The 144,179-nt window shown below is 41.6% G+C and overlaps 3 protein-coding genes, 1 long non-coding RNA gene and 2 other non-coding genes across 8 annotated transcripts; 1 reads left to right on the top strand and 5 right to left on the bottom strand.

Annotated features, from left to right (window-relative positions):
- Positions 1-55,854: 55,854 nt before the first annotated feature.
- LOC117522235 (transmembrane protein 275) lies at positions 55,855-64,264 on the bottom strand. Of its 2 annotated transcripts, XM_034183627.1 has the most exons (3): positions 64,176-64,258; positions 59,858-59,924; positions 55,855-57,233 (listed from the first exon to the last, which is right to left on the bottom strand). In XM_034183627.1, the coding sequence occupies exon 3, from the start codon at positions 57,129-57,131 to the stop codon at positions 56,511-56,513; it is 621 nt and encodes a 206-aa protein (XP_034039518.1). In that variant the 5' UTR covers positions 57,132-57,233; positions 59,858-59,924; positions 64,176-64,258; the 3' UTR covers positions 55,855-56,510. The 2 variants fall into 2 exon arrangements, with proteins under 2 accessions (XP_034039518.1, XP_034039517.1); XM_034183626.1 differs by lacking the exon at positions 59,858-59,924 and having other exon boundaries at positions 64,176-64,264.
- A 4,012-nt stretch (positions 64,265-68,276) lies between these two features.
- kncn (kinocilin) lies at positions 68,277-80,933 on the bottom strand. 2 transcript variants are annotated; one of them, XM_034183629.1, is made up of 5 exons: positions 80,585-80,933; positions 75,479-75,547; positions 75,234-75,305; positions 70,387-70,480; positions 68,277-68,486 (listed from the first exon to the last, which is right to left on the bottom strand). In XM_034183629.1, coding segments are annotated over exons 1-5 (384 nt in total). In that variant the 5' UTR covers positions 80,733-80,933; the 3' UTR covers positions 68,277-68,485. The 2 variants fall into 2 exon arrangements, with proteins under 2 accessions (XP_034039520.1, XP_034039519.1); XM_034183628.1 differs by having other exon boundaries at positions 68,277-68,484; positions 70,390-70,480; positions 80,585-80,932.
- A 1,665-nt stretch (positions 80,934-82,598) lies between these two features.
- trnaw-cca lies at positions 82,599-82,670 on the bottom strand. The gene has a single exon. It is a non-coding gene; the product is annotated as a tRNA-Trp (tRNA).
- A 114-nt stretch (positions 82,671-82,784) lies between these two features.
- Positions 82,785-82,856, bottom strand: trnap-agg. Its single transcript has one exon. It is a non-coding gene; the product is annotated as a tRNA-Pro (tRNA).
- Positions 82,857-84,362: 1,506 nt separating this feature from the next.
- gigyf2 (GRB10 interacting GYF protein 2) lies at positions 84,363-132,887 on the top strand. The gene is given in 30 exon segments (XM_034182797.1): positions 84,363-84,473; positions 91,031-91,083; positions 91,238-91,385; positions 91,537-91,632; positions 92,701-92,809; positions 97,330-97,435; positions 97,585-97,625; positions 97,744-97,776; positions 97,871-98,047; positions 98,473-98,684; positions 102,207-102,351; positions 104,858-105,118; positions 105,236-105,408; positions 108,075-108,231; positions 108,318-108,484; positions 117,194-117,288; positions 117,620-117,748; positions 119,944-120,074; positions 120,304-120,404; positions 125,910-126,050; positions 126,148-126,300; positions 126,383-126,652; positions 126,724-126,846; positions 127,023-127,294; positions 127,423-127,478; positions 127,481-127,601; positions 128,105-128,256; positions 128,422-128,615; positions 128,948-129,086; positions 132,639-132,887. Coding segments are annotated over 29 exon segments (4,008 nt in total). The 5' UTR covers positions 84,363-84,473; positions 91,031-91,045; the 3' UTR covers positions 132,707-132,887.
- On the bottom strand, positions 120,257-130,560 carry LOC117521491. Its single transcript, XR_004563953.1, has 3 exons — positions 130,419-130,560; positions 122,388-122,392; positions 120,257-120,267 (listed from the first exon to the last, which is right to left on the bottom strand). It is a non-coding gene; the product is annotated as an uncharacterized LOC117521491 (long non-coding RNA).
- Positions 132,888-144,179: the final 11,292 nt, after the last annotated feature.

Raw genomic sequence — 144,179 nt, 5'->3', positions numbered from 1 at the left:
TCCTGTCGGAATCTCTTTGTCTGAGAACTTCCTGAGAGACTGGCACTTTGCTTGATCAAAATTTTTCTAAAACTGTGAGGCACATCGAAGTGGATACCATTCGAGAAATTCAGCTGGTTTTCTGTGAAAATTTTAACGGCTGATGAGAGATTATGGACTGTTGCTGTCACTTTAAGGACTGCCCACGGAGCGGGACGTCGCGATGCACCCTGAGCCGTCGATGTCTACCTGTTTGGAGCTGAAAGCTTCCAAATTTAAGCCTCTGTTGACCCAGGACGTCGTGAGAGAACAGAGAACTTTCAGAAGAGGTCGGGATCAGCAGTTTATTCGGACATTCCACTGTTAAAGGAGATTTTGTAATGAAAGAAAGTGTGGACGGGTCCGCGCGTCGGCAGGCAGCCGGCCCCGCGCGCCGCCACAGGAAAAACACCTCCATTGGAAGCCTTAAGGACAAGTTGGAACATGTCCAGCTGTTAAACAATTTCTCAGATACTCACTCAACTGAAAGCCATCAAAAGCCGCCTGGTTTTTACAAATGGTTATCAACACGGAGGTGTTTTTCTTGCGCCGGCTGCGTCCCGACGCGCAGACCCGTCCGCACGTCTTTCATTAATAAAATCTCCTTTAACAGTGGAATGTCCGGATAAACTGCTGATCCCGACCTATTCTGAAAGTTTTCTGTTCTGTCACAACGTCCTGGGTCAACAGAGGCTTAAATTTGGAAGCTTTCAGCTCGAAACAGGCAGACAGTGGCGGCTCAGGGCACGTCGCGACGTCCCGCTCCGTGGGCAGTCCTTAAAGCGACAGCAACAGTCCATAATCTCTCATCAACCGTTAAAATTTTCACAGAAAACCAGCTGAATTTCTCAAATGGTGTCCACTTCGATCTGCCTCACAGGTTCTGAAAAAATTTTGATCAAGCAAAGTGGCAGTCTCTCAGGAAGAAGTCAGACAAAGAGATTCCGACGGGAGGGGTAGACCACTCCTCACTCAAAGCCTGCCCACAGGCGAATGACATAACCGACAGGCGTGAAAAAACTCACGCATGTGCACGAGGGTTCAAGGTTGTCTGATGTAATCGCACGTGATTCAAATCCATATAGTTTTTGAAAAAAATAAAAAAGGTACGTTAGTTTTATCACAGACCTCGTAGATAGCAGTTTATGCCATTTTTTCAGTTGCATTAATAAATTATTAATGGCAATAAGCAGATGAGCTGATGATGTCAATAATAATGGGTAGCAAACCCACTACCAGATATTTGCCCTGAAGTTTATGTAACTTATCAAATTGACTTTGAGTTTCAAACTTGGCCTAAAATAAAACTGACAAGGATGACTGATTCAGCTTTAAAGGCTTATTATCTTTTTTTTTTTTTTTTTTACATTTAATCACAATGCTTCTGGATAAACAGGCTGTGACCTCCACAAACATGAGCCAAGTGCAGATTTTTTCATTTGCGTATTGGATTTCGGTCAAAAATCCATGTGACGTGCATTCCCAGCTGTCCCAGAAAGGACTGCAATTTGTATTCTGAAATCAATTGTGAAGCTAATAACATGGCAATCGCCAACAAACAATTAGCTTGCAGCACAACACAAACACTAAAAACACCCCAACATAGATTTAAAAACAAAGTACTACCAGGCCAAAGAGGATTTAGACTTGTGTTGGGCAAAACCACAGCCCAACAAAACTTTGGAAAAGGTAGAAAGATATTCACAGATTTGAAGTTCGCGGCTCAATAGATCTTAAGAGAAACGTTGTAGAAAGACAAACACCAGTAGTTTCTAACCTCAGGAAGGTAGACAACGAGCTACAACCTTATTTTTATCCATATAAGCCGTCCTCTGAGCTGAAAAAATAACACTGATCTGAACTGACAGGTGGCAGAGAAATGGAAGCTTAGGGACCGTCTACAAAGTGCAAACATGGAAAAAAAGACACCAGAAAATGACTGAATAAATCACTGTAATAAGGAGTGATATCACCAAATTCACTGCACACATCAGTGGGGTCCTGCTGATTATACTACAGAGCTCAGTTTGGGAAAATGCCATTATGAAAAACTTTGCAGAATTTTTTATTTTTTAAATTTTCAATAGCATCAAAGTCACAAGATGTGGTGTCACCAGATTCACTGCACACAATAGTCGTGTCCTGTAGATTATACAACCCCTGGCAAAAATTATGGAATCACCGGCCTCGGAGGATGTTCATTCAGTTGTTTAATTTTGTAGAAAAAAAACAAATCACAGACATGACACAAAACTAAAGTTATTTCAAATGGCAACTTTCTGGCTTTAAGAAACATTATAAGAAATCAAGAAAAAAAAGATTGTGGCAGTCAGTAACGGGTACTTTTTTAGACCAAGCAGAGGGAAAAAATATGGAATCACTCAATTCTGAGGAAAAAATTATGGAATCACTCTGTAAATTTTCATTCCCAAAACTAACACCTGCATCATATCAGATCTGCTCGTTAGTCTGCATCTAAAAAGGAGTGAACACACCTTGGAGAGCTGTTGCACCAAGTGGACTGACATGAATCATGGCTCCAACACGAGAGATGTCAATTGAAACAAAGGAGAGGATTATCAAACTCTTAAAAGAGAGTAAATCATCACGCAATGTTGCAAAAGATGTTGGTTGTTCACAGTCAGCTGTGTCTAAACTCTGGACCAAATACAAACAACATGGGAAGGTTGTTAAAGGCAAACATACTGGTAGACCAAGGAAGACATCAAAGCCTCAAGACAGAAAACTTAAAGCAATATGTCTCAAAAATCGAAAAATGTACAACAAAACAAATGAGGAACGAATGGGAGGAAACTGGAGTCAACGTCTGTGATCGAACTGTAAGAAACCGCCTAAAGGAAATGGGATTTACATACAGAAAAGCTAAACGAAAGGTATCATTAACACCTAAACAGAAAAAAACAAGGTTACAATGGGCTAAGGAAAAGCAATTGTGGACTGTGGATGACTGGATGAAAGTCATATTCAGTGATGAATCTCGAATCTGCATTGGGCAAGGTGATGATGCTGGAACTTTTGTTTGGTGCCGTTCCAATGAGATTTATAAAGATGACTGCCTGAAGAGAACATGTAAATTTCCACAGTCATTGATGATATGGGGCTGCACGTCAGGTAAAGGCACTGGGGAGATGGCTGTCATTACATCATCAATAAATGCACAAGTTTATGTTGATATTTTGGACAATTGAAAGGATGTTTGGGGATGATGAAATCATTTTTCAAGATGATAATGCATCTTGCCATAGAGCAAAAACTGTGAAAACATTCCTTGCAAAAAGACACATAGGGTCAATGTCATGGCATAGAGTCAATGTCAATGAGCAGATCTGATTTGATGCAGGTGTTAATTTGGGGGATGAAAATTTACACGGTGATTCCATAATTTTTTCCTCAGAATTGAGTGATTCCATATTTTTTTCCTCTGCTTGGTCTAAAAAAGTAACCGTTACTGACTGCCACAATCTTTTTTTCTTGATTTCTTATAGTGTTTCTTAAAGCCAGAAAGTTGCCATTTGAAATGACTTTAGTTTTGTGTCATGTCTGTGATCTGCTTTTTTTCTACAAAATTAAACAACTGAATGAACACCCTCTGAGGCCGGTGATTCCATAATTTTTGCCAGGGGTTGTACTACAGCACTCAGTTTGGAAAAAAAGTAATTTTAAAAAATGTTGGAGAATTTTTTATTGTTCATATTTTCAATAGCATCAAAGTCATAAGGTGTAGTGACACAAAATTTACTTCACACAACAGATTATACTACAACACCCACTTTGGGAAAAAGTCATTTTTAAAAAAATTTGGAGAATTTTTTATTGTTTAATTTTTCAATAGCATCAAAGTCATAAGGTATAGTGACACAAAATTTTCTGCACACAACAGCGGTGTTGTGTTGATTATACTACAGAACTTGCTTTGGAAAAAAGTCATTAAAAAAATTGGAGAATTTTTGATTGCTTAAATTTTCAAAAGCATCAATGTCATAAGGTGTAGTGACACAAAATTTACTGCAGACAACAGTGGTGTCCTGCTGATTATACTACAACACTCACTTTGGGAAAAAGTCATTTTAAAAAAATTTTTGGAGAATTTTTGATTGCTAAATTTTCAATAGCATCAAAGTCATATGGTGCAGTGACACAAAATTTACTGCACACAACAGCCATGTCCTGTTGATTATGCTACAGCACTCAGTTTGGTAAAAATGTCATTTAAAAAAAAATTTGGAGAATTTTTGATTGTTTATATTTTCAATAGCATCAAAATCATAAGATGTGGTGTCACCAAATTCACTGCACACAACAGCCATGTCCTGTAGATTACACTACAGCACTCAGTTTGGAAAAAGTAATTTTAAAAAATTTTGGAGAATTTTTTATTGTTTATATTTTCAATTGAGGCTTTTCAGGTTTCAAATCCCGCAAAATCTCAGAGAGGTCGCTGCGCTGCGAGATCTCAGTAACAACTGAGAACTGCATTGATACGCTCTGATCACGCTTCACTTTAACCGCTGCACACGGACAACACAATTAACATCGCAACATAAAACTATTTTTATATTGTGCCTACAACTCTTATGAATATATTCTCTGGGTTTTTAGATGTTATTGCGTTTATTTTATGTAAACATGCGAGAATCACAGGCTGTCTATCCGTTATTTTCAATGGGAGCTGTTGTGAGCTCTGCTCGCTTCCTGATCATGTCGATCTGGGGGAAAGTGAAGTTTGCTCTTTAACGCCTTGATTATTGTTCTTTACAACACTGTCTGTCCTCTTTGTTCCAGACTAATATATATAATATGTCTGAAATTCGGTTTGCGCTTATTAAATTCCACGCAGATTAAACGTAGCAGACACGGATTTTTTTTTTATCATGCAGCAGTCTCTTATTAGCATGATGAAAAGCATAAAAAAAATTACATTTTTGTAGTATAATATTCATTTACAATTGTCATTGTGTGGATTGTCTATGTTGTTTTGACTGCAGCGACTCTCTGGCACCCAAGGGATTATGGGATACGTGAAAACTCCGAATAGCATCAAATTCATAAGGTGTAGTAACACAAAATTTACTGCACACAACAGTGGTGTCCTGCAGATTATACTATAACACTCACTTTTGGAAAAAGTCATTTTAAAAAAAAATTTGGGGGGATTTTTCATTTTTTAAATTTTCAATAGTATCAAATTCATAAGGTGTAGTAACACAAAATTTACTGCACACAACAGTGGTGTCCTGCAGATTATACTATAACACTCACTTTTGGAAACAGTCATTTAAAAAAAAAATTTGGGGGGATTTTTCATTTTTTAAATTTTCAATAGTATCAAATTCATAAGGTGTAGTAACACAAAATTTACTGCACACAACAGTGGTGTCCTGCAGATTATACTATAACACTCACTTTTGGAAAAAGTAATTTTAAAAAAAAATTTGGGGGGATTTTTCATTTTTTAAATTTTCAATAGTATCAAATTCATAAGGTGTAGTAACACAAAATTTACTGCACACAACAGTGGTGTCCTGCGGATTATACTACAACACTCACTTTGGGAAAAAGTCATTAAAACATTTTTTGGGGGGGATTTTTCATTTTTTAAATTTTCAATAGTATCAAAGTCATAAGGTGTAACACAAAATTTACTGCACACAACAGCCATGCCCTGCTGATTATACTACAACACTCACTTTGGGAAAAAGTCATTAAAAAAATTTTTGGAGAATTTTTTATTGCTAAATTTTCAATAGCATCAAAGTCATATGGTGTAGTGACACAAAATTTACTGCACACAACAGCCATGTCCTGTTGATTATACTACAGCACTCACTTTGGGAAAAAGTAATGTTAAAAAATTTGGGGGGATTTTTCATTTTTTAAATTTTCAATAGTATCAAAGTCATAAGGTGTAGTAACACAAAATTTACTGCACACAACAGTGGTGTCCTGCTGATTATACTACAACACTCACTTTGGGAAAAAGTCATTTTAAAATGTTTTGGGGGATTATTCATTTTTTACATTTTCAATAGTAAAGTCATAAGGTGTAGTGACACAAAATTCACTGCACACAACAGCCGTGTCCTGTTGATTATACTACAGCACTCAGTTTGGGAAAAAGTCATTAAAAAAAAATTTGGTGAATTTTTGATTGTTTATATTTTCAATAGCATCAAAGTCATAAGGTGTAGTGACACAAAATTTACACAAGAGCAGTGTCCTGTTGATTATACTACAACACTCAGTTTGGAAAATAGTAATTTTCAAAAATTTTGGAGAATTTTCTATTGTTTAAATTTTCAATAGCATCAAAGTCATAATGTGTAGTGACACAAAATTTACTGCACACAGCAGTGGTGTCCTGCTGATTATACTACAGAACTTGCTTTGGAAAGAAGTAATTTAAAAAAATTCGGAGAATTTTTCATTGTTTAAATTTTCAATAACATCAGTGTCATAAGGTGTAGTGACACAAAATTTACTGCAGACAACAGTGGTGTCCTGCTGATTATACGACAACACTCACTTTGGGAAAAAGACAATTTAAAAAATTCTGGAGAATTTTTTATTGTTTAAATTTTCAATAGTATCAAAGTCACAAGATGTGGTGTCACCAGATTTACTGCACACAACAGTCACTACACCTTATGACTTTGATGCTACTGAAAATTTAAACAATAAAAAATCTTCATTTTTTTTAAATTACTTTTTCCCAAAGTGAGTGTTGTACTATAGTCTGCAGGACACCCCTGTTGTGTGCAGTAAATTATGTGTCACTACACCTTGTGACTTTGATGCTATTGAAAATATAAACAATAAAAAATTCTCCAAAATTTTTTAAAATTACTTTTTTTTCCAAACTGAGTGCTGTAGTATAATCTATAGGACATGGCTGTTGTGTGCAGTGAATTTGGTGACACCACATCTTATGACTTTGATGCTATTGAAAATATAATCAGTCAAAAATTCTCCAATTTTTTTTAAAATGACTTTTTCCCCAAAGTGAGTGTTGTAGTATAATCAGCAGGACACCAGCTAAAAACAAGCTTACATGCAAACAGTGATAAAAGCACAACACCGGCAACATTCCTTTCAATCTTTTCTCTATTATGATAGTCGGCTTGCCTGAAAATGCCAATCAGTTGCTAATCAGCTATCCAGGTAGCTAGCTGTTACTTGTAGTACATACCACAGTAACAGTTGGGTAGTATGTACTAATTTACATTAAGTACATACTTAGTATTCCAATGCAGTGAAAGTCTGAAACAGTGTATGCCTGTCTACATATAGCAATTTTTTTTGTTTGTTTTGTTTTTCACTCACCAGCAAGATTTACATCCATCCAGTGTTTTCTGTCTGTTGTTGCCGTGGCAATCCCTCTATGCCAAGGAAAATCGTCTCTTGATCAGTTCCCAGATGGGATGTGAACCCGGAGATGACAGACCCAGTCTTAAGGCGCACTGTTTCTGACAGACGCTGTACGTGGTTCTTTCGGCAACCTTCTGCCGGTCAGAATCGTGTGCTCTCTCTCCTTCTTCTTTCCCCTCTTCTCCTTTGTGTTGTTTGTTGGCATTTTTTCGAAGACTTCCACTCCTGTGTGGATCATTTCTCACCAGCTGGCATGGTCCCTGGCTTTTTCTTCCCAGGTCTTCCAGTCGATGGAGCAGCTCTTGAGGTGTTCTTCAGGAGGTTGTTGAAGTGTTTCTTCTGCCCTCCTCTGGACCATTTTCCTTTGCTCAAATGGGAGTAGAACGTCTCCTTGGGAAGTTGGCAGTCATCCCATCCTAACGATGTGACCCACCCACTGAAGCTGGCACTTAATGATGGTACAGTCTATGCTCTGGAACTTGGTTTCAGCCAGGACACTGATGTTGGTACGGTAGTCTTGCCACCTGATGTGGAGGATACTCCTCAGGCAGCGTTGGTGGAATTGCTTGAGGATCTTCACGTGGCAGCGGTAGTGTGGTGCAGGTTGTACAGTAGAGCTGGCATGACAACAGCTTTGTAGACAAGGATTTTTGTCTTGTGTCAAAGGTCTCTGTTGTTGAAGACATGGGTGTAAAGCTGGCTGAAGACAGTTCCTGCACTTTTGAGTTGGCGTTGGAGCTTGTCATCGATTTCAAGCTTGTCAGCATTTGATGACACATGGCTGCCCAGGTATGGAAAGATGAACACATTTTCCAGGACCTGTCCGTACAGTTTCACAGCAGGAAGCTTTAGATTGACCATGTTGGGTGGAGGCTGATAGAGGACCCATGTCTTCTTCAGCTTGATGTGAAGCCCACGTTTGGTGTAGGCTTCATTGAAGACTTCAAGGATTTTCTGAAGACCTTCTGTAAAGGACGACATGCTGCTGTCATCGACATGCTGGAAGTCCAGGAGTGAAGTGGTGGTGATTTTCTTCTTGGCTGTCAGTTGGCTCAGGTTGAGGAGCTTTCCTTCCATTCTGTACACAATGTCAATTAATGGTGGGACCTTGTCCTTGATCAGGTGGAGGATTGTTGCCATGAAAATGATAAAGAGTCAGTAAAACCTCTTGTCTTTACTTTGTTTTTGGCTTTAATGGCTGACCTGACCTTAATATTTTACTGCCCACATCATCTGTTTGTTTGTTTTTTTTATCTTTAATGGCAGTATAACACACCAACACATCGCAGGTCCTCTAAAGTGTCACGTTAATTTTTTAAAGGTATTTCTCTCTCTCTCTCTCTCAGGGAATTGTTCCACCGTATGCACACTAAGGTATTAAACAGAGAACATTGTCTCCCAGGTCATGCACTGTACCGTGGGAACTGTATCTATGAAGAGCAATGCATTGTGGTAGAGGAGCTGTCGACGGGGACGACGAGATAAAATGGGAATTGCCCTTTAGAGTTGAGCTGGTTTATTGAGCTGGTGTTCTTTTTTTTTTTTTTTTTTTAGTTTGACCTATAAGATTTTAATTTGTGGAGCAGCCAAATCATAGCATTTATTGTTTTTGAGTGATCATATTAATAAATTGGAGAGGACAGACTCACTCATCTCTCTCTTTCTCTCTCTCTATTTTTTTATTCTCTGTTTTAAACGTCTTTTATTTTTCTACTTTTTGTACTTTTATTTAGTTCAACGTCCATCCAGTCATTGCACTTGACAGAGTATATGTGTAGGTTTTTCTGAGCCTAGGGAAATATTGGACGTGTCCTTGGATATTCCATTAATCATTGTTGGAAAGTATGAAGAACTACAGTGTATCCAGAAAGTATTCACAGCACTTTTTCCACATTTTGTTATGTTACAGCCTTATTCCAAAATGGAGTAAATTAATTTCCCCCCTCAAAATTCTACTCACAACACCCCATAATAACAACATGAAAAAGTTATTTATATTTTTGCAAATTTATGAAACATAAAAAACTAAGAAAGCACATGTACTTAAGTATTCACACCCTTTGCTCAATACTTTCTTGATGCAACTTTGGCAGCAATTACAGCCTCACGTCTTCTGGAATATGATGCCACAAGCTTGGTGCATCTATCTTCGGACAGTTTTGCCCATTCCTCTTTGCAGCACCTCTCAAGCTCCATCACGTTGGATGGGGAGCAGGGGCTCCACAGCCATTTTCATATCTCTCCAGAGATGTTCAATCAGATTCAGGTCTGGGCTCTGGCTGGACCACTCAAGGACATTCACAAAGTTGTCCTGAAGACACTCCTTTGATATCTTGGCTGTGTGCTTAGGGTCATTGTCCTGCTGAAAGATGCACCGTCACCCCAGTTTGAGGTCAAGAGTGTTCTGGAGCAGGGTTTCATCCAGGATGTCTCTGTACATTGCTGCATTCATCTTTCTGACTAGGAGGTCTACAGACAATTCCTTTGACTTCATGCTTGGTTTGTGCTCTCATATGCACTGTCAACTGTGGGACCTTATATGTAGACACGGTGTGTGCTTTTCCAAATCATGTCCAATCACCTGAATTTACCCCAGGTGGAGTCCAATTACGCTGTAGAAACATTTCAAAGATGATTAGTGGAAACGGGATGCACCTCAGCTCAATTTAGAGCTTCATGGCACAGGCTGTGAATACTTATGTACATATGATTTCTTCATGTTTTTTTAAATAAATTTGCAAAAAATCTATTAAAAAAACTTTTTTTCACATTGTCATTATGGGGTATTGTGTGTATAATTGTGAAGGAAAAAATGAATTTCATTCATTTTGGAATAAATGTGGAAAAAGGGCAGCGCTGTGAATACTTTCTGGATGCACCGTAGATCCATAAACCCCATTATGTTCTGCTGTTCCATTAGTTTGTGTGTTATACCAGTGTTTGTGTTACTATTAGTTTGTTTGCATATTTTTTGGCAAACAAACTCCAGAGCTGCAGAGAGACATTTATTGTGTGGCTGTGTGAATGCAGTGCCTCTTTATGGCTTTTTGATAGGCTGATCTCACTGTCATGCTGGCTGTATCACATGGCGAGACATATGTCGATCACAGGGAAAGTGACACTGACACCAGGCTCATTTATCCCCGTCCCTGAACAAAGTCTTTGACCTCATCTATGAGAGAGAGTGCCTGGTCCGATGTAATGAATGAATATGCCACTCATGGCACCCCAACTTACAGAGTTGTGTAGGTGTCAGGTTGTATCAATCACACTTTCTCGTACCCATGATAACTTGAACAAAATTTATCTGATTTTCACCTTATTTTAGATGCAAATCACAAATGAGTGTACTTTGGATGAGTTCTCATGTGATCATAAATGGCGCCTCTAAGCACCACCAATGTTACTGACACCATTGATTCTTGAAGGGTTTTGCTTCTTTTTTAAATCAATGTCAGCTCGATCTGTTTCACATCCTTGCCAGAACCAATTAACTGCAAAAACCACATTGATATTTGGTCGATCTAAATTATAAACTTTCCAGCTTCAAATCAGAACTGCCAATGCCTATTCAATACTCAAATATAACACAATGTTAAAATACGCTCGGCTGTATGAGCTTTTGTCTTCTTTATAATTTGTCTTCGCAATACCCGATGGCCATATTTGATGGCCACTGGGTAAAAATTTGTCTGCATTGCATTGCCGCTGTTCTCATCAGACATTATATCCTCGCTTGGTGGATCTTGAAGTCACAACTGATCTTGCAAATTTCTTTGTTTTGATAGTTTTCTCCTCTGGTTGGACTGAGGTGATCATCCACTTCAACACTGAACTCCTTTGGGATCTTCCCATTCATGATAGTTTTTATGGGTGAGTACACAGATTGGGTTGCCTGTCCTGAATACAGGTAATAGTACCTGCGGACTTGAAGATAGTAAGGGCTGTGGCAATCTCAAATTTGACCCCAGGGACCTCACCCTCTGGCTGACCTCGTCAGTGCAATTCTGGAAACCAATTACAGGAAGGTAATGGTCTAGCGGTTAGAGAGGTGGGTTTGTAACCACATAATCTCTGGCTGCTCTCTTTGGAAGCAAGATGCTGTCGTCAATGGGTGAATGTGAAGGGCTTTGAGCATCTGCTTTAGATGAAAAAAAAACCCCAAACCCTTCAGAAATTGTGTATGTACCGCATTTGGACCAAATCACATTTAAAATCAAATTACTTGACCTTTGCCCATAGGAACCCTTTAAGTCTTTAATTTCAGGGTCAACTTTCATTGGCATACCAAGTTTGTAGAAATCCACAAAAGGACCTGGGAGGTGTTGACTAACCTATAGACAGGCAGACATGAACATAGCCCCAAGTGATGGACACTTAGGCAAATTCGATGTTACTGGGCAATTCCAGAACTCACCTCAGTATGTGTCCCATGTTTGGTGCAAATCAGAGAGGAAAAACTTACATTTTGACCTTTGATCCCAATTATCTTAAAGGGAGGTGATGCTTAGGTGATGCTGTCTAGTGGTTAAGGTGTTGGGCTTGAGACCAGAAGATCCTGGGTTCAAATCCCCGCCTGACTGGAAAATCACTAAGGGCCCTTGGGCAAGGTCTTTAATCCCCTATTGCTCCCTGTGTGTAGTGAGCACCTTGTATGGCAGCACCCTGACATCGGGGTAAATGTGAGGCATAATTGTAAAGTGCTTTGGGCGTCTGATGCAGATGGAAAAGCGTTATATAAATGCAGTCCATTTACCATTTATCTTGACCCTACTGATTTATCTTTTGTAAATGTGACTTCATCTGGAACCCACTTACATATGTGTGTCAAGTTTGGTAGAAATTGGAGTGAAAACAGTTTGAACTTTTGACTCCAGTGATCTTGATGCCAATGACTGACCTTAATTGTGACCTTGCTGGGAAATCCTACGTTCATATGTGTGCCATGTTTGGTGGACACGAGTTAAAACCTTAAAGCCATTTAAAAAGGCCTTTTAAAATGTTAAAATGTTTAAAATGTTGTGATTTTATCTGTGTGGTTATGCTTTATGAATATTTTATTGTTTCTGACTCTGTATATTGTTTGTTTTTAGCCTTTGCTCTGGAGCACTTTGAGATTCTATGGAATGTAAAGTGCGTTACAAATAAAATGTATTATTATTTATTATTAACCTTAAATTTTGCCCTTGGACAACCTTGACCTTGACCCCAATGACTGATCATTGGTCAATTTGATGTTACCTGGGGAATTAGAGAACCGACCTACATATGTGTGCCAAATTTGGTGGACATCAGAGTGTGTCAAGATAGACAGAATTAGGCCAAAGGACGTGGGAGGAGTTGGGAAGCAGACAGACGGGCAGAAATTGTTGAATTTATAGAATGATGTCTGCCTTCCATTGCTGTATTCCTTCTGTCTGGTTCGATAAGAAAATAAAATGTTAAGAGTGGCAGTTCTATTGCACCATTTGCTTAGTATGTCCAAATTGAAGTTTGGCTGTTTTACAGATTTTGAAAAGCGCCACAGTCAGCGTTGACCCTGCTTTCCCTTCCCTGTTCTCTAAAGATAAGCATGTTCTTGTCTGCCTTCTGCAAACACGCAATGGAAAAAGCTCCACCTTCACTGACTTCACAGTGTCACACGTCAACATAAGCAGCAGGAGAGGACGGTGCAAGAGCCGCCTTTGTTCTTCATGAATCAGTCGTGTCAATGCCCTGAATCAGGATGAAGGTGTTTCCTTGTGCTGTCTTTTAGTGTCATTTCAGATGTCAATTGCTACTTGTAAACTCCATGTACAGAATTTTTATGTGCTTTTTACATATTTCATGTAGAAGCAATCAAACCCTTCAAATTAAACCTGCTTTGACCTCTGAATGACCGGCTGCTATGACGACCGTCCCTTCAGTTTGTTTGTCTGGACCTTGACCCTTGTTTCCTTTTGAGATCTCAGTCCCACATCTTAATGTCCGGTTTCCAGTGACATGTGATTATTCTATTCATTCTTTTGTCTCGGCCTTTCTGCAGCTTGTACGCCTAATTTGAATGCATGTAATCAGATCAGGTGGAGGAGGCCGCTCGTGGTTTTGCTCAGACTGCTACTTAGTACCTGTTCAAATCTATTTTGAACAGAAACAGCATAATAATTTGTCTGGTGAGAGTTTTCAGAGACCAGTTTTTCAGAAATAAGATTGCAAAGGAGGCTTTTAGAAATTAAATGACTTCAGGGGATTTTTAACCAAGTAACGGCCATATCAATCAATCAATCAATCAATTTTTTTTATATAGCGCCAAATCACAACAAACAGTTGCCCCAAGGCGCCCCACATTGCAAGGCAAGGCCATACAATAATTATGTAAAACCCCAACGGTCAAAACGACCCCCTGTGAGCAAGCACTTGGCTACAGTGGGAAGGAAAAACTCCCTTTTAACAGGAAGAAACCTCCAGCAGAACCAGGCTCAGGGAGGGGCAGTCTTCTGCTGGGACTGGTTGGGGCTGAGGGAGAGAACCAGGAAAAAGACATGCTGTGGAGGGGAGCAGAGATCGATCACTAATGATTAAATGCAGAGTGGTGCATACAGAGCAAAAAGAAAAAGAAACAGTGCATCATGGGAACCCCCCAGCAGTCTACGTCTATAGCAGCATAACTAAGGGATGGTTCAGGGTCACCTGATCCAGCCCTAACTATAAGCTTTAGCAAAAAGGAAAGTTTTAAGCCTAATCTTAAAAGTAGAGAGGGTGTCTGTCTCCCTGATCTGAATTGGGAGCTGGTTCCACAGGAGAGGAGCCTGAAAGCTGAAGGCTCTGCCTCCCATTCTACTCTTACAAACCCTAGGAACTACAAGTAAGCCTGCAGTCTGAGAGCGAAGCGCTCTATTGGGGTAATATGGTACTACGAGGTCCCTAAGATAAGATGGGACCTGATTATTCAAAACCTTATAAGTAAGAAGAAGAATTTTAAATTCTATTCTAGAATTAACAGGAAGCCAATGAAGAGAGGCCAATATGGGTGAGATATGCTCTCTCCTTCTAGTCCCCGTCAGTACTCTAGCTGCAGCATTTTGAATTAACTGAAGGCTTTTTAGGGAACTTTTAGGACAACCTGATAATAATGAATTACAATAGTCCAGCCTAGAGGAAATAAATGCATGAATTAGTTTTTCAGCATCACTCTGAGACAAGACCTTTCTGATTTTAGAGATATTGCGTAAATGCAAAAAAGCAGTCCTACATATTTGTTTAATATGCACTTTGAATGACATATCCTGATCAAAAATGACTCCAAGATTTCTCACAGTATTACTAGAGGTCAGGGTAATGCCATCCAGAGTAAGGATCTGGTTAGACACCATGTTTCTAAGATTTGTGGGGCCAAGTACAATAACTTCAGTTTTATCTGAGTTTAAAAGCAGGAAATTAGAGGTCATCCATGTCTTTATGTCTGTAAGACAATCCTGCAGTTTAGCTAATTGGTGTGTGTCCTCTGGCTTCATGGATAGATAAAGCTGGGTATCATCTGCGTAACAATGAAAATTTAAGCAATACCGTCTAATAATACTGCCTAAGGGAAGCATGTATAAAGTGAATAAAATTGGTCCTAGCACAGAACCTTGTGGAACTCCATAATTAACTTTAGTCTGTGAAGAAGATTCCCCATTTACATGAACAAATTGTAATCTATTAGACAATATGATTCAAACCACCGCAGCGCAGTGCCTTTAATACCTATGGCATGCTCTAATCTCTGTAATAAAATTTTATGGTCAACAGTATCAAAAGCAGCACTGAGATCTAACAGAACAAGCACAGAGATGAGTCCACTGTCCGAGGCCATAAGAAGATCATTTGTAACCTTCACTAATGCTGTTTCTGTACTATGATGAATTCTAAAACCTGACTGAAACTCTTCAAATAGACCATTCCTCTGCAGATGATCAGTTAGCTGTTTTACAACTACCCTTTCAAGAATTTTTGAGAGAAAAGGAAGGTTGGAGATTGGCCTATAATTAGCTAAGATAGCTGGGTCAAGTGATGGCTTTTTAAGTAATGGTTTAATTACTGCCACCTTAAAAGCCTGTGGTACATAGCCAACTAACAAAGATAGATTGATCATATTTAAGATCGAAGCATTAAATAATGGTAGGGCTTCCTTGAGCAGCCTGGTAGGAATGGGGTCTAATAAACATGTTGATGGTTTGGATGAAGTAACTAATGAGAATAACTCAGACAGAACAATCGGAGAGAAAGAGTCTAACCAAATACCGGCATCACTGAAAGCAGCCAAAGATAACGATACGTCTTTGGGATGGTTATGAGTAATTTTTTCTCTAATAGTTAAAATTTTGTTAGCAAAGAAAGTCATGAAGTCATTACTAGTTAAAGTTAATGGAATACTCAGCTCAATAGAGCTCTGACTCTTTGTCAGCCTGGCTACAGTGCTGAAAGAAACCTGGGGTTGTTCTTATTTTCTTCAATTAGTGATGAGTAGAAAGATGTCCTAGCTTTACGAAGGGCTTTTTTATAGAGCAACAGACTCTTTTTCCAGGCTAAGTGAAGATCTTCTAAATTAGTGAGACGCCATTTCCTCTCCAACTTACGGGTTATCTGCTTTAAGCTACGAGTTTGTGAGTTATACCACGGAGTCAGACACTTCTGATTTAAAGCTCTCTTTTTCAGAGGAGCTACAGCATCCAAAGTTGTCTTCAATGAGGATGTAAAACTATTGACGAGATACTCTATCTCCCTTACAGAGTTTAGGTAGCTACTCTGCACTGTGTTGGTATATGGCATTAGAGAACATAAAGAAGGAATCATATCCTTAAACCTAGTTACAGCGCTTTCTGAAAGACTTCTAGTGTAATGAAACTTATTCCCCACTGCTGGGTAGTCCATCAGAGTAAATGTAAATGTTATTAAGAAATGATCAGACAGAAGGGAGTTATCAGGGAATACTGTTAAGTCTTCTATTTCCATACCATAAGTCAGAACAAGATCTAAGATATGATTAAAGTGGTGGGTGGACTCATTTACTTTTTGAGCAAAGCCAATAGAGTCTAATAATAGATTAAATGCAGTGTTGAGGCTGTCATTCTCAGCATCTGTGTGGATGTTAAAATCGCCCACTATAATTATCTTATCTGAGCTAAGCACTAAGTCAGACAAAAGGTCTGAAAATTCACAGAGAAACTCACAGTAACGACCAGGTGGACGATAGATAATAACAAATAAAACTGGTTTTTGGGACTTCCAATTTGGATGGACAAGACTAAGAGACAAGCTTTCAAATGAATTAAAGCTCTGTCTGGGTTTTGGATTAATTAATAAGCTGGAATGGAAGATTGCTGCTAATCCTCCACCCCGGCCCGTGCTACGAGCATTCTGACAGTTAGTGTGACTCGGGGGTGTTGACTCATTTAAACTAACATATTCATCCTGCTGTAACCAGGTTTCTGTTAGGCAGAATAAATCAATATGTTGATCAATTATTATATCATTTACCAACAGGGACTTAGAAGAGAGAGACCTAATGTTTAATAGACCACATTTAACTGTTTTAGTCTGTGGTGCAGTTGAAGGTGCTATATTATTTTTTCTTTTTGAATTTTTATGCTTAAATAGATTTTTGCTGGTTATTGGTAGTCTGGGAGCAGACACCGTCTCTACGGGGATGGGGTAATGAGGGGATGGCAGGGGGAGAGAAGCTGCAGAGAGGTGTGTAAGACTACAACTCTGCTTCCTGGTCCCAACCCTGGATAGTCACGGTTTGGAGGATTTAAGAAAATTGGCCAGATTTCTAGAAATGAGAGCTGCTCCATCCAAAGTGGGATGGCTGCCGTCTCTCCTAACAAGACCAGGTTTTCCCCAGAAGCTTTGCCAATTATCTATGAAGCCCACCTCATTTTTTGGACACCACTCAGACAGCCAGCAATTCAAGGAGAACATGCGGCTAAACATGTCACTCCCGGTCTGATTGGGGAGGGGCCCAGAGAAAACTACAGAGTCCGACATTGTTTTTGCAAAGTTACACACCGATTCAATGTTAATTTTAGTGACCTCCGATTGGCGTAACCGGGTGTCATTACTGCCGACGTGAATTACAATCTTACCAAATTTACGCTTAGCCTTAGCCAGCAGTTTCAAATTTCCTTCAATGTCGCCTGCTCTGGCCCCCGGAAGACAATTGACTATGGTTGCTGGTGTCGCTAACTTCACATTTCTCAAAACAGAGTCGCCAATAACCAGAGTTTGATCCTCGGCGGGTGTATCGTCGAGTGGGGAAAAACGGTTAAAGATGTGAACGGGTTGGCGGTGTACACGGGGCTTCTGTTTAGGGCTACGCTTCCTCCTCACAGTCACCCAGTCGGCCTGCTTTCCCGGCTGCTCGGGATCTGCCAGGGGGGAACTAACGGCGGCTAAGCTACCTTGGTCCGCACCGACTACAGGGGCCTTGCTAGCTGTAGAATTTTCCACGGTGCGGAGCCGAGTCTCCAATTCGCCCAGCCTGGCCTCCAAAGCTACGAATAAGCTACACTTATTACAAGTACCATTACTGCTAAAGGAGGCCGAGGAATAACTAAACATTTCACACCCAGAGCAGAAAAGTGCGGGAGAGACAGGAGAAGCCGCCATGCTAAATCGGCTAAGAGCTAGTAGCTACGCTAAGCTAGCGGATTCCTAAAAACACGCAAAGCGAATAATGTGTAAATAATTTAGAGGTGATTCAGCAGAAGGAGTGCTTTAGTTAAGGCACGTAAAGATTACACTGGGAAACAAATCGTAATCTAGATAACTAGATCAATCTAACTGCGCAGATCAAACAGCTAACAGATACAGAAAAACACCGCTGTGCTCCGGAACAAGAAGTGATACAATACCGCAGTGAGAGCCGACCACCAGTAGAGTCAAGTAAAAAAGTAAAAAAAAAAAATAAAAAAAATAAAAAGGTAAAAAAGTAAAAAAAGTCTTGAAAAAGACTATTAGTTCAAAGTCCAAAGCAGCAGGTAGCAGTCTCTGTGTAAACAGTCCCAACAGAGAGCCAAAATTAACAGATACAGCAAAACACCGCTGTGCTCCCATATGTCATGTTGTTAGTTAAATGCCAGTATTGCCATGGATGTTATACATTATGCTTGCTGCATGGCATGCTAACAGCACCTTCTTTTGGTATTAATGCTACATCTTTGAGAAAATGAACCTATGAAAACAACTTTCACTGGTTAAACTTAATTGTAGCTAATTGCCAGCAAGTAGCTCAGTGGGGGAAGGAGTTCACTGACCTGGGTTTCTTTACTGGCTATGCTACTTGTCTGTGTCCTGGGACAAGATACTTCACCTGCATTGTCCCAGTTCTTGTCATGTCTGGGCGTGTGCATTGGTGCATCCACCACACCACAGAACCACACTGGATCCTGGATGGTACCCACCCAGGCAGTCAAGTAGTCCACCCTCAACTCTTGAAAATATCCATCTATCTGCTGCAGCTAGGTGAAAGGTGGGCATCCCCTGGACATTCTCCTTCCGCTTTGGTCCCCAACACTGAGATACATGCGTGCTGGATCATGCCTAGAGAAACATGCCACATGGCCAAAATATCATAGCTGTCATTCCCTCAAAATGCAAGTAATACTTCTCATTTGAGTCACCCTACATAACCACTTGAGTGGCATAAAGTCATTCCAGTAGTACACAAGGATCCCCCAAAGAAACCTGGTGACAAAGCCATCAGTCATCTCCTTAGATCATTGGTTAGTGTCCAAATCTCACAACCATATAACAGGGCAATCATCACCAGGACTCTAAAGACTTGGACCTTCATTCTTCTGCAAAGATCTCAACATCTCCAAACACCTTTCTCTGCTGAGGAATGAGCATTACTGTTTTAAAAAAAACTGAATCTGTACAAGTTCAACACTTTCATGACACACAGATACACATCTAATGTCCAAGTCAACGAAGTCCTTGAAAACCTGGATCTTTGTCTTGATCCAGGACCATCACAAAACCAGACACAGAAAAACAAAATTCGACAACAATAACATTTCTTTCCATTTTATTCTTCTTGGGACAGAGAAAATCCCTTTTTGGCCTGGTTAAGAAGATGACACTGTGAAAACCAGGCCAGCTCACGTGCCATCATGGGATTTGTCACAACACATTTACAGATGTATAAGAAGACAACGAGATTAGATGACCTATGTGCAGCAGCAGAAGAGGAGAAGGTGAAATGTGGACATTACTAAATGTGAACAGAGAGAAAACACAACATATGTACAGTTACATTAATATGTCTTGATTTGAGTTTATCAGTTTGAGCACAGAGTTCATATCACTGTAGCTACACACACACACACACACACACACACACACACACACACACACACACACACACACACACACACACACACACACACACACACACACACACACACACACACACACACACACAGAGTGACAGGCATGGATCAGTGAGGATTTACGGTGTTGACAGCCCCACTGTGGGGATTTTACATTATTACCACTAACTGTAATCCACTGTGAACCTGTTGCTGGCATCTGGCACATCTGGCAGTATTATTTACTTATCAGTCAAATTAGCTTGTTATCTCGATGAAACCTCGGCACCAGCATCAGCCGCGGTGACTCGAAATGACGACACCAATGCACACTTTATTGCTGACCCACCATTCTGCAATACAAGCAGAGCCATCAGTTACAATGAGCCAGCTGTTTTCATGCTGGCTCGTCTTATTTGACCACAGGTTTTCTTACTGTTTTGTTGTCCCCCTGCGCCCGCACCCAATCTTGAGATGTAATTTGAAATTTGGAAAATCTGGTGTTGGTGGGAGAGAAGTCTTTCTGAAGCTAGATCTCAAAGGCAATGCAGTACATTTCCTTTATATTTGGTCTGATGGCAGAACCTATGCCACCTATGCTGTGTGTGATAATATAACCACATTTAAAAGGTGGAAATTTATGGCCACAGAAGTCAACTCTGTACAGGACCTGAAGTTCATCAGGTTTGTGCTTATCCCCAGATACCACAATATCAAGTGGATGACAGCCTATGGCTCCCCCTGGATTGGACAACTGTCTATTACAGGCTGCTTTTCAAGAAATGGCTGGTACTCATCTACAGCTAGACGGACTGGGACAATGTGGATGAAACGAACCAGTCTATAGTCTGGCAGAGCAACTACAACTACTACTACAGACCAAAAGGTGTTCAAATATATGATTGAGACTTTTTTGGACATTTACTGTCCCCTCTTGGTTGTGTGAGGTCAGTAACACTGAGCAACCCTTGCTGGTTGTATGAAGCTAAGTAGTAAGTATCTAAGTCCCAGAGACCCTTTGGTGCCACTGTTAATCCCTGCATATCATAGTGTGAAGCAGATGAGAGTTTATCATCTCCTCTTTCTATGTGCTATTATTGAGTGCACAAATGGTTATCATAGACTTGAGAAATGGCATAAAAGCCAGTGTGATATTCATATTCATATCACACTGGCGGAATTCACATGCAAACTACTGTTTGTTTTACACAACTTTCCCACGGAGAAGAAAAACCCCAACGGGTGTAAGAGATGGATTAAAATAGTAAGTTTGTCCATTCTAGTTATCACAGTCAGTTTAATAATGTTGCTATAGTAATGAATCACAAGACGTATCTTCCTTGTTGAGCCACTTTAAGAGTGCTCTCTCGTCATCTTACATCAAATATTCAGCAATATCTGCATACATGTTGACACATCAGTCAAGTTTCAGGAGGTCAGGTGTAAAAAGTCCTCAAACTCTTCTCACCTCTTCTTCCGCGGTTAAAACACAGAGCAGAGTTACAGTTACTGCGCTGTATGTTAAAGCAATAGGTTTTTCTCTGCGTTTCCAAAAAGTACCAATTCATCTACTTTCCACCTTTTAAAGTTATCTAAACTGCACCGATCACTCGTGATTGTAATGCAGTCTGCTTTTATTTCACAGGATATATCGTTCGCTACTGTTGGGAAAGTGTAGGAACACGGACCCACAACAGGGGGCGCAAATGAACGGACAATGGAGAAAGTCAAATCACAAAGTTTTACTGTTGTGAATTCACACAACAAACACAACAGATTACAAATACAGCAGTAACCGAATTCCAAAGGTGTCGTGTGGGCAGGCTCGACGATAGGAGACGTCTGTCCGAGTCGAACCGGAACCACCCGATTTCCTCTGCCACCGAACCCCGGGGATACTGGAGCCGCCAAGTCCCGAACCCCAGGTGGCCACTGCCTCCGCTCGTCGGATCCGGTACTGCTGGCAAGGAACAGAAACAGTCAGGTGTGGGTGCGGCTGCACCCAGCAACACACAGGGTGGAACACCACCTCCACCTCTTGTCAGGAAAACACTAAAGTGCAGGAGTGTGAGTACTTATCCAAATACTGTTTCCTGCTGCTCTTCTCTCTCTCTGTATAAAGGCAAAAGGTAATTAAGGTTTATATAATCGGCTGGATACGTTACCTCCTTGGTAAAGCGATATCTCGGCAATGAGGTGGAGATGCCGTCCTGCTGATATACCTCCATGTTGATTGATATCAGCTGTCTCGTCTCAGGTGATGGGTGACAGCTGTCACCCTGGCTGCTCCTGTGAGGCGACAGCGCCCTCTGGTGCCTGGAGCCCGCACTCCAGACAGGGCGCCCTCTGGTGGTGGTGGGCCAGCAGTACCTCCTCTTCGGCGGCCCACACAACAGGACCCCCCCCTCAACGGGCGCCTCCTGGCGCACGACCAGGCTTGTCCGGGTGGCGACGGTAGAAGTCGGCCAGGAGGGCCGGATCCAGGATGAAGCTCCTCTTCACCCAGGAGCGCTCTTCGGGGCCGTACCCTTCCCAGTCCACCAGATACTGCAAACCCCGGCCCATCCGTCGGACGTCCAGGAGCCGGCGTACAGTCCAAGCCGGCTCACCGTCGATGATCCGGGCAGGAGGTGGTGCCGGACCCGGAGTGCAGAGGGGTGAGGTGTGATGAGGTTTTATCCTGGAAACATGGAACACTGGATGAATCCGCAGTGAGGCCGGGAGCTGAAGCCTCACTGCGGCGGGATTGATGACCTTGAGAATTTTAAACGGACCAATGTATCGTTCCTGCAGTTTTGGGGAGTCCACTTGTAGGGGAATGTCCTTGGTGGACAACCACACTTCCTGCCCAGGACGATACGTAGGAGCCGGGGTCCGCCGCCGGTCTGCATGGTTCTTCGCCCTCGTCCGGGCCTTCAACAAAGCAGAACGGGCGGCACGCCACACCCGACGGCACTTCCGTAGGTGGGCCTGGACCGAGGGCACACCGACCTCTCCCTCAACCACTGGAAACAACGGGGGCTGATACCCCAAACACACCTCAAAAGGGGAGAGGCCGGTGGCTGATGATACCTGACTGTTGTGGGCGTACTCGATCCAGGCCAGGTGGGTACTCCAGGCCGTCGGGTGCGCGGCTGTCACACAACGTAGGGTCTGCTCCATCTCTTGGTTGGCCCGTTCTGCTTGCCCGTTGGTCTGGGGGTGATACCCGGACGAGAGACTGACCGTGGCCCCCAGTTCCCGGCAGAAGCTCCTCCAGACGTACGAGGAGAACTGGGGACCGCGATCGGAGATGATGTCTGATGGTATCCCATGCAGACGGACAATGTGGTGGACCAGGAGGTCCGCTGTCTCCTGGGCCGTTGGTAGCTTCGGGAGGGCCACGAAGTGGGCCGCCTTGGAGAATCGGTCCACTATCGTGAGGATGACGGTGTTTCCCTGGGACGGCGGGAGGCCCGTGACAAAATCCAGGCCGATGTGAGACCAGGGGCGATGAGGCACGGGCAGCGGCTGTAGCAATCCCGATGTCTTGCGGTGGTCGGCCTTGCCCCTGGCGCAGGTGGTACAGGCCTGGATGTAACCCCGGACGTCGGCCTCCAGGGACGCCCACCAGAAGCGCTGCCGGACGACTGCCACGGTTCTTCGCACCCCAGGATGACAGGAGAGCTTAGAACCGTGACAGAAGTCCAGGACTGCAGCCCTAGCTTCTGGTGGGACGTAGAGTTTGCTCTTCGGTCCGGTTCCGGGGTCCGGGTCTCGTGTCAGGGCCTCCCGGACGGTCTTCTCCATGTCCCAGGTGAGGGCGGCCACGATAGCGGACTCCGGGATGATGGGATCCGGGGGATCCGACGACTCCGTTTTGACCTCATCTTCATGTACCCGGGACAAGGCATCCGATCTTTGATTTTTGGTCCCGGGACGGTAGGTGATCCGGAAGTCAAAACGGCCGAAGAACAGTGACCAGCGGGCTTGCCTGGGATTCAGCCGCTTGGCGGTCCTGATATACTCCAGGTTCCGGTGGTCAGTGAAAACCGTGAACGGCACGGACGTTCCCTCCAACAGATGTCTCCACTCCTCAAGAGCCTCTTTCACCGCAAGGAGCTCTCGATTGCCGACGTCATAGTTCCGTTCGGCTGGGGTCAACCTGCGGGAAAAATAGGCACACGGGTGAAGGACCTTATCGGTCTTCCCGCTCTGGGACAGCACGGCTCCTATCCCTGAGTCCGAGGCGTCCACTTCAACCACTAACTGGCGACTAGGATCGGGCTGCACCAGAACAGGTGCAGACGAGAAGCGCCGTTTCAACTCCTTGAACGTGGCATCGCAACGATCCGACCAGGTGAAGGGAACTTTTGGTGAGGTCAGGGCTGTCAGGGGGCTAACTACCTGACTGTAGCCCTTAATGAACCTCCTGTAGAAATTAGCAAAGCCTAGGAACTGTTGCAACTTCCTACGGCTTGTGGGTTGGGGCCAGTCTCTCACCGCCGCAACCTTGGCCGGATCAGGAGCGACGGAGTTGGAGGAGATAATGAACCCCAAGAAGGACAAAGATGTGCGGTGGAACTCACACTTCTCGCCCTTCACAAACAGCCGGTTCTCCAACAACCGCTGCAGGACCTGACGTACATGCTGGACATGGGTCTCAGGATCTGGAGAAAAGATGAGTATATCGTCTAGATATACGAAGACGAACCGGTGCAGGAAATCCCGCAAGACATCGTTAACCAACGCTTGGAAAGTCGCGGGAGTGTTTGTGAGACCGAACGGCATGACCAGGTACTCAAAGTGCCCTAAGGGGGTGTTAAATGCCGTCTTCCACTCGTCTCCCTTCCGGATCCGAACCAGGTGGTACGCATTTCTAAGATCGAGCTTAGTGAATATTTGGGCTCCATGCAGGGGCGTGAACACTGAATCCAACAGGGGCAACGGGTATCGATTGCGAACCGTGATCTCGTTCAGCCCCCTATAATCAATGCATGGACGAAGACCGCCGTCTTTTTTACCCACAAAAAAGAAACCTGCACCCATCGGGGAGGTGGAATTCCGGATCAACCCAGCGGCTAACGAGTCCCGGATGTAGGTCTCCACTGATTCGCGCTCAGGCCGTGAGAGGTTGTACAGCCTGCTGGACGGGAACTCACTGCCCGGAACCAAATCAATGGCACAATCATAAGGACGGTGGGGGGGAAGGGTGAGCGCCAGATCCTTGCTGAACACGTCGACAAGGTCATGGTACTCCACCGGCACCGCCCCCAGATTGGGCGGGACTCTGACCTCCTCCTTAGCTCGGGAGCCGGGAGGAACCGAGGAACCTAGACACACCCGATGGCAGGTCTCGCTCCACTGAACCACTACCCCGGACGGCCAATCAATCTGGGGATTGTCCTTCAACATCCAGGGAAATCCTAAAACCACACGGGAGGTGGCCTGAGTCACAAAAAACTCGATCACCTCCCGGTGATTCCCTGACACCACCAGAGTTACAGGTGGTGTCTTATGCGTGATCGGAGGGAGTAGGGAGCCATCTAGTGCCCGAACCTGTACAGGCGAGGTAAGCGCCACCAGAGGGAGCCCTATCTCCCTAGCCCATCTGCTATCCAACAGATTCCCCTCAGAGCCCGTGTCCACCAGTGCTGGGGCCTTCAGGGTTGAGTCCTCATAAAGGATCGTGACTGGGAGTCGTGTGGCAATGTGGGTGTGTCCCACGTGAATGTCTCGGCCCACCCCTAGCCCTGTCTCTAGGGGCGGGCGTTTGGAGTTTGACCGCTCGGGGCAGTCTCTTACGTGGTGCTCTGTCGAGCCACAAACAAAACAAGCTCCGTAGGCCTGCCTCCTCTGTGCATCTGGTGCCCTAAATGTTGTCCTACTCGTGTCTTTAGCTTCATCAGCAGGGGGAGCTGTGGCCCCACGGAGCGCAGGGGCCGTGGAGCGTGGGGAAGGCGGAGCGCGGTCGGATCCGGAAGGGAGAGGGACGGCGCGTGCCCGGCCACGCCCTTCGTCTCGTTCCCGCCGACGTTCTTCTAACCGGTTGTCTAATCGTATGACAAGATCGATGAGCCCGTCTAAATCCCGCGGTTCGTCCTTAGCCACCAGGTGCTCCTTAAGAACCAATGACAGTCCGTTTACAAAGGCGGCGCGGAGGGCAGTGCTATTCCAGCCGGACCTCGCAGCCGCGATGTGGAAGTCGACTGCATAGGCAGCTGCGCGCCGACGCCCCTGTCTCATCGACAGTAGCACAGTTGAAGCGGTTTCTCCTCTATTGGGGTGATCGAACACGGTTCTGAACTCCCTCACAAACCCATCATATGTCTGAAGGAGCCGTGACTTTTGCTCCCAGAGCGCTGTAGCCCAAGCGCGTGCCTCGCCGCGAAGCAGGTTTATTACATAAGCTACCTTGCTAGCATCGGTCGCGTATATGACTGGACGCTGTGCGAAGACGAGCGAACACTGCATAAGGAAATCCGCGCACGTCTCCACACAGCCTCCGTACGGCTCTGGGGGGCTTATGTATGCTTCCGGGGAAGGTGGGAGGGGTCGTTGAACGACCAGTGGAACGTCAATGTTACGCACAGGGTCTACGGGAGGGAGAGCCGCAGCGGCGCCCGGAGGGCGCGCTTCCACCTGCGCGGCGAGAGCCTCCACCCTGCAGTTCAGGAGGACGTTCTGCTCGGTCATCAAATCTAACCGAGTCGTGAAAGCGGAGAGGATCCGCTGCAACTCACCGATTACCCCTCCTGCGGACGCCTGCACGTCCTGTTCTTCCATTGGCCGTTCAACAGCCGGTTGACGCCCCTCGGGATCCATGACGTTGGCCGAGATATCCTGTTGGGAAAGTGTAGGAACACGGACCCACAACAGGGGGCGCAAATGAACGGACAATGGAGAAAGTCAAATCACAAAGTTTTACTGTTGTGAATTCACACAACAAACACAACAGATTACAAATACAGCAGTAACCGAATTCCAAAGGTGTCGTGTGGGCAGGCTCGACGATAGGAGACGTCTGTCCGAGTCGAACCGGAACCACCCGATTTCCTCTGCCACCGAACCCCGGGGATACTGGAGCCGCCAAGTCCCGAACCCCAGGTGGCCACTGCCTCCGCTCGTCGGATCCGGTACTGCTGGCAAGGAACAGAAACAGTCAGGTGTGGGTGCGGCTGCACCCAGCAACACACAGGGTGGAACACCACCTCCACCTCTTGTCAGGAAACACTAAAGTGCAGGAGTGTGAGTACTTATCCAAATACTGTTTCCTGCTGCTCTTCTCTCTCTCTGTATAAAGGCAAAAGGTAATTAAGGTTTATATAATCGGCTGGATACGTTACCTCCTTGGTAAAGCGATATCTCGGCAATGAGGTGGAGATGCCGTCCTGCTGATGTACCTCCCTGTTGATTGATATCAGCTGTCTCGTCTCAGGTGATGGGTGACAGCTGTCACCCTGGCTGCTCCTGTGAGGCGACAGCGCCCTCTGGTGCCTGGAGCCCGCACTCCAGACAGGGCGCCCTCTGGTGGTGGTGGGCCAGCAGTACCTCCTCTTCGGCGGCCCACACAACAGCTACACTGTAAAACTCAATGAGTTAGTTGAACTCAAACCATTTGAGGAAACCAATTGCCTTAAACCATTTGAGTTTGCCAACTTAAATAAAATAATTTTCAAAAATGTAATTGTTAAAGTTTTAGTAACTTAACGATTTATAGTTAATTAAAGTTATGTAAATCTAGTTTATGTTTTTCAATAAAAAAGTGACAAATTTCTGCCTAAAAAATTTGCATTATATTTTGGATTATATTTTTTGATGCATTCTTTGGTTTACTTATTGACTCTGCGTTGTGTTGTTATGACTCCGCCCATTCGCTCCCCTCAGGACGCGAACTCACGATCTCCGGCATGGAAGTCGGACTCTCTAACCAGAAGGTTAAAACCCAGGGCTCTGGCCTTGTGACCAGAGAATCCTTTTGAGCTGTTGGGAGTGAGGTTTACTAAATACATATGCACAGCAACACCTGCTGGCCTCGGTTACATAAACTCAATTAAAATGAGTCAATGCAATGCACTGGAAATATATCACCAACACTTAAATGCCCCAAAACTTTAAATGCACTTAAAGGAACTGAGTTATGACAACAATTCATTTTTGAGTTAGTTTCAGAATCAGAATCACCTTTATTGTCATTGCACAGCAATCAGCACAACGAAATTTGCTTGCGCATCCTCAAAAACAATGACCACCCTCACACACAACTCACCCACACACATACTTCAATAAATATTAAAAAACATCAGATTGGGGGGGGCAAGCTCGGAGACAAACATAACTCGTATTGCACTTATCCCACATTGTCATTGTCCCATATTGCACTTATCCCATGCTGAACATGTCCCATATCGCATGTATCCCTCTAAAACATCAATTAACATTAAAAATACCCAACTTAATAAAAACCCTTGAATAGCTTAAAAACAGAAATAAATATACCTAAAAATTAAAATAGTTCAAAACAAATATTGCACATGTCCGCCCTTGTTCTAATTAGAATAATGCAATTGTTCCAACTGGAGCTTGGGCGTGTCTGTTCAGTTCTGTTACTCTGTAACAGCTCCTGCAAAGAAGCTGTTTTTCAGCCTTGTGGTGTGGGCTTTAAAGGCCCGATAATGCCTGCCGGATGGAAGTAAAGAAAAAAGATGGTGTGAGGGGTGTGTTCTGTCCTGCAGAATACTGCTTGCTTGGCGGTGGCAGCGAGTCCTAAAAACATCATCCAATGAGGATGATGTTTTTAGGACTCGAATTAATTAATGGAAATGAGTGACTATAACTTTTTCCAAAGTTTGACTTACTTTAACTTAATTATTTTATTAAAATTTTGTGTTAGGTTTAACAGTGTACATCACCAACAATTGATAATAATGGAGAAAAGGGAGATTTAATCCATATCCTGTTCAGGGTCATAGAGGCTGCAGTGCCTAGCCCGCCTGCTTAGTGGTGCCCTACAGGTCTTTTAACTGCCAACCCAAACTCTGAGAACAGACAAACACTTCTCAGAAAAGCAACAGGTTTGAACCCACAATCTTGTTTGTTGTACTCAAATAAGTAGTAATATCAAACATGGGCCATTATTCTTATTTGATCAGGTCTTTTTTGTTTGTTTGTTTTAAGTCAGAACAACCTGTTTTGATTATTGTTGGAAGGAGAAAGGTCACTCTTGCATAATAACCCCATTTTGGATATTTAGTGTTATAAGAGCAAGAGCAAAATGGACAAATCTGCTTTGCATCATCTGTCTAAGAGTTCATTTACATCAGATCTGCTGGGGTGAGTTACACAAACCCCAAATAGAGTTGAGGGGGTGTTGGATCCAGACAAACAATGAAACCAGAGTAGGGGTCCATGCGGACATCTAGAGGCTGTCCACTGTAGGCCCTGTGCCACAAAGAACTGATTATTCCCACTACATTGTCTGTTCTTGTAAAGTGGACAGAATCAGTACTTAATTTCCTTTGCTGAGCAGCGGGGAATAAAGCGAGCCATGATTTTGGATAACCACTGTGGGAAAGTCATTAAAGTGTAAAGCATCGCTCTTTTATTTCCTCTTTAAACGACTCCTGGATGAGGCATCCACTGATATGGTGGCTGCTAATGAGCACTGACACCAATGGGCCACCCTGACAGTTGCCGTTGTTTGCTGCCATGGCAAACCAGGCCAATGCACAAAAACAGGCTAAAAGGGCTTCCGCTCTTCTTCCACCAGCAGTCTGCTAATTCCAACCTATCCATCCTCCAGGGAAAGAACTCTCACTTACCTAGTTAGTATGCTGTGTGATGGGATATTACAGGAAGAGGGCAATGTTACAGGTTCTGTAGGTGTACAACCCACGTATGTCAAAAACTAGAAGACCTTTGATAAGGACACGACTCCACCCTTTGGTGTACAGTATGTTTCCAGCCCTGTTTGTTACAGTACAGTGACTGAATTAAGATCACCTCCCCACGGAAAAGTGTTTAGTTCCATGGGATCTGATTTTATCCAGAATTCCAAAAAGTCCCACATATTAATAGGAATTAATATTAAGAGGAAGCTTCTGCGATTTGAAGCGAAACGTCCTCGCGTCAAGCAACCCAGTCCAGTCAAAGTTTCAAGCTTCTCTACCACATATTAATACATTTTGTTAGTTTGCATACAGCAGTAAGAATAAAGCTGTCTATTCTAAAAAGGAAACGCAATCATTTTACAATAAGCAGCTGTATTCGTCAGATGTTTTTCAAAGCTCTCTTGCAGAGTGTTTTATCATTTGGCCCTATTTGTGCATTTGGTAACATGTACGTACATTAAGGACTAGAAGAAACTGCAATGAATAGTTAGAACAGCCAGAAAGATCATTGGAGTTGATCAGGTATCTGTAGCTCAATTGCACAATGACCTCAGTCTAAAAAAAGACTGAACAAATTCTAAATGATTCAACCCACTCTCGTCATCAGAATTTAAAGCCCCTTTCACACCAGACCTGCTTCGAGTTGCTTCCTGTGGTGTCATGATGACGCAGGAATATCTGCATCAGGTGCGTGCGGCAGGGGGCAGAGAGAAGGTGAGGACGTAGCCTGCAGGTTCTCTGCACAGAGGACTCAAAGTGCACAGTCTGGCTGCAGTCAGACTGTGCACTCTGACTTCTCTTCTAGTTTATATTTGTTCTTGTGCTGAGCTGCAGGTCTGCACTCTGAATTCTGTTATAGTTTATCTTTCCTCCTTTGACTGCAAGATGCGTGTGAACGAACCATCTGTGAGTAAATGTGGAGATGTCTGGGTTGTACTTGATGTCCTGTCATGTCCTGACATGTCCTGTCTCTGGCAATCACTCTGTGAGCAGGACTTATGTCCTTTTTTTTAAGCACAGTGATGAGAGAGTTTGAGGGGAGAACAAGGAACTAACTGCCTGCAGCCAGACAGCTTTTTTCTTCCTTTCTTTTAATTGTTCACGTGTGCGCGTGAACGAATCGTCTGTGAGTGGACTGGAGATGTCCGACTTTTTACTGGATGTGGACATGTCCTGTCTCTGGCAATCAGTCTGTGAGCAGGACTTGTGGATTTTATTTAAACACTTATGTGAGAGAAGAGCGAGCAGCTGCAATCAGCATTTTTTTTCTGTACTCTTTTTTGAGCGTGTAGTTTTCCTGCATTGTGTACATGGTATAAAAACAATCCTGTGTGATTTATACTTGAGGAACAATGGAACACAGCATGAATCATAAATTGGCATCGGGTAACGTTGTCTTCTGAGTGTGTGGCTTTCAGTTATGCTGAACACCATCCTGTTGCTCTGACTTGCGCTGAAACCACTTAATTTCTGCGTTGAGCAGAGGACGCCCAATTTGCTTCGTCCTTTGCGTCCCTTGCTCTGTTGTGGCGTCAAGCCGCATCGTCTCAGCACTAGGTTGCTTCCATGTGGCGTCGTCATGACAACACATGACGCAACTGGAAGCAGCCCCGGTGTGAAAGGGGCTGTGAAGGAAAATTAACACCACAGGGTTCCATTCAACTCGGCATTTCATCTTTCACCTCATGAAATATTCGCACCATTGAACTTGTAAACACTCATTATTTGTATAATACAACCCCAATTCCAATGAAGTTGGGACATTGTGTAAAATATAAACAAAAACAGAATGCAATGATTTGCAAATCCTCTTCAACCTATATTCAATTGAATACACCACAAAGACAAGATATTTAATGTTCAAACTGATAAACTTTATTGTTTTGTGCAAATATTTGCTCATTTTGAAATGGATGCCTGCAACACGTTTCAAAAAAAGCTGGGACAGTGGTATGTTTACCACTGTGTTACATCACCTTTCCTTCTAACAATACTCAATAAGCGTTTGGGAACTGAGGACACTAATTGTTGAAGCTTTGTAGGTGGAATTCTTTCCCATTCTTGCTTGATGTACGACTTCAGTTGTTCAACAGTCCAGGGTTGCTGTTGTCGTATTTTGCGCTTCATAATGCGCCACATATTTTCAATGGGCGACAGGTCTGGACTGCAGGCAGGCCAGTCCAGTACCTGCACTCTTACTACGAAGCCACACTGTTGTAACACGTGCAGAATGTGGCTTGGCATTGTCTTGCTGAAACAAGCAGAGACGTCCTTGAAAAAGACATTGCTTGGATGGCAGCATGTGTTGCTCCAAAACCTGGATGTACCTTTCAGTATTGATGGTGCCATCACAGATGTGTAAGCTGCCCATGCCATGGGCACTAACACACCCCCATACCATCACAGATGCTGACTTTTGAACTTTGCGCTCGTAACAATCTGGATGGTCTTTTTCCTCTTTTGTCCGGAGGACACGTCGTCCATGATTTCCAAAAATAATTTGGAATGTGGACTCATCAGACCACAGCACACTTTTTCAATTTGTGTCTGTCCATTTCAAATGAGCTCAGGCCCAGAGAAGGTGGCGGCATTTCTGGATGTTGTTGATGTATAGCTTTTGCTTCGCATTGTAGAGTTTTAACTTGCACTTGTAAATGTACTGACGAGCTGTGTTAACTGACAATGGTTTTCTGAAGTGTTCCTGAGCACACGTGGTAAGATCCTTTTCTCTGCACTGGCTCCCTGTACATTTCAGAATTGATTTTAAGATACTTTTGTTTGTTTTTAAAGCTCTGAATGGACTGGCCCCGCAATATATCATCAGCTGCCTCCAGGTTTACACTCCAGCACGAGCTCTGAGGTCCGAGGGCCAGTCCCAGCTCATGGTGCCGAGGACGAGACTTAAAACTCGAGGGGACAGAGCCTTCTCCGTGGTTGGTCCCAGACTCTGGAACGCTCTGCCCCTACACGTCCGATCTGCTCCCACTGTGGAGTGTTTTAAGTCCCGTCTTAAGGCCCACTTTTATTCCTTGGCTTTTAACACCGCGTGAGTTGTACGGTCTTTGTGTCTTATTTTATTTTTATTTTATTGAAATGTATTGTTTTATCATGGTTTTATTTATTTATGTATTATTTTATCTTATCTATTTTACTGTTATTATTGTTATTATTACTATTTTGCGTGTCTATGCTTTTGCTGTGCAGCACTTTGGAGACTCGAGTCTGTTTAAATGTGCTTTATAAATAAAGTGGATTGGATTGGATTGGATCCTTTACACAATGATGCAGTGCTGCCTGAGGGATTGAAGGTCACGGGCATTCAACGTTGGCTTTTGGCCTTGCCGCTTACGTGTAGAAAGTTCTCCAGATTCTCTGAATCTTCTGATTATATTATGGACTGTAGATGATGGAATCCCTAAATTCCTTGCAATTGAACGTTGAGAAACATTGTTCTTAAACTGTTGGACTATTTTTTTTCCACACAGTTGTTCACAAAGTGGTGATCCTCGCCCCATCTTTGCTTGTGAACGGCCGAGCCTTTTGGGGATGCTCCTTTTATTCCCAATCACGACACTCACAATTAGTGTCCTCAGTTCCCAAACGCTTATTGAGTGTTGTTAGAAGGAAAGGTGATGTAACACAGTGGTAAACATACCACTGTCCCAGCTTTTTTGAAACGTGTTACAGGTATCCATTTCAAAATAAGCAAATATTTGCACAAAAGCAATAAAGTTTATCAGCTTGAACATTAAATATCTTGACTTTGTGGTGTATTCAACTGAATATAGGTTGAAGATTTGTAAATCATTGTATTTTGTTTTAATTTACATTTCAAACAACGTCCCAACTTCATTGGAATTGGGGTGTATATCCTGGGTCCCTCCTCTGCACATGTCCAAACCATCTCAATCTTGCATCTCTGACTTTATCTCCATCCCACCTGAGCTGTCCCCCTGATATGTTCATTCCTAATCCTGTCCATTCTCATCACTCTCAAAGCAAATCACAGCATCTTTAGCTCTGCCATCTCAAGCGCTGTCTCCTGACGTTTTCTTAGTGCTGCTGTCTACGACATAGCTGGTCTCACTACTGTTTTATAAACTTTTCCCTTCACTCTTGTAGATATACTTCTGTCACAAATCACTCCTTCCACCTTTCTCCACCCACTCTACGCTGCTTGCACTCTCTTCTTCACCTCTCTAGTACACTCGCCATTATTTTGGATAGTTGGCCCAAGCATTTAAAATGTTCTACCTTAAACACCTCTACTCCTTGGAACTGCACTATTCCACTGGGCTCCCTCTCATTCACACACATGTACTCAGTCTTGCTTGTACTGTCTTTCATTCCCCTTCTCTCCAGAGAGTATCTCCACATCTCCAGGCTAGACCCAATCTGCTCTCTACTCTCACTACAGATCACAGTGTCATCTGCAAACTTCATAGTCGATGGAGACTCCTGTCTGAGCTCATCTGTCAACCTGTCCATCACCATTACAAACAAGAAAAGCCTCAGAGCTGATCCTTGGTGTAATCCCATCTCCACCATGAAAGTATCTACCATTCCTACTGCACATCTAACCACTGTCACAATATCCTTGTACATATACTGCACCACCCTCACATACTTCTCTGCCACTCCAGACTTCCTCATACAATAAATGGACTGCATTTATATAGTGCTTTTCCATCTGCATCAGACACTCAAAACGCTTCACACTAATGCCTCACATTCACACTGATGTGAGAGTGCTGCCATGCAAGGTCCTCACTTCACACCGGGAGCAACTAGGGGATTAAGGACATTGCCCAAGGGTCCTTAGTGATTTTCCGGTAAGGCTGGGATTTGAACCGATGATCCTCTGGTCTCAAGCCCAACAATACCACAACCCTTCTCTTGGCATCATGTCATAAGTTTTCTCTAAGTCTACAAACACACTGTAACTCCTTCTGGTCTTCTCTATACTTCTCCATCAGCACTCTAATGGCATCTGTAGTGCTCTTTCCATATTTCTGCTCAGAGAGCTTCTCCTTCTCTCTAAGCCTTTCAAAATGATCTGGTTACAAACTTTTGGTGACCAAATGTTTGGTGAACACCCTGCCTTCTTCTACCCTCCTTATTTGTCTGGGCTTGATACCAACTGATACCAGCACTCAGAATGTACTGGGTGCACACCCTGTGTGGCTGAGTTTTACAACATATTGGTCTCTTTGGATAGTGATATGCCTCTGAGTGACAAACAATATTATATATATATATATATATATATATATATATATATATATATATATATATATATATATATACACACACATACATACACATATATATATACACACATATACACATACACACACACACATACATACATCAGGCAGATTGTCACAGTGGTGTGGTTTTTCTATTAGATCAGTCATGTCTTGGACCAGACCTAGACATTATTTAAGGGTCCATTACTAAGATTGTGGTCTCCATCTCCAGTGATACTGCTCTAAAAAAGTACAAAAAAGTACAACTGTGAGGTGTTAGCATTGTGTGGTCCCACTAGGATACCAACCAGATCCTAGTCTAGCTAATATATTTGACATTTTTGTTGTGTGGGCCGCCAGAAGAGGAGGTACTGCTGGCCCACCACCAGAGGGCGCCCTGCCTGAAGTGCGGGCTTCAGGCACGAGAGGGCGCTGCCGCCATGGACACAGCCCGGGGTGACAGCTGTCGCTCATTACCTCTTGACAGCTGTCACCCATCTACTCAACAACATCTCACTCCATAAAGACCAGACGTCATCTCCACTTTCGTTGCCAAGATATCATACTTCATTGGAGGTAATATCCTCAGCCTGTGTGGTAAATTACTAATCTATCTATTGTGAGTGTTTGCAGGAGTACCGGTCCTTAGTTTGTGGAGGCTGAGTGAGTGCAGACGGCACTCTTTTCCTCTGAAGGATCACTGCTTAACACATATTGAGTGAGAGGTGGAGGTTGCATTCCCACCGTTGTTGTTGCTGGGTGTACACACACCCACACTTGACTGTCTTTGTTCTTCGCCAGCAGTACCAGATCCGACAGTCGGGGACGGTGAACACCTGGGAATTCGGGACTTGGCGGCTCCAGTATTCACCAGGTTCTGGGGCGGCGGAAATCGTGTGGTTCCGGCTCTTCTTGGGACAGACGTCTTCTATCCTCGAGCCTGCCCACACGTCACCTTTGTGTATTGACTGTTATGATATTCTGAGATTGTCTGTATGTTCGTTGTGCACATTCACAACATTAAATTGTTATATTTTGGCTCATCTATTGACCGTTCATTTGCGCCCCCTGTTGTGGGTCCGTGTCACTACACTTTCCCAACAATTTTGGCTGCTATCTTCAGTTCTGGTCTTGGCGTCAATAATTTTGCAAATAGTTATTTGCCAGTATGAGATGTTATGTTGAATTTGTGGACCCAGGCATTCAAAAGACTTCCTGGACTAAGTCATCTGAAGTAAATGCAGTGTCTAACCTGTAGCAAAATTTACTGATGTATTTTCAGCTAAAACATTTTGACCATGTGGTGCATTTCTCTGCACATGGTCCAGCAGGTGCAGAGAACTGGAAATTCGACACCGACAGCTCACCTGGCTGCAATCAGATAGATAACTTTTTGGGAGGTGGAGATGGTCCAGCTGTCTGCCTGAGTGTTTGCCATCCAGGAACCAAGATGGTTCCGTTGTGTGGTGGATGCAAAGACATGTGACACCATTACATTCTACCTCACCTCATCTGATCATCATGAGATGGAGCCAGTTATAACATTTTGTTCTCAGTCTCTAGTGATATCTGTCAATGACATTATAAAAGCACACAGGAGGCACCATGGCTCAGTTTTTTTCTAGCTCAGTTGGAAATGTTTAAGAGAGATGGGAGTGGAGTATTTACTAGAGTTATTTTAATAGAAAAGTACTGCAGATGTGGTGAGGGAGACAGCTAGGGCAGTACTGGGTATGACATCTGGACAGTGGAAGGAAGACAAGGAGACTTGGTGGTGGAATGAAGAGGTCCAGGAAAGCATAAGGAGAAAGAGGTTGGCGAAAAAGTTTTGGGATAGTCGGAGAGATGAAGAAAGTAGACAGGAGTACAAGGAGATGCAGCGTAAGGCGAGAAGAGAAGTGGCAAAAGCAAAGGAAAAGGCATATTGCGAGCTGTACAAGAAGTTGAATAGTAAGGAAGGAGAAAAGGACTTGTACCGATTGGCCAGACAAAGGGACAAAGCTGGAAGGGATGTGCAGCAGGTTAGGGTGGTAAAAGATGCACATGGTAATGTGCTGACAAGTGAGGAGTGTGTGCTGAGAAGGTGGAGGGAATATTTTGAAGAGTTGATGAATAAAGAAAATGAGCGAGAGAAAAGGCTGGATGAAACTACAGAGGCATAAAGCTGATCAGCCACAGCATGAAGTTATGGGAAAGAGTAGTAGAAGCTAGGCTTAGAAAACAGGTGAATATCTGTGAGCAGCAATATGGTTTCATGCCGAGAAAGAGCACTACAGATGCAATGTTTGCTCTGAGAATACTGTTGGAAAAGTACAGAGAAGGACAGAAAGAGTTACATTGTGTGTTTGTGGACTTAGAAAAAGCTTATGATAGGGTGCCAAGAGAAGTTGTGGCATTGTATGAGGAAGTCTGGAGTGGCAGAAAAGTATGTTAGGGTAGTGCAGGACATGTACAAGAATAGTGTGACAGCGGTGAGATGCGCAGTCGGAATGACAGACTCATTCAAGGTGGAAGTGGGATTACACCAAGGATCAGCTCTGAGTCCTTTCTTGTTTGCAGTGGTGATGGACAGGTTGACAGATGAGATCAGACAGGAGTCCCCATGGACTATGATGTTTGCAGATGACATTGTGATCTGTAGTGAGAGTAGAGAGCAAGTTGAGTCTAGTCTGGAGAAGTGGAGATATGCTTTGGAGAGAAGGGGAATGAAAGTCAGTAGAAGCAAGACTGAGTACATGTGTGTGAATGAGAGGGAGCCCAGTGGAATAGTGCAGTTACAAGGAGTAGAAGTGGTGAAAGTAGATGAGTTTAAATATTTGGGGTCAACTGTTCAAAGTAATGGAGAGTGTGGTAGAGAGGTGAAGAAGAGAGTGCAGGCAGGGTGGAGTGGGTGGAGAAAGGTGGCAGGAGTGATTTGCGACCGAAGAATATCAGCAAGAGTGAAGGGGAAAGTTTACAAAACAGTAGTGAGACCAGCTATGTTGTATGGTTTAGAGACAGTGGCACTAACAAAAAGACAGGAGGCAGAGCTGGAGGTGGCAGAGCTGAAGATGTTGAGATTCCCTTTGGGAGTGACAAGAATGAACAAGATTAGGAATGAACATATCAGAGGGACAGCTCAGGTGGGACGGTTTGGAGACAAAGTCAGAGAGGCGAGATTGAGATGGTTTGGACATGTGCAGAGGAGGTACCCAGGGTATATAGGGAGAAGGATGCTGAGGATGGAGCCACCAGGCAGGAGGAGAAGTGGGAGACCAAAGAGGAGGTTCATGGATGTGCTGAAAGAGGACATGCAGGTGGTTAGTGTGACAGAGGAAGATACAGAGGACAGGGTGAGATGGAAACGATTGATCTGCTGTGGCGACCCCTAATGGGAACAGCCGAAAGACAAAGAAGAAGAAGATTTTAATAAAATATTGGAAAGGGAAATGATCCCTGAGGAATGGAGAAGTGGTTTGGATTTTTAAGCAACAGGGTGATGTGCAGAACTGCAGTAAGTACAGAGACATAAAATTGATCAGTTACAGCCTAAAGTTGTAGGAAACAATAGAAGCTAGGCTTAAAAAAGAAGTAAGGATACATGTAGCAATATGGTTTCATGCTAATAAAGAGCACTACAGATGTAACTTTTGCACTGAGAGGACTTATGGAGAAGTATAGAGAAGGCCATAAGGAGTTACATTGTATGTTTGTGGATTTAGACACAACTTATGACAGGGTGCCAAGAGAAGAGTTGTGGTATTGTATGAGGATGTCTGGAGTGGCAGAGAAGTATATGGGGGTGGTGCAGGATATATATATATATATATATATATATATATATATATATATAAAGACAGTGTGAGAGCGGTGAGATGGGTAGTTGCATTGATGGATGCATTCATGGTGGAGGTGGGATTAGATCAAGGATTGGCTCTGTGTTTGCAATGGTGATGGACAGGTTGATGGATGAGATCAGACAGGAATCTCCATGAAACATGAAGTTTGCAGATGACATTATGATGCGTAATGAGAGTAGAGAGCAGGTTGAGACGAGACTGGAGAGGTGGAGTCATGCTCTGAAGAGAAGGGGAATGAAATTTGGTTGGACTAAAGACAGTGGAAATGTGTGGAAATGAGAGGAAGCCTGACGAAATAGTGCAGTTACAAGGAGTAGAGGTGGTTAAGGCAGATGAGTTTTAAAACTTGGTTTCAACTATCCAAAGAAATGGACAATGTGGTAGAGAGGTGAAGAAGACAGTGTACGCAGGGTGGAGTGGGTGGAGAAAGGTGGCAGGAGTGATTTGTGACCAAAGAATATTTGCAAGAAGGGGAAAGACAGTAGTGAGACCAGATATACTGTAGGGCTTAGAGACGGTGACACGAACAAAAAGGCAGGAGGCAGAGCTGAAGATGCTGCAATTCTTTTTGGGAGTGATGAGGATGGACAGGATAAGGAATGAACATATCAGAGGGACAGCTCAGGCAGGATAACAGGGTATATAGGGAAAAGGATGCTGAGGATGGAGCCAACAGGCAGGAGGACAAGAGGGAGGCCACAGAGAAGGTTTATGGATGTGCTGAGGGAGGACATGCAGGTGGTTGGTGTCACAGAAGACAGAGTGAGATGGAAGCGGTTGATCTGCTGTGGCGACCCCTAACGGGAGCAACCCCAAAGAGAAGACTCTCTATTATGGAGAGATAGATTTGTGGCATTTTTCTTTTATGCCTATTCCGAAGATGAACTCACCCCTCACCGATGGCTACCAGTCAGCATGGACAGTCAACATCTCATGACTTATTTGACCCCAAGATGAACAGAAATGTTTGCCCCTCTCAGCCTGTCCTTTTTAATCTATAGTGTTTTGGTAACAGTGAAGATGACGACAAGTCTAATCAGGGCTGGTTCCTCAACGGTGTTCTCTTATGGACTGTGTTCTGATTATTTCATGCATTATTCATTTAAGTGGTGCAGTGGACAGTGTATGTTTAAGTTCAAAATTACCTCCTTTCTCTACTTAAATGACCCAGGTAAGCACGCTATTATAGTATTACACAATCCACAAAAAGCATGCTGGGACAAAGGTACGATAAGTAGCAATTTTCACTATATTGCAATACCAGATCATCTCTCCTGCAAAAACAGTGAGGTACTATTTCACCAAGTGAACAGTAAAGGAATCAGAACTGATTCAAAATGATCAGCATGTGACCTCTCCCGATCACTGCTGTGCAGCAAGACAAAGTCCAAGGGGAAGAAAGAGATGTAGCCAACACTTGATGAGGAATTTGAAACGATGACAGCTGCATCAGTTCAGCGGGGATGGGGAACACAGAAACCGGTCTGAAGCAGTCTGCCTGGTTGACCTATTTTTTAATGCAATCCACCTGCATTTTTTGACAGATAGGGGCCTCTGCTGGAGCTGAGGGGTACGGCATTTTGTTTACCAACCCTTTTGCACTGCAGGACTTTCTGAAACATTTTGTTCGGTTATCTCATTAAAATAAAGCAGCAAGCTGTATAAAGCCACAAAAGCTGTCTGGTTTTGGTCTGTATATTCACTTGCAGGTGTGACACAAAGATTCAGAGAACAGGTTGAAGGACACCAGGTAAAACATCCATGTGTGCACAATAAAGAAAGATTACTGAAACAACACTCATCAGCTCTGTTACGCAGCCGGAAATACTGAGTCTGCATGAATGCAATTCACACGACCATCAAATTAAACCCCACTGTGTTTTGTTTTTTTACTCACAGAACAGCACTTTGTTCATTCCTCTGTGCATCGCTGAGTGTTTCCTTCTCCCAGGGTTTGCATATGCACTTGTGAAAAGGGGGAGGTTATGCAACGGCCTGACCACTTGAATAAACTGCCATTTACTTAGTGTGAATTGAGAAGTTGAGAATGGCAACGGTCCCATTGTCAGTCATCATTGGTATGCAGCGTGCCGGAGCATCGCTTTTAGAAAACTGCGTCAGTTTTGATCGAAATCCCTCGATGTGTAAGCAAGTTTTCTTCTCTAACTGCTTCAGGCTAAGAGTTCCGAGGCTTGGCTTTGAATGGAACCCAAAACACCTTCATCGCACACGTTTGTTGCCCTGACTGAAATCGCAAATTGTTTGTCTGGCATGTTAGCTCAAACCTGACTGTAAATAAATACGCGCTCAAATGCTGCACAAGTCAGAAATCGTGACTGGGAATGATGTCACATCGGACTTAAAGATGTTCCACTTTCCACAGTACACCTCAGTTTGGAAAACAGGATGGACAATGTTCTTTAGGAGTAGAAAAACAAATAGGCAGTATGCCATGAAGACCTCATGAAAGAGGACAGATAATGCAGGTGGAATATTAGTGTTTCAGTGCTGTTCAGTTCGTAGCATAATGTAGCCAGTCATTAGCAAAATCTCCCAGATTAGTCAATATTAGTGGCACCAGTTGAAAATGGCACATTTTGACTATTATGGCGAGTACGTATGTAGATGGTCAAAATGTGGTGATTTCAAGTCCACACCTACTGTGTTCTCACAGTGTCTACTAGAGCCCGACCGATATGGATTTTTTGAGGCCGATGCGATAAGGATATTTGGATGAAAAAAATGCCGATAATCGATAAATCGGCTGATTTGCCAATAGCCGATATATATGTATATATATTTTTTAATGAATAAAATGTTCTTTTTTGGACCCTTAACAAAAAAGTTTGAGCTAAAAGCTGAAGCTTTGTCCTCATATTGATGAACTTTATAATACAGAAGATTTTTCAAGTTCAAAAAATGCAATCAAGAATTAAACCTTTGTGAAATTAGCAAATACATATCCTTAAAAAGAGTTGTGAAATAATCTGATCTTGTACCTCTTGTTGCTGCAACTTAGATATAGGTTCAGGATAAGGATATAGATCCTGAAAAACTTACTTGTATGCTTTTGTCAGCCGATCAGTGCAGTGTGGTGGCGAACAATGGGGGCCGGTGATGAACACATTTAAGCAGGGGTGTAAGCAGCTCTCAGTTGAATGGAGTCAGAGCTCCATCTACTGGACAAACGCTGCAAGGACATTTTACATTGCCGACACAAACATTATTTCAGTAACTGTTCTGTTTATGAGAAATTATCGGTGTTCTATCGGCAAAATTTCAGCCGATAGTGAGTACTTTGAAAAGGGCTTATATCGGCCGATAATATCAGCCGGCCAATATATCGGTCGGGCTCTAGTGTCTACCACGTTCCCACTAATTTCTCACCACGCACAGTTCTTAACTATTTTTTTAATCATTTAATCGTTGCAGTTCTGCTTTTGTGGCCTTTTGAATGTGTCCTTTGATAACTTTCTACAGCATAGAACCCAGTTTGTTTGATGTTTTGTGATTGAAATCATTTATTTTTTGGTGGTTACATAGCTGTATTCTAAAAGCATTAAAAATTGCATATTGGTCCTAGGATCAGAGCACAAGCTACTTGTGTGTGTGTGTGTGTGTGTGTGTGTGTGTGTGTGTGTGTGTGTGTGTGTGTGTGTGTGTGTGTGTGTGTGTGTGTGTGTGAGATCGATTATTATTAACCTTTATTTAACCAGATAAAAAAACCTAGTGAAATCGAAACTTCTTTTGCAAGGGTGACCTGGCCAAGAGAAGAAGCAGCCCACGTCGTAAGAAACAAATTTACAACATCAAGATAACCATTAAAAGACATAAAATACAAGTAATTTACAAATAAAACACAATCATTTTGGTCAAAGTAACAATATATAAGTTAAGAAACAATTTAAAAACACAGGCACTGTTCAAAAGATTTCCATTCTCCATTCCTTAAACTAGATCGCAAAACATTCAGAGAACTCAACCCAGATGGCTTCAACTCAGATTGCAGGACATTCCAAGCAGAGGGAGTGGAAAAACTAAAAGCTTTCCTTCCCGTCTCAGTGCAGACACAAGTTACACGAAAGCACAACATGTCCTTCGAGTGCAAAGCATATCGGCTTTCAGTTCTCCGAAGTAAAGTCGGAGCCAACCCAATAATAGCCTTGTAAACCACTGTGAAGATAAACTTTCATCCTGACCTTTACTCTCTGGCAGAAATGCAAAAACCTGTCCCGTTCTATACTGGCTGCTAAGAAGCCTGCTCACCTAAAGAACCTGTTACTTTAGGTGTTAGGTGTTAGAACCTGTTACTTTTATGACAGCATCAAATGAATAAATTTGATTTGCCTTCCTATGGTGATGTGGCAGTCTTATTCAGCCACGAGTGTGGAATTAAAGACAGCAGAAGACTGATAAAGCAGCAGCAAAGTCAATGTAACAGCATTTAAATGAATATAAAACTAAAAAAGTAAAATAGTTGTAGAATTAAAAACTCAAAAACAGTCACATTTAAAGTAAGCATACCTTGTCCTGATTACATCACTGCCATGTTCTCACAGTGTCTACCACATTCCCACTAATTTCTCACCACGCACATGATCACACACATTCCACGTGCAGGTCATTCTGACAATGTTTTTGCTATGAACAATCAAATCACACATGCAAATGTTACATTCTCACTGTGTCCATCCTGTCTTGATCAGTATCACGGCATGTGCTGCATTTTTTTCATTCTTTCTGCAAGTTTTCTTGTGTCCACATGTAGGTCCAAAAATAAACTACAGTCAGAAAAACAGCTCTCCTGCCAAACATGGTCATCTCTGTTTAAGCACACAGAAAATTTATACAATATGCTTCACGTGCACATGCATGTAGGAACAAGAATGCTTGCAAATGCTTTGAAGCGAACCTTGATTTGTAATAGGTGGGAGAGAATTATTATTATTATTATTATTATTATTTTGCTGTGTTTCAGCACCATGTACAGCAACTGGCACATTTCATTCGCATTTCAGTTCACACTGCTGCTGGGACAGCATGTCCCTGCCATACTTATACTACACCAATGAAGTTCTTACTAGGTTTAATTACACCATTAGTAATCCATAAGTGCATCCTTATTTATTTCTTACTGTGTCCTGATTTGACCACATAGTCACTGTGTACTTATTGAACACATGTAAAGTTCTACCACATCCTTCACAAGTTGGACAATACACCATGACATAACTGTATCTACTGCATTCCTAATATAATGTTCAGATTCTTACTGCATCTTCAGTTTTTTTGTGGATGCTGTGGAAATGTGATTGAGTGTGACGGTGGTTTAAAAACTACAGCTTTCACTGTTGTGGAAACTTGGGCCAGCCATCTTGGATTATGAACTCAGGGCACGTGTTCAAACAAGTTGAGGAGTTGAACAATTATAACTTCAGCAGGTGGTCCAGTTGAAACTTACTGTTCCTCACTGGAGATTTACGACGCTCGAGTGCAGCAGGAATGCACAAAAATTAAAGCTCAGTTTTTACATTTAACTGTAATGAGAGAAGAAAAGTCTGCAACCATGTTTTAGTTTCCATATACGCAATGTGGGCTTGAATATCATTACAATATTGTCTAAATCTCTCTGAGCTGTTCTTTTTCTGGGGCAGAATGATTTGCATCATACATCTGTAATAGAACAAAAATATAACATGTTATTTATTTGGGGTCAATGCAAGATTTTCAGTGTGTCTGAGATCAGGACACAGCTTTGGTGTATTTGAAAACCTGTTGGTGCAACCAACTGTGCCCGAGTTTCAACTGTTTAGCTGTTGATTGAAGTGGTCCTTCATTATTCCATTCACTTTGTGTAAAGCATCAGTTCCTCTGGCAGCATGATGCCACCATGACCGTGTTTCACAGTCGGCACAGTGTTCTTGGAATGGAATTCCTCAACTTCCTTCCTCCAAACATACCTCTGGTCATTGTGGCCAAACCATTCAATCCTTGTGTCATCACACCATAAACCCTTCTTGCAGAAGGTTTTTTTTTTTTCTTTGGCCATGTGGTTAGCTGTAACCTTTAGATGAGCAGCTTTATTCTTGGATGTCATCCTTTCAGTTCACGGTTAAACTTACTTGAACGCAAACAGCAAGAATGGTCAGGCCTGTAACTCTGTGGTTCTTGGGTTGTTCCTAACCATCCTAACTAATTTCTTCTCAGCTGAGGATGATGGTTTGGATCTTCTTTCAGACCTTGACAAAGTGGTGACGCATCCATCTAACTTCAATTTGTGTCCAGTTGTTTGGCTTGATGATCTTGGAATATGCAGTTGTTCAAAAATGGCTCCAAGAGGCATTCTCAAGTTGTGTAATTCTACAACGCTACTTAGATCTTCACTGAGTTAACTGGACGGTCCCATTCTTCTGAGTATTGATCAGTCCAATGAACGTGGTCAAGAGATCCTTTTTGTGCAGGCAAAGACAAACTACTACTACTACTACTTGTCATGAATCATGATCACTAATGAGGAGTTAATAGGCCTTGGTTTTGTCACGTTAACAGCTATTGTAGAACCTTTGACACCACTTAATAAAATATTCAAGTGAATGTGTGTATATATTTGAGTTTGTATGTATAATTTTGACCCTGTGTGGATTAGAGAAGATCTAAAATAAATTCAAACTTGCGCACCCAATTCTTATTTTTTAAAGTCATTAATAACATATGTTGAACAATCATTCTACCCTGGCATAAGAACAGTTCAGACGTCATTCAAAGCCTAAAATTACCACGACTTTCATGCCCACGATGAGTGTATGTCAACGTCCCACCGCAACTGTAAATGCTTATCTAAATACTGAACTATGTATGACAAGTCTTTTTGACACAAAGTGGTAAAACAATAACTTTTTTTACTTTAAAAAAATTGCATGGAAAACTATACAGTTTTCAACCATTCATCTTCTATGCCCGCTTGTCACAGGGGGCTGTCCCAGCAGTTAAAGGGTGAGAGGCACCTTGGACAGGACACCAATCGAATGTACATATCTGCAAACAAACACATTCAGAGCTTTGGTCAATTTAAAGTTTCCATTTCACCTAATCTGTATGTATTCGGAAGACCTGTGCAAAGAGGAAGGAAAACATGCAAACTCTTCACAGAAAGGCCCAGATCACAATCCCAGAATCTTCTTCCTGGGAGGCAACACTGCGAACACCACTGTACTGACCAGCTTTCAACCATTTTCATTTAAAAAAGAGCTAAACACGTGAGCCAGATTTTATTTTGCTGTTATCATGGCTAATTGTGGATAAGATGAATCATCTGACTGTGAACATGTAGGAATTTGCAAAGCAGCACACCACAGGATGGTGACTTCTTAAAAACGTCACTTTCAGGGCTGGGGATTTTGTTTTCTTCTTTACCTTTGCCACTTATCTAAATCAATAAGTTTACTTCAACAAAACAGCATGTATTGTCTTTGGTGACCTCGTCCAACATGTGACAGAAGAAACAAATGAAGAATTGAACACCCATTGTTATCTAAAGAGACAATGAAGGCAGATAACTGATAGCCTGATTCATTTCAGTCCGAACACCGTGATTCACCTAATTTCAGTAAATCCATCTTCGGCATCCCCTCGCTGTCTGTCTTTGGAAGCACAGTGATCTGGGCTCCCGTTACATAACCAAAGTCTGTGCTCATGCATTCTCAGCAGCTCCTCTTCCCTAATCTTTTCGGCTTGATTACACTCTCCAACCTGGCAGGTCAGCCAGATAAAGAGGCACCAGTCCATGGACAACCTCGTAGGTTAATAACAAGACAACTTTGCACACTTTGTTTTTTAATGCACATTTATTTGTACATTTTTATTGTGAATTATTTAATGTATATTATACATGCTCATACAGACAGAGTACAGTTCAAATTGGAGTCAAATTCCTTGTATTCCTGTAGATACTTGGCAAATAAAGGCTATTCTGATTCTGATTTTAAAGAAAACAGAAAATATTCACATTTTTGGGGGCATTTTTTTGAACAAAAATTATTTAAAATGAATCAATCATCAAAGCAGTTGATGGTTAATTAAATACTAATTTATTAATCAGTTAATCATTGCAGTTCTACTTTTGTGGCCTTTTGAAAGTGCCCATTGATAATTTTCTACTGTTTGATATTTTGTGGTTAAAATCATTTGTTATATAGCTGTATTCTAAAAGTATTAAAAATTGCATATTGGTCCAAGGGTCAGTGCACAAGCTACTTTGTGTGCATGTGTGTGTGTGTGTGAGAGAGAGAGAGAGAGAGAGAGAGAGACTGTGAAGATGAACCTTCATCCTGACCTTTACTCTCTGGCAGCAAGGCAAAAGCATGTGCTGCACGTGGGTACTAAGAAATCTGCTCACCTCAAGAAACTGCCACAGTTATTTATACGACAGTGTTACATAAATTTGAATTGCCTTCCCATGGTGATGCGGTCGTCTTACTCAGCCACCAGTGTGCAATTAGAGACAGCGGAGGACTGATTAAACAGCAGCAAAGTCAAAGTAACGGCATTACTTTGTTTTCCACCCAATCAAATCCTGCTTGTTTAATAGGTTTCCTGTTCAGATTCTAAGACCACGTTCAGATTGAGGCTGATTGGGATTTAGACCAAATCCACCTGAAGGTCGTTGGGTTTTTTCTGAATCTGAATGGCGCTATTCGGCTTTAAGATGGATTTGAGCTGGATTCACCGAGATCTGGACACAAATGTGGTTTGAATCCAGCTAGCTCAGGGATCATGACATCATATTTCCAGGTTTGTGGGGTCAGTATTCAGGGTGTGTGCAAAAGCAACGGGCAAACCGCTGCTATAGTCTGAAGTTAACTTTGCACAAACTTTATATATCGTCTTTGTCTTTGGTAGAAGTTGGCGATGGCCACGACAGATTCTGGAGGTCAGGAAACGCAAAACAAGTTAGGTGGAATGTATCTGCATCCAAATGTATTGGAGGACATCGTTGCCACACAAGCAACTCATGGGTATGAGTAGAAGGCAAACCAGTGTCAGAACATTGGCAAGATAAAAAAAAAAACAACAACAAAAAAAACCTTAAGGTCAAGTAAAAAGTGGTGAAGGATCACAACATAAGCAGTGGACGAATTTGGCTGGAGTCGGCTGGATTGAGTCGGCTGGATTAAGTTTGGATGAGCCGTATTTGAAAAACAGGTCTGAATGCAATCCGACTAGAAAGCAATCTGGATTGAATCCCACTCGAGCAGGATTGCCAACCCCAATGCGAATGGGGTCTAAGGAGTTGATAATATTCAGAATACCGATTGTCTGTGTGGGTCTTTGCCTATCCTTGGTTGCTTTATTTATTGATTGCACACGTTATAGTATGAACAGTTTGCACCACTGGGACTATACCCAAATCCTACTAGTCATGTTGCTGCAAGATAATCCAGTATCCCAAAATGTCCATTTGTTCGTTTTCTGCTGCTTATTCAGGTCTGTTTCACGGTGGCAGTAGACCAAGCAGCTCATTCCACAGTTCCCTATCCTCGGCCAAGTCCTCTAACTCTTTCTCTGGGACCCCGAGGTGTTTCGAAGCCAACTGGAAAATATTTCTGAAAAGTGACAACGCAATTCCCATGTTCCAGAATGACGAAGTTGTGGATGTGAAAACATTGACACAGGACCGTGATTTTCCAGCTGCCAGCCATAGATTTGGCCACGGCAACACCTCAAGTAATTCAGAATTCAGATCCAGCGCTGTAAACCAAACATATAGTCACATCTGTAATATAGTGTTACTGCCATTGCTAAAATCTAGAATCTAGACCTTAGCAACCCCAACAATGTGGACGATACAATACCTTATGTCACATTTGTTAAACTGTTGTGATTGATAGCATATAGGAGAATTTATAGAAATGTATAATTTAATCTGTTGAGAAGCAAAAGCCAACTGGTTTTTCAAGGTTCTTCTCAAAGAAAGGTCCTGAATCAATGTTGTCAGCAGATCTGCCATAGAAAGTAGGACGGCGCAGATCCAAGCCTTCATCTTCTCGACAACACGAGGGAGCTTCGTCTGCGTGCTGGATATTTTGCAGTGACACTTTCATAATAACATTGATGTTATTACTGCTATCAGCTGAGACCACAAAATATATTCTACATGCTTTTCTACAGGGACAAGTAATCTTTGACGTATGTGTTCGACTAGATACACTAATGATAGTCTTCCTCTCTGTTGAAACTGAATGCAGAACTTCCAGCTGTACATGGTTATTGCTGGTGGTGTGCAGTTTTTCCCCTCTTCACATGTACATCAGCCTCAAGATTGACTGAAAGGTTTGTACTGTACTGACATCTAGTGGCGCATTACAGCATGACAACCAGATTTTATTTTACACCACATTCAAATTCATACATGCGACTCAAGTTCCCTCTAGTGGTGATGTGCCTTAAGGGCCCAGACAGGTCTTTTTGACGTCTGTGCCCAAAATGAACTATTATACAGATTACAGCACTGTTGACCATTTTCTAACCACAAAACCAAAACGAAGAAGTTTAAAGCCTTTGTTCAGCGACTGCCATGAGGTTAAGTTCACTTCAAGTTAAGTTTAGTCAGAGTGACAATTATACAATGGCAGTGGTGGACGCAGCTAACCAAAAAGTTAGTTTCGATAACCATCAAAAATTTATGACGATAAACCGATAAACTGCTAAAAAAAAAAAAAAAAAAAAAAAAAAAAGATCTTTATTACAGATAACTGATCATTTTTAGTATTGATTTGGACAAGGTTTCATTTTAAGCGCAGCAGGGGTTGCTGGGTAAATTCAAGGATCACAAACACGAAGAACACACGAAAAATGAATTTAAAAAAAACCCCAAACACTGTCATCATCTTTCAAAAGCAGTAAAACACAGTATTAGAAGTCACAGTTTATCTCGATATTAGATACACCGTCATTTATGAGCTAAAGGCTGCCACTTTTTTCACATGCTTTGAACCCTGCGGCTTAAACAATGCATTGATTGACAGAGTAAAATACACCTAGTAAATATAAATTCTTACCTGTTAGTTTCAGTGGGATTCATCTGAATAAATAACCCACATAAAACGTCCTTTTTAAAAATCCAAAAGTGTCTAAACTTGAAGATAAGTCCTTCCCTTTGTACACACAGCTGCGCCATGAGAGCTCCTCTGCCCCACAGTCTTGGCGATTAAATTACAGCCATAAAGAAATAAAATAAAATAATGTTAAAATTAGTCTGCTTTGTTTTTGTGTCGAGTGGACAAGTCACGTGCAAAGTGAACCTGAACTACACTACCCATAATGCTCCCTGCGTCGACCGGCCAATCACGTTTTGCACTTAATGATGACGCCATCAGCAAGCGACAGGCAGCCATTCTGCTCGGTGGCTATAAACACACAACAAATGGGCTAAAATGTTTGATTTTAGGGGTTACTAACGCTTTTGACCATTAAACTTTCCCAGCAAAGAAAATGTTAGCGGACTGAAAGATCAGCAGCTCGGTGCTCGAGGAGCACAATGTAAATAAGCATCCGTATTGGAAGCATTCTTGTGTTATCCTCAGCGGTATTTTTATGTATTCTTATATCATTTTATTGCAGAATAAAATAAAATTCTGGGAGCAGTGGATTTCTGTTAGCGGCGGATCTGTCAGCGCCACGGTGCCGTGAAGCTTCTTCACACCGATGTTGAAGCTTCTGCAATTGTTCGCCAAATGCACGTAGCGTATCGCAGCGGCCACCGCATTGTAATCCAGAATGGCCGCGGGACAAAATGACGTGACCGATATGTCACATGAAAACTCTCTATATAGGAGACATGCAATCCATAGAGTGTCCAAATACCTAGTGTGCATTTAGTAGTACTTGAAAGGTACCTGGACTACAATTACCTCCATAGTGCACAAATGGACTACAACACGCTGTCCCATGATGCAGCTGGAGATTGGTAACTGAAGAAGAACTTCCCGGTAAAATTCAAAGAAAATAATGGACATACATGAAAATAGTATTGGCATCACAGAAGCTGTGACGTTGTAGAAATATACATCAGGAAATCTTGAAAAAGTCTCATTGCAAAACAAAACTTTTTGAGGCATATTTATAATTTTATGGCATACATGGGCAAGTCATATATAAACATCCAAGTAAAATGGCAGTCTTGTAATACATCTGAATTGCGTCACTATTACTTGCATGTTTACTTCTAGTACAGAGTACAGTAACAGTGACTTAGTCAGATGCAGGGAATGACATAACAACGGAGGTGTCTTTCTTACCTAACATTACGTGTTTAGCTAATGTTGTGTAATTTCTCCTGGCTCTTTATGTAATTTGGACTTATTAAAGGTCACAATGAAAACTGGATCGGGACCCTCACAGACAGTGTCCATCTTCTGAAAGGTCCAGAAAATGGGTCATACAGCACTTTTTATACAGTGTGGGCATTTACAATGGGTGTAGTTTAATCTCACATTTCTATTGTTACTGGCTCTCACAGATAGGGGGAGCCCTCCCTGTATCTAAAACTTAGACATAAATGATCGAAGTAAAACTTAACTCTTATGTTTAAACATTAAACCAGATCCCAGAGACTTCCAATCACATAGCAAAAGCAAACACTTGATAACTAACATAAAATAAGGACTTAGCACAGATATTATCTAAGAGTGGGGTGTAGCAAACATTACCTTTAGCTAGCTAATATATAATAATTTTTTTTTAAATTTTTGGCGCTGCCTCACCAGTCGCTCTCCAACTTGACCTCTTTAACTATTTTTCCTATCCTTTCTATCCTTCTGCTCTTCTTGCAAAGACATTGCGTGCTTTATACATATCCCTTGGATATTTTAAACTTTTTAACATTACCAGGACTCAGCATTTTCATTTATTCAAGAGAGGAACTACTGGCTCAGAGACCAAAGGGATGAGCTGAGATACGACACCCCAGCCTGTCAGAATTGAGGAGGAGACCCTGGGGCTGCAATGCCAGGGCTATGCTAAAAGCATAGACAACCGGAACCGAAAGACAACCGGAGGTGCTATAAGTCATCGATTCCCTGCGTGATCATGGCAAATGTGAACTCGCTGCCAAATAAGAATAACAAGCTGTCTGCACTGAAAAACCAGCGGATTTACTGTGAGAGCAGCTTGCTTATCTTTATGGTATGAGGTGGGTTAGCCACGTCTCCGTAAAGACGTGGCTAACCTACTTTGTATCAGATACTAACATGGACCTGCTGGGATTCACTGCTGTGAGAGCCAACAGAGACACTAAGGTATGTGGAAAAAGCAAAGGTGGGGGACTTGTCATGTATGTTAACCGCTGGTGTAACCCAGGGCATATCACCGTAAAGATGGTCTTCTGTTGCCAGGACCTCAAGCTGCTAGCTCGAGGTCCTGGCACTCCCCCCTCTAGGGAGGTCTGGCCACAACCTGGTCCACCTACAGCCACAGTACACCCCTTTGGTTCAAAGGCAGCTGGTAAGCACTCATTCCATCAGGAGGTGGTCCCCTGAAATGGAAAGTGCCCTGAGAGACTGGTACAACACCACGGTCTACGATGAGCTGATCAAACCGCACGGTGAGGACATAGAGGGGCTGACACACTGTCTGACGGATTATCTTAACTTCTGTGCAGATGTGGTCTCCCCCAACCAAGACTGTCCACTGTTATCCTAATAAACGATGGGTCACATGGGAAGTCAAAGCTGTCCTCAACAGGAAGAAGGCCGGCTTTAGAAGCAGAGACATGGAGGCGATGAAGGCAACACAGCGGGAGGTGAAATACTGAACAAAGATCAGCTACAGAAGAAAAGGTGGACCTGATTGACACCCTCAAATATGAGGGTGTATTATAATATATAATATTAATATCTCGTATTATAGATCATTTGTCCATGATGGGGTGTGGGGTAAGATATCATGACATGGACATCCCCCCCCACCTCAACGTCAAGAATTCTATACAATATAAATTGAGCCCAATTTAACTTTGGCAGTATTAAACAATGATGTAGCAACCCAGGTCACAATATCCCCCCCACCCTTATGTGGGAAGGTCAAATAATACATGACCAGGGAAGAAATTATAGATGTGAATTGAGAGAATTTACACAAAAAAAGGGGTCAGACACTTCAGAATGGCGGATATTGCTTCTATAGCCAACCTTTTGTGCATCCACAAGTAGATAGGGGTCCAGTAGGCTTTTTATCAAATGGCCTATAATCAGTCCAGGGCAAGCACCCTACTCCTACCCACCTCCCCCTGATATCCTAGGATATCGGCCCTTTTAATCTATATTTTGTATATTTGATCTTATGATAATCCACTTCTAACAGGACTTCGACCTTGAATTTTTTTTCCCCAAGGCAAAAATTTGTGGAATTGGAAACTACTGTTGGTGGAAGTTTGCGCTCTACGAGTGCAGTGCTCTAGTTGAATATGTCTTAGAAAATGAGGAGTTGACATAATCAAAGAAACCAATAAATAAACAAACTAGTAATCTTTGGAGTACTGTGTGTTGTCCTCCATGATTACCCTGAATGATCAGTTTGTAATTTTGTTACGTAAGACCTCCAGTAGGACATTTTCTATTCAATCAATCAATTTTATTTATATAGCGCCAAATCACAACAAACAGTTGCCCCAAGGCGCTTTATATTGTAAGGCAAGGCCATACAATAATTACAGAAAAACCCCAACGGTCCCCCTGTGAGCAAGCACTTGGCAACAGTGGGAAGGAAAAACTCCCTTTTAACAGGAAGAAACCTCCAGCAGAACCAGGCTCAGGGAGGGGCAGTCTTCTGCTGGGACTGGTTGGGGCTGAGGGAGAGAATCAGGAAAAAGACATGCTGTGGAGAGGAGCAGAGATCAATCACTAATGATTAAATGTAGAGTGGTGCATACAGAGCAAAAAGAGAAAGAAACACTCAGTGCATCATGGGAACCCCCCAGCAGTCTAAGTCTATAGCAGCATAACTAAGGGATGGTTCAGGGTCACCCGATCCAGCCCTAACTATAAGCTTTAGCAAAAAGGAAAGTTTTAAGCCTAATCTTAAATCTTATTCATTTCCACTTTATGATGTGCACATACAATAAGCAACTTCATCTTTTCCTGAAAGAGGCATTTTATTTATTTGTATCCAGACGGGGATTTGTTACTTTAAAAATAACAAATTTCCTATCTTCACAAAAATATCCCACCTCATTTTTTTCCCCCCAAAATTTTTACATTAGTGCCACATAAACTGTCATACACATTACACAAATTGTTCACAAACAATGCTGTAGTTTCATAAATCAGCTCCCTGAACATGCAAAATAAGTTTAGCACTTTAATATGCGATGACAGAGATGAAATCTGGACACTTATACTGTGATCAGTGTTCACAAAAACAAAGCTATGATGAGGTTATGATGATGACGATAAAGCCTAAACTGCGGCTTTCTGCAGAAAACGCCCTTAGCCCTCGTTAGTTTGATCCTGATATCTCAGTCTAAGGCAACTTCATTTAAAATAACATCTTGAGTTTCTTTTTACCATTTAAATTTATAACAGGTGAAAACATCTCATTGACAGTTTTGGAGAACAGATCATAATAAGGGATTTTTTTTTTTAATCATAAAATGGTCAAAACCTGAAAAACTCACATTAAAGCAGGAATTTTAAACAGCCAACAAACAGCCAACGTGCGACACATTTTCTATTTTTTTTTTTTTTTTTTTTTTGGGTCAAACTGCAGTGTGTGAAAGTCAGTTTACTTAAGTGTGTTTCATTAGGAATGAAACTTGTTAAATTGTAACTTTAAAACATGAAAAAAAAAAAACACAAATTTTGAAACGGTGTCAATTCTGACCATATATTTTGGTTTAGTTTTACTCATAGTCAGGAGTGTGGATGAAATGAAACCAAAATGAACACTGTTTTGAACATTAATAATTAAACATTCAGTCGTAATTGCGTTATCCAATGTGATGTCATCAGGTCTGATTGACTTTCCCATCACAACAATAATTAACTACGAAGACACTCAAAGTTCATTCCTCCATCAAAACTCCACTGTTTCATCTTTAAAAAAAAAAAAATTAAACCCAAACACTAAGTGCACTATAAGTGTCCAAAACTACATTTGCACACCAGATACAGTTCATTGTCTGGATAGACAAGCATGAGATCTGAACACTCATCTTTGATCCTGACCAGTCTTTGAACATAATTTGTGATCCTTAACTTTCATCCAAATCATTCATCTTTCACCCTAGTCTTCGATCTAGATCTTTGATCCTGACTGTTAATCTAGATCACTGATCTTTGATCTTAGCCATTAATTCAGATGACCAATCTTTGATTTTGACCTTTAATGCTGACGGGGAGCAGTGGCCAAGTGGTAAGTGCCCTTGTTTCAGTGCTGAAGGTTCCTAGTTCAAATCCCACCCCTCTCAGATGTCGCCATGTAATGTGGAGTTGCATCAGGAAGTGCATCCGGCATAAAGTTGTGACAATTGAAGATGCAAATCCACCTCAGATTTGCTATGGCAACCCTGAGTACAAACGAGGAAGGAGCCAAAGGGATTTGCTAATCCAGGTTGCTGGTCTTTGTTCCTGTTCACAGATTAGTGATCCTGGCTTTCTGTCCTGATCACTGAGTTTTGCTCCTGACATCTATCTCACTGAGCCTTTGAACCTTACCTTTGATCCTGATCACTGAACTTTGATCCTGACTGCTGATTGCTTTACTTACTTGTTTTCATTGTAGCTTGTCTGTCTGCTTGACATTGACCCTTTGACGGGATCAAATTAATAAGGATCAGAGATCAAATATATATATATATATATATATATATATAATTATTATTATTTTGCCACTTAGAAGATGGCTCCAACAAAATTTCATTGTGTTGTGCAACGATATTAAAGATATCTTATTTTAGGATCAGGTTTAAAGATTCAGGATCAAAGTAAAATCCCTCTAATAATGTGGATACACACCAAAAATTGGCCCATGTCCTTCCTCTTCAAACTGACTTGGCATCCGTTCATGTTCTTTTGAAATAGCTGCTGACAACAAAGTGGGTTCAAATTCCAGCTGTAAGTGGATGTTTGAGGTGGGATTTGACATGGCAAAGATGATTCCACCACACTTTTATTATGGCTTCAGGCTTTTGCAACCCAGCATCAGTTTGATGTAACCTACTGAAACATGTTACATCACTGTGGTCATTCCTGACACACGCATTAACTGGAAATTATGAGTGTTTGCTCTGATTATTAAACTGTAATCGCCCAAAATTTCAGGTGGGAGAATATCGCTGTGGGATCCCTGTGACCTTTAATTTTTGATGCCCCCCCCAGCAAAGTTCAACACTGAGAATGCCACACAAAATGTCAAACGATACCACAGATGCAGTTGTATATTTCAAACTCCGGTTTTCATGACTGACCTTTCGTTATTTCCGAACAAACCGACCTTTTCCAGAAGTGGTCTCACAGGCTCTTTCTGACAGCTAACGCGACAATCACACGTTTACCAATGAATGGGAACGGTACGCGACGATTTGATGCAGATTGGTAATGCCCCACCTTAAGATCACAAACGACAGCACGAGAGAGGTAGGAATTTGAATTCCAGAACTCAGGATCCACAAACACTTGGATGTTTAAGTTACTGTGCATGCTAACTACCATTTGTTTGCACAAAACCAAAAGCTGACACTCTCAGAAGAATGGCACCATGTAACGTTAGAGGACGGGCTGATATTTACACCTGGGACTCCATCCTTAGACCAGTTTCCGCCCACTAGGTGATCACTTCCTCACGTGGCAGGTTGAGCTTCACCTCCGCTCCAGCTGCTGTGGAGACAGAGTAGACCGCAGCGGCAGAGAGAGGAGGTGGGCCGTTGGTCACCATGGTGAAAAGCTTGCACGTCGCTGAATCGACGGCACCAGGAGCCTCTTTCTCTGGACTGGATGGTCTGGATGATCCAGGAGAAGACGTGGGACTGAGCTGCACAGCCGTCGTGTCCTGTAGCGTGTGCTCGCTGGTCTCGATTTCAAACGCCGCCCCTCCGGATAACCCGCCTGGTCCCATCAACCCCCCACACCTGCCCCCAACCTTAGATCTGCGCGAGCTGTGGGCAGGAGGAAGTCGGCTGCACATGCAACAGGCCCCAAAAAAGGAGAAGGCCACCAGCAGGAGCACAGGTCCGATGATGATTGGAGGGTTGGCAGAAGGCACCAGAGTGCTGAAGGCAAACGCTCCCACCAGTGTGATGTTGAGTCCAGCCAGCATGATGCACAGGCCGCAGGTGCAGCACAGTGCCGGAGAGGGCAGGCCATGAGGGCGGGACTTCCTCCTCTTCTTTTTCTGTGGCTCTTTTTTAGGAACAGCAATAGCGGCGTTCCGATCAGTGATGACCATGACGCCGCCTCCAGGCTGCTCTCTCTCTCTCTAATAATCACCCGAGTTCAAACGGGTCCCCATGGCAATGTTATCCAGTTCACACTGAGAAATCATTTTCATCTGCAAACAACAGACAACAGCTGTATGAGTTTATGTCTCATACACATACAGTATTCAGAATAATAGTAGTGCTATGTGACTAAAAAGATTAATCCAAGTTTTGAATAGTTTTTCTTATTGTTACATGGGAAACAAGGTACCAGTAGATTCAGTAGATTCTCACAAATCCAACCAGACCAAGCATTCATGATATGCACACTCTTAAGGCTATGAAATCAGGCTATTAGTTAAAAAAAGTAGAAAAGGGGGTGTTCACAATAATAGTAGCATCTGCTGTTGATGCTACAAACTCAAAACTATTATGTTCAAACTGCTTTTTTAGCAATCCTGTGAATCACTAAACTAGTATTTAGTTGTATAACCACAGTTTTTCATGATTTCTTCACATCTGCGAGGCACTAATTTTGTTGGTTTGGAACCAAGATTCTGCTCATTTACTAGTATGCTTGGGGTCATTGTCTTGTTGAAACACCCATTTCAGCATAATGCAACATGACCTCTTCAAGTATTTTGACATATCCAAACTGATCCATGATACCTGGTATGCGATATATAGGCCCAACACCATAGTAGGAGAAACATGCCCATATCATGATGCTTGCACCACCATGCTTCACTGTCTTCACTGTGACCTGTGGCTTGAATTCAGAGATTGGGGGTCATCTCACAAACTGTCTGGGGCCCTTGGACCCAAAAAGAACAATTTCATCAGTCCACAAAATATTCCTCTATTTCTCTGTAGGACAGTTGATGTGTTCTTTGACAAATTGTAACCTCTTCTGCACGTCTTTTATTTAACAGAGGGACTTTGCGGGGGATTCTTGCAAATAAATTAGCTTCACACAGGCGTCTTCTAAAGCCCAGGTTACACAGCAGTATGTAGACCGAAATTCGCAGTAGTTCCGGCTGTTTTCGCAGTGGAAAGGGGCAGAGCATTTCGCCGGCATTTTGAGCGCCATACTAGCCACAAATGCGCGGATAAAACGCTGGTAAATCCGCCGAATAAAGTGGCGTCTTGACGCTGTAGCATCCGGCACACATCAGGCAACGGGGGTTAATACCCAGTTCTATCTTTTACAATCGCAGGTTAAAAGATGCGCGTGAGAATGGCGGTGTTCTGCTGCCACCGATAATGCCCTGTGTACCACTGGATTTATCCAGGCAAATCCTGCGTTACTCCAGGAACTTTTGCATATAGGTACCGCCCCCAGAGTATAATAGGCTGAAGCAGCTGTCAATGCAGGGGGAGGGAGCTCATCTCTCAGCCTTTTATTCTCCTTCCTTTTTCCCCTCTTCAACGTGTTGCTCGTCTCCACTACAGGGCTCTCCTCTGCTTCTGAACCAGACCTCTAGGTAAGTCCTTGCCACTGCTAATTTACTTTTAGGAGGCATACTGGAGCTTCTCTGCAAAAATATCTGGAGCTGGCCGTGAGTGAGAGGCCTGCATGCAGTGCACTAGTGTTTTTATACTGACTGCCGCCTATCGGCCGTTTGGAACGCCGTTAACCGGGAGGTGGCGTTTAAAACATTTAAAATGTACTGTCCGCTAGCGCCGCCGTTTTGTCTGCCTCTGTCGCCGGTTATAACGCCTTTGAGGACGCCGATGTGGGCTCTATCGCCGTTTTACACGCCGTTGGTTAGGGATACAACGCCGGCCGCCAATTACGGCGGTGTAAACTGCAGCACTACAGGAAGGAGCAGGATGACACGGCGATTAAAAAGTATCAAACACCATTGTTCGCGTTGTCTCCATCGTCACGCAAATTCTCTGGGAGCGCTCCCGGAATTATTCGACATGTTGAATAATTTTTTCGACGATTCCCGGTAAAGCCGGAACTAAGCCACGCCCCTAGTGCCGGCGTTGACAACGGCGTTTGATCCTTAAGACGGCCAAAAACTCTTCTGGGACGCTTCCGGGAGCTCTTACCGTCTATGTGTAAACGGGGCTTTACTGTCACAGCACTTACAGGTAACTCCAGACTGTCTTTGATCATCCTGGAGCTGATCAATGGGTGAGCCTTTGCCATTCTGGTTATTCTTCTATCCATTTTGATGGTTGTTTTCCATTTTCTTCCACGCGTCTTTTTTTTTGTCCATTTTAAAGCATTGGAGATCATTGTAGATGAACAGCCTATAATTTTTTGCACCTGCGTATAAGTTTTCCCCTCTCCAATCAGCTTTTTAATCAAACTATGCTGTTCTTCTGAACAATGTCTTGAACGTCCCATTTTCCTCAGGCTTTCAAAGAGAAAAACATGGTCAACAGGTGCTGGCTTCATCCTTAAATAGGGGACACCTGATTCACACCTGTTTGTTCCACAAAACTGACAAACTCTGACTGAATGCTACACTACTATTATTGTGAACACCCCCTTTTCTACTTTTTTTTTTTTACTAATAGCCCAATTTCATAGCCTTAAGAGTGTGCATGTCATGAATGCTTGGTCTTGTTGGATTTGTGAGAATCTACTGAATCTATTGGTACCTTGTTTCCCATATAACAATAAGAAATATACTCAAAACCTGGATTAATCTTTTTAGTCACATAGCACTACTATTATTCTGAACACTACTGTACACACAATGAAAAAAATAATACTAATAATAATGATAAATGCAACTACTCTGCCATCTTCTGGAATCTAATAATCACTAATGGTTTTGTGTCCACTGAGAACATCCACACTGGTGCTGAAACAAGTCAAAAGAGAAATCATCAGTGAGCCTCATAATGGTTCAGCAATTTCACCAAAGTGATGATTTGCTGTAATATATCACCACCAGAGTAATCTTTGGATCTTGAATAATTCTTTGGATGAATCAAGAAACTAAACTAGGCAAAGATAAGATACCATTTATTGACCGTCATAGTAACAAGTAAATTGCCCATAAAGGTAAGGGACACAACTGCTTTTTGGCTGTCAGCCCATCTTATTTTTGCCCAAAGTTACCTCCACAATGACAAAAAACAGTTGAGACGTGGACGCACATTTGAGCAGCTTTTCTTGCCATTTACTTGAAATGCAAAATTCATTTCAAAAAAATATTTTAATAAAAGCATTTACCAACTGTCATAAATGCATGATTTTTATTTTATGTTATTTATTTTGCAGGCAGATCTTGAACCCCTTGTGATTAATGTGGAAAAATTTTGATCTTGAGAGTTTTAAGGTTCTTGAGTTTTAGCATGTGGAAGGTTTTGCCATACGGACGGATGAAAGGACAGCAATTTCACTTGAAAAGCACATCTTAGATTTGTGACAAATTTGTCCTACAATCCAGCTTGCTGCTTCAGGTGAAGTTTTTGGGGAGGCAATTGGTGGTTGTCTTCCCAGTGGGTGAAAAATGTAATTAACATACTGTCATGATATCATATGAACAGTGAAGCTTGAAATTATCTGCATGTTCTGACAACTTTTCATGTGCATGGACAGCGTGCTTTTTGCACATACAGTGCATCCAGAAAGTTTTCATAGTGCTTCACTTTATATTCCACAATGGATTAAATCCATTTTTCCCCTCAAAATTCTACACACAATACCCCATAATGACAATGTGAAAAAGTTTTTTTTTTATCTTAAAAATTGAAGCACTGTGAATATTTTCCGGATGCACTGTAACATTTTCAGAAATGCACCTCGGGTTTAAGGTTAGAGTTAGAATAACAAAAATAATAAGGCAAATTGCTGCTTTTTTCCCCAGATGGAAAATCTGCAATCTTATTTTTGTTGACTTCATCACCGTCGACTAATGAAAATATGGGACATGTATTAATTCCCCAACAACTCATTTAGCATTTACAATTACTCCCAAACTGCAAAATTAAGGTAAAAATGTTGCATAGTTCCCCTTTAAATTGACAATAGGTGTGAGTGAGAGTCACCCTGTAATAGATTGATGTATTGTCCCCCCAGTTGCATCAAATTTGAGCAAATGGGTATACGAGGTCTATTAGAAAAGTATCCGACCTTATTATTTTTTTCAAAAAGCATATGGATTTGAATCACGTGTGATTACATCAGACATGCTTGAACCCTTGTGGGCATGCAAGAGTTTTTTCACGCCTGTCGGTTACGTCATTCGCCTGTGGGCAGTCTTTGAGTGAGGAGTCGCCCACCCTCTCGTCGATTTTTTCATTGTTTAGGAATGGCTCAGAGACTGCTGCTTTGTTTGATCAAAATTTTTTTCAAAACTGTAAGGCACAACTGAGTGGACACCATTTGATAAATTCAGCTGGTTTTCGGTAAAAATTTTAACGGCTGATGAGAGATTTTGGTCTGGTAGTGTCGCTTTAAGGACGGCCCACGGCGCCTGACGGCGATCTGCACTTCGAGGCGGCAGCGTCTCGCCGTTTCAAGTTGAAAACTTACACATTTCAGGCTCTGTTGACCCAGTAAGTCGTCAGAGAACAGAAAACTTTCAGAAGAAGTCGGCATGAGGAGTTTATTCGGGCATTCCATTGTTAACGGACATTTTGTAATGAAAGAACGTGCGGGCAGAGTCGCATGTCGGGCTGGACCCGACCGCGGGGGGTCGCGACAGGAAAAACACCTCCGATGGAAACCTTAACGGGCAAGTTGGAACATGCCCAAGCTGTTAAACAATTTCTCAGTTACTCACTTGTTGAAAGCCATCAAAAGCCGCCTGAATTTTACAAATGGTTTTCAACACGGAGGTGTTTTTCCTGTTGCGGCGCACACAGATTCGCCGAGTCATCACGGAAACGACTCGGCGAATTTGCGCGCACGTCTTTCATTACAAAATGTCCTTAAACAGTGGAATGTCCGCATAAAGTCCTCATGCCGGCCTCTTCTGAATCTTCTCTGTTCTCTCACGATGTCCTGGGTGAATTAAGCCTTAAATTAAGATGATTTCAGGTCAAAACAGGCCGACGACGGCGCCTGGAAGTGCTGCACGACGTCCTGTTCTGTGGGAAGTCCTTACAGCGACAGAAACACCCCATAATCTCTCATCAGCCGTTAAACTTTTCACCGAAAACCAGCTTAATTTCTCGAATAGTGTCCACTCGGATATTCCTCACAGGTCCAGAAAAAATTTTGATAAAGCAACGCGCCGTCTTGAGCAGCGTGTGAAACAAAGGAATTCAGCCGAGAGGGCGGGACCACATCTCACTCAAGGCCTGCCCACAGGGAAATGACATCACCGACACGCGTGAAAAAACTCACGCATGCGCACAAGGGTTCAAGCATGATTGGTGTAATCGCACATCATTCAAATCCATATAGTTTTAAAAAAAAATAAAAAGGTAGGATAGTTTTCTAAAAGACCTCGTATATGAATGACTGGATGTTTTAAGGGGAGGGGTGAAGGCAGCCAATAAGTTTGTTTCCAGTGTGCAAGGTTTCTGGTTCAAGGCCACCCCTGCCTGTTCTCCATGTCATGCGGAGTCCCATCAGGAAGGGCACACAGCAGAAAATTAGTGTCAAATAAAGATGCACGTCCACCTCGAATCTGGTGTGTGAAAACAAGGGAGAAACCGAAGGTACCTGCTTGTTTTACTAAGAATATTGTTTGCTGAGCAGATGGCTCATGGTTCTAGACCACCTCTGCCCATTCAGGGAGAGAGCAAGAAAAGTGTCAGGGAACACTTGATTAAATTTTAAGTTCGCTTTGGCTCTGATACAGAAATCTTTATCTCTTTTCTTTCCTTTTATCGCCTTACATTCCTGGGAAGCGAGACACTTCCCCCTGCGCTATTTCACCCTCGAATATATAAATTGCAGTATATCGGCTGTTGGTGTTAAGTGCTTTAGGGGTACCGTTACACTCAGGTTAGATTAGTTTAATATAACTAAGTTATACACTGGGGGCCAAATGGCACTCCGGCAAAGTGTCTAAGCACCGTATGCTGCACCAAAGCCTTGCAGACCTGTTTATTTGCACTCCTCTTGGTTTGCAGGCATAATAACAGTTGATCACTTTGCACATTCTAAGTCCAAATTTATGTTATATTCTGAACTGGAACCTGATTTGGTTGTGGATCTAAGACAGTAACTGGTCAACAAAAAGATGTTTGGTTTGTTTCTGCGCATACCCTGGTGACCTCATGACCTTTGAGCCTCATTTTAAGCTGCTGCTGAAGAGTTTAAGTTCTTGTTTAATTTGCAGGTGGGTGACACTTCATAGTATGAGTCACAGTCATTCATTCATTCATCTTCTATCGCTCAGTCCAATTAAGGGTCGCGGGGGGCTGGAGCCTATCCCAGCAGTCATGGGGTGCGAGGCGGGGTACACCCAGGACAGGACGCCAGTCTGTCGCAGGGCCACAAACAGACAAACAAACACAGACACCCCCCCTCCACACACACCTAAGGACAATTTTAAAGATTCCAATCCACCTAACCCGCATGTCTTTGGATGTGGGAGGAAACCGGAGCACCCAGAGGAAACCCACGCAAACACGGGGAGAACATGCAAACTCCACACAGAAAGGCCACGGGAATTGAACCCTCGACCTTCTCGCTGTGAGGGAACAGTGCTAAACTTCTAAAAATACTGGAGTTTAATGCAGAATAAAATGTTCAAGCTCAACTGAAACAGAGAAGGCAAAAGTATTCCAAAAAATGTGATAATTTTTATTTTATTTTATTTTTACTGGGAACAACTCAAGAACTGGAGTCTTGCATGTGGAAAAAAACTGCAGAAAATGTCACTGAAATGTCTTATTTTTTATTTAAATTATGCGTTAAATTTTCTTTTGCGATTCATTGGAATCTTCTCTTTTTTTCCCTGCTGTAATAAATAAAATACAATTTCAGCTCCAGGGAGCTAAGCATTTGCGATTTTTAGATCAATCAGACCTAACCTCCTCTTCTTCTATATAGAATACAGTCTAAATAACGAGATGTGAGGAATTAATCCCAACTCAAACAGATGTGTGTGCGTTTAAAAGATCTGCAAAATAAAATGAAACTGTCTTACCTTTTACGCCCAAATGGTGCACGCGTAAAGATCGAGCCATGTGTGGATTTGCGGCGCGGTGACGGATTCCGGGCTCATAAAGGAGGAAACTAATGAATCCTGCGGTCTAGGCTTCACGGTCCTGAGGGCACAAGTCATGACAGCCACTCAGCCGGTGCCAAAGGAGATCCGACAAAAGACGACGAAATCCGGACCTCACATGGCATCGGTCCCGCGCGGACATCCGGACGCAGCGCCGCGCGCCGAACCTGATGTAGACGCGACAGCTGGCAGCTCATTGTGAGGCTGAAACGCCGTCTGTGCCAGTCACTTATTCGTCATGGTGCGCAACGCAGAAGCTCATTGATTATCCTCCTCCCCCTCCTCCTCCGGAGATTCCTCATCCACAGTGCCACTGAACCTGTTAGGCGCGCGCGTGAGAAAGCCTACTCGCGCTGTGCATGCTGCTTTTGCAAAGAAAAGCACAGGAAATATTTTGATTTCACGTTTATTTCTTTGCAGCGTGAAATGATCAGTATTATTCACGTCTGCTGCCACAGGTTGGCGGTGCAGCGATGAGGCTCATTAATTCTGGAGAGGCTGCAGGTGCGCCATTCCGCCATTCGTGAGTCAATGGAAACTGCAAAAGGGCAAAACGCTCAGTTAATTCAACACCATGCATGGAAATATTTGAGCGTAAACCTTGGCGTTTAAGTTGTTTCACTCATTTCATCATCGCAGCGTTGAAGGCGTCAATTTAATTCTGTCCAGGAGTTTTGAGTGATCAATAAGAAACAGGTGGAGACCATGTGGATTGTTTTTTGTGGATGATGTGGTTCTGTTGGTTTCATCAGTCGGTGACTTACAATGTGCATTGAGCAGGTTCGAGGCTGAAGATCAGCAACTCCAAATTTGAGACCATGGTCCTCTGTTGGAAAAGGGTAGATTAGATAGAATTTTATTGATCCCTTTGGAAGAGTCCCTCAGGGAAATTGAAGTTGCAGCAGCATTGTATAGCAGCACACAGGGTAAGAAACACACAGAGTATCAAAAGTGAAAGTACAAAACAATTTGAAAATATAAATACCAGAAATACTGCTCACTATTGGTTTACTGGCTACTACTGTTACTTTCCTTCCCGTCCTCTGTCTTCCTGTTACTCCTCCTCCCCCTGAGTGTGAGGAGTTGTATAGTCTGATGGCCTGAGGGGCAAAGGAGTTTTTCAGTCTGTCGGTCTTGCACTTGGGATGGGACAATCGCAAGTGCAAAGTTATTGTCCGTGGTGGAGGAGTTTCAGTGTCTCAGGGTTCTTGTTCCCAAGTGGGGGCAAATTGGAGCGTGAGATCGATAGATGGATTGTGGTGGCGCTTGATGTTTAGACACTGCACCGGACCTTCACTGTGAAGAAAGACTTGAGCCAGAAGATGAGGCTGTCAATTTGCCAGTCGATTTACACAACCATCCCTACCTATGAACTTTGGGTAATAACTTAAAGAATAAGGTTGCAGATACAAGCGGCAGAAAAATGATGTGGGCTTACACTCCTGGACAGGGTGAGAAGCTTGACTATCCGAGAGGGACTCTGAGTAGAGCCGCTGCTTCTTTTCATCAAAAGGAGCCAGCTTAGGTGGTTCAGGCATCTGCTAAGGATGCCCCCTGCTCATCTCCCTAAGGAGGTCTTCCAGGCATGTCCAACTGGATGGAGAGACCCATGACATGCTTGAGAGATTCTAACTTGGCTGAGGATAGGGAAGTGTGGGATGAGCTGCTTGGCTTGCTGCCACCGTGACCTGGATCCGGATAAGTGGCAGAAAATGAATGAATGAATGAATGACAGTTACATACATAACATAGCCTTGCACCCTTTGACTCTTGAACAGGATGCTGGGAAACTGAGTTTTCACTCGCAATTGTTTCTTTTTTCCAGAAACAATGCATGTTTGTCATATTGCTATTTCTTTAAGCAGAAAAAAATCTGAGATATAATATTGCTGAGAACAGTAAAGAATAAAGCATATTTTCATTGTGGTTTTTGGGGGGAATGAAAAGAACTAATATGACTGCCGGCAATATTGGCAAATTAAAAAATTACAGAATAGAGACGGCAAATAAATTAAAGTTTAATAGGAAAATAGTAAGTCCCTTCGGCTGCTCCCTTGTTTGCACTCGGGGTCGCCACAGCAAATCCAAGGAGGATCTGCATGTTGAATTGGCACAGGTTTTACACCGGATGCCCTTCCTGACGCAACTCCACATTACATGGAGAAATGTGGCAGGGGTGGGATTTGAACCCGGAACCTTCTGCACTGAAACCAAGCACATTAACCACTTGGCCACCACCCCTAAAGTTTAATAGGAAAATAATAAACAAAATTATAAAACTGAATCTGTAAAGCCTTCACAAGTAAAATACTCATAGAAAATCGGAATGACTGTTTCATAAAATCAATGATATTGTGTTATTTTTAAGTTATTTATGGGCCTCGTTTGAGACTCTTTCATGTTGTCATCCAGATGTAGATTGATGCATGTGCGCATGCATGAGGTTTAGAGATTATCTTTGACCTTATGTGATGCACGTTCCTGGGGTGTGCACGCTGACATCCATACGATGTCTAGTGAATCACTTCAGAGGTTTTTATCTGGTTTGAAACACAGTGTTTTTAGATTTAGAAGTGTTAATTTCTTGTTTCATTTACAAAATATATGAGAAACAGATTTATACGGAAATAAGCTGTTTCTTGGTGTTTTCCACCATCATGGTTTATTTTGTTCAAGCTGACATCATGCTGCCTTTCTTTACTCTGATTGGTTGTTACCATGTGATATTGGCATTATCATATTATGAATCCCTTTTTAAAGGCTAAGGTAAGGCTAAGGAATAAAATTATAGTGGTGCCAAAGAAAATTCTTTTTCTGACTTAAATCTAAAAACAACAACAAAAAACCCCCAGTGGCACTATATCTTTTAGTCCTATTAACTGACTAAGATAACGCTGGTTTAAAAAAAAAAAATCTTGCATGGACTTGAGAACTGGTTTAGGGTAATTTTGTGGTGCTGAATCTATCCGAGCTCAGATTTCCTCTATAACATCCCTGTTTTTGTTTGTTTGTTTGTTTTTTGCAATCTGCAGGTTCCGTATTGATGGATTACACAAAAGTTGCTCATTCACTCACAAGTTTGATGCCACTAATCCTGCACAAAAGCAGCTTCAAAAGCATAGTTTTTAAATCAACTTCGCGAAAAGTGAGCAGGAGCCGTAGTATAGTTTAGGGCGGCGAGGAGGTGTGTGAGACTGCAGTTTTTCCTTCAAAGCTTGATACAAGAAATATGTTTTCATATCTTAAAAAGTGATGTGATTGGAAAAAAACTAACACCAGATTCAGATTCGGCACCCCCAAATGACCCCAAAATGTGTTGGGAAAAAAAAAACTCAATGTAAGAAAAATCCTGTTGACCAGTGTGCTGAGACACACAGTGGGGGAGAGTCCGGGCCTGGTTGCTGGGTGATTCAGAGCAGAGCAGCTGTAAATCTCTGCTGGTGTGCAACGTTACCAATAAAAATATGAAGCTCAACAGGGGGTGCATGGTGGGGAGATGTTTGCTGTGGTGCCAGAATGGCCATGAATGCCAACTGCATTCAGGTGTTTTCGGTTTGTCATTCAATTTGAACAATGTGCAGTTTCGTGCCCCTTGTATGTTGCGTAACATCACAGCGACACAGAGCGATTGCGTGATCGTACAGACGCTTTGTGATTTGAGGCCTAACAATCAAAGGCACCGCCGGCTCCTCAGGCTGTTGAGGCCCATCAACACATGTAGCATTCAGCCTCACAGCACGTCGCCCGTTCTGTCCCCACTCCATCTCCCATGCAGCACTGACTCTGCTTCTGCAGGGATGTAGCTCAGCGCATACGTGCAACCTTAATTTTGTTAATGACAAGCACAAGCTTGAGAATTTGAGGGGTGGGAAGCGTGCACATGTCTCATCATCATCACATATGAGCAAATGATGAGCTGAGCGCCGCAGAAGTGGGTCCACTGTGCCTAATTTGCTTTACTCGGAGTCACGAATTGCAGAAATACAGCGCTAATGATTTCAGTTCAACATAACAGGTTCATTTCATCTTTCCAAGTGTTTATTGAGTTGCAGAAGTATCATGTGGCCATCTCAGCAACTTCACACCAAAACACGGTCATCACACAGAAGAAACCTAATGAAGAACCACTTCTCACGCGGTCCTGTCACGATGTCAGGATAAGTCTTGATCAGGAGGTGAATGCTTAAGTGTCCGTCTCGATAAAACATCTGGCATGTCTGAAGACGTCCTGCAACAACCCCAAGCATGATCCCGGTGATTAGTGATGATGTGTAATCTATGTGCTGATACATCTCATTTTAAAATTCTGACAAATGCCATCAACGACGTACAGTAAATACTGCAGTGTTAAATTACAATACTACAGCGATTCAAGAGTACTAAATAGACTCTATCATAGTCTTAAATAATAGCATAGACTTACTCTGTTAAGGCTAGTCAACTTGATTTAACACTAATAGAATCATTTCAACACTATTTTGAATGCACTCTGTGTTAATTTTTCTCTTCATGATACAGTTTTCTGACAGATGTAATATATAATCCAGTATGATTTATAGTCTGGAAAACACTGTAGGTTAACTTGATTTCACAATAACAGAATAGATTTAACAGTTTAAATTCTACCCTGTGCAGTGTTAATGCAACACTGCAGCAAGTTTCAATCGACTAATTAAAAAATGCTAAATCAACTATCGGAATCTTAAAAACAGTGTAACCTAACTCTGTTATTGTTGGTCAACTTGATTTAACACTAATAAAATTGATTTAACACCATTTTTAATGTACTCCGTAGCGCAGTGTTATTTTTTTCTTCTTCATGATACAGTTTTTTGACAGATGCAAAATATAATCCAGTAGGATTTATAGTCAGGAAACCTCTGCAGGTCAACTTGAATTCACAATAACAGAATAGATTTAACAATTTTAGAACTGACTCTGTGTAGTGTTAATTTAACACTGCAGCAAGTATAAATGGAGTAATTAAAAATGCTAAATCAACTATTGGAATCTTAAATATCAGTGTAACCTAACTCTTTTACTGCTGGTCAACTTGATTTGACAATAATATAATTGATTTAACACTATTTTTAATGTACTCAGTAGTGCAGTGTTATTTTTTTGTTTTTCATGATACAGTTTTCTGACAGATGCAAAATATAATCCAGTATGATTTATAGTCTGGAAACCTCTGCAGGTCAACTTGAATTCACAATAACAGAATAGATTTAACAGTTTTAGAATTGCCTCTGTGCAGTGTTAATTTAACACTACAGGAAGTGACAATGGTTTACTTCAAAAATGTTAAATCCACTATCAGAATCTTAAATAATAGTGTGACCTAACTCTATTACTGTTGGTCAACTTTGATTTAACACTATTTTGAAAGCCATTTAACACTGCAGCAAGTGTATATAGGGTAATTTGAAAGTGTTAAATCAACTCTGTCATAGTCCCAATTAAGAGTGTACACATTACTGTTGGTAAACTTTATTTAACACTAATGAAATCAATTAAGCACTATTTTGAGTACAGCTAGTGTAGTGTTATTTTAACACTGTAGTGGGTGTATATGGTTGAATTAAAAATTGTTAATTCCATGCTATCATAGTGTTAAATAACAGCATAAACTAGCTATATTACTGTTGGTTAACTTGATTTAACTCTAAAAGATACATTTAGCACTATTTTGAATGCAATTGCTGCAGTGAGTGCATATAGTCTAATTCAAAAGTGTTAAGATGACTCTATAATAGTGTTAAATAACAATGTAAACTGTCATTTTTATTATTTATTTATTTGTTGCTATTGAATGAATGAATTTATTTTTCGGCACACAGAATAACAACACAGACAAAATAAAATTCATAAAAAGAATAACGTACAATGAACCCATGTGGCCGAAAGGGTGAATGCAGAAGCAAAGCTTGTATTGATCACCTTGATCTAATTAAAACAACAACAACAACAAAAAACTATTTAACACTATTTTGAAAGTACGTAACACTACACTATTTCCCGTGTACCACCAGTTGAATAAACTACGTCTGCAAAATGTTTACTGTTCATGTTTTCCCACAGCATGTACAAATAATCCAATAACAAATTAAAGACAGTTGCTGGCGTTACTTACCCCTCTTCTGGGTTGGTCTCAGCCATTGGTCCGCTGTCCACAAAGGTCATTCGACTCTTTGAACGTTCCACATTTATTTGACTCTGAGTCCCTGTCAACCCCACAGGAAAGCAGATCAAGCTGCTGCACACTTTGTCACAGTTAATTTAACACTGCTACTGTTCCAGTCAGATTAGTGTGAAATTGACTCCGTCATAGTCTGAAATCAAGTGCATCATAATGAAAGTCACGTTTGTGCTAATCACCTTGACCAGAGACTATAACAGAGGCGAGGAAACATTAAAAAAAAAGTTGATTTTGAGTCAGAAACATTTAGGTTTGTTGTGAATTGTGTAGACTGATATGTGAGCCACATGTGAGCCGATGACTTACATTCTAATATTTGAGGTAGAAATAATATAAATATTGATCCAATACAAACATTCAAACACCACGTGGCACAAATTAAAGATATCTGATCGACATGTAGAGTTGATAATAAGCACTTTTTATGTTATTTGGGTCTATGCTTTGATTGATATGTTCAATTAGATTATTACTTCAATATAGTATTTCATATTGTTTTCAAAAATCAGTTTAGCAATGATATAAAAAATAAAAGGATTCCTATTAAATAGGATATTGAAAGAGACTCAGACAAAATTAAACAGAGCATTTAGAATCTTTGGTAACACTTTACTTGAAGGTATCATCATAATAGTGACATGACACTGTCATAACTGTTACATGACACAGTCATGAATGTGTCATAAATATTATGTCAATGTCATAAACGTTTATGACTGCTGTCATTAAGTGTCATTTGTTTGTTTTTTTTATAACAAGTTGACAGGTTGGCATACCAAAAACGCCAAAGATGTTATGTGTCGGACGCAGCTCGGAGAACCGACCAGCGTTTGAAGGACCCAGTATGAAATAAGCAGAGCACGGTACAAAGGCTAACTGAATTTAATACATAACAGTGATAATATAACAAAAAGGTGCGGCCTGGCGTGGTGCGCTCCCAGCAGCGCTAACGGTCCGGAGCCAGAAGCTGTTTCGGACCCAAGGACCCCGCCGACACCCCCCAGGTGGCCGCAACAACCGAGTCTGTGAAAGAAGGAACCATTATGTGAGTCCACACTCTACACACAGAACACTTAAAGGTGTACAAACAGCAAACACTTCCTGGCTTGATTACTGATCAGCTTCCCAACCTGCAGGCATGGAACATCCAGTTCACAAAACTCCACTGCAGTGGAAGCTGATACATGACTAACAAACAGCTCAATACAATAAGGTGTGAGGGACACCACATTTACTGACTGTATAACTGTTAGTCACAAAATCTAACGTACCTCAGGAAGTGTGCTGACGAGCGTGAGACCTCACCCCCTCCACTTTCACAGACTGTGCATCAAACCTGGACGTTCTCAGCATCCGCTGTTGATGAGATGGCTCCCGAGACGACGATCTCACCCGTCTGGTCACAAGGTCGAGTCTCTGGCAAATACACACTGTGCACTCCAGTCTTAAATGCCAACATGTTCCAATCCATCCAGATGCACCACAGCTGTGAGTCCTGACGAGTCGCAGGTGATCAGGGTGAGGTCCTGACAGCCTCAGCAACACAGCCACTCAGTCCCAAACGCACGCCATCTGGGAGGAAACCAAAAGACAAACAAACCGGCAGCCAGGCCCCCCCAGCCATATAACAAAAGACAACTTTTGGTCATGTCACTTTGATTAATGTCAAGTTGTCATCATCAAGACAACCCAAAAAATGTCAACTTCTCATTACAAAAAACGAATGACATATAATGACAGCAGTCATAAACGTTTATGACATTGATATAATGTTTATGACGCATTCATGACTGTGTCATGTAACAGTTATGACAGTGTCATGTCACAATTATGACAATACCTTCAAGTCAAGTGTTACCGAACATTTAAAACAGCAAATCCTCAATACCCCACCTTCTGAACACAGTTGAGTTTTTTTTACAACTTTATTTATAAATGTTCACATTTTTTTAAAGGACCATAAGAACAAACAATTTTACCCAAACACACAGCACCACAGAAATATGTTAAAGATGACAAATGAGTGTTATCTAAAGTTTGTGTACAGGCCCACACAGGCTCAAGAAGTATCGAAACATCGTAATTGAAATATGGAATGGCAAAGAAAACACAGAGCATTCATAGTTGAGGAAACAAAAGAGTAATAGTGAATTCTAGAAACAGAGACCAGGTATTGATGATCTATTATTTCTAAGCTTCTCCAGTAGAATCAGAGATAACATTTCTTTAACCCAAGATATAAATGATGGGGCTTCTCCGACTTCCATGTATGAAAGATAAGCCTCCAAGCCCGGAGCGAAGCGAAGGCCACAAACTTAGATTGAGGGATATTAATGTTCATGCCCTCGTCTGACACACCAAATACAGCCATTAGTAGACTGGGTTTAATTGTTAACTGACAAATGCTTGACAAGGCATCAAAAATACTGCTCCAAAACGAGTGTAAGGATGAGCATTCCTAAAACATAAGTCCGGTAGTTGCAGGTTGTTGGTGACATCTAACACATGTAGAATCTGTATTTGCATAAAACCTAGACAGCTTAACTTTAGTGAGATGCAATCTATGCAGTATCTTAAACTGGATTAGACTCTGCCTTAGACAGAGCCAAGTTGAGTGAATATGCTGTACAGCATGCTCCCAAATCTCGGCTGTAATCTCACTATTGAGGCCTGCCCCCACACAAATTGAATTTTGTCCAAGAAAGACACATCGTTAGCCTACAATATTTAGCAAGTTGCCTCTTGCAACTGGTTCCCAGTCCATTATAGTGTTAAGGGTGTCCTTACCTGCAATATATGGAAATGAACACTGATTTCTGGCAAAACTTTGGACCTGAAGGTATCTAAAGAATTGTGTTCTCAGTAAATCATCATCTCATTGAAGGGTTTCAAATGTTACAAAGGTGCCATCTGAGAACAGGTCACTAAAAAGATCAGATCCTTATTGTGCTATACTTGAAATCCTGTGTCATTCTGGGAAGCAGGAGATGGTTATCAGTCAATGGCATATGACCACAAGTAGCACTGAAGTTGAAATGTTTTCTGAACTGGAACCAAACTCAAAGAGATTTTTTAACAACTGGATTTTTTTTTTATGTTCTTAACTTTTTACAGGCAGTGGAGAGCACCTTAATTGACAGGGAACAACAGGCTTTTTGAAAAAATAAATTTGTAACCTGAGATTCTTCCAAAATGATCAAACATATCTTTAAGTTGCGGTAAAGATGCTAATAGGTTAGATATGTAGAGGAGAAGATCATCCTCATATAGAGAGATTTTATGGATCGACCCCCCCTCCTCTTATGATTCCAGCTATGTCCCCCTCCGCCCTAAGAGCGATAGCCAAGGGCTCAATAGTTAGGTTAAACAAATATGGCAAAAGAGCGCAGCCCTGCCTCACACCACAGTGGATTAGAAAGAAATTTGAAATTGTAGAGATGGTTTGTACTGACGCTTTAGGAGCAGTATAGAGAAGCCTGATCCGAGAGGTTCAGGTTTGGTTGGGCCAAACCCAAATCTGTCCAGAACAGCAAGAGAAAGCAGAACTTCTGCTTCCAGGAGAGAATAAGAGGAACAGATTACATTAAAGAGTCTGTGAATTTTATAAAAAGACTGCCTGCCTGGCACAAAACCTGTCTGATCAGGGGAGATGATATTACAGATAACTGCTTTGAGCCGTTGTGAGTGAATTTTAGCCAGAGGTTTATAGTCAGAACAGAGAACACTAATTGGCCGATAGGCAGCACAGTCCATGGGGTCTTTCCCCTTTTTAGGAAGAACTGAAATTACTGCCTGGGACATTGTTTCTGGTAATTGTTTTCTTGTTTCTTGAAAAGCTAAACAAAGGATATGAGTTAATTTAGAAGAAAATGATTTGGGAAAAACTCAATAGGGAATCCATCAGGGCCCGCTGCCTTTCCACTTCGCATAGAGCCGATAGCTTGAGAAATTTCTTGGCATGTTATTGCAGAATCCAAACAAGATTTAACTTCCAAGCTGATGTTCGGAAGGTCAATCATATCAAGAAATGTGTTTATGTCAGACATGTATATATTTGTGTCATTTGTGTAAAGATCGCTATAGAACTTCCTAAAGGTATCGTTTATTGTTTGGGGGGTAGGTGGATGTACCACCAGATGTGACTTGAATCTTTGGGATGGCTCTACCAGCCGCTGATTGTTTAAGTTGGTGAGAAAGCAGTCTGCTTGTTTTTTCACTGTGCTCATATGATGTTTACTTAGACATAAACAAAAGCTGTTCAGTCTCTCTAACTGATAAATTATAGAATTCAGTCTGCAATAATAATCTCTCTTTATATAGTTTAGGACTATAGTCAGACGATAGCTTTGTATCAATGTCTTTTGTCTGCTTGGATAGCTCTAAAATATGCTGTGTATGTTTCTTTTTTTCAAAAGGTGAGCTGGAAATAATGTGACCCCTCAAGTAAGCCTTGAGGGATTCCCACCCATATTGTTACATAAGACATACCCAGTGTCTGGTGTTACATAAGACATACCCGGGGTCTGGTTTATATCTAGAAAAGTGTCAGTCTGACTATTCATAAACTGAATAAATTTATTACTGGTCAGCAACAATGGATCTAACTGCCAGGTGCGTCTGGGTGCTACACTGTTTAAACCCAGTCCATGGCCACCCCAACTTTACTAACAACACTAGGATGTGGTTTTGATCTTTATGCTGTTGTCTCAGGTGCATGCACAGAAGAAACACAAACAGAATGATTGATGAGGAATACTGCAGCCTGCAGTCACACTCACCTTCATGTTTTAATGCCTCTATTGGATTTTCAGGAGCGGGATTGACAGCTGCTGGGTGAACTCTGAAGTTTCCTGAGAAATTAAAAAAATATATATTTGTATATATTGAAATTTTAATAAAAAAAAATAGTCACACAAGAACACAAAGAAACAATCTTAAAAACTTACAATTTTGAAGTGTGTTTCCGTTTGAAACTTAAAAATTAATTGTGGAAATGTGAATAAGGAGATGACAAATAATTTACCGAAGGACGGAAGAATGTGGTTGATGTTAAGCCAGGCTTTAATGAAGGGGTAGATGGAGATGAGCAGGCCTGGAATAGACAAAGCAGAATGAATGTTGTTTTTTGCTGCACTCGGTGAACACACACTCTCATTGTCATTTGAAATAAAATCAAAATTTAATATTACGCTAGCGTTGAAAATTTTGCTTATCTCAGTGTGTGTGTTCAGATCCTGGATTTTCAACTGGATGAGCCCAGAATATATGTGGGGTATAAAGCACTTTAACCCTGGTATGGGTAAAGTCTTGGTAGGTGGTGTATCTTGAACTATTATGCATCTCTGGACCAAAGTACACCAACAGTGAGACAGTCATGGGATCCTTCAATCCAGATCATGAGTTTGGTCATGTTCAGTCATCATTGTATCTGATTGCTGACCTATGATCTTAATCTTGATTGTTGATCCTGAACACTGATCTTTGATCCCAGTCACTGAACTTTGATCTTGATAGCTGAGCTTTGAATCTGAATGTTTCACTCAACTCCTGTTCACTGACTTTTTAACCTGAATACTGATGATTGAGTCTGAACTTTGATGAAGTTTGATCCTGTTCATTACTCTGATCTTGATTGCTCATCTTTGTTTCTGATTACTGACCTATGATCTTCAGTCTTATCGTTCATTCTATTGGCCATCTTTGACCATGTTCCTGACCTTTGGTCCTGATTGTTGAATGTAGATCCTGATCATTATCCTTTTAACCTGAACACTGAGCCTTGAGGACTACAGATGGAAAGTAGCTTTTAGCTAAATCTGGCATATTTATACTATGTCATGAAAATGTACAAAGTGTTCATTAATGTGCATTGTCCTCAGCAAATAAACAATAAAAGAAAAAAGAAAGAATGATCCTGATCACTCATCTTTGATCATATTCTTGATCTTTGATCCTGAACACTGATAATCATGTCCCTAATCCTCATCCCTCATCTTTGTGTCTAATTGCTAACCTATGATCTTGATGACTTTGATCTTGTTCCTGAGCTTTGCCTCTAATTGTTGAAGTTATATGGTGATGACTACTCACCTTTCAAGCTGAACTCTGGTCTTTGATCCATCAGTGAACTTTGATCCTGATAACTGAGCTTTGATTGTGTTTGCCTTTCCTTGAACCAGATCCACACCAAAAGTTAACAGATTCTTCCTTAGCCTATGCCCAACCCCTCCACCATTGTTTTTAATTAAAATTGGTTATTAATTTTTGTGAAATTCTCCTAAAAAGCAGATAATAAGTAAACATGTGGCAAATATGAGCTCATGCTCAATTAAACGAATGAATAGAACAACACATTTGAAATTGTACAGTCAGTATGAATGATGTTCACTGTAGCCTGGGTTACAAAACCATTTACCGGCCACTGTATTAGGTACACCTGTTTAATTGCTTGTGAACACAAATAGCTAATCAGCCAATCACATGGCAGCAACGTAATGCATTTAGGCATCTAGACGTGGTGAAGATGACTTGCTGAAGTTCAAACCGAGCATCAGAATGGGGAAGAAATGGGCTTTAACTGACTTTGAACGGAAGATATCCGGTGAGTGACAGTTGTGTGGATGAAAATACCTTGTTGATGTCAAAGGTCAGAGGTGAATGGGCAAACTGGTTGAATAGGAAACTGTGATGCTGTCATGTTAATATGGACAAACATCGCTGAGGAATGTTTCCAACACCTTGTTAAATCTATGCCACAAAGAATTAAGGCAGTTCCGAAGGCAAAATGGGGTCCAACCCGGTACAAGCAGGTATACCTAATAAAGTCGCCAGTGAGTGTAAATTCAGTTTATATCATTGGTCCTGAATTTGACGAACGTTTAACTTAAAGACGGTATAATAACAAAGCAGACTTACTATACTCAACAAAATATAAACGCAACACTTTTGGTTTTACTCCCATTTTGTATGAGATGAACTCAAAGATCTAAAACTTTTTCCACATACACAATATCACCATTTCCCTCAAATATTGTTCACAAACCAGTCGAAATCTGTGATAGTGAGCACTTCTCCTTTGCTGTGATAATCCATCCCACCTCACAGGTGTGCCATATCAAGATACTGATTAGACACCATGATTAGTGTACAGGTGTGCCTTAGACTGTCCACAATAAAAGGCCACTCTGAAAGGTGCAGTTTTGTTTTACTGGGGGGGGATACCAGTCAGTATCTGGTGGGACCACCATTTGCCTCATGCAGTGCAACACATCTCCTTTGCATCATCCGTGAAGAGAACACCTCTCCAATGTGCCAAACGCCAGCGAATGTGAGCATTTGCCCACTCAAGTCGGTTATGACGATGAACTGGAGTCAGGTCGAGACCCCGATGAGGACGACGAGCATGCAGATGAGCTTCCCTGAGACGGTTTCTGACAGTTTGTGCAGAAATTCTTTGGTTATGCAAACCGATTGTTCCAGCAGCTGTCCGAGTGGCTGGTCTCAGACAATCTTGGAGGTGAACATGCTGGATGTGGAGGTCCTGGGCTGGTGTGGTTACACGTGGTCTGCGGTTGTGAGGCTGGTTGGATGTACTGCCAAATTCTCTGAAACGCCTTTGGAGACGGCTTATGGTAGAGAAATGAACATTCAATACATGAGCAACAGCTCTGGGAGACATTCCTGCTGTCAGCATGCCAATTGCACGCTCCCTCAAATCTTGCGACATCTGTGGCATTGTGCTGTGTGATAAAACTGCACCTTTCAGAGTGGCCTTTTATTGTGGGTAGTCTAAGGCACACCTGTGCACTAATCATGGTGTCTAATCAGCATCTTGATATGGCACACCTGTGAGGTGGGATGGATTATCTCAGCAAAGGAGAAGTGCTCACTATCACAGATTTAGACTGGTTTGTGAACAATATTTGAGGGAAATGGTGATATTGTGTATGTGGAAAAAGTTTTAGATCTTTGAGTTCATCTCATACAAAATGGGAGCAAAACCAAAAGTGTTGCACTTATATTTTTGTTGAGTGTACTTTTAGACAGGAGATATATGTTATGTTTCTTCATGCTCAGTTTGCAATATCAACCTCTCAGCGGCACTTTGATCCAATCCAGTACCCTTATTGATTTCAGTTCTAGACTATAAGCACTTTGATTGAACTCCAGAGGTCTTGAGGGTTGCTATGATGCATGTCTGTTTGAAATGTCATGCAACTGCCAAAGGAGTGAAAACATTCTGCTGAGAACACGCTGTTCGCACTCATTAGTCACCCTACATGTTGGAGGAGGCATTGCCGCATGTAAGCCCCAAGACACATAATTAGATGCCGCTTACAGGCACCCGTTAATGTGTTAGTGCACTGCTGTGCACAGTTCGATTCATCCACACTCACATAAACAGGAACAAATGTTAAATCACACAAACTACTCATTGCGGTTGTGTTCCTGAGATCAAAAGTCCTGCCCTTTGCTCTCTGTTTCCAGCAAAGTTGATGAGACGCTGGTTGATCTGGCAGTGAGAGTTCTCAGGCAACCTGCTGGTTCCAGTTACGCTCTGATATCAGATGATCAGAGGGTGTGTGTTTCAAGCCCGCTGAATGGAAAACGTCACTGAACTTTAGCTTGTGTTTTAAATACGTTTGGTTTCCTGAAGTATTCAAAATCATATAAGACAACACCTGAGATTTTCAGACAAGACCATATTTATACCCAGAGGTCAGCTGTGCCAAAAGCAAACTGCACCAATAGGGGGCGCCCTCTGAAGCCACATCAAATTGGGAACCCAATAATTTGAAATGGCTTCTTAAAAAAATGTTGCTTAATTAGGACCAGAAACAGGACAATTTGGTCAAAAAGTATTTTGGTCAAAAAGAACAGTCTATCGATTGAAGGTAAGCAGTCAAGTTCCAATGAGGTTTTTAAATCTAAGTCTGTCACTTTTCAACCTGGGCTCTATTTGTACAACCCCAAATCAGAAAAAAGTTGGAAAAATGTAAAATGCAAATAAATAAATAATAGCACAGAAATCCTTACATTTACTTTGACTCCTATTTCATTGCAGACAGCATGAGCCCAAGATATGTCATCTTTTGTGTGGTCAATATCATTTAATTTGTTAGTATACACCTGCAACACATTCCAAATAGGTTGGGATGGGGGCAGTTTAGGGGTAGTAATTTCAATTTTCAATTTATTTTCCTTTATATAGCGCCAAATCACAACAGAGTTGCCTCAAAGCGCTTCACACAGGTAAGGTCTAACCTTACCAACCCCCAGAGCAACAGTGGTAAGGAAAAACTCCCTCTGAGGAAGAAACCTCAAGCAGACCAGACTCAAAGGGGTGACCCTCTGCTTGGGCCATGCTACAAACATAAATTACAGAACAATTCACAGAACAATTCACGGACAAATATACAAGAACTGCTGTTGGCGCACAGGACAGGAGCATTGCCAACACGAATACATCTCCCATCTCTGGATGGAGCTGCACCTTAAACAGAGAGAAAAAACAGAATCAGGCATCAGAAAGACAAAAAATAAGTAGTAAGAAAGGAATAAATAATTAAATAAAATAATACATGAAATATCTAAGGTTCATATACTTAGCAATGAAACAGAAGTCAAGGTAAATGCACTGATGTTTTTTTTTTTTTTTTTTTTGCATTTTCCATACTGTCCCAACTCTCTCTGATGTGAGTTTGTATTATTAGAAGTTTCTAGCAACATGGAGAGGACTTCTACAGTGGTAGACATGCATGTTCTGTCAGACAGATCCCCTCATCGCCAAATGATTTTTTAATGCCTCACGTGATGCCTGTGAGGCTAAGGCAAGCAGCTAACTGTAAACTGCTTGCTATAAAAAGTTTAGTGAGGTAAATATGCACATTTACCTGCATAGTGACTTGAAAATGTTTGTGTATCCATCCCTGAACTGGCTATAAAAGTGGACAAATGTATTGAAAAGAACCCTTGTGTTTAGCTTGTCTAATTATTTATGCACCTAACTATACATTATCCCCTTCTTTAACCTTTTGGCCTCTGGGATTGTATTTAATTTAGAGACTGAGGTGTGGAACTCAACCAACAAGTGTCACAGATAAAGTTTGGCTTGTTGCGCAACACTCACCGAGGCCGCCGGCTCCCAGGAAAATACCTCCTACGGCATCAGCATCACACTCTCTGGAAACCCCGATGATGATGCAGCCCGCCACAATGCTGAGTAGGGCTGAGCCCACCCGTAGGCCGTGATACTCCCCGACGCTGACCGGTGTCATTCAGCAGCAAGTGGAGGACGCCCACCTGCTAAGACCTACCAGGACAACAATAAGACAGTAATAAAGGACATACGTAAGTTCTCTACTTTGACTTGGCCCTTCACTACAAGTGCCAAATTCACTGTCATCCTCATGACCACAGCCCCTCCCTTCCTTTCATTGACACAGAAGCACTTTCTCCACCGCGGCCTCCGTCTTCGTGCTCTGTTGCTCAACGTGTCTCATGCATCATTAAAGAAGGAGCTCTGGTTTCTGTTAGGACTGAAAAATAGACCTCTAGCAGCACTGACTCTTATGACAGCGATACCCTCGCTGCAAATCTGATTCCAGGCGTTATCCAATCAGGAAATTCACAGTACATTATTTCAGCAGAACACCTCAGGAGCCCCTCTGAGTGAGACAAAGGCAGGACAGACACGACAGATATACTTGTGCGGTTTGTCAGTTAGTTTGAAGAGAATGTGTGATGAAGGGTTCGGAGAGTCCTCTGTGGAGGGAGCCCGAGGCCATCTACAAAGGCCTACAGTTGCCATAGGAATAGCATATCCATGGCAACAGAGGGAAAAAGAGGGTAAGGAGGATTAATGCCGGTGGAGAAGAGTTTATATATATATATATATATATATATATATATATATATATATATATATATATATATATATATATATATTACAGTAATAAAGTACCTGAAGAGAACACAGTTCCTTTCTCCATCTTTGTCAAGAGTCGGTATCTGTTATTAACAGCTGGTGACAATGAGCAAGGCTTTAAAACACAAACACACACATGCACACAGGTCCAAGAGGAAAATCTGATGCCACTGATGAAGAAAGAAAACATTTTTAAGTAAGGCCAACAGTCAGATCTGGCTGGAGTAAGAGAACGCTCACGATAGAAGCCAAAATTATCCGAATTATTGGATCGTTACTCATCTGTGGTTTCTTACAAACACATCTGAATAATATGTGTAATCTTATAATTAAGTCAACAGGCGAGTGAGGGGTCTTTAGTTCAATTTAATAATAATGATCAGAAGAAGAAGAAGAAGAAATGTATTTATAAAACACTTTAAATAAAAAAAAAAAATCAACAAAGTGCTGAACAAACTCCAAGACAGCACAGTAAGAAGCATTTTAAACCATAAACACAGTTTTGTACAAGCAATATTAAAAAGAAAGATTAAAAACCATAAAGCTACTGATAACCTATAGAAAATGAAAAGGTTTTTATACACTTATGATGCAGAATGCAGAATCAGTTATCCGTGCAACTTTAACGAGTGAAAACAGGCTAATAAAAACTTCTAAAATTTGACACAGGAATGACAGAATTGCGGTTAAGGCAACTTTTAATCACGAAAATCATAACATTCCGTACGGGAATCGAACCTGTAACCTTAACATTATTGACACCACGCTCTAACCAACTGAGCTAACCAACCACAGTAATAGCGGTTCGATTTTTACTCATGTAACATGATAAAACATTACGTCAGCGTGGTTTCTTGTGTTGATCTTTTTGGTCGTGTACGACAGTACTGTATTTTTTAAGCGTGTTTTTTGTTTGTTTGTTTGTTTGTTTCAGCTCACGTCCTGTTCACTTTACAGTGCGACGGATTTTCTCCTGGTTAACTGCCTCTAACGCAGTTTTATAACCGCGATTCTGTCACAAAGCGGAAACTGTATAAAAATTAAAATATGCACCATATTTAAATTTTTGTGATATATTTTATTCAATGCGTTTTACGTCATTTTTCTTTTTTGTACATGTTTTTATAACGATTCGAAAGTACTTATTGTGCATCTGCCTGAAAGTGGAATACACAAAAGTATTTTCTACAATTAAGAAAAAAAACATAAAAATTACTGATCCCGACGTGATTTGAACACGCAACCTTCTGATCTGGAGTCAGACGCGCTACCATTGCGCCACGAGACCCACGACTCACACGAAAAAAAAACCCTCAGATATTATGTTTTGTGAAATTACACGCAAAGCATGCAATAGCAACCTTCGATCGTTCATTGAAATAATGTCGAAAAGAAAACCCTTGGGCTCGTCCGGGATTTGAACCCGGGACCTCTCGCACCCTAAGCGAGAATCATACCCCTAGACCAACGAGCCACGTCTTTTTGAGTTTAACATATATACTTGTGAGTATGCACATGTGTGCGCGTATGTTTGCAAAACAACAACAAAAATTAAAATTAAACAAACAACACATTCTGTTTTTTACTTCATGTGAACGCACCACTGAGCCGTGACACGGTTGATCTCAAAATTATAACGTCCAATGACTTCAAACATCACATGGTCAGGCAGAGGACTGATTCATCAATCGATTATTTGATTACTTGTTAGGTCCATAAAATGTAAACAAAAACAAAACAAAAATAGTGGAAAATGTCAATCAATGTTATCTAGAGGTCAACATGGCACCGTCAAATGTCTTGTTTTCTTCACAGCCCAAAGATATTCATGTTACTGCCAGTTGGCAGTATTCACAATAATTCATATAAAAGACTCAAAAATAATTAATTGATTATTTAAAAAGTTGATGATTCATTTAATGGTAGCTGCCTCACAACCTTTTAAATCATTTTATCATAATATTTTATTAAATTATTTCATTATAATGTGGTAAAGGTGTCAGACAGGAGGATGTTGAGGAAACTGCTCAGCATCCTGGACAACACCTCCCACCCCCTGCGTGCCACGCCACAGGAAGTCTTTCCTACCTGTGGCAGTCAGACTGTATAATTCCTCTCCAATCTGAAGGATGAATACATAATGAACAGAGTTATTCAGTTACTCAGAGTTATGTACAATATTGTTAAACATCATGTGCAAATGTCTTCCAGTCATGTTGCATAAACTGTTGTACTTATTGTAAAAAAAACAAACAAACAAACAAAACAATAAAACCCTCCAAAAAGCATCTTTCACTGTTTATTGTTTCAGAACTCTGGCAAAATAATTTCCTTTGAGACAAATAATGTTGATCTTATCTTATCTTGTCTTATAAATGATTTAGGGTTAGAGTTGGGATGAGGTCAAGGTTTAGGGTTAGGATTAATTTTTGAGAAATGCACAAAAGTTTTTGGAAATTAAAAAAAAAAAAAACATTTCTGCTTCAGTTTGGCGCACTCCCACAATTTACAAATTGTGTTGAACAACCTTGTGTAAAATACTAAAAATTCTTTCAAGGAAGTAAATTATTGTTTGTCTTATTAACACAAAGTTATGGAATCTCATGTCAGGCAACATTGATTCTGCTGTAATAACTGTTGTAGATGTTTTTCTACCACCATCATGTGAATGCAGCATTTGAGCTTTTGTAAAAAAAAAAAAAAAAAAAAAAAAAAAAAACTGTGAATAAAAAGAAGAATCAAATGAACGACTCTTTGACAGAGGAGACTGACTCTTGTTTCAAAGATTCGTTTATAAGGAGTCAATCGGTCCCGAAAGATACATCCCTCTGACTAAATAGACACTTTCTTTAAGCTTCATTTCGTTTGACATAGAGCACTACAACGTTATAAACTACACAGCACGAGAAAAATAATATTCAGTGGTGGTGGTTTGTTTCTGTGTGTCGTACGAGTCAGCAAATCTTTCCACGGATTTTATCGCTTGTCATGTGACCCACACTCAGCCATCTTGTGGAAAACAGAGAGAGAGGCACACATACACACATAACTCGCATTAACTCCAAACCTTGTGCTGTCACAGCAAGCAGAGGTAAGACAGCCAAAGTACAACACACTATCGGGCTTCCAAGCAAAAAGCCACGTCAAACAGTCATATTCTGATCAGCTGCGATACTCGGGGTACTGCACTCGAACCATCATGTTTACTTGGCCTCGCAGCACCGGGCTCCAGTGTGTGTTGCTTCGGTGTCACCGTGTGTAACCTGCGGGCCGCTTGGACGAGGAAAAGGCGCTGTCGTTAGTGCTTCTCCGGAGGCCCCGCGCTGCTAAGCTAAGTCCGTGATAGCTCCCAGCGTTAAGAGATGGAGGCTAAATTGTGCTTTATTTGTCAGTATTCTGTTTTTTGGCGTACACACGGGTGTGACAGGAGGTTTATTATTTTGCATACTAAACTGGCAGTTATTCGTGACGGGAGTTTATATCTGTAACTGGCAGCATTAGCTGCGTTAGCATAGCTACCGTGTTAGCGTGATACACCTTGGTGTGGCAGTAGCATGGGGCTAACGCTGACACTTGGCTTTCGGTAAAAACTATCGCGTCTGAAAAACTAAGCTGTCCGATTTCTTGGTGAAGATAATGTGTCGGGTAGTGACACTTTAATTGTGAATCGTTAGCAGCATGAACTAACTTGGGATGATTCCACATCACTACTCGTAACAAGCTAAAAAGTGAGCTTCCTAAAGTACGACTTTCTTAAGTTGGAAGCGTTATAGTGCAAGTTGGTTCACGCTACTGTATTTCCGGACTTTTGGTTATTTTAGCTGTTTAATTGACTGTATAAGTCTATAAGTAGTTTATCGCCAGTCACCCCCCCCTCCTCCCCCCAATCAACTCCAAAAACATATTTGTCCTGAGTTGCTAAAAAAAAAAAAAAAAAAGACCGAGTTGTGGACATAATGGTGTAGTTGGCGGTATTTGACAGGCTTCTGATTGTCATTAAAATCTGACATCGTGTCAGTTTTGATGCTACAGTTAACACGTGACGTTGCTGCTCCATTTATTACCATGCCAGTTTACATGTGGCTCACTAGCTTCCATATGGCCACATCATGCTGCTTGTTCTGCCACTCACCAACTGTTTTTGTTTATTTATTTTAAGTTGATAAAGGCTTTTCGTCATTAAGGACGTCTGAAGATTTTTTTTTAACTATTACTATGATTTTTTTTTCCCCCAGATCAAGATCCGTGTCATTTAATATCACATATCTGTTGATATTGAGTCCTGATCCATTAGTTGAATTTTAGATAGCCAGTGGATACTCTTCCGTGAGGAGAAGAGGACTTACTTTGGCTAGTTGTCTGTAACACACTGTGCTTGGTTGAGCGCAATGACATCATCATGTGACCCACTTTAGCGGCTCACTAGGTTTTTAATATTTTTATTTTTCTATTTGTAACCTTACCTCTTCCCCAAACCCCAACATTAACCTAAAGACACCTTGACACTTGCACGAATTTGATCCCCATGCTGGCATGCAATCTGGCATGCTAGTGAGTAAACGTGCCATGCTTGAACTGTGCACGGCTGTGTGCCAGTAAACAGAAAATTTTGTGAACTCGTCACGAACATTGTGCAACCTAATCAAAAACACTGCATCACTGCGTGTCAAAGCGTATCATTACGTGCAGGGCTTCAGAACGATTATGATTAGATGTTGCATCTATAATAAACATAATTTTACAGATAGATGATCTAACTCATGAGAAGGAATGAAAATGCAGTAGTTTTGCCAATTTATTACTATATATACACGAGGTCTGTCCATAAAGTATCGTACCTTTTTATTTTTTTCAAAAACTATATGGATTTCATTCATATGTTTTTACATCAGACATGCTTGAACCCTGAAGTTGGGACATGTCTATCTCGGCTTTCAGTGCTTACCAGTCGAGTGAGTATAAAAGAACTTGTGGAGAGCTGGACATGTCCCAACTTGTCCTCTAACACTCCGAAATGGAGGTGTTCCTTTGTCTCGCTTCATCAGCGAATCGGTCGTGATGCGCGAAGCCTCCGCGCGGCTTTCCATGACAAAATCTTTTGTTAAAAGTGAAATCTGACGGAAAATGGCTGATGTCCAGGTCTTGTGATAACCAGAGAAAGAGCACACGACGGTCTTGTATCCACAGAGCCATCAGCTTAGAAATGATCCAGTGGTTTGTGCCGCATCGTCGCAGCTCACAGCGCGGCGCACCGACCGTCCTTAAAGGGGTCCTTAAACCTGTAGTTAAAGTCCTTATTCTCTGTGAAGCCCGTAAAATTTTCACTGAAAGCCAGATACATTTTTCGAATGGTTTCCAGGTGCCAGTCTCTAACAGCTTCTGGAAAAAAGTCCTTTTCATTCCGCCATTTTCAGACAATGAAAATACGACGAGGGGGCGGGACCACTCCTTCCACAAGGCGTGCTCACAGGTGAATGACGTCACCGACAGGCGTGGAAAAACTCACGCATGCGCACGAGGGTTCAAGCATGTCTGACGTAAAAACATGAATGAAATCCATATAGTTTTTGAAAAAAATAAAAAGGTACGATACTTTATGGACAGACCTCGTATATATATAAAATTACCTTTAAGGCAAGATTCCAAATGTGTTCTCCATCACACAATGCACACGAGACAGCCTTTTGCTGTAGATAATTTCTCTGATTCTAGGAGCGATGAGAGAATCGTTTCATCAGTGAAGTTCTGAGAGCAAATGCGTCGTCAGCTATGAAATGATTATTTTATATAGCGTGACGTCAAGCGGGACAAAGTGGGATGCATTGGCACGGAGAATTGCACGGCAGTGTGGGGATCAAATTTGTGCAAGTGTCAAGGTGCCTTGACCCTTTCCCTTTCTCTAACCCAGGGGTCTTCAACTCCAGTCCTCGAGGGCCGGTGTCCTGCAACTTTTAGATGTTGCTGCCTCAACACACTTGAGTCAAATAATGAGGTCATTAGCAGCACTCTGGAGAACTTGACTGCATACTGAGGAGGTAATTCAGCCATTTGATTCAGTTGTGTTGGACCACGGACACATCTAAAAGGTGTAGGACACCGGCCCTCGAGGACTGGAGTTGAAGATCCTTGCCCTAACCACCCCCCCCAGATCCCTCACCCCATGTCACCCAGACTCCCCCTGTATCACTCTCCCTTTCCACTAACCATAAATCCCCCAGACTTCCCTGCGTCACTCTTTTGTGCTCCCGTCACAGTGTGTTCTGAACAAATAGCCAAAGTAAGTCCTTTTCCGGTCACGGAAGAATATCTACTTCATTTTAGATAATACACTTGGCATGTTTTTATTTGTAAGAAATGTATCGAGTTGGTGGCAGTGAATTGCAATGCAGCTCAGTTTCTACCAACTCATCGACTGCTTGCATTCCAAATACAAAGTGGCTATTGTTTTACTTACTGTATTCTGTCACTTTGTATGGCATCCTATAACAAACTGATCTGATCATCTGGGATCCAATAATAAAACATGATCGTTGTAAGATAAAGATCATGCCATCAGTTCATGACATCGAAGCTGAGCAGTAGGCAGGTGGCACATTTCGAGTTCAGAACTTCAGGTTGTGCGTGTTTTAATAATACCACACTGAGTGTGTATTAGAAACGTAGTGTATCATTGTGTTCTTGCTTTTACCCTCATATTTTTCCTTCATTTTTGTCTATCAAACAGAGCCTAAATGCAATGAGTTAGAATTATGATCCACTCGACTGAACCACCTCCGGATGTGGTTAGGGGTATATTGTAACCACACTGAACAGCAGCTGAAATATAAGGACAAAAGCAAAAAGCTCTGTCCTCTGCTTTATTTTTGGTATTCCAGTTATCCAAGTTGTCTTCTTCGGCATTCTGATGTTGCTTTGCCTTTGTTTTGTGATTGTGTGTTTGTTTTGGACCTGCACAAACCAGAGGAGCAGTGACTTGAGCTGGACAGAGTGATCACATTTTAGTCAGATTTCATTGTTGTCACTGAAGACAAATTTTAATGTTGGTTGTAATTGCATTCGGAATAGAATGACAATCTTCTAGATACAATGTGATTATGGATGCATTTTAATGTCAGGTGTAAGTGGGGCCCAGTATGTTATGTTTTTGTCTGTTTGGCATGACAAAGCATACTACAGTCTAGGAACAGGACACATGGGAAGTATGCATATTTCCTGTGCTATTTTTTCCTGCTACTAATTAAAGGAACAGTTACCACATTTGATTTCACATTACCTTTTACTATGTAATGGTTAATGTGAAGAGCTTTGATCCTAAAACCTAACTTCAAAACTTAGTGAAACCTAAATTTGTACTTTAACTTGATATGGGATGCACAATCGTGTGTTGAAAATGGGTGACCAGGGTAGTTTTTACCATGTCTCTGAATGCCAAACTTGAAGCCGGAAGGAAGTGTCTTAAATGAGAGAGACGAGTGACTACTAAACATTTTGAATACCTTTACAGACATTTCTTTAAGGCTAACTGATAATTTAGTGTTGAATTTGCTGATCAAGCATCCTGTGTGATATATGACTAGCTCTTAAGCGTAGCCTCTGTAGCTGCACAATTAGTCACACCTATGTTTGATTTGTAGCAGGATTCCTCAAAGGTTACTAAACTGATTTTTTTTTTTTTAAATGAAACCTTGTCGAGGGTTGGAGCATGAGCCAAATAAGTACCAGTTACATCTGCATTGAATCAACAAAATGGGGTACATCCTCAAGCCCATATTTTCTGTAATGTTGTGAGATTGGGTGTTTGACATTTTTTGTCAATTCTTCAATTTTACAAAGGACATACATGATAGATTCTGGTGCAATCACAGCCTGTCAGCCTTGGTCAAGGAGTGCACTCTTCATACTTAATTTTTTCAATTGTCTTATTTGCAGAGAGGTACCTCTTATCAGTTGCAGGTGTCTTACATGCCCCTTTCCCAGACTAGAAGACTTCCTAAAATAGCTTGTGGGGTCTGAAATTGTACACTGCTTGTGTGAGAGGGATGGGCTCCATCCTGTAGACCTGCAGTACATTAAAGTGTGCAACCAAATCTGATGAATTTTCATTGAGCCAGAACAATTATTTAATCATTTGGTTTGGGCTGTAGGAGACAGCAGATTGTATGTAGGACTTGTGATTTTTTTTTTTTTTTTAAAGACCATATAGTTGTGTATGGTATGTTACTGTACCCCTCCTCAGTTTTGTACCTTGAGACAGTCCTGTCTCAGAGGTCTACAGACAATTTCTTTGGCTTCATGCTTGGTTTGTGCTCTGACATGCACTGTCAACTGTGGGACCTTATATGTAGACAGGTGTGTGTGTTCCCAAATCATGTCTAATCAACTGAATTTACCTCAGATGGACTTGAGTTAAGCTGTAGAAACATCTCAAGGATGATCTGTGGAAACGGGATACACTGGAGCGCAATTTTGAACTTCATGGCAAAGGCTGTGAATACTTGTGTATGTGATTTCTTAGTTTTTGTGTTTATTTTTTTAATAAATTTACAAAAATCTAAAAAAAAATTTCTTTACACATTGTCATTGTGGGGTGTTGTGTGTAGAATTTGACAGTCTGCATGATGGCACAGCAAAATTGTGCCATTGCTTAGGGAGAGCCCTGGACTCTTGAAGTTGTTTAAAAACGCAAAAGTACTTTTTATCAGATTACTCGATTAATCGGCAGAATAATCGTTAGAATACTCGATTACTAAAATAATCGATAGCTGCAGCCCTATCTACAACATATATGTTCCACCTTCTGCTGCATCAAAGTCACCTCGCTTACAAGCAAATTTATTTAAATTATGTTTATTCTGGAATTTAATAATCTGTTGTAATATTCTATAATCAAATATTACAATAGCCCATTGTCCACTAGGATAGGCTCCAGGGCCTTTTTGACCCTTAACAGGATTCGGTAGGTTAAGAACATAAATATCACAATACTTATCAAAATGATGTATTTCCCCCTAAGCTATATTATGCAGGGCTGTGAAAACTCAGTGGGTCTGCGGGATTCCGCAGATTTCATCATGGGCGCGGTGGGTGAGGGGGGTGTTAGCGTTGTACTCTTTAATTGTGATCGTTACTGAGTTTTTAAAATGCTTATCGCAAAGCGTTCTTTTTTTTGTTTTACGACATCATGCAAGTTTTATAAGTCCGCGGACACTGATCTTTGTGTTACAGATAGAAACCAGTTTCCTCGGATCAGCGGAGTTTCGAGGAGAATAAATGCCACTCAAAGCCTGGCTGTTGCGAAAATCATTCCAGGTCCTACTTCCATGTTGTATTCTGTTATTTCAACATTATCATTGATGGTTCAAATAAAAGGTTGACTCTAGAATCATTTAAATATGCACTAATTTTGAGATTTGTTCTTCCAGGAGATGTTGAAAATGTATCAGTAGATTAAAATTTAATTTGGTTTCTGGGGCCCCAAAAGGCCCTAGACCCCGGCTGCTGGGGAGCTGCGCCCCCCAGACCCCCTGCGAATTTTCCTCGGATTTTAAACTTTTCATTTCACAGCCCTGATTATGTGGTAGCCATACATTCTGATTCAGATTATCTACTGTCCAGTACTCACCCTTTTTCTTATTTTTGTATTTGCAGAACTTCAGTAAGAAAATGGCCGAAACCCAGACACTTAACTTTGGACCAGAATGGTAATTGAACTCACATAATTGTTGGTTGCTAAACTGGATTTGTTAAGGGACTCTGTATGGATTCTTCATGCATGTTGAGACATGACTGTTACCACTTAAGCTTTAGAAAATGATCTCTTTCCTTTGACCGTTGCTAGCCTTTGTTTCTCTTCAGGCTCCGTGCCCTGTCTGGAGGTGGTGGTAGTGGAAGCAGCAGTATTCTTGCCTCACCACCTCTCTCACCTGCATTGCCAAAGTATAAACTTGCAGACTATCGCTACGGGAGAGAAGAAATGTTAGCACTTTATGTAAAGGATAATAAGGTGGGTATAGTGTTTGCAGTTTACGTGACTTACAAGTCACATTCTTTGCATACAAATCTGTGTTGGTTTTTGGATTTGTTACTGTGTAACATTCTTGCAAAGTATCATGTCCTTTCATAGTAAAGAATAGTGTGTTTTTATTGTACACTAGATCCCTATAGATCTTCATGATAAGGAGTTCCTACCTATATTGCAAGAGGAGCCCTTACCACCTCTGGCACTTGTGTCTTTTACAGAGGAGGAACAGGTACGACTTTGTGTAACGCTGTTACGTCAATAATGAACATATTTCAGAAATTATTTTTGACTGATAATCTGGCCAATAATGCATTCTTGATAGCTTCAGACTTCTTGTCAGTCTGTTTTTGTTTTCATCTTGGAAATAGCGGTATGTGATGTGACATCATTTCTGGGGATATTCCAATAATAAAGTAGCTTGGGTGTCAACACAGCTAACTTGTGACCATATAATCAGCTGTGCTTACACATCTACCCACACTTTTTAGCGATCTGCATCAAAATGGACAGTGGAGAAGGAGTGCATAGTTTGCAGATATACAAACGGCACAAACAAACAAACGGGCCTAAAATTTCACAGAACTCCAAAGGATGAAGCGAAGAGAAAACAGTGGTTGAGAGCAGTCAAAGGGAGGGACCCAGCCACAGGAAAACATTGGGAATTAGGAACATGAGTTTGTAGTTATAACATCATCGAAGGCACGTTTTCTAACACAAATGTTGTCCTTTCACCTTAATTGAATTTGTAGTGAATAAGGCACAATATTCATTAACATGTCCCCTTTTGACATAAAATGCACGCTCCAACAAAAAATAAACGGAAAAATAAATACATAAAATCATTACATACCTGTAGGCCTCCAGGCTTTTGTAATTTTTCATCACCATTGGACTAAATAAACATGGACTCAAGATGAGTAGAATTTTGTACAGATCAGTAAGATTTTTTTCGTCCCTTAACATACCTCAGCTTGGTGAGGTGTTTTTGCTGAGCTTCCACATCTAATGCTGATGTTTAAAACATCTGACATAATTTTGTCATTACAAGAATTGTTGATGGTATTGCAATTCAAATGTTAACAATAACGGCACGCACAGTCATTCTGTTGATGGCCAGTGTTATACACATGCATGAAAATTTTGTCACTTTTGGGATCCCCGAATTCTTCTCAGCACTGCTTTGTTAAATCTACAAGCAAAAAATGAAGCAAGTACACAGATGACAACTAAGAACTAACTGTAACCCCCCTGCCAACACCCCCCCCCCCCCCCCCCAATCTCCTGTTTTTATTTGCAGAGAAATTTTTCCATGTCTGTAAACAGTGCAGCTGTGCTTCGGCTGACAGGGCGAGGTGTGGGTCCGATAGTAGGAGTACCAAGAGGGCGAAGTACCTCAAGGGGTAGAGGTAAGAACTTACCAAAGATAATGCATGAATGTGTCACAGCTTCCTTTCTCATTTCAAAAAGTACCACCTCAAGGTGGGATTTAATACTTTGTAAGCAGTGCTGAGGGTTTAGGTTTTCAAATGACATGCTTTCAGCTGTTCCGTCTTTGCCTTTTCAGAAGAGCTTGAACAGCTGCAGATATTTAAGATGCTTTTGAGGAATTCCAGTAATTTGGACACAGCCTGAGGCGAAGATACAGTACATTGCCTATGAGAAGTATAAAGGCTCTTGGAGTTTTTATGTTTGCCATATTCCTGAATTTTGGGTTTTCCGGTACACCACAGCTTGCAAATGGCATTTGTTTGTTTGCTTATTTTTTTTAAATCATTATTTCTTGTTTTGGATTTAAAACCAAATTGCACTCACAACTCTGTTTTTGTTTGCTTTTGGCGATGCTCGCCTCTAAGATAATGCTGGAAGTGATGGCATAAGTGGTTCTGGTAGGCTGCCAGCCGACTAGACCTACAGAAACTCATAAAGGAGTTGTGGTGATGGTGCTCATAGAGGTTTGAGGGAAATTAACCTTCAAGTGACCAAGCTATTTTAGCAGATAAAACAGTTACAGTGGGGAAAATAAGTATTTGACCCCCTGTCAGTTTTGCAGGTTTTCCCACCTACAAAGAATGGAGAGGTCTGTAATTTTTATCATAGGTACACTTCAACTGTGAGAGACAGAATCTAAAAGAAAAAAAATCCAGTAAATCACATTGTACGATTTTTAAATAATTAATTTGCATTTTATTGCATAAAATAAGTATTTGACCCCCTAGACAAACAGAGCTTAACAATTGGTACAGAAACATTTGTCTGCCATTACAGAGGTCAGACGTTTGCTGTAGTTCTTGACCAAGTTTTCACACACTGCAACAGGGATTTTGGTCCACTCTTCCATACAGATCTTCTCCAAATCTTTCAGGTTTGGAGTTTCAGCTCCCTCCAAATATTTTCTAGTGAGTTCAGGTCTGGAGACTGGCCAGGCCACTCCAGGACCTTGAAATGCTTCTTACAGAGCCCCTCCTTAGTTGCCCTGGCTGTGTGTTTGGGGTCATTGTCATGCACGAAGACCCAGCCATGACCCATCTTCAATACTGTTACTGAGGGAAGGAGGTTGTTTGCCAAAATCTCACAATACATGACCCCATCCATCCTCCCTTCAATACGGTGCAGTTGTCCTGTCCCCTTTGCAGAAGAGCACCCCCAGAGTATGACGTTTCCACCCCCATGCTTCATGGTTGGGATGGTTTTCTTGGGGTTGTTCTCATCCTCTAAACATGGTAAGTGGAGTTGATTCCAAAAAGCTCAATTTTGGTCTCATCTGACCACATGACCTTCTCCCGTGCCTCCTCTGGCTCATCCAGCTGGTCACTGGTGAACTTCAAATGCGCCTGGGCATGTGCTGGCTTGAGCAGAGGGACCTTGCTGCCCTGCAGGATTTTAAACCATGACAGCATCATGTGTTACTAATGTGATCTTTGTGACTGTGGTCCCAGCTCTCTTCAGGTCATTGATCAGGTCCTCCTGTGTAGTTCTGAGCTTTCTCAGAATCATCCTTACCCCACAAAGTGAGATCTTGCATGGAATCCCAGACCGAGGGAGATTGACAGTCATCTTGTGTTTCTTCCACTTTCTAATAAATAATCATAACAGTTGTTGTCTTCTACCAAGCTGCTTGCCTGTTGTCCTGTAGTCCATCGCAGCCTTGTGCAGGTCTACAGTTTTGTCCTTGGTGTCCTTAGACAGCTCTTTGGTCTTGGCTATGGTGGACAGGTTAGAGTTTGATTGATTGAGTGTGTGAACAGGTGTCTTTTATACAGGTAACGAGTTCAAACAGGTGCAAATAATACAGGTAAAGAGTGCAGAATAAGAGGGCTTCTTAAAGAAAAATTAACAGGTCTGTGAGAGACAGAATTCTTGCTGGTTGGTAGGGGGTCAAATACTTATTTCATGCAATAAAATGCAAATTAATTATTTAAAAATCATACAATGTGATTTTCTGGATTTTCAGTTGTTGATGCATTCTCTCACAGTTGAAGTGTACCTACGATAAAAATTACAGACCTCTCCATTCTTTGTAGGTGGGAAAACCTGCAAAACTGACAGGGGGTCAAAACGTATTTTCTCCGCTGTATATTTTATACTTTTTAATTGCCTCTTTGTTTATCATGCCTACAGTGCATCCGGAAAGTGTTCACAGCACTTCACTTTTCTATTTTATGTTACAACCTTATTCCAAAATTGAGTGAATTAATTTTTTTTTCCCCTCAAAATTCTACTCACAACACCCCATAATGATGACATGAAAATATTTTTTTGAAATTTTTGCAAATTTATTTCTGAAAATTAAAACAAGCTAAGAAATCACGTATACATAAGTATTCACAGCTTTTGCTCTATACTTTGTTGATGCACCTTTGGCAGCAATTACAGTCTCTTGTCTTCTTGAATATGATGCCACAAGCTTGGTGCACCTATCTTTGGGCAGCTTTGCCCATTCCTCTTTTCAGCACCTCTCAAACTCCATCAGGTTGGATGGGGAACATCGGTACACAGACATTTTCAGATCTCTCCAGAAATGTTCAATTGGATTCAGGCCTGGGCTCTGGCTGGGCTACTCAAGGACATTCACAAGACATATCTTGGCTGTGTGCTTAGGGTCATTGTCCTACTAAAAGATGAAATGTTGCCCCAGTCTGAGGTCAAGCGCACTCGGGAGCAGGTTTTCATCCAGGATGTCTCTGCATTGCTGCTTTTATCTTTCCCTCAATCCTGACTAGTTCTCCCAGTTCCTGCTGCTGAAAAACGTCCTCGCAGCATGATGCTCTCACCACCAGGCTTCACTGTAGAGATGGTGCATAGTTCCAAACATGATGCCTGGCATTCATGCCAAAGAGGTCAATCTTTTTCTTGTCAGATCAGAGAATTTTGTTTCTCATGGTCTGAGAGTCCTTCAGGTGCCTTTTGGCAAACTCCAGGCAGACTGCCAAGTACCTTTTACTAAGGAGTGGCTTTCGTCTGGCCACTCTACCATACAGGCCTGATTGGTGGATTGTTGCAGAGATGGTTGTCCTTCTGGAAGGAAGGTTCTCCTCTCTTCACCAAGAAATGCTGGAGTTCTGACAGAGTGTCCATCAGGTTCTTGGTCACCTCCCTGACTAGCGCCTTTCTCCCCCAATCCCTCAGTTTAAACGGGCGGCCAGAGTCCTGGTGGATCTGAACTTCTTCCATTTACAGATGATGGAGGTCACTGTGCTCATTGGGACCTTCAAAGCAGCAGAAATGTTTCTGTACCCTTCCCCAGATTTGTGCCTTGAGACAATCCTGTCTCGGAGGTCTGCAGACAATGTGTTTGACTTCATGCTTGGTTTGTGCTCTGACATGCACTGTAAACTGTGGGACCTTATAGGTAGACAGGTGTGTGTCTTTCCAAATCATGTCCAGTCAGCCAAATTTTCCCCAGGTGGACTCCAATTAAGCTGTAGAAACATCTCAAGGATAATCAGTGGAAAGAGGATGCACCTGAGCTCATGTTTGAGGTTCATGGAAAAGGCTGTGAATACTTATGTACATGTGATTTGTTAGTTTTTTATTTTTAATAAATTTGCAAAAATCTCAGATGTTTTTGTGCTGTGAATACTTTCTGGATGCACCACTGTATACTGCTTTCTTTATCTAGGACAGATATTCTAAAATGTTGTAATCAGTTGTTGATTTTGTATGATAAAATCAAAGCCTGTCCAGGGTCACATAACGTTCCCGATGCCCAATGCCACACCAGTGGGGCAATTCATTATAATAAATAAATAAATAAAATATGAAAAGCTGTTAGATCAGTAGTTTGACAAATTCATGGTGGGATACAAAGGGACATTAACAGTGATTTCCGTTTTTAAACTGACTTGAGAAGACTTAATGGAGAATCACAGAATATTTCTGGAGACATCATATTGAACGCTGATGCTTATTTACTGAAATGAGTGCCACCCAGGGAGTGCAGAAATTAAGGATAGGACTGAGTCTTGACTTGTTTTTCCACAACAATTTTCTTTGTCTGTAAGACTAAATAAGAATAAGTGTTTTCATTCCCACAGGACCGTTCTTTTAGAATTTATGAATTTTTAGTGGCATATTTTAGTCTTCTGCAAACAGGCGCTGCATCATCTCACAGGGACAGAGGGGAGATAAAGTCATGTGACCTTCTCTGGCCTCTAGGACTGGCTGTGAGTCAAAGATTGTATAGAGGAGAGATGCAATGTACTGCTGAGAATTAGTAGTTTTTTCACTGATCTATTAATAGAAAGCTGCTGTAAAGTACACTTGAATGCATCCATGGACCTCAGAGGATTAAATCCCTTTAATGTATCAATATGCAGGGTGGGGAAAATCAGTACAGAATCATAGAGAAAAATAAAAATCGCATTACTTGGCTATATCTTTTTTTTCTTCACAGTATTAACGAAGTTATGTTTATGGATGTGTTCAGGCCGGGGAAGAGGGGATGGAGGGTTTTACCAAAGAAGTTTTGACGACGTGGAAGGTTTTGGCCGTGGAGTGAGGGAGATGCATCGTTCCCAGAGTTGGGAAGAAAGGTACAGGGATGCCCATTATGTGGTGTCATGATTTTTTTATTTTTTATTTATTCATTTTTATATAGCTCAATCATATAATTGGTTGCATTTTCCTATATTTAATGTTTTCTTGAGATTACCATTTTGTACTTCTCCCCTCCCACCAACAGGGGAGACAGAAGGTTTGAGAAGCCAGGTCGAAAAGACACAGGTTGGTGTTTGAAATATGTTGCTCATATAGACAATACAAGCAATACTTAGCCAATACCAAATGTCCTAGTTTATCTGTTGGTTAATCTGTTGTATTCTTATTTTTGCTTAATTAGTAGATGCTGCTGCGGGACACTTTCTGATGAATCACAGTAAGTGGGCCTTTGTACAAGTTTAATTGTTTTTGTGTAAGTAACAATGTGGAAGGACAGTGGCCTCACCTTTAACCACCAAAACCTCTTACAGTCCGAGGCAACTATGAGGATGGTGGAACAAGCTTGTCGAAAAAGCATGACTTCACGCGTTCAGAGAGTGAGAACTGGCGTACTACTCGTGATGATCAGAATGGTGAGGATGATGATGGGGGCTGGCGCCTGGCGGGGTCTCGACGGGACAATGATCGGTGGTGCCCTCCGAGCCCAGGTGGGCACAGCAGCACCCGTCCTTAATATAATTGGGGAAAAATGTTTTTTTTTATTATTTCTGTTCTGTAAGATTAATCTGTGTGTCTCCTAACTAGAACTGTGCTATTAATTTTATTGTAGTCTTTAATGGAAATGCAATAGAGAACTTGTTGAGCCAGGTAATTAATACAAACATGGTCACATAATCTGTAAAATCCCAAATAGTGATGAAAGATTGTCACAGTTTCCTAGAGCTGCTGCAGGAGTGATGAAGGAAGATGTGAAACCATTTATGGTAGCTTGTGTGGATGTGGTTTGATCATGATCTCCACTGCTTCTTAAGAACTTTATTTTCTGTTTATCTTAATGCTACTGATGTGTTTACTGTGAGATTACGCTTGCCTGTACAGTGTGTTTTTGTTACCGGTGCCCTCATTTTCCCAGATGGCCCTCGGGCAGCAGGGTGGCGGGAACACCCAGACCAGCGTCGCCGTTTCCCATTTGACGCAAGGGAAGATGAACGTGGTTACCGGAGGCCACGGTCAGGCAGCGGCAGCCTAGAGGATGAAAGGGACACACTGCCAGAATGGTGTCTGGAGGACGCAGATGAAGAGGCGGGCACCTTTGACTCATCTGGGGCCTTTCTCTCACTCAAGGTAAGGCAGAGACATGGAAAGAGTTCTGGCTTCATAATGTCAACGAATCCTTTTGAAATATCAATCAATCAATTTTATTTATATAGCACCAAATCACAACAAACAGTTGCCCCAAGGCGCTTTAGGCCATACAATAATTACGTAAAAACCCCAATGGTCAAAACGACCCCCTGTGAGCAAGTACTTGGCGACAGTGGGAAGGAAAAACTCCCTTTTAACAGGAAGAAACCTCCAGCAGAACCAGGCTCAGGGAGGGGCAGTCTTCTGCTGGGACTGGTTGGGGCTGAGGGAGAGAACCAGGAAAAAGACATGCTGTGGAGGGGAGCAGAGATCAGTCACTAATGATTAAATGCAGAGTGGTGCATACAGAGCAAAAAGAGAAAGAAACACTCAGTGCATCATGGGAACCCCCCAGCAGTCTAAGTCTATAGCAGCATAACTAAGGGATGGTTCAGGGTCACCCGATCCAGCCCTAACTATAAGCTTTAGCAAAAAGGAAAGTTTTAAGCCTAATCTTAAAAGTAGAGAGGGTGTCTGTCTCCCTGATCTGAATTGGGAGCTGGTTCCACAGGAGAGGAGCCTGAAAGCTGAAGGCTCTGCCTCCCATTCTACTCTTACAAACCCTAGGAACTACAAGTAAGCCTGCAGTCTGAGAGCGAAGCGCTCTATTGGGGTGATATGGTACTATGAGGTCCCTAAGATAAGATGGGACCTGATTATTCAAAACCTTATAAGTAAGAAGAAGAATTTTAAATTCTATTCTAGAATTAACAGGAAGCCAATGAAGAGAGGCCAATATGGGTGAGATATGCTCTCTCCTTCTAGTCCCCGTCAGTACTCTAGCTGCAGCATTTTGAATTAACTGAAGGCTTTTCAAGGAACTTTTAGGACAACCTGATAATAATGAATTACAATAGTCCAGCCTAGAGGAAATAAATGCATGAATTAGTTTTCAGCATCACTCTGAGACAAGACCTTTCTAATTTTAGAGATATTGCGTAAATGCAAAAAAGCAGTCTTACATATTTGTTTAATATGCGCTTTGAATGACATATCCTGATCAAAAATGACTCCAAGATTTCTCACAGTATTACTAGAGGTCAGGGTAATGCCATCCAGAGTAAGGATCTGGTTAGACACCATGTTTCTAAGATTTGTGGGGCCAAGTACAATAACTTCAGTTTTATCTGAGTTTAAAAGCAGGAAATTAGAGGTCATCCATGTCCTTATGTCTGTAAGACAATCCTGCAGTTTAGCTGTGTGTCCTCTGGCTTCATGGATAGATAAAGCTGGGTATCATCTGCGTAACAATGAAAATTTAAGCAATGCCGTCTAATAATACTGCCTAAGGGAAGCATGTATAAAGTGAATAAAATTGGTCCTAGCACAGAACCTTGTGGAACTCCATAATTAACCTTAGTCTGTGAAGAAGATTCCCCATTTACATGAACAAATTGTAATCTATTAGATAAATATGATTCAAACCACCGCAGCGCAGTGCCTTTAATACCTATGGCATGCTCTAATGTCTGTAATAAAATTTTATGGTCAACAGTATCAAAAGCAGCACTGAGGTCTAACAGAACAAGCACAGAGATGAGTCCACTGTCTGAGGCCATAAGAAGATAATTTGTAACCTTCACTAATGCTGTTTCTGTACTATGATGAATTCTAAAACCTGACTGAAACTCTTCAAATAGACCATTCCTCTGCAGATGATCAGTTAGCTGTTTTACAACTACCCTTTCAAGAATTTTTGAGAGAAAAGGAAGGTTGGAGATTGGCCTATAATTAGCTAAGATAGCTGGGTCAAGTGATGGCTTTTTAAGTAATGGTTTAATTAATGCCACCTTAAAAGCCTGTGGTACATAGCCAACTAATAAAGATAGATTGATCATATTTAAGATCAAAGCATTAAATAATGGTAGGGCTTCCTTGAGCAGCCTGGTAGGAATGGGGTCTAATAGACATGTTGATGGTTTGGATGAAGTAACTAATGAAAATAACTCAGACAGAACAATCTGAGAGAAAGAGTCTAACCAAATACCGGCATCACTGAAAGCAGCCAAAGATAACGATATGTCTTTGGGATGGTTATGAGTAATTTTTTCTCTAATAGTTAAAATTTTATTAGCAAAGAAAGTCATGAAGTCATTACTAGTTAAAGTTAAAGGAATACTCGGCTCAATAGAGCTCTGACTCTTTGTCAGCCTGGCTACAGTGCTGAAAAGAAACCTGGGGTTGTTCTTATATTCTTCAATTAGTGATGAGTAGTAAGATGTCCTAGCCTTACGGAGGGCTTTTTTATAGAGCAACAGACTCTTTTTCCAGGCTAAGTGAAGATCTTCTAAATTAGTGAGACGCCATTTCCTCTCCAACGTACGGGTTATCTGCTTTAAGCTGCGAGTTTGTGAGTTATACCACGGAGTCAGGCACTTCTGATTTAAAGCTCTCTTTTTCAGAGGAGCTACAGCATCCAAAGTTGTCTTCAATGAGGATGTAAAACTATTGATGAGATACTCTATCTCACTTACAGAGATTAGGTAGCTACTCTGCACTGTGTTGGTATATGGCATTAGAAAACATAAAGAAGGAATCATATCCTTAAACCTAGTTACAGCACTTTCTGAAAGACTTCTAGTGTAATGAAACTTATTCCCCACTGCTGGGTAGTCCATCAGAGTAAATGTAAATGTTAAGAAATGATCAGACAGAAGGGAGTTTTCAGGGAATACTGTTAAGTCTTCAATTTCCATACCATAAGTCAGAACAAGATCTAGGATATGATTAAAGTAGTGGGTGGACTCATTTACATTTTGAGCAAAGCCAATTGAGTCTAATAATAGATTAAATGCAGTGTTGAGGCTGTCATTCTCAGCATCTATGTGGATGTTAAAATCGCCCACTATAATTATCTTATCTGAGCTAAGCACTAAGTCAGACAAAAGTTCTGAAAATTCACAGAGAAACTCACAGTAACGACCAGCAGGACGATAGATAACAACAAATAAAACTGGTTTTTGGGACTTCCAATTTGGATGGACAAGACTAAGAGTCAAGCTTTCAAATTAATTAAAGCTCTGTCTGGGTTTTTGATTAATTAATAAGCTGGAATGGAAGATTGCTGCTAATCCTCCTCCTCGGCCTGTGCTACGAGCGTTCTGGCAGTTAGTGTGACTCTGGGGTGTTGACTCATTTAAACTAACATATTCATCCTGCTGTAACCAGGTTTCTGTAAGGCAGAATAAATCAATATGTTGATCAATTATTATATCATTTACTAACAGGGACTTAGAAGAGAGAAACCTAATGTTTAATAGACCACATTTAACTGTTTTAGTCTGTGGTGCAGTTGAATGTGCTATATTATTTTTTCTTTTTGAATTTTTATGCTTAAATAGATTTTTGCTGGTTATTGGTGGTCTGGGACCTGTTTCCATTGGCTGGCAGTCCCTTAATACAGGATGAGTTCCTGCAGTGGACAAACCTGTGCTGTAATTCTTTGAAACATTCTTTTTGCAGAAAGCCTCCAAGGAGCCCATCATGGAGGAAGCTGAGCTTGACTTCAAACCTTTAGAAGAATGCGAAGAGGGCCAGGAGGAGGAAGATCATCCCAGAGAGACTAAAGAGACTGAACCGGAACCTCAAAGAGAGAGCGATCGAAAAGGTCAGTTACCCAACACTAGTTTATGAGTTGCGGCTGTTCTTGAGAAATTTCCACTTAAATGAACCTTTTCTTAAAAACAAGACTTGAAAGTTCATCTATAATTTGCCAGAAGGTACATGTGAAATGTAAGCCTAGGTTTTATGTTTTGGTGAAAGAAAATCCTTCTCTGTACTACTTCTTCATGAAGCTGTATAACTGGGGATACAAACTGCAAAACGTGGACTGTGCACCATTTCTCTAATCATGGCCAGAGAAGCCTGTAGCTTCTGGGTGTCTTTCCTCACTCTTCTTCTTCTTGGACAGTCTCTCAGTTTTTGAGAACTTTCTACTCCATGCAGAATTTACCACAGAGTGCCATACTGTTTGTATTTCATCATCATTGATGTAAATAAAGTCCAAGACATATTCAGTGACTTGGAAATGTTCATGTATCCATCCCCTGACATGTCTGAAGAAAACTGGCAATAAAATGGATTATTTCCAGGTATTATACCAAAACATTCCATTAATTATGCATCCCATCATCTTGGCTTTTATATTTTTAATCAATATATATCAAATTGTAGAGATTTGCTTTTCGTTTAAGTTTAAGGCCTGGTTCACACGGCAGGATAATTAGGCCGATATCAGACCCGATCTTCCCCTTCCGACAATCTTAAGGACGCCCCGACAATTGTGATGACGCTAAAGATAATCTTATCAGATATTCCTGCCATGTGTGGTGTGTTAAGAGCACTCTGATCTGCTCGGAAGGACGTCAGGAGCGCTCCAATCGCAAATCGGGGATATTCAACATGTTGAATTTTTTTGGCCCGATATCGCAGTGTGTGTTGTGTCCTCCGACCAAAACGAGCACGCAGCCTGCTGAATGTGATGTGCAGCCCATCAGAAAGCGAGGTGACAGACATATGGAGCGGAAAATAAAATCAAAACAGCTGTTCTGACTTACCAGAAAGTCTGGTAGTCGCGCTGTCTCCACTCCTTTTAAAAAACGCCTTTTGTTTTTCTTTTTGTATTGTTTTTTTCCCTCTGTTTTAAATAGTCCACAAAGTATCTCCATTTGTCTTCACGTGTGTGGTCTCTCTGGTTTTGGAAACATAAAGATAACTTTAAAATCCTGTCATGTGAACCAGGCTTAAGGATGATCATTTTCAAAATGTTTATTTTTTGTAGTTTTTGTATTGAAATGGCATAATCAAATTAAAATGTGTGAAATACCAATTGTTCCAATACTTTTGGAGGGTACTATATCCTGCTGTCTATTAAAGTTTGGAGTAATTTTTAAACAATTTGAGAAAGAGCTTTAAGTTGGAATATAAAATTAATTTCAAACATTTTCCCAGTATGCTCACAGACCACTGGGGGTCACTCACAGACCCCCATTGATCTGTGGACCACTCTTTGAGAGACTGTGACAAAGGAATTGTTTACTTTGTACCAATTGTCAGAGAACAGATTTGAGAGAGTCTGAGGGCATGACCGCCCTGGAAATAAAAAAAAAAAAAAGGTGCTATATGGTGGCTTCTGGTGTATTTTGAGTATCATATTTGTTGTCTTTGTGCACCTTATTATAGATGCACTTGTGCTATAAAGTCAAATCTGGGAGCATGTGTTGGTGCTTTGCTTCGCCACATCCATGACACCACCGAGCCACCTTGTGTCCTGGGTAGCAGCTGCCAAGACAGACAACCAGTCCATTCTCACATCTGTAAAATTTGCACTGCCTTTGCTTTGAATTATGCTATGTTCGCTACACAGACAAAATAAGGCAAAAGTAGCTCAAACACAGGTGTACAATAAATTCTCAGGGAATTTCAGCCAGGGCGGGGAAACAGCGGCCGTGAGGGCGCAGTTGCAGAGAGAGGCTGCTGTGTGCACACACACCAAAATCAAAGTGAATTAAAAAATAAAAATTGCACATTAACCTGACCTATTAGTCAAATCCTCTGCAAGTCTGTTCTCAAATTACAGAAAAGGAATTATAAAATCTACGTCCGCCTGCAAAGTGCATTCAGCTGGAAGTGAAGGAGCTGCATTTTAACACAGAGGCCAGCTTGTACTTCTGCCAAATTTTCTTTGGGATTCTAGTGTGGTAAAGTATTATACTTAGGCTCATGTTGTTCTGTAGCAGGTTAGTTCCCCCCCCCCCCTTTTTTTTTTTTTTCTTTTTCAATATCCCCATCCTGCCATTTTGGTGAGAAATTGTGATTGCAAAACCTCACAAACGTGACTTACAAGGTGCTGGACTCACCCACAAGCTGTGATGTGAACCGGACAGGAAGTAAAACCAATAACTGCCAATGAGGGTCATACATGTGCTGCTTTTCCATAAATGTATTAGACATTTTGTGGCACTGTACAGTCTGGTTTAATATAGTTTACACCTTGTGTATATTGTTGATTGCACCAATGTTGTAATAGATGCAAAAACTGCACCGCCCCTTTCATAGAATTGCATTGTGTTGCTGTTAGCATAATGTTGATGCATTTTTAACTTATCTTCCAGAATTGACCAGAGTTTTGGAGGAGGCTTCAGGTGCTGCTCCACCAGTTGCACCTGCAGTTTTAGAGCCACAGGCTTCTGCGCCGTCGTTGCCCCCCAGCCTACCCAACAGAACGGAAGAGTCTGTGCGGCCGGCTGAACGGATTGACAGGCGGCCTCCCCCTGAACTCCAGCCAGAACCCAGCAAACCCCCTCTGCACGTCCCCATGTCTAATATCATGTTGGAGTCTCTACCCATCACCCACATTTCTACCCCTCATACGGGTGGGTTTATAGTTCTTCCTTTTCGCTTTAAATGGAAGGATATTTTTGTAGCTTGGTTCAGCCCACCAAAAGCAGAAATATCTAATGTGTGTCTTTTGCATTTCCTGCTTCTTCCAGAAGTATCTGCTCCATCATCCACCAGCCAGCTTCCACAGAAAAAGCATACAGACGTTCCTGTAGCAACTAACACCTCTTTGTCATTCACCGCACCTATAATGGCCGCTATTGGTCGGCCTACTCCTGTGCAACATGACACAGATGAAGACGAGGGGCTGAAACACTTTGAGCAGGTTAGTTAGTGTGTCTTAATTGTTTAGTGATGGGAATATGTTGTAAGAGTTGAGATTGTCCTCAGAGAACATGTTTCAACAGCAGCAGGCTGGTGTTTTTAATGCAAACAAATAGGAGTAAAGAATGGCTAGATCTGAGAACAATGGCCCCAGAATTTAGTATGAATATGGAGTATTACCTTTTGGAAATGTATGATTAAGAACCAGTGCAGCTGGTAGGGTTTGGATTTGATCTAGCCCCCATTTAAAAAAAAAAAAAAAAAAAAAAAAAGCACATTAGTTTATCATCCCCACCTGCATGCTGAAATCACCCTGTATCAATTTTTAATATTTTTTATTTTGGTGACTTTTATTGATGTTGGTACAGCTGGTGCAAGAACCGGTGTCCCGTCGAGATGAGGTGCGCCGCGCTACTGCGCATGCGCACATCGCTCTACCCCGGACTTGAAGACGTCACCCGTCGAGATGAGGTGCCTCACGCAACTGCAACTGGGGAGATGATGTAACTCGCTTGACGTGCAACTGGGCATGCGCATTTTTTTTTTTTTTCCGTCAAAGTTTTTTTTATTTATTCAGTGTATTTACAGCCTAGTAAGTAAAACATTTTCTGTATTTTACATTAGGAGCATAAATGTATGTATATGTATATTTTGCCTGTGGAAATAAGCTAACTCCAGGTTAAAAATACTTATCGTTTTATAGTGAGTAGATTTTATACATTACTATGTTCGGATGAACAATTTATACATTTACTTGCCCATCAAAATAAGCAAACTTCGTCAAGTAATTTTTTTCAGTGCACACACATGCAGTTCCGCGAGGCACCTCATCTTGACGGCGCCCCTCATCTCGACAGAACACCGGCATGTCCTCTAGGTGGCGAGTGTGCTTTGGCTAAAGACAGCAAAGTTTATCAAGCCGGACCCGGAACTTACCGCTTGTTGTCACTGACAACCACAGACGCGAAGACGATGCAGTTTATAGTGATATAGATTGTTGACATAGCCAGCAAGCTGAAGCCATGGTATGGCGTGAGCGTTCCCCCCCGAGGCGACCATGGGCGATATTTACAGCCAGTATGCATATGCAGTATGCTGGACAGCAGAGGTAGCGTGGACGTTAAGTACAATGGTTGCAAGGTGAGTTTTTCCTCATTCACTTCTTCTGCTGCAGTGACTCATTAGCAGAGGTGGGACGAAGTCTCTATCAAGTCATTCTCAAGTCAGTCTGCAAGTCCCAAGTCAAGTCTCAAGTCAGCTTGCAAACAATTGGTCACTGACTTGAGACTTGACTTGGGACTTGCTGATTCATCATTTGAGAGTGACTTGATGGTGACTTTGTCTCACCTCTGCTCATTAGTGCCAAAAAGTGTTCGGCTTGGGCCGGCCCGAAAGTTTTTTTTTTCTTTTTTTTTTTCTTCAGAGAATTCTTCTGACATTATGTACATATTTTCGTGGATTTTAATCAAATATTATTGCAGAACTATGAGGCTGGTTTTGTCAGTTCTTTTTTGAAGCTTCCCTTCAGGGGAAGTTTCATTTCCCAGCCTCAAAATCTTCCTCTATTGTTCTGTTTCTAAGGGAAAAAAAAAAATCTGCCCGCCCTCATCGCTTTTTTCTGATGTCAAGGATGATTAACTGTTTTTTTTTTTAATTTTTTTATGGGGCCTTCATCCAATTAAGGATCATAGGAGGGCTCAAGTCAGCAGCCATAGGGCCAGAGGTGGGGGTTCACCTTGGACAGGCTGCCAGTCTGTTACAGGGCCACGTATAGACAGATTAACACATTTGCACACTCACTCACACCTATGGTCAATTTAAAGTTTCCAGTTCGCTGAACCTGCATGTCTGTTAGTCGAAGGAACTGGGAGGGAACTCATGCAAATCCCTTCCCACACCTCTACCGTATGGGAAGGGATCCCAGGACCTTCTCACTGTGAGTTCTGTCTGATGTCTCGACTCCGATAGTACAATTCTCCCTCTGCAACGTAAAGTAGTACAACACCTGGATGAAATGATGGAGAATCACCACATGTAGAGGATGTTCACCAAGCTGCCTGTTTTCACAGCAGCACAAATATAACAGTTTTTCTTCATGAGCTTAAGAAGAAAAACCCTTTTTTCTCTCTCTCTCTCTCTCTCTCTCTCTCTCTCTCTCTCTCTTTCAGCATTGGTTGATTCCACCCCCATGCTACATTATTTGGTATACATTATGCCATTAATTATTATGTATATATATTTAACATTTATGTGAGCTATGTTTCATGAAGCCCGAATGTTCAGTTGTGTTTTATGTAATGTGTGTAATTTATTTGCTTGCTACATATTAAGAAAGCTTAGTTAATGTTGTTTACATGTGATAATTCCGGAATTTTTGCTACAGGTTATGTTGAAAAATGAGGTTAAAGTAAAAAAACAAACAAAGAAAAAAAAAAACTAGTGCTTGTTGAACAGGAATGTGTTTGTATTTATAAATTATAGTGATAATTGAGATGTGATTGTCTTTTACCTTTAATTATTAAAGGCTTTTTTTCTTCTGATTTAAAAAAAAAAGTTGAAGGTGGATTATAATAGTAAGCAAATTGGAGGAGATAACTTTATTTATTTATTTTATGTAAATAACGTATCTCTCTTTCAAATATTTTTGAATTGCTCCTCTCTTTCCAGGAAGCAGAAAAAATGGTAGCATACCTTCAAGATGGTGCAGTGGATGATGACAGAGTGTCATCGAAGAGCTCTGAGAAAGCCAAACCTGCAGGCTTGCCTCTCACGCACGAGGCTGCTCTGAAGTGGTTCTATAAAGACCCCCAGGGGGAGATACAGGGTCAGACTGGGGCAGTAAAACAAGTATCATGTATTTTAGTACTGCTGCAGCAGCAACTTGTTGACTCTCTTTTTGTCTTCTTTCAGGTCCATTCAGTAACCAGGAGATGAATGAGTGGTTCCAGGCTGGTTATTTCACAATGTCTCTCTTAGTGAAAAGAGGATGTGATGAGGTCTTTCAGCCTCTGGGAGAAATCATGAAGATATGGGGCAGGGTGCCTTTCACTCAGGGCCCTGCACCTCCACCTCTACAAGTATGTACTCACCTCACTCCTTAATATAATTTCTGAAATGTAAAACTCGCATATAATATATTCAGGCGGGCCAGTGAATTTTGTCTGTTATTGTAATCCGCTATATGTATAAAATGGACAAAGTCCGCTATAGGACAAACTCTATAATATGTATGTAGCGGATTACTGTAGTTATGCTCAGGAGGTGCCAAGCGATCTACAGGGAATCCCCAACGCCAGTTAGGCTTTCATATTTCTTTGATTAAAAACCTGACCTTGAATCAGGACCGGCCTCATTTAATGACCCGGGTCAAAACTTCACCTGAAAAAAAAAAAATCCCTGCTTTAAATATGTGCCAGACATTATGTGCATTAAAAAGATTACATTTGGTCAAGTCGCTCTTTTTTCTAAATCTGCTGTGGAGTGGTAACTTAAAATCCTAAAGTCTCACTTATGCTTATACAACTGTAACTCTGTCGCCATGCAATGACGTCGACATGTGCATGAGCCTTTTGAAGTTCTCTGTCACATTGTTGGGCACCTTAATGCAGTTTACAGCAGGAACAGAGGCCTTTTTTTGATTAATTTGTCTTTCAATGAGCTCCACTTCTTTATGCAATTATCAACCTCCAAATCACCGATACTGTATGTACAGTTTTCTCCATGAATTGTGGGTCATTTTGAGTGTCTTTTCTGACTCTGTGTTGTAAAGTTGGTCATATTTGCAGATTTTTCTGCCAAATGTTTTTGAGCTGTGATCGAAATGTAATCAGCATGCGCACTGCAAAAACTTTTGAAATATGACAGGACAGGAAGGAGTGAAAACATAAGTGACAAATCACAGCCCTTTACGATGTCCGTTGTTAAAGCAGGTGCACGGGTTTGAAGCCCCACAGAGGGCTCTGTCTTTGGTTCCTCACACCCAGGGATATGTGTGAAACGTAACACCATATTACATGTGAATTCTTTGAGCCCACGAGTGACTTCCACTCCTGTCTCCAGGCCAAAACGCTGGACTTTAGTGATAGGGGATTCTTTCACCCGCAAAGTCAGGTTACAGGCTGATGTTAAATGTATTCCTGGGGCCAGAGCTCCCGACATTGCATCCCATCTTAGGGTACTGACGCTGCAGAAGGGAAGAAAGACGAAGGAACATGACATGAGATATAGTCAAATAGTTATTCACGTCGGCACCAATGATGTCAGGATGAAGCACTCAGAGGTCACAAAAATGGACATAGAGAGGACTTGTGACCTTGCCAGAAAGATGTGTCGGCATCGATTAATAGTCTTTGGTCCTCTCCCGGGGTACTGATGAGGTGTTTAGCAGGCTGATGTCGTTAAATAGGTGGCTGGCTCAATTTTGTAGACAGCAAGCCTTTAGCTTTATTGGGGGTCACAAATATAACTCGTTTGAGCATCTGATTCTCTGCTTTGCTTAGGATATTATGCCTTGCCAAGGTCAGAAGAATAAAAATCAGCCGTATTACTTTGTCACTGTATATAGGCCTCCTGGCCCATATTCTGAATTCTTAGATGAATTTGGTGCATTCATCTCTAACTTGTCAACTAGTGCAGATAACATTCTGATCATTGGTGACCTTAACGTTCATATAAATAAGCCTTCTGATCCCCTCTGCAAATCATTTATGGAAATTGTGGATGCATTAGGATTTCGGCAATGCATTCAGGACTCGATGTACATTAGTGGAAATACCCTGGATTTGGTTCTCGCAAGTGGTATTGCTGTCACGAATATTGACATCATGCCTCTTACATCAGTGGTATCTGATAGCTCACTTACTCAGTTTACAGTTTCGCTGTCGTGTTTAGTGGAACAACAACCTTATATATCACTCCGACGATGCATCTACTCCTCAACTAAGACCGAACTCGAAGTTAGACTGCCTGATGTCTTAGCTTCACATTTGGCAAATACCCAATCAGTAGACAGTCTTGTGTATAGTTTAAACTCGGTGCTCAAAACTACACTCGACATGATTGCGCCACCTGTGTTAAAACCACGCTCCCCCAAAACACAGTCACCTTGGTTCAGTGATTACCTGTGTGACCTCAAGCAGAGTTGTAGTCTTACACACCTCTCTGCAGCTTCTCTCCCCCTGCCATCCCCTCATTACCCCATCCCCGTAGAGACAGTGCCTGCTCCCAGACCACCAATAACCAGCAAAAATCTATTTAAGCATAAAAATTCAAAAAGAAAAAATAATATAGCACCTTCAACTGCACCACAGACTAAAACAGTTAAATGTGGTCTATTAAACATTAGGTCTCTCTCTTCTAAGTCCCTGTTAGTAAATGATATAATAATTGATCAACATATTGATTTATTCTGCCTTACAGAAACCTGGTTACAGCAGGATGAATATGTTAGTTTAAATGAGTCAACACCCCAGAGTCACACTAACTGCCAGAATGCTCGTAGCACGGGCCGAGGCGGAGGATTAGCAGCAATCTTCCATTCCAGCTTATTAATTAATCAAAAACCCAGACAGAGCTTTAATTCATTTGAAAGCTTGACTCTTAGTCTTGTCCATCCAAATTGGAAGTCCCAAAAAACAGTTTTATTTGTTGTTATCTATCGTCCTCCTGGTCGTTACTGTGAGTGTCTGACTTAGTGCTTAGCTCAGATAAGATAATTATAGTGGGCGATTTTAACATCCACACAGATGCTGAGAATGACAGCCTCAACATTGCATTTAATCTATTATTAGACTCAATTGGCTTTGCTCAAAATGTAAATGAGTCCACCCAACACTTTAATCATATCTTAGATCTTGTTCTGACTTATGGTATGGAAATTGAAGACTTAACAGTATTCCCTGAAAACTCCCTTCTGTCTGATCATTTCTTAATAACATTTACATTTACTCTGATGGACTACCCAGCAGTGGGGAATAAGTTTCATTACACTAGAAGTCTTTCAGAAAGCGCTGTAACTAGGTTTAAGGATATGATTCCTTCTTTATGTTCTCTAATGCCATATACCAATACAGTGCAGAGTAGCTACCTAAACTCTGTAAGTGAGATAGAGTATCTCGTCAGTAGTTTTACATCCTCATTGAAGACAACTTTGGATGCTGTAGCTCCTCTGAAAAAGAGAGCTTTAAATCAGAAGTGCCTGACTCCGTGGTATAACTCACAAACTCGCAGCTTAAAGCAGATAACCCGTAAGTTGGAGAGGAAATGGCGTCTCACTAATTTAGAAGATCTTCACTTAGCCTGGATAAAGAGTCTGTTGCTCTATAAAAAAGCCCTCTGTAAAGCTAGGACATCTTACTACTCATCACTAATTGAAGAAAATAAGAACAACCCCAGGTTTCTTTTCAGCACTGTAGCCAGACTGACAAAGAGTCAGAGCTCTACTGAGCCGAGTATTCCTTTAACTTTAACTAGTAATGACTTCATGACTTTCTTTGCTAATAAAATTTCAACTATTAGTGAAAAAATTACTCATAACCATCCCAAAGACATATCGTTATCTTTGGCTGCATTCAGTGATGCCGGTATTTGGTTAGACGCTTTCTCTCAGATTGAGTTATTTTCATTAGTTACTTCATCCAAACCATCAACATGTCTATTAGACCCCATTCCTACCAGGCTGCTCAAGGAAGCCCTACCATTATTTAATGCTTCGATCTTAAATATGATCAATCTATCTTTATTAGTTGGCTATGTACCACAGGCTTTTAAGGTGGCAGTAATTAAACCATTACTTAAAAAGCCATCACTTGACCCAGCTATCTTAGCTAATTATAGGCCAATCTCCAACCTTCCTTTTCTCTCAAAAATTCTTGAAAGGGTAGTTGTAAAACAGCTAACTGATCATCTGCAGAGGAATGGTCTATTTGAAGAGTTTCAGTCAGGTTTTAGAATTCATCATAGTACAGAAACAGCATTAGTGAAAGTTACAAATGATCTTCTTATGGCCTCGGACAGTGGACTCATCTCTGTGCTTGTTCTGTTAGACCTCAGTGCTGCTTTTGATACTGTTGACCATAAAATTTTATTACAGAGATTAGAGCATGCCATAGGTATTAAAGGCACTGCGCTGCGGTGGTTTGAATCATATTTATCTAATAGATTACAATTTGTTCATGTAAATGGGGAATCTTCTTCACAGACTAAGGTTAATTATGGAGTTCTACAAGGTTCTGTGCTAGGACCAATTTTATTCACTTTATACATGCTTCCCTTAGGCAGTATTATTAGACGGTATTGCTTAAATTTTCATTGTTACGCAGATGATACCCAGCTTTATCTATCCATGAAGCCAGAGGATACACACCAATTAGCTAAACTGCAGGATTGTCTTACAGACATAAAGACATGGATGACCTCTAATTTCCTGCTTTTAAACTCAGATAAAACTGAAGTTATTGTACTTGGCCCCACAAATCTTAGAAACATGGTGTCTAACCAGATCCTTACTCTGGATGGCATTACCCTGACCTCTAGTAATACTGTGAGAAATCTTGGAGTCATTTTTGATCAGGATATGTCATTCAAAGCGCATATTAAACAAATATGTAAGACTGCTTTTTTGCATTTACGCAATATCTCTAAAATTAGAAAGGTCTTGTCTCAGAGTGATGCTGAAAAACTAATTCATGCATTTATTTCCTCTAGGCTGGACTATTGTAATTCATTATTATCAGGTTGTCCTAAAAGTTCCCTGAAAAGCCTTCAGTTAATTCAAAATGCTGCAGCTAGAGTACTGGCGGGGACTAGAAGGAGAGAGCATATCTCACCCATATTGGCCTCTCTTCATTGGCTTCCTGTTAATTCTAGAATAGAATTTAAAATTCTTCTTCTTACTTATAAGGTTTTGAATAATCAGGTCCCATCTTATCTTAGGGACCTCATAGTACCATATCACCCCAATAGAGCGCTTCGCTCTCAGACTGCAGGCTTACTTGTAGTTCCTAGGGTTTGTAAGAGTAGAATGGGAGGCAGAGCCTTCAGCTTTCAGGCTCCTCTCCTGTGAAACCAGCTCCCAATTCGGATCAGGGAGACAGACACCCTCTCTACTTTTAAGATTAGGCTTAAAACTTTCCTTTTTGCTAAAGCTTATAGTTAGGGCTGGATCAGGTGACCCTGAACCATCCCTTAGTTATGCTGCTATAGACTTAGACTGCTGGGGGGTTCCCATGATGCACTGAGTGTTTCTTTCTCTTTTTGCTCTGTATGCACCACTCTGCATTTAATCATTAGTGATTGATCTCTGCTCCCCTCCACAGCATGTCTTTTTCTTGGTTCTCTCCCTCAGCCCCAACCAGTCCCAGCAGAAGACTGCCCCTCCCTGAGCCTGGTTCTGCTGCCTTCCCACTGTCGCCAAGTACTTGCTCACAGGGGGTCGTTTTGACCGTTGGGGTTTTTACGTAATTATTGTATGGCCTTGCCTTACAATATAAAGCGCCTTGGGGCAACTGTTTGTTGTGATTTGGCGCTATATAAATAAAATTGATGATTGATGATAAGGCTAGAAGTCTAGAACGGAAATGGCATTCAAAATTAGAAGTATTCCACCTTGCGTGGTGTGATGCTATCTTAGACTATAAGCTTGCATTACTGGCTACAAAGTGGACCAATTACTCTGATTTGATCAACAACACTTATTCATGGACAACCACCTGTAGTTCGCTCTCCTTTTACAGCACAAGATTTCCTGGATTACTTTGAGAAGAAAATAGAAGACATTAGGTCAAACATATCCTAGCATACCTCAACCCAGCCACCATGCCCTGCTATTGAGGTGGGCGCCATTACTGTAATGGCGCCATTACTTATTCTCAAATTTGCAGAATTTGAGAGTTTCTCTCTAGGCATGCTGATGAAACTCATAACATCAACAAAAACTACAACCTGTTTATTTGATACTATACCAACAAAACTGTTTAAGGACCTGTGGCCCACTCTTGGGCCGACTGTGCTGGAAATTATTATTCTTTCTTTAACTTCTGGATATGTTCCTAAATGTTTCAAATCTGCAGTGATTAAACCATTACTAAAGAAACCTACTCTTGACCCTAGTGTATTGAAAAACTATCGGTCGATATCAAATCTATCATTTTGCTCCAAAATTCTGGAAAAAGTGGTTTCACGGCAGCTCACGGACTATCTTACTGAGAGTAATCTTTTTTTGAGCCACTGCAGTCTGCATTTAGAAAATATCATTCCACAGAGACGGCTCTCACTAAAGTGGTGAATGATCTTTTGCTTGCAGTGAATTCGGAAACCACTACGGTCTGGTGCTGTTTTATCTCGTCATATTCTACTTGATAGGCTGGAAAATCATTTTGGGATTACTGGGAGTGCCCTTGCATGGTTGACGTCATACTTGACCAGTCGTTCTCACTGTGTTTTGTACAGTAACACTACCTCTAACCTTAGTGATATGAAATTTGGGGTTCCACAGGGGTCTGTCTTAGGTCCCCTGCTTTTCTCCCTTTATATAGCACCCCTTGGACACATATTGCGGCATTTTAAGATTACCTTTCACTGCTATGATGTCTAGAAACATCCTACTTTTAAACTCTGATAAGACTGAAATGATGGTTCTTGGTCCAGTTAGACATCGGCATCAATTTGACCAGTTAACGCTTAGCCTAGGCTTGTGTGACATACCTGACAAAGTGAGGAACCTTGGGGTAATTTTTGATCCTACATTGTCCTTTGACCTCCACATTAGAAATATTATGAGGACTGCTTTCTTCCACCTGCGAAACATAGTGAAGAATCGTCCCATCCTGTCTCTGTGGCTGATGCTGAGACCCTGATTCATGTGTTTATCTCTTCTAGATTGGACTACTGCAATGTTCTATTTTCTGGTTTACTGCAGTCCAGCATTAGGGCTCTCCAATTGGTTCAAAATGCTGTAGCCAGACTTTTGACAAGGAAGCAGAAAGTTCAACCACATTACACCCATTTTGGCATCTCTTCACTGGCTTCCTGTCCCAGTGAGATCAGATTTTAAGGTTCTGCTACTAGTCTATAAAATTGCTCACAGACTGGCACCTTCCTATCTAGCTGACCAAATTAAACCTTATGTACCAGCCCGGGCTTTGCATTCTCAGCGACGACTTTGTGTCCCTAGGGTGAATAAGAAATCTGCGGGTCATAGAGCTTTCTCTTACAATGCCCCTGTTCTGTGGAATGATCTCCCCGCGTCAATAAAGCAGTCAGATTCTGTGGAGACTTTCAAGTCCAGACTTAAGACGCACTTATTTTCCCTTTCGTATGGCTAGCATACTGGCATAGTATAGTTCTGCGCTTTTTATTCTTTTAATTAATTTTATTAGGAAACGGAGCGGGGCGTGGCCTCAACTTTACTTAAATTCTGGGTCTTTTAGTGAAGTTTAGGGCTAGTGGCCGGTGATCACCTTAGTGTTTCTCTGTTTTCCTTGTTGTTTAATGCTGGCAAATTATACACTATTTTTTGCCTTTCTGATGCCTGATTCTGTTTTTTCTCTCTGTTTAAGGTGCAGCTCCATCCAGAGATGGGAGTTGTATTCGTGTTGGCGACCCTCCTGTCCTGTGTGCCAATAGCATTTCTTGTATATTCGTTTTGTGAATTGTTCTGTAATTTGTGTCTGTAGCATGACCCAAGCAGAGGGTCACCCCTTTGAGTCTGCTTGAGGTTTCTTCCTCAGAGAGCTTTTTTCCTTACTGCTGCTCTGGGGGTTAGTAAGGTTAGACCTTACTTGTGTGAAGCGCCTTGAGGCAACTCTGTTGTGATTTGGCATTATATAAATGAAAATAACTTGAAAAATTGAAATTGAAAAACAAAATCCAGTATTACATGGAAAACCATACAAAAGCATTGGGACTTCTGCTTTTGTACAGTGAGTGTGGACAAAAGCAAAAGCTTCTACAGCCTCTGAAACACCACTGAAATACTTTTTTTTGGACCAGTTTCATTCTAAATGGGGCTTCAAAATTAACTTGTCACATCAGGCCAGTGGCACTAGTCCGATGCCGCGAATATCAAGTGGACAAGCATTACTGTTGAGCCCTTGGAAAATAATATCAAAAGATATAGAGGAAATGTATACATAATTTGGTTGTAGGAGAATAATCTAAATTGTTTTGGAAATGAACCAGTCATAATGCACTGATTTTGTAGACTTTCAGCTTTAATTCCAGGGTTTTAACAAAAAAACTGAATTACAATCATTTTTTTTGTGCATAGTCCCTCTGTTGAGAGACCATATGTATTTAGACAAACTAAATAAAAGGGTTATTATTGGTATATACAATCACTTTTATAGCCAGTTTTATTTAGACAACTCAGGATGGATACATGAAGATGAACATTTCCAAGTCACTGCGTATGTCTTGGACTTCATTTGTATTAGTCATTAAGAAATAGAAACAGTAAAGTTCTGTATGATAAAGGTAGTTTCTGCCTTGCATACGTTCATGTTTTGAATTGTGCAGTTAAGATGATCTGGAAGTGGAAAGACATCAACGTCAAAATGAAAGCTGTTCTGTAATGCTAAATAATATTGCATCAGTCTGTTGAAGCACATGTGGAGAGTAACCGGGAACAGCTTTGTGGCTGTGGACACTGCCCCTCAGAGCTTTCTTTGCAGTGCTATTTTAAATAGACCATTTGCCTGAGCAGCCTCTTTGATGATGGCATAGACATCGCTTGCTTGCTAGAGGGTAATTGTGTTTATTTTTTGTCTTTATTTCCTGGTTTCATTTAGGGAGATGGGGATCAGGAGAGGTTGAAGAGACAGCAGGAGCTCACCGCTCTCAACCTTTATCAGTTACAGCAGCTCCAATATCAATACCTCCTCAGGTACGTCCACTTCAGATTGTTCAACTTTTCATTTGTAGATGTAGCAGGACTGTACGTAGAACATAATTATTCAATCACAAGCATTTGTGAACCATCCTCTTTTTTTTTTTTCTTTTTTTTTTGGAGCTCTTACAGGATTAGTCTGAGGAGTTTCATAAGGCTTTTAAAAAAGATCTTTCAATGCTTCAGCTGAAATTGCTAAAAAAAAAAAAACCAAAAAAACCATGTTGAATCATGCGTGTTGACAGTAGGATGTAAATGATTTAACATAGAGAATATATAACTGATTTCCTTGTGTTAATTAATGTTTTGCCTCTGCTTTGCTGTCCAGACAGCAGTATGCACAGGCTCTGGCCCAGCAGAAGGCTGCAGCCCTCAGCTCGGCTCCTCTTCAGCAGCAGCAGCAACATCAACAGCAGATCAACCTGATCTTACAGCAATACCAGACGCTCAAGATGAGGTTGTTATACACCCAACCAGCTACACAAACTTATGTTGGGCCATGGTTGCACTGCAAGAATTTGTTGCATTCTTCACAGCTGCTCTGGTAGCTTGGTGATGGTGCAGCACGTGCACATCCTGCATCCAATATCATGTTGTTGATGTGGCACATACTGTCAGAGAAAAATCTGATGTCACATTGACAAGGTTAAATTGTCTTGTGTGTCTTTGTTGGTAAAAGTTAGTCATCTGTTAACCACAGGATCAGTGGTTTAAACCCTGGTTGCTACACTCTCTGGGTCTAATAGGGGTGTAAAAAACTATTATTTTTGTAATGAATTTACAACTCCAATTCCAATGAAGTTGGGACGTTGTGTAAAATGTAAATAAAAAAAGAATACAATGATTTGCAAATCCTCTTCAACCTATATTCAATTGAATACACCACAAAGACAAGATATTTAATGTTCAAACTGATAAACACGACGTCCATGATTTCCAAAAACAATTTGGAATGTGGACTCATCAGACCACAGCACACTTTTCCACTTTGTGTCTGTCCATTTCAAATGAGCTTGGGCCCAGAGAAGGCAGCGGCGTTTCTGGATGTTGTTGATGTATGGCTTTCATTTTGCATGGTGGAGTTTTAACTTGCACTTGTAGATGTAGCGGCGAATTGTGTTAACTGACAATGGTTTTCTGAAATGTTTGAGCCCACGCGGTAAGATCCTTTACACAATGATGTTGGTTTTTAATACAGTGCCGCCTGAGGGATCGAAGGTCACGGGCATTCAATGTTGGTTTTCAGCCTTGCTGATTATGTGTAGAAAGTTCTCCAGATTCTGATTATATTATGAACTGTAGAAGATGGAATCCCTAAATTCCTTGCAATTGAATGTTGAGAAACATTGTTAAACTGTTGGAGTTTTTTTTTTCACGCAGTGGTTATCCTCGCCCCATCTTTGCTTGTGAACAGCTGAGCCTTTTGGGGATGCTCCTTTTATACCCAATCATGACACTCACAATTAGTGTCCTCAGTTCCCAAACGCTTATTGAGTGTTATTAGAAGGAAAGGTGATGTAACACAGTGGTAAACATACCACTGTCCCAGCTTTTTTGAAACGTGTTGCAGGCATCCATTTCAAAATGAGCAAATATTTGCACAAAAACAGTAAAGTTTATCAGTTTGAACATCAAATATCTTGTCTTTGTGGTGTATTCAATTGAATATAGGTTGAAGAGGATTTGTAAATCATTGTATTCTGTTTTTATTTACATTTTACACAATGTCCCAACTTCATTGGAATTGGGGTTGTATTGAGAAAATGATGTACCAATTTAATCAATTAGCTGTTTGGCCCATAAGATGTCAGTAAATGGTGAAAAATGTTGAACATTGTTCTCCAGAGGCCAAGATGACACTTTGAGATATCTTGTTTTGTCCACATCCCAAAGATGTTCAGTTTACTGCCAAGCAGGAGTAAAGAAACTGAAAATAAAAAGAAAATATTCACATATTAGAAGTTGAAATCAGAGAATTTGGATTAAAAAAAAATCAAAACAATGAATCTATTGTCAAAATAGTTGTTGACTAATTTAATAGTTCATTATTAGTCAGTTAAACGTTGCAGCTCTTGTGTGCATCTTGTTTGGAAGTTCCTGTTATCATGTGGATGAAATTATAACTTGCTTTAACAACAAAAAGCAGCTTCCAGGTGCATCAGTGTAGAACGGTTAACAGGATGGTAACAGTATGATATCTGCAGACAAACAACTTCAACATGCTCATTTTCAGAGTTCATTTCTTCACAACAGGAAGAAAGACAGAAGTGCCGTTCTGTCTTGTCTTACGTCTAAGTGCTAACTGTACTTAATTTATTTTTTAGGACAATGTATACTCTGGCAGAATATTTTTATAAAATTGGATTTTATTTAACATAACCAATATGTAAAGTGCTTGTTACTGTCACTGTCAGTTTGATGATTGCTGCAGTGTTTGTTGGTAGGTCAAAGCAACACAATATTCATGCAAATCAGTCTGTGCTCATGTGTCACCCTGTGGAGCAGATCCATTAAAGTGAATTGAAATTTGGTTTGCAAATTGTTTGTCCAAAATGCTAGCATGTGTGACCCATTTGATCCTTGAACATTTCCAGCTTTCGTTCACACCAAGGGTGTAATGAATTTATTCTGTAAAAAAAATTTTTTTTGTAGAGTGTCTGAGAGCCTCCTACCTCCTGTTACCCGGTCCCTGTCTGTACCAGACTCTGGTTCTGTGTGGGAAAAACAGAACTCATCTTCTCAGGCGTCTTGCACACCAAACCTCCAACAAGCTGCTCCAAGCAGTGAGTTTCAACCACCATTCACTAGATGGTTGGTTACTTGGGAACCACATGAGTTTGTTGTTTACTCTTGATGTGCTATACATTAAAAGCGGTTCTTATAAGTGGTCAAACCTGTACCTGTCTTTGTTTACAATAAAATATGATTTATTTGTCAATTTGAAGCAAAGTACACCAATTTTGGAAGCTATCATCACTAAAAACGTGTAATCTATTTTATTGTTCCGGACAGCATGGGACGGCAGCAGTGTGTGGGATTTACCAATAGACTCAGTGGCGCAGGCTCCAACTATCGAGCAGATGCAGCAGTTAGAGAAGTCAAAGTCTGCAAAGGTAACCAATATTTCTGTGCACTTTTCCATTTCCTCTTTCAGTTTACGCTGTCAAGCTTACCGTATCTATAAAGCATGTTTAAACCTGTGCTTCGCCACAGAGGCGTACTGTATTTCCTTGATTAACAGCCCGGGCGTTTATTTTTTCAAAACCGCGTGCAGACCTGGTGCCTAAACGAGGCAGGCTCGTATTCAAGGCAGGCTCGTATTAAGACTGCACTTCAGTCATCATCTGTCTCACTGACAGATATCTGAAGCTTTTGTACAACAATCATTTTCACATAAACTTTCACATTATGTCATAATAAAAGATGGAGAAGCGATCAGAGCACCGCAGCATGATGAGCTGCTCCTGCTGCATTCACTGTGCCTGTCATTTCAAAGCATCACTGATTATCACCTTGCTTCTGCTTAAAACGGCCTTGTTTCTGCTTAAAACTGACTTTAGAATGATTTAAGAGGTTTTACCTTGTAATAATCCCATTATTCCCTTTGATCACTTTGGGTGAAAAGAGTCAGTCTCAGATGAGCTGCTGTGCTCCCAAATGACGCATGCGCAGTGAAGGCAGGGCAGACCAATTTTTAGGGGGGACCGTTTGGTCTGTGACACCGGCAATTAAATGGGAGGCCCGTATTTAAGGTCAGGTGTTTAATCAAGGAAATATGGTATCTAAAGTATTAAAGGATTTAAAAGAACATGAATTTTACTGCATCTTACCCAAAGAGTCTTGTCTGCAATTCCAGTTCAGAATTACATCTTTAAATGATTTGTGATTTTTGTTGTGCATCTTATATTACACCATTTCCAGTTATAAACATTGAATGAGCCCTGTACGCAGTCTTTGAAAAATTCAACACACAGTTTAGAAGAAATGTTATTTTCATGTAAAATTATGCCCCCTGCAGGCCTCCTGAAAATCAGCTACCCAATACAGCAAGTGTGTTTTAAAAATAATCATGTTAAAAAAAAATACAGCATATTATTTTTATGGACCTGTCACACCGTGACACAACTGATGAGTGTTACTGCGGGTGAGACATCTTGCAGCTTTCTCCATCTTTGTTGAGAAGAACAGTTCTGCTCTGGTTAGTCCACAAGTGGGAATTTAAATCCTTTTGGAAAAAGGAGTTGTGCTGTGTGGAAGTAGATGATGTGGGTGAAATGCTGATAATTGTCTGTACATTTTGTTCCAGGTTTGAGAGTAAGCTGGATAAGTCACGGTCATTTTTCAAAGCCACAAGAAAGTTTTATACTAAGTTCTGCTCATATAGAACTCACCGTGAAAAAAAGTCATCCATTTTCTCCATTGACATTTTAGAAAACTCTTATATAAAGCATTTTAAGCCTTGAACCAAGCCAATCAGCTGTGAGAGTAATCATGAGCATAAAAAAAATATCAAAAATCGTCAACAAAACAGTCAGTCAGATTCTGTGGAGATTTTCAAGTCCAGACTTAAGACGCACTTATTTTCCGTTTCATGTGGCTAGCATACTGGTACACTTTTGTTTTACGCTTTTTACTCTTTTAATTCATGTTATTAGTAATTGGAGCGGGCTGCGGCCTCAACTTTACCTAAATTCTGGGTCTTTTAGTGAAGTTTAGGGCTAGTGGCCGGTGATCACCTTAGTATTTCTCTGTTTTTCTTGTTGTTTAATGCTGGCAAATTATACAGTATTTTTTGTCTTTCTGATGCCTGATTCTGTTTTTTTCTCTCTGTTTAAGGTGCAGCTCCATCCAGAGATGGGAGTTGTATTCGTGTTGGCGACCCTCCTGTCCTGCTGCACCAGTAGCATTTCTTGTACAACCCCTGGCAATAATTATGGAATCACCGGCCTCGGAGGATGTTCAGTCAGTTGTTTAATTTTGTAGAAAAAAAGCAGATCACAGACATGACACAAAACTAAAGTCATTTCAAATGGCAACTTTCTGGCTTTAAGAAACACTATAAGAAATCAGGAAAAAAAATTGTGGCAGTCAGTAACGGTTACTTTTTTAGACCAAGCAGAGGGAAAAAAATATGGACTCACTCAATTCTGAGGAATAAATTATGGAATCACCCTGTAAATTTTCATCCCCATACCTAACACCTGCATCAAATCAGATCTGCTCGTTAGTCTGCATCTAAAAAGGAGTGATCACACCTTGGACTGACATGAATCATGGCTCCAATACGAGAGATGTCAGTTGAAACAAAGGAGAGGATTATCAAACTCTTAAAAGAGGGTAAATCATCACGCAATGTTGCAAAAGATGTTGGTTGTTCACAGTCAGCTGTGTCTAAACTCTGGACCAAATACAACATGGGAAGGTTGTTAAAGGCAAACATACTGGTAGACCAAGGAAGACATCAAAGCGTCAAGACAGAAAACTTAAAGCAATATGTCTCAAAAATCGAAAATGCACAACAAAACAAATGAGGAACGAATGGGAGGAAACTGGAGTCAATGTCTGTGACTGAACTGTGAGAAACCGCCTAAAGGAAATGGGATTTACATACAGAAAAGCTAAACGAAAGCCATCATTAACACCTAAACAGAAAAAAACAAGGTTACAATGGGCTAAGGAAAAGCAATCGTGGACTGTGGATGAATGGATGAAAGTCATATTCAATGATGAATCTCGAATCTGCATTGGGCAGGGTGATGATGCTGGAACTTTTGTTTGGTGCCATTCCAATGAGATTTATAAAGATGACTGCCTGAAGAGAACATGTAAATTTCCACAATCATTGATGATATGGGGCTGCATGTCAGGTAAAGGCACTGGGGAGATGGCTGTCATTACATCATCAATAAATACACAAGTTTACGTTGATATTTTGGACACTTTTCTTATCCCATCAATTGAAAGGATGTTTGGGGATGATGAAATCTTTTTTTAAGATAATGCATCTTGCCATAGAGCAAAAACTGTGAAAACAATCCTTGCAAACAGACACATAGGGTCAATGTCATGGCCTGCAAAAAGTCCGGATCTTAATCCAATTGAAAATCTTTGGTGGAAGTTGAAAATGGTCCATGACAAGGCTCCAACCTGCAAAGCTGATCTGGCAAGAGCAATCAGAGAAAATTGGAGCCAGATTGATGAAGAGTACTGTCACTCATTAAGTGCATGCCTCAGAGACTGCAAGCTGTTATAAAAGCCAGAGGTGGTGCAACAGAATACTATTGATGTGTTGGGGCATTCTTTTGTTTTTCATGATTCCATAATTTTTTCCTCAGAATTGAGTGATTCCATATTTTTTTCCCTCTGCTTGGTCTAAAAAGTAACCGTTACTGACTGCCACAATTTTTTTTACTGATTTCTTATAGTGTTTCTTAAAGCCAGAAAGTTGCCATTTGAAATGACTTTAGTTTTGTCATGTCTGTGATCTGCTTTTTTTTCTACAAAATTAAACAACTGAATGAACATCCTCCGAGGCCGGTGATTCCATAATTTTTGCCAGGGGTTGTATATTCGTCTGTGAATTGTTCTGTAATTTATGTTTTGTAGCATGGCCCAACCAGAGGGTCACCCCTTTGAGTCTGGTCTGCTTGAGGTTTCTTCCTCAGAGGGAGTTTTTCCCTTACCACTGTTGCTCTGGGGGTTGATAAGGTTAGACCTTACCTGTGTGAAGCGCTTTGAGGCAACTCTGTTGTGATTTGGCGCTATATAATGAAAATAAATTGAAATTGAAAAATAAACTGCAAAACGAACAAAAAGGCAAAGGTACAAGACTGCATAATTACATTTAAGCAAGAATGAACTACACATCCCATAATTTCTCTCGAGCTTCTCAACTTTCTCCTAATGCAGGCATGCCCACATTCTTTCCTATGAAGGGCCACAAATTAATCTGGGAGGAGGGCCACAGGTCTTTGTAAAATTCTGTTGAAAACAACTATTTTGTCCACCTTTGTAATGAAAAGTGAAACCTTCACTTAATTGAAGAATGAAAGAAAATTACACTAATTCAGTACTTTATAATACTATGTTTGCAACATTTAAATTACACATCACAAAATGCCCCCTAGACGGTTTAAAAAAAAAATCCTGTAAGCCCATGTCCTGCTGGATTGGAATTCTGTGCATCTAAAGCATTTGCACGCATGCTGTGCACTGCTCTGTAAGCCCCTTTCACACCGGGGCTGCTCCCAGTTGCATCGTGTGTCATCATGACGATGCCACTTGGAAGCAACCTAGTGCAGAGACGATGCAGCTTGGCGCCACAACAGCGCGAGGGATGCAAAGGACGAAGCAGATCGGATGCCAAAAATTAAACATGTTTAATTTTGTTTGCGTCCTCTGGTCGATGCAGAATTAAGTGGTTTCAGCGCAAGTCAGAGCAACAGGATGGTATTCAGCGTGACTGGAAGCCACACACTCACAAGACAACGTTACCCGACGCCAGTTTATGATTCCTGCTGTGTTCCATTGTTCCCGCAGTATAAATCACACAGGGTTGTTTTTATACCGTGTACACAATGCAGTAAAACTACACGCTCAAAAAAGAGCACAGAAAAAAAAAATGCTGATTGCAGCTCCTCGCTGTCCCCTCAAACTCCCTCATCATTGTGTTAAATAAAGGACATAAGTCCTGCTCACAGACTGATTGCCAGAGACAGGACATGTCCACATCAAGTATAACTCCAGACATATCCACATTTAATGGACGGTTTGTTAGCGTGCGCATCTCGCGGTCAAAGGAGGAAAGATAAACTATAACAGAACTTAGAGCGCAGGCCTGCAGCTCAGCACAAGAACAAATATAAACTAGAAGAGAAATCAGAGTGCACAGTCTGGTTGCAGCCAAACTGTGCACTCTGATTTCTCTGTGCAGAGAACCTGCAGGCTGCGTTCTCACCTCCTCTCTGCCCCCTGCTGCGCGCACCTGACGTAGATATTCCTGCGTCATCATGACGCCACAGGAAGCAACTCGAAGCAGATCTGGTGTGAAGGGGGCTGTAGTGTGAACCGCTGAGCGGCTCACTTCAGCAGAGTTCCCATGTCATTAACTGAGTGCAGCAGCAACAAAACAACTGCTTACCCTGCTGTTCACTGGGTTTAAAAAAATGACCAAGTAACAGCCATGTCCACCAATCAAGAGACATCGCTGTGTCAGTTTAGGATTGTGTAGTGTCGTCCTTTGCAGTGACATTGGTAATAAAACACATTTTTGGTCAAATAATGTTAATATACAGACTTGTGTCTTCTACAGCAGCACATACCATCATTACACGACGGCGTAGCTCTTAATGAGTCTGTTTTAAATGGGTACTACTTTTTAGCCCATAATCTAAATTGCTATGGATAATAAGAATAGGATTTTTGCTTTCTGAACTGCACGATCAAGCTCTGTTGTGAATTTGCTGAAGTTCGTGTGTGGAACTACAAAAGAATCGTTATTACATACACGTTCTTTTTTCATACCACTGTTCTGTTGTAACAGTCGCAATTATGCTTTAATGTTTGCGGTTATAGTTGTGAAAGAAACCACATTATTTTATGATTACTTCCTCCGACAGTTAGAGCTGGAGAGGCGTGAGGCAGAAATGAGAGCTAAGAGGGAAGAAGAGGAGAGGAAACGACTGGAGGAGGCCCTGCGGGCTCACCAGGAGGAAGAGCGAAAACGTTTGGAGGAAGAGGAACTTGCTCGACAGAAACAGGTGCATTTGAAACGTTCAAACCCCGTGAGCTGGTATGGCATAGGGAATCACTTCTCTGTGGCGGTGAGGGGAATCATGGGTTGTTGTGTATTATTAGGAGGAAGCGTTGAGGCGAGAGCAAGAAGAGGCGCAGCGCAGGAAGCAGGAAGAAGAGGAGAGGCTGGCCCAGGAGGAAGCTCTTCGCAGACTAGAGGAGAGGCGAAGGGAAGAGGAAGAGCGGAAAAAACGGGAAGAATTCCACCGCAAACAAGTAAGGGATGCCGACATTATTCTTCCCGTGTTTGTCACATCTGAGAATGAAATATGATGAATTGTATTTGCTGCCTCCCTAGGAAGAGGAGCGCAGGAAGCAGGAGGAACTAGAAGCATTAAGGAGGCGTGAGGAGGAGAAGCGGGCAGAGGAAGAGAAGCGGGCAGAGGAAGAGGCTGCAGCTGCTGCCGCCGCTGCTGCTTTGGCTCAGCAACAACTGGAGGAGCAGAAAAGAAGGGAGCAGGAGGCCCAGAGGCAGCAGGAGCTTCAGAGACAGAGACAGCAGCAACAGGAGGCTCTTAGACGAATTCAGCAACAGCAGCTGCAGCAACAGCAGCTTGCACAGATGAAGGTACAAACACTGCAGAGATGGAAGATGAAGCTTAGCATGAAGCTAATAAAATGCATCCTGCTGTCTCATAGCTTCCATCTTCATCAAAGTGGGGCCAGCAGTCAGCCAACATTCTGAACCAGACACACAACGCCCTGTCACTTGCAGAAATCCAGAAACTAGAAGAGGAGCAAGAACAGCAGGCACGGGAGGAGGTATAAGCAGCGAGCAGCAGACTAACGCTGGGTGCTTGTAGTCAACATTGTTTAATACATGTTTTTAATTGTGAAAAGTCTAACTAGTTTGGTACTGAATTCCTTCTGATGTGTAAGTTTACACACGTTCACACCCGTTTTTTTTTTTTGTTTTGTTTTTTTCGCTGTTCCTGCAGCAGCGACGTCAGCAGCAAGAGCTTCTGAAGCTTCAGCAGCAGCAGGCTTTGCATCAGGTGCCGCAGCCGCAGGCTAAGTTGTCTGGTTGGGGCAACATGGCCAAGCAGCAAGTGGTTACCAAGTCACTGTTGGAGATCCAGAGAGAGGAAGCGCAGCAGATGAAACAGCAGAAGGAGCAGCATCAACACCCCATTGTTGCACCGCAGACTCGCACACAACCAGAGTGTATGTCTGACAAGCAGAGTTTGGCCTTATTAAATGCTTTAATTTGTTCACTTATGTGTAGAAAGAAGCAACTCACCTATGTGATAATTTGTCACTAATGAGAAATGGTTCAGGCAACATTAAATATGTTTTCTGTCTGCCACTTCCTGTAGACATCTTTACGCAACTCTGTGTGGGGGCCGGTAACTCGAGCACCTGTTCCTCTTGGATGTCAGATTCCAGTAGTATCTGGGGGACACCCACAACTCAAACATGGGCTTTTGGGATGAAGCTGTGAAGGATGCAGCCCAGCAACCTCTCCAGGCCAAAAAGAGCAGTGCACAGAAGAACAATAAGGGCAACGCCAACCTCAGGTACCTGACTGGAACCCATGCTCACTGTCGTGCCGTTAACAGTTAACTGCCCCCTCTGGTGAAAATAATCAGGGTTTGTCCAACCATTATATGTACTGTTTTATGTAGAGTTTTGGGATGGCAGCCCACCTGGCTGGAAATTTTTACGAGGTGTAGTGAGAGCTGCCGTGAATACTTCTACCGTTGTCTGATTAATGAATATGTTTCACAGTAAAAGATGAAAGTCTGTTGTTTTTGCATGGAACATATTTAGAAATTAACTGCTGAGATAAAACTGGAACAGGCTTGAACATTTTATGTTGTTGAATATGTGTGACAAATGAGAGTGACTGTAAAGGACGGCTGTAATGAGGTGAGATCTTTTGATACATCAGTAAAACCCACAGCGCTCTGGATGCTGGGCCAATAAGACAAGGTGGTTGCTGCTGATCTACAAGGATACGGGACAGCACATGGATCTGAAAGTATTTTTCTTGTTTGTTTTTTTATTTGTCCACATACAGTAACAGTTTGAGTGGACGAGTCAACAAGAAGGTAGAAGAGGAGGAGAAGCTACTCAAGCTGTTCCAAGGAATTGGTAAAAGTCAGCAGGACACGTTTATGCAGTGGTGTGAGCAAACCCTGCACACCCTCAACACAGCCAACAATCTGGATGGTATGACCAAAAGGAAATATTAAGCCCAGTTTTTGCAGACCTGAGCTATGAAATGTTGCATTTATTGTGTCCAAACATCACATGCTTTTTTTAATTTCAGCATTAAGCATTTCACTACAAACTGGTTTGTTTTCAGTTTTTTCCCTCTTCCATGTTTCCTTCCAGTTCCAACATTTGCATCTTTCCTGAAGGAGGTGGACTCTCCCTATGAGGTGCACGACTATGTCAGGGCCTATCTGGGGGACACTCCCGAGGCCAAGGACTTTGCCAAGCAGTTTCTCGAACGTCGTGCCAAACAGAACACTAACCAACAGAAACAGGCACCGCAGATCCAACACCAAGCCCTCAAACTGCAGCAGGTGAGGGAGACTGGAATTTTGCCCGTTAGTTAAAGGATCTACATTTTTGCCGCCAGCTGTTTCAGGGAAGATGCGAAGGAGGAATGTGCACGTTCAGCTGAGATGCCGGATCGCAGGTTAATCTGTAACCACTGGTAAAGAAACACCAGAGAGCTCTGGCAAGTTCAGGAAGTCCATTTGTTTTTGGACCTGATGTTTTGTGATCTTTTCTTGGTATTGCTGTTATAGCCAGTATCATCTGGAAAGACTTTTGAGTCCACATTTCTGTGAAGTCCAAGTTTTCTTTAAACTGTGAATTCTGTTCTCCCAATGCACGTTTCTCTCATGCCAAGGATTCTGTATGGGGAGGAACAGGAACATCATCTCTCTACCAGACCAACCACACGAGCGGCCAGCAGCGCTTTGAGACCGTCACCTCAGGGAAGAAGAAGAAAAAGCAGAAGATGGTTCGCGCAGACCCCAGCCTGCTAGGTAAAACATTGGCTCCTACGGTGCATCCAGAAAGTATACACAGCGCTTCGCTTTTTCCACATTTGGTGTTACAGCCTTATTCCAAAACGGATTAAATTCATTTTGTTTCCCTCAAAGTTCTACACACAATACCCCATAGTGACAATATGAAAAAGTTTTACATTTTTACAAATTTATTAAAATACGAAATCACATGTACATATGAATATTTGTATTAAGGGCCTTTGCTATAAAGCTCAAATTTGAGCTCAGGTGTTTCCTGTTTCCACTGATCATCATTGAGATGTTTCTACAGCTTAATTGGAATCCACCTGGAGTAAATTTATTTGATTGGATATGATTTGGAAAGGCACACACCTGTCTGCATATAAGGTCCAACAGTTGACTGCATGTCAGAGCACAAACCAAACATGAAGTCAAAGATCTCCAAGACAGGATTGTCTTGATGCACAAATCTGGGGAAGGGTACAGAAACATTTCTGCTGCTTTAAAGGTCCCAATGAGCACAGTGACCTCAGTCATCTATAAATGGAAGAAGTTCAGATCCACCAAGACTCTTACAAGAGCTAGCCATTCGTCTAAACTGAGCGATCGTGACAGAAGGACCTTAGTCAGGGAGGTGACCAAGAACCTGATGGTCACTCTGTCAGAACTCCAGTATGCCTCTCACGGAGAGAGGAGAACCTTCCAGAAGGACAACCATCTCTGCAGCATTCTACCAATCAGGCCTGTATGGTAGAGTGGCCAGACAGAAGACACTCCTTAGTAAAAGGCACATGGCAGCCCACCTGGAGTTTGCCAAAAGGCACCTGAAGGACTTTCAGACCATAAACTCCTCTGGTCTGATGAGACAAAGATTGAACTCTTTAGTGTGAATGCCAGGTGTCATGTTTGGGGGAAACCAGGCACCATCCCTACAGTGAAGCATGGTGGTGGCATCATCATGCTGTGGGGATGTTTTTCAGCAGCAGGAACTGAGAGGCGAGTCAGGATTGAGGGAAAGATGAATGCAGCAATTTACAAAGACATCCTGGATGAAAACCTGCTCCAGAGCGCTCTTGACCTCAGACTGGGGTGATGGTTCATCTTTCAGCAGAACAATGACCCTGAGCACACAACCAAGATATCAAAGGAGTGGCTTCGGGACAACTCTGTGAATGTCCTTGAGTGGTCCAACCAGAACCCAGACCTGAATCTGATTGAACATGTCTGGAGAGATCTGAAAATGTCTGTGCACCAACGTTCCCCATGCAACCTGATGGAGCTTGAGAGGTGCTGCAAAGAGGAATGGACAAAACTGCACCAAGCTTGTGGCATCATATTCAAGAAGACTGGTTAAAGCAGGGCTATTCAACTATATTTTTCCGGAGGCCAAATTTGTCAGAATTCTTTGATCTGTGGGCCGGACATTCTCGTGACCTGTACTATTACTCTCGGATGTACAATTGAGACAAATGCTACTGCATTTCTTTTTCCCTTTTTATTTAACAGAACATCAAAAATATATACTAATGAAGTCACTGAGTGTGAGAAAGTGCAGCAGCCTGTGCTTAAGATCACATGTGAAAATGTTTTTGTTTTTTTTGTTTTTTTAAAGCAGTCAGCTTTTCAACTACATCAGCCACTGTTTTATCCTCCCCCGAAGACTCAGATTAAGACCATTCAAATGATGCATGATATCACTTAAAAAGCACATTTCTGAGTCAAATTTCTCATCCAGCATTTTTGTCAGAAATGTTTCAGCCTTCTTGTGCTTGCATTCACATAGAAAGGTGATAATTTCCTCCCTCAGTTCACAGACCACCTGACGTTGTGTAAAAGTAGGTCAGTTTGCTCAGCTGATATATCAGCAAGTAGTCTGCGAAACAACTTGTGCTGAAGACTGGATGTTGCTCTGATAAAGTTCACTGCAGCAATCACAGAGTCAACGGTACTTTTAAACTCACCACTAAGCTGAGAGTAGAGGACACTCTGGTGAACGAGACAGTGGACAGACTGTAGTTTTGGTGCAACAGAAGACAGTCCTTTGACCCTTCCTGCCATTGAGGGAACTCCATCTGTAACCAGCAGGTTAACATGCCCCAGGTCCAGTCCATTGTCTTTAAAAAAGCAATAAGCTTTTGGAAAATTATTTCCCCTGTTGTTTGTCCTTCCAGTGGAATTAGGCCCAACAGATCCTCCTTGAAACAGTCACCATTGAAAAACCGCACATACAAAGTTGTGCTGTATCGGAGCTGTCAGCTGAGTCATCCACAGCCAGCGACATGAATTCAGCTTTCTTCAACTGACTTAGAAGAGTCTCTAAAACATCCAGTCGTCTTGCAGCTGTTGTATCTGACAGAGGGATTGACTTGATTGAAACTTTACCTGCTGTTTTAGCTTGTGCGCTACCAGCTCGTCGATGGCAGCTAATATACATTCTTTCACTGTTTTGGAGTCAGTGAATGGCATTTTCTTTTTAGCAAGAACCCACTCAACACACAGGGATGCTGCCGTTGACTTCTGTTGCAGAGTGCAGCTACGGGAGAAGATTGCAGTGCTTCGCTTGTAGTTCACATTAAGTCCTTTTGTTTTTATTTGATGAGCATCAGAACCCGGTGGATATTCATTGTCAAAACGGGAGTGAGTCGTAATGAAGTGCCTTTGCATGTTATATTCCTTATTCACCACGCAGTCACAACACAGCAGGCACACGGGACTGCCTTCGGCATTTTCTACGTGCACATATTCATCAGTCCAGTCATTATTAAATCTTCTATTTTCGTTGTCAACTTTACGTCTCTTCTCCTTTGAATGCTCTCGGTTGTCGTCGTCTTCTTCGTTTGATTCGTTTATTGGTGGTTTGCAAACCAATACGGTACATTACCGCCACCAACTGTTCAAATTCCCGCAATGCCTTCACGTGAGGTGGGGCTGTTTGGAAACAGTGCTGACGTGCCGTAAAGGATTCAACATGCCGCAAAGCGCCACAAAGTGTCGTAAAATGCCGAAAATTGGCGAATACGCTTTGTAGCGGCTTTTGATTGTGTATTTATTAATATTTATGGGTAAGTGGGCCGTGGGCCGGTCCAAACTTATTAAAAGGCCGGTTCTGGCCTGTGGGCCGCCAGTTGAATAGCCCTGGGTTAGAGAGTGGTTAAAGTGTGGGGCTTGAGACCAGAGGATCCTCGGTTCAAATCCCAGCCTGACCAGAAAATCACTAAGAGGTCTGTAAACCCCTAGTTGCTCCCGGTGTGTAGTGAGCGCCTTGTATGGCAGCACACTGACATCGGGGTGAATGTGAGGCATTATTGTAAAATGCTTTGAACATCTGATGCAGATAGAAAAGCACTATATAAATGCAGTCCATTTACCATTTAAGACTTGAGGCTGTGTGAATACTTATGTGTTGTGAGTAGAATTTTGAGGAGATGAATTTATTCCATTTTGGAAAAAAATATGGAAAAAGTGAAGTGCTGTGAATACTATCAGATGCACCCTTAGTCTTAACACTTGGTTGTGATGTCACCATGTTTTTTAATCAGTTTTGTTGTTGTTTTTCCCCCCTTCCAGGTTTTTCTGTTAATGCATCATCTGAGAGACTGAATATGGGTGAGATTGAGACTTTGGAGGACTTTTAAGGGACTGCAGTCAAGCAAACTCCACTGACTGTATCCAGTTTGAACAGCAGCCGTTTTACCCAAACTCCAGTCCCAGTCCCCTCACTGCTTCCATTCTCACCTTTCACTTTTTTGTTCCTTCCAGTTTGTTTTCTCGATCATTCTCTTGCAACCCCCCGTTCCACAATCAACTTGGAGTTGTGAACAGTGATGTGAAGCAGTGTGTGGTGTGTGTGTGTGTGTGTGTGTGTGTGTGTGTGTGTGTGTGTGTGTGTGTGTGTGTGTGTGTGTGTGTGTGTGTGTGTGTGTGTGTGTGTGTGTGTGTGTGTGTGTGTGTTTGTGTTTGTGTTTTCCTTGTTGCTGACAGACCTGTAATCTAATGAAAAGGCAGGCGAATTAACTAAACGCTCAGTGAAAGATCCCACAAATGTGCAGTCACCAAATGAAGACAGAGAGGCATCGATGCCCGTTTGGCATCATCTGCTCGGGCTGTTGTCACGAAACTTGACAGTGATGACAATCCTGATTTTGGTCTCAATTCAACACTTTTTTTATTTTTTTTTTTTGGTAAGTAAGGATTTATGGTGGAGATGCAAATATGGGAAAAGTTGGAGAGATTATTTTTGCTTTTATTTATTGAAAACATTTGCCCTGCACTAAAGCCCCCCCCCCCCCCCCGTGTCTTCCCCCCTTTCCCTGTTTTCTGCTGGGTGTTCATGGATAACGATGGTAGAGCCCAAGGATTCGTGCCCACTTATGTCCTGTTTTAAGGACATGTGCAAAAGTTCCAAGTAGTTATCTATTTCTTGTAAAATACTAGGCTGTTTAAAGAATAAATTTTCAATTCTGCATCTGTATTATAATATATGAAAATGAATTGCTGGAGTCATACTTTTTTATTGCAGTATGAAATTAAACAGTCTGTGTGGGCTGTTTACATTTGTGTCTGATAAATTAAAGGGGAGTTGTTAGGGTTGGGGTGGATTGAATATGCACTATTTTATCATGATGGCTCTGTGGGATAGGAGCTGGACTACTAACCAACAGACCAAGGTTCGATTCCAGGGGTGACCATTTCAAGATACCTATGTGTATTTGTTCTAAAATACTTCATTTGCAGTGTTCCAGTCCCTCCAGCTCGTAATGGGTACCCAGCCTCGTTGGGGGGGCGGAGAGTAGTCTGTTCAATTTCAGTATTCCTTTTTTAAAACCATTTCTACTCTTCAGTAATTATTTTTTGAACCAGTATTCAGTCATTTTCTTCTGGTTATCTTGGTCTGGCTTGCAGTGGCAGCAGAGGAAGCAGCTCATCCCACACTTCCCTATCTGTAGCCAACTCCTCTTAACTCTTCTTGGATGATCCTGTGGTGTTCCCAAGCCAGTTGGGAGATGTAAAGACAGTTTGCAGCAACCTGATGGTGTATTTTTACTATTCAGGCAGTCAGATTAATAAAGTACATCTTTATGTGGAGCAGCTGCATACAGTTAAGAAACAGTTAATGCAGTCACTGTACAAACACAACAATGCAAGCTTTCATTTATTGTGAAGTCACATCTTTTCTAAGCATCAGCAAACCTTGCTGTTAGTGCACAGCCTAGTGCCACAACTGTGTACTGCACGTAAAAGAAATGAGTTGACTCCCACATTATCAGTTCGTGTGGTGATGTTACAGGATCAAACGGGTTTCCATTTATTGTCACTACAAGAGTAAAGCTGAATTTCAGGTATATACAGGAATAAGTACTGTTGGGGTGTCAAGCAGACATGCCTGCTGCTCAAGTCTTTTTTAATGATGCCACCATGACTTGTGTTCCAAACTCGATCTCCAGACCTCAGCGTTTCCACTCACCTGACTAACTCCACTGCAACTACATTAGCGCTTGCTTATTCATTAATTTTCTGTATGCGTTTATTCCAGTTAAAGGTTGCAGTGGGAGCCGGAGCAGTCACAGGACAAGAGGCAGCGTGCGCCCTGGACAGGTCATCTGTCCATCACAAGGTCAACTAATGAAAATTACATTTTAGAAAATTGGCTCTGCAGAAAACAGTAAATAGGGAGAAAAGTCAAACAGTTGTTCATTTTGGCATGAAATTTGGCACATGAAGAGTTGCATATTGTGTACATTTTCAGACATTGGTGTACTTGAGGTTATGCCTGTGTCGGCTGTGGCAGCCATTTTCCAAAATGGCCGCCATATACCGTTGGCGTGATTCACAGAATAGGGGCGCATATGTGTAATGAGGTCGTTTCTGGGTATGTTCACCACAAATGTTTCGGATTCTTTCATACGTCTTTGCAAACAGTTTTTTTTAAAGAACAGCTGATGATAATGGAAGTTTTACAAGATTGAAACGGACGATTTCAAGTTGTACCATGCTCATATTAAGAAATTAAGTTCTTGTAGAGTTGACTCACAAAAGGCCACCTCAGGCCATAGAAAACAGCACGTGACGTAGTTAGACGCAACCAGATCTTACAGTTAAGGGACCAAACAGTTAAAATACACTCAACAAAAATATAAACACAACACTTTTGGTTTTGCTCCCATTTTGTATGAGATGAACTCAAAGATCTAAAACTTTTTCCACATACACAATATCACCATTTCCCTCAAATATTGTTCACAAAACCAGTCTAAATCTGTGATAGTGAGCACTTCTCCTTTGCTGAGATAATCCATCCCACCTCACAGGTGTGCCATATCAAGATGCTGATTAGACACCATGATTAGTGCACAGGTGTGCCTTAGACTGTCCACAATAAAAGGCCACTCTGAAAGGTGCAGTTTTGTTTTATTGGGGGGGGGGGATACCAGTCAGTATCTGGTGTGACCACCATTTGCCGCATGCAGTGCAACACATCTCCTTCGCATAGAGTTGATCAGGTTGTCAATTGTGGCCTGTGGAATGTTGGTCCACTCCTCTTCAATGGCTGTGCGAAGTTGCTGGATATTGGCAGGAACTGGTACACGCTGTCGTATACGCTGGTCCAGAGCATCCCAAACATGCTCAATGGGTGACATGTCCGGGAGTATGCCGGCCATGCAAGAACTGGGACATTTTCAGCTTCCAAGAATTGTGTACAGATCCTTGCAACATGGGGCCGTGCATTATCCTGCTGCAACATGAGGTGATGTTCTTGGATGTATGGCACAACAATGGGCCTCAGGATCTCGTCACGGTATCTCTGTGCATTCAAAATTCCATCAATAAAATGCACCTGTGTTCTTCGTCCATAACAGACGCCTGCCCATACCATAACCCCACCGCCACCATGGGCCACTCGATCCACAACATTGACATCAGAAAACTGTTCACCCACACGACGCCACACACGCTGTCTGCCATCTGCCCTGAACAGTGTGAACCGGGATTCATCCGTGAAGAGAACACCTCTCCAACGTGCCAAACGCCAGCGAATGTGAGCATTTGTCCACTCAAGTCGGTTACGACGATGAACTGGAGTCAGGTCGAGACCCCGATGAGGACGATGAGCATGCAGATGAGCTTCCCTGAGACGGTTTCTGACAGTTTGTGCTGAAATTCTTTGGTTATGCAAACCGATTGTTTCAGCAGCTGTCCGAGTGGCTGGTCTCAGACGATCTTGGAGGTGAACATGCTGGATGTGGAGGTCCTGGGCTGGTGTGGTTACACGTGGTCTGCGGTTGTGAGGCTGGTTGGATGTACTTCCAAATTCTCTGAAACGCCTTTGGAGACGGCTTATGGTAGAGAAATGAACATTCAATACACGAGCAACAGCTCTGGTTGACATTCCTGCTGTCAGCATGCCAATTGCACGCTCCCTCAAATCTTGCGACATCTGTGGCATTGTGCTGTGTGATAAAACTGAACCTTTCAGAGTGGCCTTTTATTGTGGACAGTCTAAGGCACACCTGTGCACTAATCATGGTGTCTAATCAGCATCTTGATATGGCACACCTGTGAGGTGGGATGGATTATCTCAGCAAAGGAGAAGTGCTCACTATCACAGATTTAGACTGGTTTGTGAACAATATTTGAGGGAAATGGTGATATTGTGTATATGGAAAAAGTTTTAGATCTTTGAGTTCATCTCATACAAAATGGGAGCAAAACCAAAAGTGTTGCATTTATATTTTTGTTGAGTATACAAGTGGTTTGTTCAGATCAACTTTGCACAAATCTGCTACCTTGCACTTGCATCGGTGCCTGCTGCCCTACTTAGAGCCACATGACACCAGCTCCTCATGTGTTTCTGCTGCTTCAAGGAGTGTGGTCCAGAGTGGCTAATAGGAGCCATCTTCATCATCCCTCGTCCAACCCCAGCTTGTTAGTGTGGCTGTGCAGACATCTGACCCCAGACATGACCACCCTGGACGCTCGTCATATGTTGTCCCAGGCCAGCATAGGTGGGTGGAATACGCTGCACCGAAGTCTTCCTCCCAAACATCGTTCGTGCTTTGTCGCTGTGTGTACTGGTGCAATCATGGAGGAGGAGTGCGTATCTCTGGATGACGTGTATTGCCTGCTCTGGAATGCCAATTGGTGCAGCAGACAGAGTCGATGGTGCACTCCTGAGCTCTGGGGTTGTGTTCCAGGCTGCCCAGGCACTTCTCTTACCATGTCCCACAAAAGAGGACACAGTGTCACACCCAGTGAGTGTATGAAACATTGGAAGTGCTCGGACCCAGAGATGAAGCAAGAAACCAATTATAACTAGGGATGCTCCGATCCTGATAGCTGAATTTGGATATCTGCCGATACCAATACTTTTCTGATAAAATACCAGAGCTCTGTTTGCTTTAATACGTATTAATATCAATATTGTTGATTTTATGGGGATTTTCTTAAAAAGGAGACCTGAAAGTTGAGCTACAATTTGCTAGAAGGTGCATCTAACTAAGATTAAAGCTTAGATTTGATGTTTTGGTGAAAGAATAAAGTACTTTTATTTTTTTTTTATAGATTTTTATAGCCTTATTTTTATAGACTTAAAGAGAGAAGACGGCACTCTCCTCAATTTTCAATTTCAATGGAGCTTTATTGATATAGGAGACATGTTTACATTGTCAAAGCAAGTGTTACATTAAAAATTAAGTCTCTCTCTGCCTGTCTGTCGCTGTCTCCTCAATTTCAGTGGAGTTTTACTGACATGGGAAACGTGTTTACATTGTCAGACCAAGTGTTACAGTAAAAATTACGTCCTCTCTCCCTCTGTCTCTTCCCTCTCAATTCAATTTCAGTTGAAATGTACGTTTGTCAAAGCAAGTGTTGAAGCAAAAAAGTCTTCTCGTGCTCCCTCTCTCTCGCCATTTTCCCGCTAACAGCAAACGTGGAACTTTTTGGAAACACGAAACCTTTCAACTGTAAAATAAACTATAAATTTCTGAATGTATCGTCAGTAAGACTCGCGAGGGGCCGTGGATTAATACTGAAGGATTCTGGTGGAGGTTTTTTTTTTTTCCCCCCCCCATTCAGCATACAGGAACACAAACTGCTCCGCTCCACTCTTGTGCTCTGGCTGCAGTTTCACAGCCTTGAGATGCAGAAGCAGCTGATTTTTTTCAGCACATATTTCTCATTATTTTTTCAGAAAAATCTGTCCTCAGCGGCACAGAATTTGAGCCCAAGAGCCGCTACCCGGTTAAATTTGTCACTTTAGCTGTCATGTCACTGTAGCTTAAAATCCTCGGCTGTGACGCTCGGAAGAAACAGCTCAGCATCAGCTCAGAAACCTCCCCCCTCACTGAGCAGTACACAGAGCAGAGAGCAAGCAGCAGTTGAGAGATTTCACAGATATGGTCTCCAATATCAAAAAACACCACACATTGGATCAATATTTTCCGATGCTTGAATTATCTTGGTATTGAAACCCGATACTGATATTGGATCGCATCGGCCACACCCCTAATTATAACAACAAACAATAATAACGAATAATAACATTGTTGGCTGGGTTTTTGATATTTTATCATGGTTACATTGCACAATATAATCATTTCTGCCCATTTTAATCATTCTGTCGAAGAAGAGCCTTTATTGTCATTGTACATACATACATATATACAGTAGTGTTCATAATAATAGTAGTGCTATGTGACTAAAAAGATTAATCCAGGTTTTGAGTATATGTCTTATTGTTACATGGGAAACAAGGTACCAGTAGATTCAGTAGATTCTCACAAATCCAACAAGACCAAGCATTCATGATATGCACACTCTTAAGGCTATGAAATTGGGCTATTAGTAAAAAAAGTAGAAAAGGGGGTGTTCACCATAATAGTAGTGTAGCATTCAGTCAGTGAGTTTGTCAATTTTGTGGAACAAACAGGTGTGAATCAGGTGTCCCCTATTTAAGGATGAAGCCAGCACCTGTTGAACATGCTTTTCTCTTTGAAAGCCTGAGGAAAATGGGACGTTCAAGACATTGTTCGGAAGAACAGCGTAATTTGATTAAAAAGTTGATTGGAGAGGGGTAAACCTATACGCAGGTGCAATAAATTGTAGGCTGTTCATCTACAATGATCTCCAATGCTTTAAAATGGACAAAAAAAAAGACGCGTGGAAGAAAATGGAAAACAACCATCAAAATGGATAGAAGAATAACCAGGATGGCAAAGGCTCACCCATTGATCAGCTCCAGGATGATTAAAGACAGTCTGGAGTTACCTGTAAGTGCTGTGACAGTTAGAAGACGCCTGTGTGCAGCTAATTTATTTGCAAGAATCCCCGCAAAGTCCCTTTGTTAAATAAAAGACGTGTAGAAGAGGTTACAATCTGCCAAAGAACACATCAACTGGCCTAAAGAGAAATGGAGGAATATTTTGTGGACTGATGAGAGTAAAACTGTTCTTTTTGGGTCCAAGGGCTGCAGACAGTTTGTGAGATGACCCCGTTGGGTATTTTCTCCTCCAAACATTCTTAAAACCTTGATAAGACAAACAGAGTCAAGAAACACCAGTGAGACAGAAAGTCAATTTTAGCTCGCGAGGAGTGCAAGTCAGGCTGTACACCAAAGCTACACTAAAGTCTGGCCTGCGCTCCAGCTCTTTTATTTAGGACTTGTTTTTCTTCATCTTTTGGTGTTTTGGATCGTGTTCTCATGACGTGTTGTGTAGGGTCTACATATGATGGGGGTTGTCCCTGTGGTAAATCTGGATAGAGTTTATTCTCCTTTATTTCAGCTTCTGGCTGACTGTGTTTTGTAGTATCCAATTTTACTACCATTTCTACTTTTGGAGCCGCAGGCCCTGTCTCATTATCTTCTTGTCTGTGAAACATCACGTTCCCCTGCTCCTTCTTATCATTTACTGTTTCTTTCTGTCTTTCCTTTGCTTCTCTAAGGCCCTTCTTTCGTTTCTCAACTTCTCTTTCCCATGCTACAATTTCACCTTGACCTTCTTTTTCCTTTTTTTTTTTTTTTTTTTACTTGTTCCACACTTCTTCTCAATACTGTTCTTTAGTTTAGTTAATGACTCTTTCTGCAGGCGTCCATCAAATCCATGATCTTTTATCCACTTATCTAAGTGTTTTGTTGAATTTGGATCAATTTTATTCATGTATATCCAATCTTTTGTTTTTAGATCGTCCCGGGACTTAGGTCTCTCATTTTTACTGTTAGATTTTCCCATTTTGTGTTTTCAGAACGTTTTAGACCAGTGATGGTTTTGCCCCTACAGGGTCCTAATCCACTGGTGTTGTTACAATCACAGGGTAGTAATCAACTATTCTGAGAAGTGCGTTCCCTTTCGCCACCCCGGAGGGCACGGGAAGGCCTTGCCTTTGCTTCTTCTCAAAACTTACTACTTACTTTCCTGTGAGATTTTCATAGAGGGGAGTCGAAGTGACTCCACACTCTCACTCAGTCACTTTTATTACACTCACACACAGTTATTTTATTTACACAATACATAGAAACACTTTTAATAACCGTACGCGTATTCTTAGGCCAGGGGAGCTCGCCCTCCCGTGGAATTTAACTAATGTCCTGCATTAGGGGAGTCCACCATCCGTGCGACGTTTAACTGCCTTTTCACTGTGCACTTATTTCTAACCGGTATTTCCTTTACGTATTAAAACAGAGGAGTCCGTACCCTCCTTCCGGAATTTAACTACGTGCGTCCTTCGCTAACCGTAGAGGAGTCCGCCCTCCTCACGGAGTTTAACTGCTTTACATTAACAGACGATTCCACGCCATCGTTTACGGAGTTTAACTGTTTATGTGATCACATTTATCCCCTACCGGTACGCGTATATAAACAGAGGAGTCCGCACCCTCCTTCGGAATTTAACTACGTGCGTTCCTCGCCATCGTAGAGGAGTCCGACCTCCTTACAGAGTTTAACTGTGTTTCATTAACAGACGATTCTGTATCATCGCTTGCGGAATTTAACTGTTTATGTGATCTGATCACCACTCATTCAGTACTGTCACAAAGAAATTTTACTCACTGACTCGACTTCCTGTCTGTCTTCTTCGGGAAAATCTCGTCAACCAGACGATGCCAACGGCGGTCGACAATTGCAGACACGATCAATCGATCGGACCTTGGCCAAGGATTTACGTCTGGACTTGGCGACCCCCGCCGGACACCTCCGGTATTGTTGAGATCCCGGACGAGCCCCCAGTCAATGTTGGGTATTTTCTCCTCCAAACATTCTTAAAACCTTGATAAGACAAACAGAGTCAAGAAACACCAGTGAGACAGAAAGTCAATTTTAGCTCGCGAGGAGTGCAAGTCAGGCTGTACACCAAAGCTACACTAAAGTCTGGCCTGCGCTCCTGCTCTTTTATTTAGGACTTCCCTACATACATGGGCGGTACAGCTCCTAAGGGGAGGAGTGATAGCGCGTGAGCTGTTGCCGCAGAACCGCTGATTGCACAATACATTCAGGACTTTCAGAACCTTTTTAATCTTGGGCTCGATTAAGATGTGTTTAAGACATCTAACGATTAATCACACTTCTTCTGACACAAGGACTAATGTATCATAATCACACTGTGGTTGGAACATTCAATTCTCTATTCTTTATCTCACTGCTGCGCTTATGGCTGCATTCTGCCTGGGTCATCTTCACATGTCCTGAAAAAGAGCTTAGCGTGCACACAGAGATACCACAACTTGCAGAAGCACGTCATGTCACATATCTTAAGTAACCTTCACCCATCACATCAGTACAGTACACTTTATCAGAGCAGAGAGAACTACATTCTACCAGAGCAGAGAACACAAAACATGCATGATAAAATAAAACAGTGTATCTACAGAATAACTCCAACACCCCCAAACTCTGAATTCAAGCCACAGTTCACAGTGAAGACAGTGAAGCATGGTGGTGCAAGCATCATGATATGGGCATGTTTCTCCTACTATGGTGTTGGGCCTATATATCGCATACGAGGTATCATGGGTCAGTTTGGATGTGTCAGAATACTTGAAGAGGTCATGTTGCCCTATGCTGAAGAGGACATGCCCTTGAAATGGGTGTTTCAAGATAATGACCCCAAGCACACTAGTAAACTAGCAAAATATTGGTTCCAAACCAACAAAATTAATGTTTTGGAGTGGCCTGCCAAATCCCCGGACCTAAATCCAATTGAGAACTTGTGGGGTGACATCAAAAAAGCTGTGTCTGAAGCAAAACCAAGAAATGTGAATGAATTGTGGAATGTTGTTAAAGAATCTTGGAGTGGAATAACAGCTGAAACCACACGTTGGTTGACTCCATGCCTCGCAGATGTGAAGAAATCATGAAAAACTGTGGTTATATAACTGTAGCGGGATGAAAGTCCCGGGTCCCAATTGAAAAGACGTTCCCGCTAGCTTGGCTAACGGGGAGTTCCCCTTTGGCTGACCTGGTAGAGGAACGGTCTTTGGTGCGAGCTGCGTGGGTTCCATCCCCCACCGTCGTCCCGGCGAGGAAGGTCCTGCTGCTTCACAACTAAATACTAGTTTAGTGATTCACAGGATTGCTAAAAAAGCAGTTTGAACATAGTAGTTTTGAGTTTGTAGCATCAACAGCAAATGCTACTATTATTGTGAACACCCCCTTTTCTACTTTTTTTTACTAATAGCCCAATTTCATAGCCTTAAGAGTGTGCATATCATGAATGCTTGGTCTTGTTGGATTTGTGAGAATCTACTAAATCTACTGGTAGCTTGTTTCCCATGTAACAATAAATATACTCAAAACCTGGATTAATCTTTTTAGTCACATAGCACTACTGTACGTACAACGAAATCTGTCCTCTATATTTAACCATCCTAATCACAGTTAGACACAATCCAAACACTAGAAGCAGTGGGCAGCCACAGTCCGGTGCCTGGGGACCAACTCCAGATGTAGGGACGCTGCCTTGATGTCAACTGCTCCAGTGTCTGAAAATGATCAAGGCATATTAGGCTACATATTTGCCAGTTTTCATGCTTTTATGATAAAGTGAACAATTGTCTTGAAATTTTTGAGCTATCTGACTATAAAGGGTTCAGTTGTTTGCAAAAATTGCTGGTTCGTAGGGACAATGGTTATCTTGGGTTAATTGGAGAAACCCTGAATGTAAACCCCTTTGAAGTTGTAAGTCCCTTTGGCTTCTCTCTTTTTTTCTAGTTGGGTTCGCCACGGCAGGTCTGATAAGGATCTTCATCTTAATTTGGCACATAGTTTTTTTCTGGATGTCCTTCCTGACACAACTCGTCATTACATGGGGAATGGGCATGTCTGGTCTTGAACCAGGAACCTGCGTTGGAAGCAAGCGCACTAAGTTCTTGGCTGCCACACTGCCCAGTGTATACTCCTTCAGGGTTGTTTCATTTTTTTTTTTTTTTTTTTGTTATCCATTTAGCTTTTATAGAAATGCCATAGCAGCAACAGGGTGATGCAAAGATTTTGAGGGCTGGTCACATTCTGTCCCAGATACCCAAAGAATAGCACAGCATTTGTGTTATTTATTCAGGAAAGCTTTAATTACTTTTAATGTGTGGTCTTGATCTCATTTAAACTTTTCTTTACTCATGTCTTTCTCCGTATTGCGGCGTCATAAAGATCTTTGGGGTGGACTGTGGACCCCTTTGAAACCCTTCCTCTGTTGGCTTCCTGGCAGAGGCATACACTCTCTGGTCTTCTCAGATTATGCTGCTTCCATAAATGTGCTTCGAGATACTGCATAACTTCAAAACTGCACATGATGTAGAGAGAGAGAGAGAAGGACGAGGTGTCTGCTTTGGCTACTTTCATGCAAAGTCCTTTTTGCAGGGTTGTGTGGACTTGTGAGTATTTAGTTTTAGGACACAACCACTATTATAAAATGACACATTTCAGTGTAAAAATGGTTCTCACACATGCACACAGACCCTGTTCAGTTCTTACCTTGGTCGACCATCTCCCTCATTCTTTAATGCTTAATTACAGAATCCTTTCAGCGGAGTTGTGTGGTGTTATAAGAATTTAAGAACGTAGCTGCTTGAAACAATCAGTAATATGTAGTACATTTCTGCATTGAAGCAGTTTGTCTTGT

This window comes from Thalassophryne amazonica, chromosome 12 (assembly GCF_902500255.1).
Source record: "Thalassophryne amazonica chromosome 12, fThaAma1.1, whole genome shotgun sequence".
In the NCBI taxonomy this organism is placed as follows: Eukaryota; Metazoa; Chordata; class Actinopteri; order Batrachoidiformes; family Batrachoididae; genus Thalassophryne; species Thalassophryne amazonica.
The sequence above is the reverse complement of the archived record's forward strand: the minus strand, read 5'-3'. Positions and strand labels throughout refer to the sequence as shown.

Bases quoted from the DNA above. Each gene is read 5' to 3' on its own strand.
- LOC117522235 (XM_034183626.1), bottom strand. From the start codon at position 57,131: ATGGTCATCACTGATCGGAACGCCGCTATTGCTGTTCCTAAAAAAGAG.
- kncn (XM_034183628.1), bottom strand. From the start codon at position 80,732: ATGACACCGGTCAGCGTCGGGGAGTATCACGGCCTACGGGTGGGCTCA. The intron at 75,306-75,478 runs GTAAATTATTTG...TTAATTTCTCAG, and splicing joins CCACATTCTTCCGTCCTTCG to GAAACTTCAGAGTTCACCCA. The intron at 68,485-70,389 runs GTAAGTAACGCC...GGGTTGTTGCAG, and splicing joins GAGACCAACCCAGAAGAGGG to GACGTCTTCAGACATGCCAG.